Source organism: Urocitellus parryii, chromosome X (assembly GCF_045843805.1).
Source record: "Urocitellus parryii isolate mUroPar1 chromosome X, mUroPar1.hap1, whole genome shotgun sequence".
NCBI lineage: Eukaryota > Metazoa > Chordata > Mammalia > Rodentia > Sciuridae > Urocitellus > Urocitellus parryii.
In genome coordinates, this window is record NC_135547.1 from 16,722,772 (window position 1) to 16,866,950 (window position 144,179).

General features: G+C 38.8%; 2 protein-coding genes and 1 non-coding gene across 4 annotated transcripts; 1 reads left to right on the forward strand and 2 right to left on the reverse strand.

Annotated features, from left to right (window-relative positions):
* Positions 1-10,773: 10,773 nt before the first annotated feature.
* Slc9a6 (solute carrier family 9 member A6) lies at positions 10,774-66,740 on the reverse strand. Of its 2 annotated transcripts, XM_026392207.2 has the most exons (17): positions 66,694-66,740; positions 66,343-66,567; positions 56,942-57,141; positions 55,056-55,133; positions 54,701-54,777; positions 54,283-54,395; positions 51,570-51,675; positions 43,284-43,425; positions 41,533-41,638; positions 41,152-41,240; positions 37,197-37,310; positions 32,312-32,423; positions 30,804-30,957; positions 24,714-24,744; positions 22,242-22,321; positions 15,640-15,745; positions 10,774-13,488 (listed from the first exon to the last, which is right to left on the reverse strand). In XM_026392207.2, the coding sequence occupies exons 2-17, from the start codon at positions 66,509-66,511 to the stop codon at positions 13,216-13,218; spliced, it is 1,950 nt and encodes a 649-aa protein (XP_026247992.1). In that variant the 5' UTR covers positions 66,512-66,567; positions 66,694-66,740; the 3' UTR covers positions 10,774-13,215. The 2 variants fall into 2 exon arrangements, with proteins under 2 accessions (XP_026247992.1, XP_026247990.1); XM_026392205.2 differs by lacking the exon at positions 66,694-66,740 and having other exon boundaries at positions 66,343-66,674.
* Positions 66,741-77,227: 10,487 nt separating this feature from the next.
* Mmgt1 (membrane magnesium transporter 1) lies at positions 77,228-84,824 on the forward strand. Its single transcript, XM_026392231.2, has 4 exons — positions 77,228-77,402; positions 79,719-79,771; positions 82,099-82,202; positions 83,849-84,824. Exons 1-4 carry the CDS (start codon positions 77,324-77,326, stop codon positions 84,006-84,008), a joined length of 396 nt encoding a protein of 131 aa, XP_026248016.1. The 5' UTR covers positions 77,228-77,323; the 3' UTR covers positions 84,009-84,824.
* A 34,973-nt stretch (positions 84,825-119,797) lies between these two features.
* LOC113185214 (U6 spliceosomal RNA) lies at positions 119,798-119,904 on the reverse strand. The gene has a single exon (XR_003301102.1). It is a non-coding gene; the product is annotated as a U6 spliceosomal RNA (small nuclear RNA).
* Positions 119,905-144,179: the final 24,275 nt, after the last annotated feature.

Below are 144,179 nucleotides of genomic sequence, written 5' to 3' on the forward strand. Positions count from 1 at the left end.
ACAGCCATTATGGAAATTTTTTTTCTCAAAGAATTAAAAATAGTTGGGCATGGTAGTGCATGCCTGTAATCCCAGAGATTTGGGAAGCTGAGGCACAAGGATAGCAAGTTTGAGGCCAGTCTCAGCAATTTGGCAAGATCCTCAGCCACTTAGGAAGACCCTGTCTCAAAAAATAAGAGATGAGGATGTGGTTCAGTGGTTAAGTGCCTCTCAGTTCTGTTCTATCCCCAGTACCAAACAATTAAAAACAAAACTACCATATGATAACAACAATCCCATTTCTGGGTATATATCCAAAGGGAATGAAATCAATATATAAAAGAAACAACTCCACTCTTGTGTTTATTGCAAGGAAGGTTTTTAAAAATATATATATTTCCCTGTTTCTTAATTAAATATTTTGATTTTTCTACAATAAACATGTATTATCTTATTCCCTGAAAATAATATTATTGAATGTAAAAGTGAAAGAGTCTGCAAAAGACTGCAAGCTATATGATTCTATTTCTATGACATTCTGTAAGACAAAACTACAGGGACAGAAAACAGGTCAGTGGTTGACAGAAGCCCGGGGTCAGGGAGGGGGTTAACTTGCAAAGGGGCAGGGTAGAATCTTTTGGAGAGATAGAAATATTCCATATCTTGATTGTGGTAATAGTTACATGTCTGAATGCATTTTTCAAAACTCACAGAACTGTACTCTACAAAGGATAAATTTTAAAGCTTGTCAATCATACTTCAATAAAGCCAGAGTTGTGTTTTAAAAAGTTTGGCTCATTTCTCCAGTTCTGTTATCTCTGGAGAATCTGAAGGGCCTAGGAAGATAATAAAACTTTTGGAAGGTCTGATCTGGAAAGGAGGATTAAAGAAAGAGATATGAGAAATTTTCATATATCTGTCAGTCTCTTATTAAAGTTCAACCATGGACTGCTGGGGCTTGAGTTCTGTTTTTTATTCTTTGTTCCTTTTTTTTTGTAAAGTCACTTGAGACCAGGATTTATGTGAAAGGCATAGTTTTCTTTGGTATTTAATGAGGTGACTTTAGAATGAATTGCAGAATGATTTATAACTCGAGTGATATCTTTATGAAACATTTACATCTGTGACAACACCTAATAAAACTTTTTATTGGAAACACTGCTTGTATGGTTAGAACAGACTGTCAAAATAGTGCCCTTTGGACCAGACACATCACTAATTGATTATTTACCCTGTTGCTCTTGCCAGTGTCATATCTAAATTCAGTCTGATGGGGAATAGAGAAAAGGGCATACCAATGACATCATGTTCTTTATGAAGATTGGGGTTTTCATTTGCTACAAGGGACAATAACCTAAAGCTTATCTTAGGGTAAAAAAAATACTACATGAGCCTGAAGCTGACAATAGCTGTCCTGAACTGCCAGGGTAGATACCATTTTCCAAGTTATATAATATCAGTTGAGAAATCACAGGGAAATACCAAAAATATCTAACATCTAAGCCATTGATCCTGGCAAAAGGCATAATGAAGGGGCTAGGGTTGTGGCTCAGAGGTAGAGCACTCAGCTAGCACATGTGAGGCACTGGGTTCGATCCTCAGCACCACATAAAAATAAATAAATAAAGGTATTGTGTCCATTTACAGCTAAAAATATAAATGTTTTTTAAAAAGGCATAATGAAAAGATGGTATGGAGTCCTCTACAGGAAAAAAATGTGAGCATTTTAGTCTAGTTTTTTACAAACTTGGAATTTTGAGCTCTAAAACCATATATCCAATGACATCTAATTAAAGTCTGTCTCCACCATTAGACCAAATTCCCTGATGGCAAGAACCGTGACTTATTCACCTCTGAATTTCCAGTACCTATTGTGGAGGTAGGCACTAGACAAAGTCTGTTAATGAAAGGAAGAAGGACAGGGGGAAGGAAAAAAGAAAGGAAGAAAGGGAGGGGTGGAGGAAGGAACAGTAATCAAGTCATTGGTCTCCTTTGAAAAGTACAGATTTGAATCCCACTTCTGACATCCCTACCAGCAGGTCAGAAAGAACAGAGCTCATTTGGACAGAGTACACTGTAATGGGAGACCGTTGTTGGCTCCATCATTGCACAGACCATCCAGCTTTGTCCTGAGCCATGACTGTAAGCCAGCTGTGAACTCAGAGCAGCCATCTTGAAAATGCAGTGTTGGACAACTATAGCATTAAGTGAGAACACGGAATCAGTAACCCAGATGGTGGTAAGGGTATAGGTAAAGGAAGAAATCTTCATTTTCTCCTTGGTGTCTCTGCCTGAGCTCCCTTTGTAGAGTGGGATTATTTGGGGTTCCAGAAAATCCTGAGCAGAGAGGAAAATTTTCCTTCAAGGGTCCTCAGGGACTACACATATGACCCCACCCTCTACTGGGAAAGACTAAGGCAAAACCAATAGTTGTATTTATAGGTGAAAGGCGTATTTTGTGAGATTCTGGGTTTAATATACATTTTTATGTCAGCAGTCAAGACTCCAATTTCTAGGTGGATGAATAAAATCCCACTGAGAAAGGAATGTAGTCATGGTTTAACATAGAAGCAATTTTTAGGGACTACCTACCAGGAACAACATTACATTTAAAATATGGCATCTCTCTATGGATCATCTTTCCCTCAAGGTAGTTCTGAAGTGACTTTTCCCAACTACTCTGGAGGCAACGAAGACTTCATTTTGGAAACATTGGCCGTGTGAGCTGATGACTCACACCTCAGATGAATTAATAAAAGTTGAGAAAACAAAAACCAGATGTTTCCTTCATCTTAATATAGGCCTCTATGCTTTCTTTTATAAGTTATCCTGTCACTTGCTGAATTCCTTCTATTGAGGCAAAAATCAATTTTTACAGGGTTCCTAGCCAGGCATATTTGATGAACTCTGTCCCACCAGTTGCTATTTGGCTCAAATTTCTGCCAAGACTGCAGCTCAGGCACTGTCAATTTCAGCAAGTGAATGACCCACAGTGTTGGAGCAGAGCATAGCAAAGGGCTTCAGATTCTTAAATGGATGTGCTAGGAACTCTTGCAACAGCCTTTGGGGAAAGGCAAAAAATGAAGCTGTTTCTGCTAGCACGTAAACCTCCACAGAACCAGAGGGGTCTGGCCAACCAGCCGTGGCTTCCTTTCCACATCGAGTATTCATTCCTTGGCCCTTGACCCTCTTGGAAAATGCTAAGAACTGCACTTTAGAGAGCCCACAACATATATTTTCATTCTTCCTACCAGACTCGTGGTGGATACACTGAAATCCAGAGTGACGCACTTTTAAAAAGTTTCCTAATAACACCACCCATCATTCCCTGAGAACTTATGAAGCTGACTTTTTATAAGGAGGAAAAATAATTTATTTTTTCCTCCATCCATTGTACTTCGGTTAGGGTAATTATTTTCCCCAGACACCACCCAGAGCAAAAAGCTCCAGATGTTCCTCGGTTATAATGGGAGAAGACTTTACAAATCTTGGTGTTTTCCAACTTGGAAACTTTCCCAATCTTCTCATCTGGGGCCCTTAGTCCCCTTCTCCCACCCCACTTCTTCCATTAAGTTTTTATCTTCCCTTGTCTAAGTAAAGCAGATTTATTTTTAAAAATATATTTATTTTTCACTTTTTAAATTTTATTTTTATTAGTTCTATCCAGTCATTTTTAATTTTAATTAACACATAATAAGAGTGCATATTTGTAGGGAATGTGATATTTCAATACATGCATACTACATGTAATGATCAAATCAGTGTAATCAGCATTTTCATCACCTTATCTTTTTTCTTTTCTTTTCTTTTTTTCAAATTTTTTTGGTAGCAGGGATTGAACCCAGGAATGCTTAACCACTGAGCCACATCCCCAGCTCTTTTTGTATTTTATTTAGAGACAGGGTCTCCCTGAGTTGCTAAGGGCCTTGCTAAGTTGCTGAGGCTGGCCTTGAACTGGGATCCTCCTGCCTCAGCTTCCCAAGCCACTAGGATTACAGGTGTGTGCCACTGTGCCTGTCTCCTTATCATTTTTTAATGTTTGGAGCTTTATGTTTCAGAGCCTTTGAGCTCCCATATTGTAAACCTTTATAAAATATATAGTAGGTTATTATAAACTCTAGTCACCCTTTTATGCTCTAGAATACTTGAATTTATTCTTCCTGTCTACTATGATTTGGGACCCATTCTTCAACCTCTTTCTATGCCCTGTCCCCCAGCCTTCCTATACTCTACTAAATACTATTCTATTTTCTTTGAGATCAACTTTTTAAACTTTCACATATGAGAGAGAACATGTGGTATCTGTCTTTTTGTGTCTGGCTCAGAAGCAAATTTAGAGTTGTGCTTTTACTGCTTTATCTCTTAACCTCTTGGCCCTAATATTTTCTAAAATTATAGCTCTTGCCATTCCATCCACCCATTTGCTCATTGCAGATTGCTGGGAATAATTCTAAACTCCTCCCTCTCATTCACTACATTTAGTTTCCCAGGTCAGTTGAGTCTCCCCCCAAAAATGTCTTGCATCTGTTCCTTTCCCCACTGATATTTCTCTGGTCTAATCCAGTACTCTCTGTGTGTGTCTCTTTCTGGCCAAGTTTTCTAATTGTCATCTCTGGGCCCACTCTTGGCCCTATCCAAATAATCCATCCTTCCTACTGCAGCCACATTGAAAGTGATCTTTCTAAAACTCAAATATGATGTGTCCCTCATACTGCCACTCTGGGGGTAATGTAGTGGGCATAGTAGACCGAGGAAATTCCTTACACCATTGAGTAATATGGAAGTGATAGTTAAAGCTAGGTTAATGTCACAGAAATGGAAGCGCTTTCTCCAGCCTCCTGATCCTTCCCCAGGCTAAGAGTATGATCACCTGGGCTTTTCTCCATCATGGGACCTAATGCTCTATATCACAGTTGTCTGTGCACTTGCCATTCTTCCTTATCAGACTGTGAACTCTGGGACTTGCTCAGTTCTGTATCTGAGGCACCATGCACAGAGAATACATTCCAGATGTGATAGTTACAGTGACAACCCTCTCTCCCTCAAAGGTGGCAAGTTAGTTTCCAATTGCTGACATAACAAATTGCTACAAACTTTGTGGTTTACAACATCCACTTGTCATAAGACACTCTGTAGGTCAGAAGTCTGACAAGGATCTTACTGAGCTAAACTCATTGTGTTTGCACGGTTACATTCCCTCCGAGGCTCTAAATCCATTCCTTGTCTTTTTCAGCTTCTAGAGGCCCCCTCCTTACATCTTCAAAGCCAGGAATGTGGCACCTCTCTGATTTTGCTTTTTTTTTAAATGGTTCTTTTTAGTTATACCTGACAGTAGAGTGTATTTTGACATATTAGCAAACGTGGAGTACATCTTATTCTAATTAGGATCCCAGTCTTATGGTTGTACATCGTGTGGAGATTCACCATGGTGTATTCATATATGAACATTGGAAAGTGATGTCAGATTCATTCTACTGTCTTTCCTATTCCCAGCCCCTATTCCTTCCCTTCATTCCCCTTTGTCTGATCCAACCAACTTCTGTTCTTCCCTTCCCTGCCTTGTTGTGGATTAGCATCCTCATATCAGTGTGGACATTTGGCCTTTGGTTTTGGGGGGATTGGCTTTGTTCACTTAGCATAATAGTCTCCAGATCCATCCATTTATTGGCCAATGTCTCTGACATCATTTCTGTTGTCACTTGTCTTTTTCTGATTACAGCTAGGAAAGAGGTTTTCCAATTTTAAGGGACTGTGTGATTAGATGGGGCCCACCTGGGTAATATATGATAATCTCACCACTTAAAGATTATCTAATTAGCAGCCCTAATTAGGGTGTGTACAATTTTGGAGGGCCATATTCTGCCCACCATAGGCAGCAATGTGAGGGCCCTGAATTCCACATAGTAACTCTTTTCTAATGTTTTTCGCACAATTGCCATGCTCTTACCTAGTCTGCTGCATTCTTCTTTAGATCAAAAGCATGATTTAGTCACCTCTCTGTCCCCAGTCCCTGGCCCAGGTCTCAGCCCAGGTGAGGAGCTCAGTATTTATCGACTAGAAGCTACTAAGTAAAATGTTGGTTGGCTGGAGTGTTTAAACATCAGTCTCCTGACTCCTCTTAGAAAATAGAGGTTTACTGAGTTTTGAGAAAGTGTTAAAAAACAATTTTGTAGCACAATCAGGGGGTCCAATTGTCATTATCTTGCTTTCTCACACTAAGCCAGCTCAAAGATGAACAAAACAGGCAACTTCTATTATCTGACAGAAGTGTTCCAGATTTTTCAGATGAAAAAACAGCTCATAGCTTTTTTGTCTAGCCCACATGGGAACACAGCTGTATAGGAAATTCAAATGAACAACAAAATTCATGCCATAAAGTCTTATGACCCCCCAACACAACTGAGAATCAAATTCTTCTCAAACAATTTTTGTAGGATTAGCATTTAAACACATTGTGAAGCCCTTCAGTTCCAATACATCTGGAGAAATGAAACCTTGTTTCCAAGAAGTGCTCACAGAGCTTTCAATACATTTTTCTATCACTGCAAAATAAGTTCCACAACTAAACTATGTCTCTGTGGTGAGACCCAGTACTCTCCATATAGCACCAACTAGAAAATGAGCAGACCTGGTGTGCAATCAGGACACAGGGCAGGACTTGACAAGATGCAATTGTGATATAGATTCATAGTAAAGGAGATGGATTCTTTCACTTGGCAGAATTGTCCAAAACTTGCCAGGTCTTGTGGAGTTCAAACTCCAGCCATGACAGCCCTAACTAAGCCAGTTCTCAGAGTTCTATCTTCACTATGGCAACCACTTGGGAGGCCTCCAACTTGCTGAACTGGAGATTCTGAAGGAAAATAGCCCAGAGTAGCTGCATGGTCTGCAGAGTTTTCCATACTTTATTCAAATAGCACCTCATCAGTGAGACCATACAGAATATTCAATGTTGGTTTCGAGATCCTTGTGAATCCCAGTTAAAATGTTTCTATGTATATAACTTCATTTGATCCCCCAACAGGCTTGGCAGTTACTTGGGGCTGGAATCAGAATCTAGTACCTACCACAGTGTCTGGCACATGTTAATAGCTCACTAAATGTTTACGGAATCCATGAACTGTCATCATTTTATAAAGGAAGAAGCAGGTTCAGAGAGGTTTAAATGGTTTCCTAAAAGTGCCCAGTGGCATACAGGGCTAGAATTCTGGCCTTCTGTTAGCCTGTTGCTTCTCCTATTCTGCCATGCTGGCCTTCAAACTCCAACTGAACCAAGGTCAGGAGGACATTTCTCTCATGCTAAATAAACATTCGTTGAGCATATGGCTCATTCATCTTGTTTTCAATGGAACCTCTTAAGCAAGGCTTCCTGATTTGCCTCTTCCACCCTGCCCAACTCCTCATACCCACTACAATCTACCCCATTTCCTATTTGACTTATCCCGACCTTTCATTATTTTATGTTTATGTGTATGTTTATTGACTTCCCTGACTAGAATGTAAGCTTTCTGAGGACAGCGTGCTGATCCAGACTTTCTTCTAATTATAAGATAAGGGTGTGATACAGCTACTGAAACCTAGCCAGTATGGTCTCACGCAAGGCATGTTCAGAGAAGTGTAGAACAATGGACTTCAGGCCTAATGTTCAGAAGATAAGGGAATGGTATTAACCTTAGAACAGAAAGACTCAGGGAAGACATCTTTTCAAACGCCTGAAGACTGCAACACAAAAAAGGAGGGTAGACTTGGCCTAAGTGACCCAGCAGAACAGGGAAATGGGTGGTACTTGCAGGGATTTTGGTTCAAGGTGCACTCATTATTCTGACCACTATTTAATTGTTGGATGCTTACTGTCTTCCTACTAATGTTTAAGTGCTGAGGTTAGTCCCACATCTCTTATTTTTCACTATATGTACACAGCAGACTACATGGTGTCTTTGCCACTCAATGTGTGATTGAAGGAATGTTATGTGAAATAGCAACTATAGGTCACTGTCACTTTGCCAAAAATGCTCCTCATCCTCACTTCCCTTCACCTGACTGGCCCTTAACTTACACTTAAGGTCTGATCTTTTTTTTTTTTTTTTTTTTTTTTAGTCGTAGTTGGATACGATACTTTTATTTTATTTATTTATTTTTATGTGGTGCTGAGGATCGAACCCAGGGCCTCGCACATGCTAGGCAAGCACTCTACCACTGAGCCACAACCCCAGTCCCAAGGTCTGATCTTAAATATCACTTTATTTGGAAAATCATTCTCAGTTCCTGACAATCCCCTCTCATAGTGTCCCATATTTTTCCATCACAGCATTTATGATTATTGTATTTGAGGTCATTTGTCAAGTACTGAGGGCTGAATTAAAACAAATTATACTCCATGCTTTTATAATTATGTCAAAATGAATCCTAATGTTATGTATAACAAAGAAAATAAATAAAAAATGATCCACATTGCCCTACTGGAAGGTGATCAATACTTCTTGCATGAATGATTCCTAAGAATCCCATGAGCCTGGTGTGGTGACACATGCCTATAATCCCAGCAACTCAGGAGGCTGAGGTAGGAGAATCGCAAGTTCAGATCCAGCTTCAGCAACTTAGTGAGGGCCTAAGCAACTCAGTGAGACACTGTCTCTAAGTAAAATATAAAAAAGGGCTGGGGATGGGGCTGGGGTTGTGGTTCAGCAATAGAGCACTTGCCTAGCACATGTGAGGCATTGGGTTTGATCCTCAGCACCACATAAAAATAAATAAAGGTATTGTGTCCAACTACAACTAAAAAATATATTTAAAAAAGGGGGCTAGGGATATGGCTCAGTGGATAAGCACCCCTGGGTTCAATCCCCAGTACCAAAAAAAGAAAAAAAACATCCCATGATATGGCTGTAACTCCTATAGAATACTCTCCAGCAGAGCTGGGATTGTTATTCAGTTGTCTGTTATTTCTACTGTGAACCATATAAAGAAAGTGTTCAGATGTGTGTAACTCCAATACCTGGGCTTTTTTTTTCTTTTTTCTAAACCAAACTATGTGGACACAAAGCCACTTTTAGAATTGAAAGCTCTGCCATGAAAGATGGCCATTTGTTGAAAAGGTTGGGAGGCAGAATGAAGGAATGCTGCTAGTCAGACTGCCTTGCCCATGGGCTACACAAGACACAGGAGGGCCCCTGGCTAGGAGTGTAAGAACCCTCCTAACCAGGGGAACCTGCGTGAGGCAGACAACATGGCCCCAAGTGGAGGGACAGAGCTGACTTCATGCCTTACCCTGGCCTCGTAACACGAAGGTGGTGGGCAGCAGGCTCGAAATCTGAAACTCCCTTCATTATCCTTCTTGTTATACTAAAAGATGGATTAGCAGAGTCTGTCTTTGGAGCCAGTAGAGGTGAAGATTCTGGACTTTGGAATCAGACTGGATTTAACTAGCTCTGTGACTTAATTAGCCATGTGACAACTATTCTGCACCTCAGTTTCCTCAACTGTGAAATGAGAATAGTGGAATGTACCCTCATGGGAACCACTGGTGGGCATAGTAGTGCACACCTGTAATCTCAGCTCAGGAGGCTGGGGCAGGAGGATGGCAAGTTCAAGGTCACCCTCAGCAACTTAGTAAGGCCTAAGAAACTCCACAAGACCCTGTCTCTAAAATACAAAAGGGGCTGGGGATGTGGCTCAGTGGTTAAGCGCAACCGGGTTCAATCCCCTGTACCAAAATAATAATAATAGGGGGCAGGGGTGGGGGCGGGGGCTCAGCGGTAGCACACTTGCCTGGCATGTGAGGCACTGGGTTAGATTCTCATCACCACATATGAATAAATAAAATAAAGGTCTATCATCAACTAAAAAAAAATTTTTTAAACCTAATTAAAAAAATAATAATAGGGGCTAGGGTTGTGGCTCAGTGATAGAATGCTAACCTAGCATGACGAGGCACTGGGTTCAATCCTCAGCACCACATAAATGTAACATAAATATATTGTGTCCACCTAAAAACGAAAAAATAAATATTTTTTAAAAATAATATTAACTACTGTTATTCTCAAATTTATTTTCAAGCCTCCTCCTGCATCATCTTAGTGTTGAACTTCCTGTCAAGAAATTTCTGATCAACTCAAAACATCTATCTTTTCACTTCCTTATGCTCCAGCACTGGGTCAGGTTAACTAATGTGCGGTGAATTATAAAATGTGAGTTGTTTCAAGGAATAAGTCTGTTGTGTGTGAGCCCCCAACCTGTGCCTTTCATTGGGCTATGAGCAAGGAAGCCATAGTGGATGGCAACAAGACACAATGGATGGTGGCTGGGGCCAGTAGCCAGATAGGTAATGATACTGTCAGCAAAGTCTAACTACAAAACATGTCATGTACCAAAAAAAAAAAAAAAAGAGAGAGAGAGAGAGATGCATCTTTAACTTGGGGGAAGGAACCTGAAACTGCCTTTCTACCCTAACTGGTTAAAGAATCAACACTCTCCATCTAATAGAAACAACTAACATTTTCATGACATTCTCCATTACTGAGTTAACAGGCCACAAATCAATGTAATGGAATTTGACCACTTTGACTCATATTTCTTAAATGGCCCAACTGTGACCATAAGCAAATACACCCACCCTTATACATAAGCACCAAGAATTTGCCACCCTGTAAGTTAAGTTGTTAGGTTTGTTTTTAAAACATAAGTCTTCCCCCTTTTTCAGTCTGTGTGTGTGTGTGTGTGTGTGTGTGTGTGTGTGTAGAAAAATAAATGAAGTCAGCACTCTTTACATCTCACTAGAATAAGCTGTGACTCAAATATGGTGAGTGGTTATTTGCAAGGCTATAATTTCTTTAATGACAGATTTTCCTAAAAGAAACCACTATAACATTTGTCCAAGTACTCCAAGGGAAAACAAAAAAAAAATACATGAAGATTAAAAGTCTATTATTTTAACAGCACATTGCCAAACACAGACAACTAGGATAAATGCCAAGAGACCTTTAAAAATAACTTTAAAAGATGCAACGTTCAAGTCAATCAAACATGTAGGTTCCACAAACAACAGAAAAACAGGTCCAAGAACAGTTCTACTTGTGCATGATGGTAACTCAGACTGTACTTCATCAAAGTTCATCCAGGTGTTTCAATTCAATGGGTGTCTGAGCAGAAATGTTTGCTCTTCTTTGTGTGGAGATGTGTACATAGATTTGAGAAGAAAAATCTTCCAGAGGCTGATGATGTAAGCACAGCAGGCTTGGTTCCCCTTTGATAAAGTACTGAAGGCAGATTTAGTGGACTCAAGCTTTATCAGTTCCCCTAATGAGAAGTCTTATGCATGCTGAAACAGACAAGTTACGGAATTTATCATGCTAAGTATTTACAGCCATGTTCATAAAGTGAGCTCAGTAACCTGACAATAAAAAAGGTAGTTGTTAAATTATTGTATAACCTTTTATAACTTGAATAACTCTGTGGGAAGATGATGCTGACATACAAAGCCCCTCAAACATACATCAACAAGAAATTATTTACTAGACGAAGAGGCACACATCATATAAAACATACACTTCACAGGAGGGGTTCCTGCATAGCAGGAAAGTTGCTACCACTACATAACAAATGGCTATGCCAACAGTCAAGGCTGCCACTAGAGGGTACAATATTAGAATTCCCTTAAAATCTCAAGGAGTGTTTGCAATAGCACAGAACTCTTTTGGAGAATAAGTACATGTTTTGTTTGGATGAATAGTTTTCAGTGGAAAATTTGAACATCATGTACATACATCAATTTTCTAATTGGGTAAGATTTAAGGCAATGCTACTCAGACCTGAGGAAAAAATCCACAAAAGTTTATATTTTTCTTCAGAATTATTAATAGGTCATAATCAACATCAAAAAGTATTCCCCTTTCAAGTATTCATTGTACCTATAAGTAATTTTCAGCATTACAAAATAGAATTCACTTTCATACTATGAATATGAAATGGGAAATTGTTCTGTGCTCTTCCTTGAAAACTGTGGAAAAAAAATACATGGCAGCTTAGGTGTTTAATATTAAAAAGTAATATGACAATGAAGACAACTATACCCACTGCACACAAAGGAGCCTCCTTACAATAAATGCTCCAGAGCATTGCAATTCTCTTATGACTGCCTTTGGTGTAGTATGGGATGTTCATGAATTCATAAATTAACTTTTAACATCAACTACAGACTAACAAATGACAATTAGATACAGTAAGTTTAAAAATTTTACATTTTGCTCCTGTTCGGCTGCTAAAGAGCAGCGATTTAAATTGATATAAAAACTTGTGACAACAAAGCTTGCTATACAGATAAAGTACATAATCAAAAATTAAGCAGCAATTAAATTTCTTATTTAAACTTATCTGGTATAGAATATTTACATATTTGGGAAGAGAGACCTCTAACACCATTTACTCCCTTCTTGCCCTCTGTCCCCTCTCCACCTGCCCCAGCCCCTCCAAATCTAAATCAAGTGCCCTGAACTATATACACCTGTACTTTGGCTAAGCCAGCTGGATGCAACTCCATGGTCTTGGCCTAGAGGAAAAGAAAAAGGTCTTGGAGGTCATTTGCAGCCTTCTTTTGAAACACCAGTGTATTGTAGTTAATGAATCTGTTCTTTCACAGCAAAGGGGGGGGGGGGGACAGCCCCATACTTCACTCCAACTTCACTCTACAACCTGAGTGGGGCAAGATCAAAATGTCATCAGCTCCTTACACCACAATAGGCCACAAGAGAAAAGGGAAAGAAAAAGGTCATGACAAAGGCAGCAGCAATCAACAAAAGTGTCCCAACAAAGGAACCTCTCCTCCCTGGGTTCACTAGGAAATAACACTTCCCTCCTTCTTGTCCCCCCACCCAACCACACACACACAAATTAATTCACATCACAAGAACTCGGTACTCCTGCTAAGTGTCAGGTAAATAGAGTAAATCCATCACTTTTTATACTTTAACTGAGACATAAAGCTAACAGAACACACAACATCACTGTGAAAGTAACTTTCTAAAACAGATCCAGCCTACATAGTGCAGCCAGCAAAACTTAAAAGAATAGTTTGTTCACAATCTGCCTTGTACTGGATAGTTATATTCTTTCTATGCCATATAAATAGCATTTATATAGCTTACACATTCAGAGACATGCACTAGGACTTTTTAGGTAGTACAAATTTCTTCACAATCACATGTGCAAATTTTACAAATCACTAAGTGAATATTAATAAGCTTAGGCTGGGCTGTGTCTCGTATCCTCTAATGAATTTAATGCGGGTTCAGAATCATCCATAGGCAGAACCAGGCGTGTCCCGCGAATGACCAGCTCGTGGTCCCCAAATGCAAGCTCACGATCCAGGGCATCTTCAGAACTGTTGCCCAAGAATCTCCTAGGGGCACTAGATGTTGTCGATTCAGTGGTCACAGTGGAATCCCCGTATGTCAAGCTGATATCACCATCATTGAGAATAAGATCAGAGTCATCATCCTTCAATTGTTCTTGGTTCTAAATGCAAATAAAATAAGATTTAGAATTGTTAAGAAATTAAAGAATCATTTCCAGTAGGAGAATTTTTAAACATTCCCTATTTAAAACTCTTCAGTGGCCCAATGCCCTCAAGATAAGGTTTAAATGTCCCTACAATGCCTTAAAAGACAGTGTGACTTGGGAGCTGGGGCTGTGGTTCAGCAGAAGCACACTTGCCTAGCATGTGTGAGGCACTGGGTTCAATCCTCAGCACAACATATAAATATATAAAATAAAGGTCCATCAACAACTTAAAAAAAAAAAAAAGGACAGTGTGACTTGTCCGCTTCAGCCTTATCTTCTGACACAACCTGCATTTCATACCCCAACAGCCCCAATGTATATAGTGCTGCCAGTTGCCCAGATGTCTCCCAAATCTCTCTTACCTCCACATCATTCTACATGTTGTCCTCTCTGCCCACTTCATGTGACTACCATTTATTTATAATTTTCTCCTGGAAGTCATCCTTGATCTTCCAGGTCTAGGTTAGGTGTCCCTCCTGTGTGCTTTTACAGCATCCCATTCCTGGACCCCTTCCCTGAAATAGCACTTGCTCTTTCACATATTGGTCTGCCATCAAGGGTCTTAGGGTCTAGGGTGAGAGGGGGAGGAGCACACTGATAAACACATGGTTATGATAAAAGACTTGATGCTATCTAGTCCAACCACCTCACACAGAAATACGAAATCCTCACTGCATACTTGTCTCCCAGCTCCATAAGCTCTGGTTATAATGGAAAGTTTGTGGCAAAATAGCATACTTAATAAAGTTCTACAAGAGGGAAAAGAAATCAAGAATGTATAGTCCCAGTTTGGTAAATAAAAAACATGTGTACACACAGAAAGGTCTGGAATGGTATTCAACATTAACTCTGTAAAAACAGAGTTACTAGTGAGTTTTATTTTATTTATATGTTCCTATACTGTTGGACACTGGCTGCTGTGCCCTGGTAGCCCATTTGATTCTGTACAGAACTGTCAGCCTGCTCTGCTGGTTCAGGCAGTGAGGTTTGGCTAGCATCCCTCTTGCCATCACCAAGAATCCAAAGGTCCACAACAACTGTGTGTCCTGTGGACTATATGAAAATGTGACACACAGCAGAAATGGACAATGCTTGAGAGGGGAGTCCAGGCAATGTAGGAGAGAGATAAAGCAACATGGGGTGTTCTTCCCACTCTGCCAGCAGTCTGTCAAAAATACGCACTCACTCTAAACAAAGCCATAGGGTACTCCCACTCCCACCACCCAACCTGGCCCAGGTGCCACCCCCATGCTGCCTACTTCATCCCACCCATTTCCTATAGGATCTGCTGTGCCATGCCACAAAGGAAGCTGCGAGCAACTGGAGGGTACATGTCTACACTGCTTCCCTACAGCTTCCCCTCTCTCCACTCAAGGTCCTGGGTGTTGTGTCTGAGTAGTCAAAAACGGTAGGCTTTGTTGATAGGAGAGCCCACTGGATGCCACAGATTATTTCTGAATGGTTGGTTTAGAAACAAAGATTTAAAGTTAAAATGTTCACATTGCAAAAATAGTGGCTATTTAGCATATCTCTCACTTTTTTCTTAGTTGGGAAATTTACCAAATCACCAATCATATGCTGGTCTGCATAAATGCAGAATCTAGATTCTGTCTAGATCTGTCCCTGCCTTCCAACAATGTGAACACTGGGCAGAAAAACCTTCTCAGATATCCAAAAGTTGGTAGGTATGAAACAAAACATCTGTTGCACTTCAGGAGCAGCATCAAAATTGTTTTAAAATTCTCTCAACATAACTGTGGCAACCCTAACACACAGACGAAAACATACATTTAGTGCTAAACTTGGGCCACATTGCTACCAAAAAATGAAAGCTGGCATGGGAATAGAATGAGGTAGCAACATCACCTAAGTAAGATGAGATAAATTCTATATCTGTTATCAAATGACATTTGAAAGGCCATGAATTATATTTGTAGATTTCAGTGTATTTTTTGGTTGAGCAAAGTATGCTTAAATTTCTTCTGAGGGATTTTATACTTCAAAGGCCCAAAACTAAACCAAAATAAAACAAAACCAGAAACCCACCCATAAAGCAGCTAAATTAAACTTGCTAAACAGTTCAGTTGGTGGATAAAAATCACTTACTTCATAAGCCTGGGGACTGGTTAGGCACCTGGCGATGGGCCCGCAGCAGTTGGGGAGTGTGGTGGTGAGAGGAGGCCCACTATGAGTCAGCAGAGGCTTCAGGTAGCTGTGAGTGGTTAAGGAAGGGCTGCGCTTTTTCCACACATTCAAAAAACAACTCAGTTAATGACAGTTATTATCACAGTATACCAACCATCGACCACTTTGGAGGTTAACAAAGGGCTTTCACATATGCAATCTCATGTTGTCATCACATGATGACAGTGAGAAAGCAAAGGGAGACCTTTTATCATCTCTATTTCACAGATAGGAAAACTGAGGCTCAGAGAGGTCAAGGACTTGCCTAAGTCACACAATTAAGAAAATAGAAACTGATCTACTAATCAAAATTGGCCTGATTTCCAATTATGTGCCCATTCCACTACATCATATTGCTTTTCTGATTTTACCAAAAGTAAAAGGAACATAAGGTCACTCTAAATTTGGCACTGAAGGAAGCAAGGGAGAAAACAAAGAATGATAATTTTCAGAGAGGAGATTAAATATTTTAATAGTACACAAGTAATAAAAATGTTTTTAATAATTTACTGTGGATTCAAGTGGCCTCCTGAACACTCTAAGTTGAACTTCAGTATCAGGTTGAATCTTTTCCTATAAAACTGTAAGGAGGTAGGGAAAGTCAATTCCTAAGACATTTAAATAAACTATGTATAATGAACGCCTCTACTATAGACCCTCATTTCAACAGATAAAAACGGATTGATAATATATGATACTCAGAAGAAAAAGAGGGAATCACAAGAAAAAGGAGGGATAAAGGATACAGACATATATATCATATTCCCCACATGCTTTTTTTTGTGCTACTGGGGATTCAAACCCAGGGCCTCACAATTGCTACGCAAGTGTTCTACCACTGAGCTGGATCCGCAGTCCCCCATTTTCCCCATATTCTAAAATGAGAACATGGACTGGGGATATAGCTCAGTGGTAGACTTCTTACCCAGCATGCACAAAGCCCTGAGCTTGATCCCTAGCACTCCAGGGGTTGGGGCGGGGGAAGAATATGAAGCTAAGATAGTTCTTAATTAAAAATGGGAAAGTCAGGGGCTGGGGTTGTGGATCAGCAGTGCAGCACTCGCCTAGCACATACAGGGCACTGGGTTTGACCCTTAGCACCACATAAATAAATTAAATAAAGTATTGTGTCCAACTACAACTAAAAAAAAAATTTAAAAAATGGGAAAGTCACACAAAATTTTGATTTGCCATATTACTAAATTGTAAGCAAAGATTAAATTTTCAACATAAATATACTTTATAAAATATCTGGCCACACAAAGCCAATGGAAAAAAACTAGAATGATAAATTCTACTAGTACAGAAATGTCTAAGTCTGTGTCCAATGGCACTGAGTAGGATACTATTAAGGCTAGCAAGTTGTGGTGTTACACTCTCTGAATAAATTCCTTAGGAGAATTTGCCAAAAGAATAAAAAGAAGAACTTGCCAAATAATTTTGACAAAAGAATCAAGAAAATCTGAATAGTCTTCTATTAAAAGATTAAAAAAACCCATCCCATATGAAAAGAAAGAGGCCCAAATAACTTCAATGTTAAAATCTTCCCAGCATTTAAGGAAGATACATCACCAATCTCATATTGACTCCTTCAGAGAACAGAAAAAGAACAAATACTCCCCAACTTATTTTATAAGGTCAGCATAATATTGCTATAGAAACCTAATAAAGAACATTACAATTTTAAAAATCACAAGCCAATATCTCCCACAAAAGCAGACACAAAATACTAACAAACTAAATCAAATGACATATACAAAAGGTAACATATCACGATCAAGTGGGATTTTTTCCAGCAAAGCAAGAATGATTTTATATTCAAACAACTGACCAATGCAAATCAGCACAATGACAGGTTAAAGGAGAAAAAAAATCATGTCATCAACTAAACTGATGCAGGAAAAACATAAATAATACTCAATGTCTATTCATGATAAAACTCTCAGAAAACTAGAAATAAAAGGAAATAGTCTTAATTTCCTAAAGGTTACATTATACTTCATGGTATAATACTGAAAAATTTCTCCCTGAGATAAGGAGTAAGACAAGAATGTCATTATCACCACTCACCTTCAGCTTTGAGCTGTAGAGGTCCAGCCAATGTATTAAGACTCAAAGAAGAAATGCAAGGGCATCAAGAATACAAATAACAATAAATACTGGAGAGGATGTGGAGAAAAAGAAACTTTAAAACTGTTGGTGGGGCCATAAATTAATACAAACACTATGAAAATCAGTATGGAAGTTTCTAAAAAGACTAGGCACTAGACTCACCTATACCAATCCTTGGTATTTATCTTAAAGAATTAAAAATCACCATACTATAGTGATTAGTGCATACCCATGTTTATAACAGCCCAACTAACAATAGCCAAAAAACGGAATCAGCCTAGGTTGGATACAGAAAATATGGCCTATATACACAATGGAGTTTTACTTAGTCATAAAGAAAAATGAAATTATGTCATTTGCAAGAAAATGGATGAAATTTGAGAACATTATATTAAGCAAAAAAAAAAAAAAGCTAAACTCAGAAGGGCAAGGGTTATATATGCTTTCTCTCATATGTGGAAGATAGAGAGGGAAAGGGAAAAGAAATGTGAAGGGATTACATGAAAACTAAAGAGGGATAAGTAGAATAGAGGAAAGATACAGAAGGTAGGGAGTAAAAAAAGAAATACAGGCCAAATATATTGTTATGTTTTGTGCATGTACAAATGTATAACAGCAAATTGCAGCATTATGTACAACTATAATGCACAATAAATGTAGAAAAATAACAAAAAAAGAAATACAAGAGCTTGTAAAATAAAAAATAACACATCATTATTCATAGATCAAATCGTGTATGCAGAAAACCAAAAAGAATCTATAACCCACTAGAAATTGTAAGTGAACTTTAGTAAGACAGCTGGACATAGGATCAATACATAAAATCCAATTATATGTATAACAATAACAAACAGAAAATGAAACAAATACCATTTGCAATAGCATCAAAAGCATCAAATACTAGAAAATGGGGAGATATGCTGTGTTCATGAATTGGAAGTCTCACATTGCTAAGATATCATTTCTTTCCAGTAGTTTTTTTTTTTTTTGCTTATTTTTAGCAAGACACAAAATGTATAAATTGACCAGATATTTCTAAAATTTAAAGGAAAATGCAAGGGACCTAAAATAGCTAAGGTAGTACTAGAGAAGAATAAACCTACATTTACTCTACAGTAATTAAAAAGTGTGATTGATATAAAAATAGAGAATAGAAAGTCCAGAAATTGGCCCCTACTTATATGGCCAAGTGATTTACAACAAGGATTCCACAGCAATTTAATGGGAGTAATGATGGTATTTTTAAAAATATTTTTTAGTTGTAGATGGACACAATCTCTTTATTTTTATGTGGTGCTGAGGATCAAACCCAGGGCTCATGCGTGTGAGGCAAGTGCTCTACCACTGAGCTACAACCCCAGTTCAGTAATCATTGGTATTTTTAATAAATGGTGCTAGATCATTTGGATATCCATATTGGAAAAAAACATAGATATTAACCATAAGTACCTCGCACTACAGGTAAATATTAATTTGTGCTAGGCACGGTGACACATGCCTATAAATCCCAGTTACTTGGGAGGCTGAGGCAGGAGAATGGCAATTTCAAGGCCAGTCTGGGCAACTTAGAGAGACCCTGTCACAAAATAAAATAAAAAGGCTGCCAATATAGCTGGGGATTGAACCCAGGGCTTTGTATATACTAGGCACTGCAAAAAAAAAAAATTAATTTGTGATGAATCAAAGACCTAAAGATGATGCTAAAACAGTCACACTTTTTAGAAGAAAATTGGAAATATATATTCATAACCTTAGGACAAAAAACACTAGCCACAAAAGAAAATACTACAATGGACTTCATTAAAATGCAGAACTTCTGTTCTTCAAAAGACAGGATCCAAAAAATGAAAAGGCATGCTATAGATTAAAAAGACATAATCCATAAAATCATCAATAAACTTAATTCAGGAATATAAAAGAACTATAAGTAAATAGGAAAGAGAAAAGACAAAGATATCTAAAAGATGTACAAAAACCATCTGAAAAGATGCTTTTTCCTGGGTATCAGAGAGAAATGCAAAGTAAACTACTGGATATATCACTATATACTCAGCAAAATGGCTAAAATTCAAAAGGCTGATAAATACGAAGTTCAAGCAAAGAAGTGAAACAACCAGAACTCCCTTAACTTGTTACTGGGTGTAACGATGAATTTATCAAATTGGTTACAACCACACTGGTTAAAAACACTCCAGAAAACTGGTTGGCAGTATGGATTAAAGCTAAACATATATTTGCCCCAAATTCTACTTTTTGGTATACACCCAAAAGAAGTGAGTGCTTATATCCACCAAAAATATACATATATTCTAAAATATTAATTTTATTTGTTATGGCCAAAAGCATTTTCAAATGTTTATTAACAGTAGGATGGTTAAAAACAAAAACAAAAATCATATAATATATTCATACCTTGGAACACTACAGAGCCATAAAAAGAATGAATCACTGTTACATGCTACAACATAAATAAATTACATGGAAGATACTGAGCGAAGGAAGTAAAACACAAAAGAATACATAATACATGATCCATTTTTGTTGAGATCAAGAACAGATAAAATGTTATTCATGCTGACTGAAGTCAGAATCATGGTTACCCCTTTCTGGGGGTGGCAGGGATGATGTTACTATTGCAAAGAAACACAGGGAACCTTCTATGGTGCTGGAAATGCTTCTATATAGCTTTATATGGATGGTGGGCACACAGGTGTAGATATAGGTCAAAATTCATTAAGCTAAACATTTAAGATTCATGTACTTTATTGTATTCCAAGTTATACCACAATTTTAATAAATAATCCAGTTGTACCCAAGAGAACCAAAATCTACAATGATGAATAATTAATTCTCCCAGGGCACCAGGTATTAACATGACCAGATCTTGTGTAGTACTTAATAGGGTAGTACTGAATCAAACAAGTCTTCATGTTTACTTCTATAAGAATATTTTTTAAAAAGCTGGTATTCTTTCTGTACATTAAGATCATTTGTTTGTGTATAAGAAAATGTACAAAACAGTTTATGCAAAAGATGCTAAAATAATTGTTAAATCAGAGGGATGAAAAGCCCCAAGAGGTATGCAAATGGCTTATATCCAAAATGCTGATAATAGAGCCAAAAGTAATGACATAATCTTTAAACTATTTTAAAGAGCCAGGCTGTCTCCCTCCCTAATGGGAGTCTTAATACCACAGATATGCTTGCATTCTTGTTTCCATACAGTAATTTAATTTTGAAATACTTGTAAAGAGTGAATGCAAATATCTGGTAAATAGAATATAGTAAGTAGTAGCTTCTAATCATAAATGTCAAGTGCATTCATGTTAAGTATATGAGGCTTTGATCAGCAAATAGAACAATTTTTACATGCTTATCCCAAATTTGCTTCAATGGAACCTAAACCAAGTTTTCATTCACTTGCTAATAAATCTTAGCCTGAAATAACTCCATGGTTTCTTTTTTTCTGATTCAAATTTCAAATAAGAAAAACATCTGAACAGTAGCAAAAATGTTTTTAAAGGCATGATTTAAACAAGTAATAGAACACCAACACTATTCAAAGCATAGCTATGAAGAAAATTTACAACAGGACAAGAAAATATGATCATCAATGAAAATATTTAGCTATTTGTGGCACTTTTGTGGTGCTGGGGATTGAACTCAGGGTCTGGAACATTCTAGGTAAATGTTGTACCACTGAGCTACATCCCTAAGCTTATTTTTATTTTGAGAGAGGACCTAAGTTGCCCATGCTGGCCCTGAACTTCGGATCCTCCTGCCTCAGTCTCCTGAGTAGCTAGGATTACTGGTGTGTGCCACACTTATAGCATTCTGAATGTACAGTTGAGTCTCCTGGTCTTTGAAAAGGTCAGGGAAGAAAAGGCATGTCCCTGCATACTGTAGTAATCTATCAGTACTGAAGTTTTATTCCATCTCCATGTTTTCCCCTAAGGCAGCCTTTCCTAGTCCACCCTAGCAAGTACCCCAACAAGAACAAACAAATACCTTTTATATGATTCACTAAGTTAGCTTAAGGACAACAAATATTAAAATTTGCTCAATAAATAAACCTATACATTGAAGAAAGTATGACATCTGGGCTCTTGATTCCCTCCATATAACCGGCCTTTACAATAACTAGTCCCTACTGGTTTCCTGGGTGTGCAGAGGCATTCAATTGTGTGAATTTCCTCCTTCACACACTGATGAAGAAAGGGAAGACTATAGGTTAGGTTTTACATTCCACTTCCAGAAAGCAACTGTCAAAACAATTGTTCTGACGCTAGGGTTGTTCAGTAGTAGAGTGCATGCTTAGCATGTGTAAGGAAGGCCCTGGCACCATAAAACAAACAAACAAAACAATTGTTCTGTGTCCATACTATCTTTTTTTTTTTCTCAATGAAGGATACTTATGATCGAAGTTGTACCATATCCGGAAGAGCCAAGCACTCTCTGCTTTGGTAGTTCTCCGTTCATTTTCTGGAACACCCTGCAGAAAGATAATACAAAAATCATTATATACACAAACACATTTGTATAGAGTCCTTCCTTAGTAGAATCAGAACTACAGCCTACAGAAAAGAAACTTTCCAACATGGGTAACATTAGAAATTTAATGGCTTGTATACAGCAGTTTTGAAGAAATTTAAATATTTGTCTGAACATCTCTATTATTCAGAAGACTTGCTAATTTATGAATCTATTGTCATTTTTAAAAGTCAGTGTAGGAGAATTCACTTTTGAAATCTGAAAGACTTATACCCCCCAATGCAATAGCAACTTAAGTAGAAAACATCATACCAACGTTCATTCCTATCTTTGGGAGTTGTCATGGGTCTCAAAAGTAACTGGCATTCAAAGTTATTATTATGTTCTTAACTCACTAGCAAAATGAAAACAAGCAGGGAAATTCCATGGTAAGCCTGATTGCTTAGGGGAGAAAATTAATACAGCAAGCAGGCTCCTTCTAAAATAGCTTCCAAAAAGATAAACTGTGTCCTTACTTGTAATATGGTATGGTCGGTAGTTGGGCAGTTAGACTATCTGGTTCCAGTCCTGGCTCACCAATGTTAACTAACTTCTTACCTCTCCAGACTTGAATTTCTTCATGTGTAAGATGTGAATGTTAGAGACTCCCCAAGGCCCTTTATAGTGCTAGTGTTCTAAGGTTCTATAATTTTCTAAGAGTGCAGAGTTTAGATTCTGGGTTTTGGTTCCTTCCTGTCTTCCCTAATTCTCAGAAGTAGTTATTATTTTCCTTGACATGAATCAGTACATACACAAAAATGTCTGAGGACAATGTGTGGGCTTATAAGTACTGAAGAGCATTTTCTATATTTCCTTTCACATTGCTAGGTATGGTTTTGCATACCTTCACCTTATTTATTTATTTACTTACTTACTTACTGGTTTGGGGATGGAACCAGGGCTTGTGCCTGCTAAGTACGTGCTCTAACACTGAGCTGTATCTCCAGCCCACGGTATTTTGTTTTATTTTTATTTATTTATTTTGTGTTTACTTCTTGAAAATCAATTTGTTTATAGATCTCACCACCTCCTTACCACATTAATACTTGCACATCCAACCCTCCCCACACTCCATACTTACTATAGTGCTCCTCTGTGTTTCCTTGCAGACATTTATTGAGTAAACAATATAACCAAAACATCCATGGAATTTTGAAGCCAGGGAAAAATCTTTTTTTTTTCTTTTCTGTATATCACCACTTACAGTCACCAACCTGGCTCTGTCCCTGCAATTCTGTTTCCATTTCCCCTCTGGTGACAGAGGTGACACAGCTGATGGAGCCTTATTCAGACAACAATCAAGAATTTGTCCTGTGAGCTGCATGATAACTGTATTCTGGTTTTGCCACAGGGGTGGAGGCATTGAGGAGCTATTACCACTTGGACACTAACCCAGCAGCTTGGCATGATGGGAATTTATCCAGCCTGGTTTGTTCAAGTATTTCAAGCCCATGGAATTCTACTTTAAGGCTCTGACCACAAAAGAGGCAAGTACTTACTATATCACATACACACACAGGCATTCATCACTCAACAGCTAACAAAATTAGCATTTAGGAAATGAATCTGATAATTTTTTTTTAACTATACCCTAAAGAAAAATATACCAGTGCTTATTTCAGACAAGAACAAGAATCCTGTCTTGAAGTAGATGCTTTCTGTTTTCAAAAACATAATTTCATTGATTTTTCATCTTATGTCTAATACAGAGTCACATATTCAGTGGTGCTCAGAAACCATTAAACAGCAGACAGAAAATACTGAAAAAGGGTGGTTAGTCTAGAAAGTGCAGCCAGTTACACTGTGCTCAATCCAATAGGCTGGAGTTCATAGGAACTACTGAGAAACTGACACACGGAAGGAAAGAAGCAAGGAGATAAGAAAGTGCATTCTCCTGAGCAGGCAGGGAAGGCTAGTTCAACATTCAAAAGCTTCTAGGCAGTTCTCAGGGGCAGCTGCTGGTCATCCAATTTGAAAGTTACACAGGAAGAGCAGCTGGAGTGAGGCTGACATCAGAGACAAGCCTTCATGCGCAAACCAAAGTGGAAAAAGGCTCCCTGTGCCAGAGCAGTCACTTGAAAACCCAGGAGTGCTTAAGAGACTACTCCCCTCTGTGGCAAAAGCCCAGGATGGACTACAGATAGGAAACCTGCCACTCTTGATAACCACAAGCTAACTAAAATGTGGTTTTGTCTCTATGGAGTAGTGAGAAAAGCCAGGAATGAAGTCAGTTAAAAGCTGAGGCAGACAACACAGGATCTAAATAGTGACATGAAGTCTACAGGAGGCTGTTTTCTTTCCAAATGGCTGTACACTTGACAGAAATGCCAGGGACAACACAAATGCATATTTACCAAATGTTCTTGGTCTGAATCAACACCAACCCTAAAGGAAAAACACAAAGAGCAAGTGAGATTTTGAAGCCAAAAAAAGGCCTAGTCACATATGTACATTGTCAGGAAACTACTCTTCTCAACACAGAAGCTATGGAATGGTTAATGTTTTCTTACCCTCTACAGTTGTTGATATACATTTTTGGCTCCTGACACTTTCCTTAGCAACAGCTTGGATTCTAAGGCAAGCAGGGTGAAGAATTCTATTCCTGTAATCCCACTCACCAGTGTCAGTAAAATACCATTTCTTCTCTGAATGTAAGTCCACTCTAAGCAGAGTCAGGGAGAGCAACACTGCCCAGTTGTTGAATAAGAACTAGTGGAAAGTTCCCAAAACAAGGCTGGCACAATGCAATTCCAGGAGGGAGTTGCATGTTTGGGGACCTTGCAGCTTTCATGGCAATATTTTGTTATGATGATGGAAGAGAAGGTCCAATTTCAGTTTTTTCATAGGCTAAAGAACAGACATTAGTCTTGGTTTTTCAAAATTTGTTTTTACCTGTGCTTCCTGGGGAACAGCTTCATTAAGAAGTTCTTGTGACTCTTCTACTCACCAACTCTGTTCTTTCTTCCTCTACCCTGCCCCTCAGGTTTCCTATCCTTGCCACCCCAGCTGCTGCAGCATAGGCCCTCGTTCTGACTCACAGGGCCTGGAGTATAAGTCTTTCCATCACCAGGCTCTCCCCTAAAGTAAGTGTCTAATGTACAGAATTTGTTGGTCACTCCCTTCACAGAACACTCAGAGTAGTTTACAATCCAAACGGGCAAGTAAAAAAAAAGCTCTTTGAATGGCATTCAAGACTCTTGACAAACTAGTAGCCACCCCACCCTCCAGCCTACCTTCCCACCCTCATTCCCCACCATTCTCTTCTAAAAAATGCCCACCAAGTCCTCCCCAAATCCTTGTCCTTTCGGGACCTCCATACCTTCACTCATGCAATTCCCTCTAGCTGAGATGTGCTTTCCCTCATTTTCCTACTTGTCTACTAAGTTACAAAGTAACTGTTCTATGACCCCTCCAAGCAGAATTTTCTCCTCTTTGCTTCAGCAGCACTTCTTAGAGTCCTTGGTTATAATACTTAGCACAGTAGAGTATAGTTATTTACCTGTCAGTCTCCCCAAAAAGACTGTGAGCTCCTTGAGGGTAAAGGCCATGTCTCAATTCATCTCTGTATCCCCAGAGTCTAGCACAGTACCTGACACACAATAGGTGCTCAAATGTTTATCAATTAAGTTAACTACTACAGACAACACACACAAAACAGCAGTATGAAAAGCTGTAGCAGCAGCACCCCCAAAGACAAGTAATACTCAAGGGAGGAAAACAACGCCAAGACACCTCTGGTAGGTAAGGTTGTCATGATCAAGTAATTGAAAACAGATGGCCATGACAAGATTCAAAATTCAAAGAAAGGCTCATTTTTACTTTGTTAAAAATGGGCAGATGCTGTTTAAGGTCTTCGCAGTCACATTAAAGTCTAACCACATTTATGCATCTCAAGTGACATCTAGTGGTCTTGAAGATAGTACATTTATAATGTTCAAATGGTTCCTTTCCTGAAGCCAATACAATGTAATAAACATTTATAGAGCACTTATTATTTGCCAGGCACTGTGCTAGGCACAGGGCATAGACATGAATTAAACATGGTCCCTGCCCTCAAGGAGCTCACGGACTAGTGGGGGAAACAGACACAGAGCAGAATTGCTAAGGGCTTGCTGTCAGGGAACACTAAGTTCAAATGTGCACCTGGCTACCATCTAGCTGTATGAATTCAGTCAAGTTATGTGGTCCTATGGACCATAATTCTATCATTTGGAAAATAGGGCTAGTATCTACCACAGAGAGTTGTTGCAAGGATTAAATGAGAAATAAGTATCAAAAGCTTTTAAGAAGGGAATAAAATCTACAGAGTTATGCTATATCCATGTACAAATGTACCACAATGCATACTGCTTATATAATGATAAAACACTAATTAAAAAATAATGACAGAAGGGAGATTGGTAGAGTAAATGGATTGAGTTAGGGAGAAGGGAAGGGAAAGGGAAGGCACTAGGGAAGAAAACTGAACAAATTATGTGCAGGTATGATTAGGCATAATGAAACCCACTATTATATATAATTATAATGCATAAACAAAAATTTAAGAAAAGAGTGTCTGATGCATCTTTAATGCTAAGTGGTAGCTCTTATAACAAGACTGTATTATTACATAAAACAAGACTGCATTATTACATAACTAAATGAAATAAGTGCTATAATAGAGAAACCCAATGTTAAGGAGTGGTTCTGAGAGAAAGGAACAGGGTGCAAAGGAAGAGACGCTTGGCTGTGTCACTGGGAGTGACACAGAATTCCAGCCAGAGGGAACAGTATGAGCAAAGGCTCAGAGACAGAGAAATGCAAAGCAAGTGCAGTAGATAGGGAGCCAAATGTGACTGTCATAAATTATGTGAAAGGACACAGGAATGGCTGGCTGACTCTAATTCACTGAGGATTCACTGGTTATGAGACAGTTGAAGTGCTCCTTTACTACTGTAAATTAGATCATGTCATTCCCCTCATTTTAATATCCTCAGAGATTTCTAATTTTATTTTAAAATCCACTCTCTTCACCACATCTTACAAGACCTTACAGCAGGGGTTTACAAACTACAGCCTACATACCCCTCTGTTTTTATCAATAAGGTTTTGTTGGAACACAGCCACACCAATTACATAGTTATCTATGGCTGTTTTCGCACCAGCAATGAGCGGCTAAGACAGAGACCATATGATCTGCAAAACCAAAAACCTTTCCTCTCTGTCCCTTTACGGAAGTCTGGAGATCCCTACTCCCATGGAATCTTGCCCTCCTCATTTCTACCTACTGTTCAAATCACTATGCCCCCACTATATAAGCTTTTGTGTTTATCTAACAGGCCAAGTTTGTTTCTGCCTTGGCATCTGCACTTGCTTCTCTCTGCCTGGACTGCTCGTCTTCCTGATCATTGTTTGACAGTATCTTGTCACTAAGGTAGACTGAGCTCTAACATAACCTTTCAGAGAAAACTTCCTTGACCTTTTCATATACCCCCATTCCCAGTGAGTATCAAAGTACCTTCTTTGACTGACATCACATTTAATACATCTAAATTTGTCATGTTCATTTGTTTACTAATCTATTGCCTATCTTTTCCCACTAAAGTACACACTTTACAAGATCAGGCGTATTATCATTACCACTGCCCTTCTCTAGGGCTTTTAAAAAATATATATCTTTTTAGTTGTAGATGGACACAATATCTTTATTTTGTTTATTTATTTTTATGTGGTGCTGAAGATCGAACCCAGTGCCTCACATGTGCGAGCGGTCTACCACTAAGCCACAACCCCATCCCTAGAGCAGGGCTTTTTAACCTTAGCATTATTGATATTTTGGCCCAAATAATTCTTTGTTGGCAGGTTGGGGGATGACCTTTCCTGTGCATGATAGGATGTTTACCAGCATCCCTGGCCCCCACTCAGCAGAAACCTGTAGAAGTCCCCTCTCCCAGTTGTGACAATCAAAAATGTATCAAAACACTGCCAAATGTCTCCTGGTGGGCAAAATGGTCCCTGGCTGCAAATCACCGAATTGGAGCCTAAAACAGTGCTTGACACATGGCTGGTGCTCAGTAAGTGATTCATCAAGTGAATGGACAAAGACACATTTGAAAGGCTATGCAAAGAGCTTTGTAGACATAAGCTCACTGAATCCTAACAACCACCCTAAGAGGTAGCTACTAAGATGGACATGATACAAATGAGGAAACAGGCTTTGAAAGGTTAAAGAACTTGCCAAAGATTGCAGAATTAGTAAGAAGGGGCAAGAACTCAAAACCAAGTTTAAGTGTGCATGCATCTTCAACTTTCAGGATACCTCAGTATTTTCAAAATTATACTAGGCAAATTGGGAGGGTGGGAAGAGAAGCTTAAAACACTGCCTCTGTCACAAAGAGGCTGAAAAACTCAAAACAAAAAACAAGAAGTTATCTAAGACTATAAGGCAATGTATTTAATTGCATTCCATTCATGTTACAAAATGCGCAAGATGGGGCCAGCCAGAGAGGTTTCAAAGCTAGTGACACAGATTAAGCTCTATGTGAGTAGCTAGATTTTTGATTTTGCTTTTTTCTTGGCAGGGATAGTAAAGTATGGGTATTTTGTTTAGTTTTTGTGGAGGGAAAAGAACTGATTCTCCTTAAACCTGAGACTCTACCGAAGAGTATTACTTTTCCTAAATTATCTTACATTTAATTTTGTTCTCCTTAGTAGAGTCTTCACTTATAAGCCATTGAGAAAAGAAAGGAACTTAGTCCTTTTGAAATGTACTACTGTCAATTTTTTATGCATTGTGGTACAGAAGAAACTAAATAAAACCAGAGGCTCCTCTGTCCACCATTTAATTTCATATATATCACCTTGGACAACTAAGAATCTTTCTAAGTCTCTATTTCTTCATTTGTAAAACAGAGTTTCTATAATTAGATAAACACATTAAATACAGTTAGCACAATGCCTGGCACATAGTAGGTGCTCGATAAATTCCAGGTCTTCCTTGAAGCAATAATGTCTGTAAGAACATTAGGATTATAAAAACATATGCTACAGTATATTGTCTACTACACATAATAACAACACAGAGATTATTAAAAAGGGGATTTGGATAGCAAAGAGAATAAGATGGCAATAACAACATTTAAAGTGTTATTCAAGGCTGGCTGGTCTTTACAAAATTAAAAGAAAGGCATGACAGAATGGAAAAAAAGAACAGATTCTATAAAATGTGAAATGTTTTCTCTAATGAACCTTCATATTCTGGAAGCCTGGTAACCCTTAACATCTATGAAGTTTTAGCCAAACAGAACTAAAATCTACAAAGGCTTCAGGAACAACACAGGCTGCTGTATCCATGGAAACAAATGTAGAACTCTTGAGATACAAGATAGCTTTCAAATTGAATACATTAAGTAGTACACATTGAAGACTAAGGCCTCATGATCTTAGCCTTGGTTTGTTAGGTTAGAAACAGTGGTGATCATAAACATGAGAAAGAATGATAACATCTATTATGGATTAGGGCTGGGGTAAATTGGATTGTCTCACACACTACAAATGAATCCAACCTGGTAATATGACTGAACACCTTAAATATATGCATATCCTTCTTTTTGATATTGGGAATTACACCCAGAGCTGTATTTACCATTGAGATGTATTCCCAGCCCTTTTTATTTTGAGGCAGTGTCTAGCTAAATTGCTGAAGCTGGCCTCAATCTTGTGATGCTACTGCCTTGGTCTCACAAGTCACTGGGATTTTAGGCACGTGCCACCATGCCCAGCCATGCACATCCTTTAGGTTAAGCAATTCCATTTCTAGGATGCATCCTACAAATAACTGCAAAGAGGTGTACATACTTAAGAAGGTTCACATTATTGACAGTAACAGCAAAATCCTCAAATGGTAATGGCAACAGCAAAATTTTAAACTCAATACAAAAATCCAACAATAGGAATTAAAAAAAATTTTTTTGTAGTTATAGATGGACAGCATGCCTTTATTTTGTTTGTTTATTTTTATGTGGTACTAAGGATTGAACCCAGTGCCTCACATGTGCAAGGCAAGAGCTCTATCACTGAGCTATAGCCCCAGGCCTAACAACAGGAATTTGATTTAAGTACTTCTGGATATATGCCGCCATTCAAATAATGATATGAATTCATGCTATATTACGTTTAACAAAATCAGTCTACAAGAGTACCCTTAGTATTGCACATTTTTGTTCAAAATACATACATTGCCTAGCAAAAGATCTGAAAAGATATCCTTCAAAGGGTTAATGATGGTTTTTATTTACTTTTGTTTTACATAGTTTCATTTTTCTGTACTATATCTTCTATGCTTTTTAAAAGGAAAAAAATGACACATTACAGAGTCACCAAAGTTTAAAATCTTCTCATGACTAAAAGAAAAATAAGCTGAATTAAAATATCACATTAAAATGAGGCCTCCAGTTCCTACTTACCTTATATGCAAGCACGACAGCATGGCAGTGGTACCACCACCAAATACCCACACGGTAAAAAACACAATAAGAAGTGTGGTGCTGAACATCATTTGCCGAGCATAAGTGGCAGTGTCTCGAATGGCCAAAGCAAATGCCATTGCACCACGAAGGCCTACAAAGGAATGGAAGAGGTATTCTTCAATAACGCATCACCAACATGAGCTTCATAAAATCAGAGATATAAAGCATGTCCTAAAGCTTAGAAGCAGGTGAACAAATATGAAATAAATATTAATATAGCTAAATATACACAAATAGTAAGAGAATTAGCATGATACTGACATGTATTGATATTTTAATTCCTTAAAATTTATATTTTAATTTATGTGAAGAATTCATCTTTTGATATACAGTTCCATGAGTTTTGACAATGAGTAGAGCACTGCCACAATGAAGACACAGAACAGTTTCATCTTATCCCAACACCTCTGTGCTATCCCTTTTAGTCTAACCTCTTTGTCACCCTGCCAAACCCCTGATTGTTCTCCATCACCATGATTCTGTCTTTTTGAGAATGTCATGTGAACAGAATCATAGAGCATCTAACCTTTGAGACCAGCTTCTTTCCCTCAGCATAGTGCCACTGAAATTCATCCACTTCTTTGTGTGGATCAATAGTTATGGTTTGGATTTGAAGTGGACTCCAAAGCTCCTGTGTTAATGCAGGAGGTGAAATGATTAGGTTATTGGAGCTGTGACCTAATTGGTTAATTAAGCCATCTAATGAATTAATAAGTTGAAAGGACTACTATATTGAGTGGTAACTATAGGAGGTGGGGTATAGCTGGAGGAGACATTTCACTAGGGATGTGCCCTTGGGGATTATATCTTGACCCTCTCTATACCCCCACCCTCACTTCCTGGTGGTCCTAACTGAGCAGCTATCTTTAATCAGCCCCTTTTGTGTTCTACCTAGCCTCGGGTGCAGAGCAATAGTCAGCTGACCATGAACTAAGACCTCTGAAACCATAAGCCAAAATAAACTTTTCCTCTTCTAAGTTATTTTTGTCAGATATTTTGGTCACAGTGATGAAAAGCTAAGTAACACAAATAGTTTTCTCTTTTTGCTGCTAAGTAGTATTCCATGACATAAATATATCATGGTTTGTTCTTCCATCTACTCATAAAAAAGACATGTGGGTTGTTGCCAAGTTTTTGGTAATTATAAACAGATTTGTTATAAACATTCACTTACAGGTTTTTGAGTGAAAACTGCATTCATCTTTACCTTTCTTAACTTGCATTAATATATTTTTGAACCAAACATTTGGAAACAGAATATAAAAAAAATTCTATAGAAGGGAATAAGATACTATAAGAATTTTCACCTTGATTATGCAATGTCCATGTTTCAAAGAGTCCTTTATTAGGGACATGATTTTTCAGCTTCAAATCACATAAACTGGCATATAATCTGTGTTGTCAATGATTTCTTGAGGAAGACTAGAGAAGAAATTTTAACTTACCAGCAAACATCATCATATGTTGAAAATTTGATCCAATCTTACTTCTTCTACCCAAATTAAGTAAGAAAGACAAGGGGTAAATATTGGCAGCTCTTCCCAAGAAAATAGCAATCTAAAATTATTAATAGGTTAAGGATTATTTCTTCTTACTATTGACATTATTTAGACTATACATTTAAGACAGTCAAAAGCCATTTCAGGGAGCTCAGTTTTTAACAGTCAATCTTGATTCCATTGTCTAACACAGTGCTGTCCAACACATATTTTTGCAATGAGGGAAATTTTCTATCTGTATTGTCCAATACAATGAGCACCTAAAATGTGACAAGTGTGACTGAGGAACTGAAATTTTAATCCTTATATCATTTATTAATTTAAATTTAAATAATCACACATGGCTAATTGCTACCAAATTGGACAGTACAGGCTTAACATACAGGAAATTCATTAGATGAAGAAAAAGATGTTTCAAAGCAGAGCTTCACTACTATATATTTAACATTATTAATATAATAGTTATAATTCATTTTCATTGTCAGTGTTGATAAAAAGAGTAATGTTGGCTAAATCTCCCCATCCTTTCTTTTTTTTAATACTTTTATTTTGTTTATTTATTTTTATGTGGTGCTGAGGATCAAACCCAGGGCCTCATACATGCAAGGCAAGCACTCTGCCACTGAGCCACAACCCCAGCCCTACCCCATCCTTTCTAAGAACAAATGGCAATTCAGCCACCTCACACCACTGAAAGTCCTGCAAGCCCTAATTCATCCCACTGAATCTATACTTCCAACCTGGTGCAAAGGACAGGCTTAAGGTGAGTTAAGATTGGTTTTAACTAGAAACCAATATTAGTGTCTTTTTCTCTACTTGCTGTCTTATACAAACTCCTGCTTTATAATTACAGTTTTTATCTCAGGGGGCACAATACAGTTCCAATACCATTTCCTGAAAGGAATATAAAGGGAAATCTAATATTGAAAACAAAGTAACATGGTAGAAACAATGCTGACCTTAGTAAACTTGGAAAAGAATGCAGCCTGTAAGATTAAAGGCAAAAGAAGCGCACATACAAATGATGTGTCTATTGGTAAAGTACTCCCATGGGAGTACTGGTTAACAATTCTGATACTGCTAAATGGTCATGCACCATATAATGTTTCAATCGATGACAAACTGCATACACCATAGGTCCCATAAGATTACAATGAAGCTGAAAAATTCCCATTGCCTAGTGATGCTGTAGCTGTCATAACATCAAGATATAGCACATTACTCAGAGGAAACAAACATACTGTTCTGCTAGTCATTAAAAAGCATGGCAGGGGCTAAGGTGGTGGCTCAGTGGTAGAGTGCTCCCCTAGCATGCATGAGGCACTGGGTTCTATCCTCGGCACCACATAAAAACAAACTAATGTATCCACCTAAAAACTAAAGATACATAAATAAATAAATATTTTTAAAAAAAGCATGGCACACTGGGCACGCTGATGTAGCCAGGCAAGTAATGGAATATAGTTGGAGCTTAAGTATGAACTCATGTTTAGTTTAATGCAGATATAAATAGCTACAAAATGAAATATTTATAGATATATGTAACTACATCACTTAGTACATACATAGATTATTTCCTTGGTTTATCAGCTGACAGGGACTAGAATCTAAGACACTCAGTAGTGATGAGCACACCGAGTATCCAGATCTTGGTTTCTAATATCATTCTCCAATAAAAGGAATCAGGACTCCTTGAAGAAATGGTCAATTCTTAGGCTGAGGCAGAAAAGGCTCAGGGAGGCTAAGGTAACAGTACTTTACTTCTGAGGTATTCATCCCAAAGAAAACATAACCCTAATCTAATCATGGGGAAAACACCAGACAAATTCCAGTTGAGGAACACTCAACCAAATACCTGGTCAATATGTCTCAAAACTGCCAAGGGTCCTTAACAACAAGGAATAGCCGAATAACTGTCACAGTTTAGCAGAACTTAAAGAGACATGACAACCAAATATAATATGGTTTTCTGGATGGGACGCTGAAACAGAAAAGGGACATCAGGAAAAATTTGTGTGAATCTGATTTCAGTATGAACTTTTGTTAATAATAATGTATTCATATTGGCTCATTTGTTGTGACAAAATGTAGCAGGCTAAGATGTTAACAATAGGGGAAACTGGAGGGTATATGAGATGATTTTATTCTAAAATAAAAATTATCTAAAATAGTGATTTCCTAAAACAAAAGAAAATAATAGCATGTGGGATCCTATAGCAGCAACTGCTAATTCTCCCTACTATCTCTCTCTTTCTAGCCTTTATAGTAGTGGACACTCTTCCCTCCCACTCCCTATTTTTATTTGGGTACATAGCTACCCAGATAAAGACTATGATTCTCAGCCTCCCTTGCATGTAGGTGTATCAAGTGATGTGAAGTGGTACTGATGTACACATATTTCTGCCCTCAAAGGCAATTGGCAGACATAGGGATGAGACATCTTGGACCACATGGAAAAGAGCAACTCCCTAAGGAGAGCAGGAATAAGGTTGCTTGGGTCCCTGATGACTCTGTAGAGCAGAGCTGACACACCAGCTCAGACTTCTACATGAAAAAGAAAAGAAAAACTTCTGTCTTGTTTAAATGTAGGTTAAATTTGAGTCGTTGTTACATGAAACCAAACCTACATCTTACCTAATGTAGGCAGAAAGAGAACAGCTCTCTCCTGTTAAGAGTCGATTTTTACAAAATTTTTAAATTGAGGAATTTTAGTTCCCAACAGATTTAGGGACCTCTAGAGAACATTTTAACCTTATTTCCAGATTGAGTACAGTAGATCAAGCCATTTGACTGCTCAAAAATTTCTTAAATATTCACAGGACATAAAGTTACTAATCTCATGGTTGTCTTTCAGCTAAGGTTCTTAATTTATTAATAGAGTTTTATCTTTTTATCCAGAAGATTCTGCAGAATGGTATTTCAGTAATACCTTACTTTTCAAGAGAGATTTTATATTGAGTGTTGATTTTAAAAAAATATACCAATCTCTTTGGCAGAATCTTCATTCTGAGCTTTGTTAAATAACTTCTTTTGAAAATCACTTATGCAAACATTCATCTCTTTGGCCACAACCTTTCTTTCTATATTGTGCATTCCACTAGCCCACTATGATTATTCTTTTACCACACTGGAATCTCCAGTCCAAAGATGGCCTTACTTTCTCCTTTATCAGTCCTCTCTCTTATTCACTCCCCTTCTTATCCACGTGTTTGTAATAATCTTTTTCCAATATCCTAATATTAGCTTTGTCCCTCTCTTATTATACTGCACCCACTGAACAAAAGCCCAAAGTTGGATGGACTATCTCTTTTCTTCATGCTTATGGCTAAGTCCTTCTGGACAAAGGCATAGAATAGGGCACACTGGTTCTCTTGATGTAGAATCTGTTCCTCAAACTGAAATGGATTCCTACTTATTGCTCAATAATCCTATTGCGTTTCATTGGTCAACTCACTCTCCCACTCTGCAACAATTTCATAAACTTTCTTCATCTTCCGCAAAACTCCTATCACCTGTGAAGTCAGTCTCCAAGATAGTCCCCTTGTATATTCACTACTCACACTGTACCAGGTTTGGTCTGTGTGACCAACAGAATATTGCAGAAGTGATGACAGTATGCCACTTCCAAGATTGGGTTATAATAGGTATTTCAGCCAACATCTTGATGCTCTCTCAATCTTGATGCTCAATCTGGGAGAAGCCATGGTTTAGGCTGCCCTATGGAGAGGTCCCTGTGGAACAGGATGGGAGACTTCTGCCAACAACCATGTGAGTAAGTTTGGAGTAGGAACCTCCAGTCCTAGGCAAGTCTTAAGTACAGTCTCTGCCAATAGCACGACTGCACTCTCCTGAGAGATCCTGGAGCCAGATTCACCCAGCTAAGCTGTTCCAGGATTCCTGACCCTCAAAAACTGTGGGAAGTAAAGAATGTTTATTGTTTTAAGCTAAGTTCTGGGTAATTTGTTATAAAATGGATAACTGATACTTCTCTATTTCACTCTCAGCAGATGATCTCACCTTCTACTTCACAGTTAAAAATAGAAGCCATCGGCTAAGAGCTCCATCTTACAGGTGTACCTACCTCTTCACATGCCCTATCCTCTCCTGTAATAAGGGTACATCTTTCCTTCCTCCCAGTGAAGGCCAATTCCTCCCCACATACTTGGGATTCCAACTCTGTCTTCTCATGAGCTTACACTTTTGTTGGCTCTCTTTTATATTCTCAGCTTCTTCCTTTTAATTGGTTTTTAAAGACTCAATGTGCTCATATGGAAGAGAGAGAGAGAAAAAAAAGGGAAAGAAAGGGGCCTCATTTGAGCTTTCTTCTTCTTCTTTTTTTTTTAAATATTTATTTCTTTTTAGTTATTGGCGGACACAACATCTTTGTTTGTACGTGGTGCTGAGGATCGAACCTGGGCCGCAAGCATGCCAGGCGAGTCGCACTACCGCTTGAGCCACATCCCTAGCCCCGAGCTTTCTTCTTTTATCTACTGTTCTGTGACACAGGCTACTAACTATTCTTCAGTATTCATGTTCTCCTCCTTCTATTTAGTAACAGAAGCCAAACAGGGTTACCTTTGGGGGTTGGCGGAATGGTACAAACTATTCTGTCATTTCAATCCGTCAATGTTATTTGTGCGATAAACAGAAATAAAAATAACAGAATAAAATCAATAGAATGGAATAGATAAAGAGAGTTGAAATCCTTATTTGTTTTACTCAGAGGAAAATTTTACATATTTAAATGTATTATTATCAGTCATATATCCAAAAACCAAATGAAAATTTCAATTAAGATAGTTTTCAAAACAGAATATATGATAAAGGATACAAAAGCTCCTACTACGAATGTTGGGTTAAAGACATGGTTCTGGAAGGTAAAAAGTGTCAGTCCCATGTAGGAGAAGATGAAATTCTCTGCCAAGAAATTGAGAAGCTCAAACAACTGAAACGAAATTTTAAAAGATTAGTCGAGTAAATGAATTAAGTCATGCGATTTTAAAACATGAGTATTACTAAGATAATGAAATAGATACTTCACATATGTAAACTTCATGCATAAACCCAAAATACATGACTCAGAGGGGAGTGAATGCAGAGATATTTCCAGTCCCATAAAAAGAATGAGAATTGTTGCCTCCTCACCTCTTTCAATCAGCTTCCCTACTCTGAATCCCCATCTTCGGTCTTCTCCTCTACCTCCTAACCATGTCAATTTTTCTTTTGGAATGTTCCTTGTGTCCTCCACTGCCCTAGTTTAGTTTTCATCACTTCCCACCCATAATGCTGCAAGAGGACCCTAACTGATATCCCTGACATCCTCATTTCCTACCCCCACAATGAATCTCTAAAAAACAGCAGTTTCAAGATACTTTCCTCTCTATAAGCTATAAAGATCCAACTCAATTTCTTGTTTTTTAGTACTGGAGATTGAACCCAGGGATGCTTAACCATTGAGTCACATCCCCATCCCCATCCCCCCCCCCTTTTATTTAGAGACAGGGACTCACTGAGTTGCTTAGGGCCTTGCTAAGTTGCTGAGGCTGGCTTTGAATTTGTGATCCTACTGCCTAAGCCTCTGGGATTACAGGCATGTGCCACTGCTCCTGGCTAATTCAACTTCTTTTCATCCTGACATTGAGTGCTGCAGTATCATGATGGTTTCACTGACTTGCTGCTGACTTTACTTTTTTTGTGGGTCTTATCTCTCAGGGAGGAAGCCTCCTAGAGACAGGGCTTATGCACTAGAATCCTGCACTTGGTGCCCTCCCTTGCTTCCTGCCCACCCCACCCCATTCATGTCACTGCCTCCCCAAGTATCACTAACAGCAAGTATACAAGATTTGCTGAAAGGGATACCATAGGCTGGTATCCCTCTGGCCATTATAGTTATCTATCTCTGCTCTTCCTCGTGAGCCCTCTGGACAATAATACCAAGTAGGAAGTTCAGAACATGGGCTCAGGAGTCATAATGCCTAGATTTGAACCTTGCCATCCCCACTTGCTAACTATGTTGCCTTGGACAAGTTAGTTAATTTTCTTCTTCTTTTTCCTTCCTTTCTTTAACTTTTTTCTTTTTTTTCCTTTTTTTTTTTTTTGGTAGTAGTAGGTAGTGAATCCAGGGGTGCTCTACCAGTGAACAACATCCATGGTCCTTTTTACTTTTCATTTTGAGAGAGGCCTTGGTAAGTTACTGAGGCTGGCCACAAACGTGCAATCCTGCATTAGACTTTCAGGTTGCTGGTATTACAAGTGTGTGCCACTGCTCCTCGAAGTTCATCTTCTTAAGACAGAGTTGGCTTATTATAAAAAATGACAATAAACATTAAAATAAGTAAGTTAGGTTTAATTATACTTAACTGATTTAATATGCTATTATTCCTACTTATTTAATAATAATAGCTACATTTATTTATTTTTCAGTATATGCCTGGTACTAAAATAAGGATCTCACATACATTGTCTTGCTTTTATCTCAAAAAAACTCTGTGACAAAATAAAATTAAAAAAGAAAAAAAAAACACAACTCTGTGAGGTAAGTACTATTATCATCTGTTTCATTTTATTTAGTTTAGTTTTGTTTGATTGTGGTGCTGGATCAAACCTGGGGCCTCAGGCATGCTAGGAAAGTGCTCTACCACTGGAGCTATACACCCAGTCCTGGTGGTGTTTTGTTTTTTTAGATGGGTCTCACTATGTGAGTCTTAGAGTTCAAGACCAGCCTGGACCAAACAATGCTCTCACCTCAGCCTCCAACATAGCTGGGACAATTGGCACGCACCACTATGCCTGGCATTATTTTATTTTAAAGAACTGATGCACAGAGAAGTTACATAACTTGCTCCTGATCACACAGCCAGTAAGCAGTAGAACACAATACAGTGACTGCATAGTCTCAGCTTTAAACTACAACATAGGGGTTGGCAAACTTTTCCAGAGAGTAAATATTTGAGGGTTTACAGGTTACAAGGTCTCTGTCACAACTGCTCAACTCAGCCAGTGTAGCACAAAAGAAACCCTAAGCTATACACTTAAAAAAAAGAGTATGTGTGGCTGTGTGCCAATAAAACCTTTAATGGATGTTAAAATGTGATTTCCATATGACTTTCATGGGTCATAGAATCTTCTTGTGATCTTTTCTTAATCATTTAGAAATTATATAATCATTTAGAAATATAAAGCCCATTCTTAGCCAACAGACTGGCAAGGGCCAGATTTTATCTGAAGGCTCTAGTTGGTGAGCCCCTGCTCTACACTTTACTGCATCCTTTTTAATTGTTACCTTTGTTTCCCTTAGGCCTTTCCAAATCCTTCCCATCCTTGTAGGTATACCATTTCCTTTATGATAGCCTTTCAGATACTGAAGCCTCAAACCATGGCCCCTCTTCTCTAATGGCCTATTATGTCACAGAATCTGAAGCACATAATCTAGTATTCCTATCAGGATTCTCATCAGTAACAAGAATGGAAACGCTTAATCTGTGGCTTATTAATGCCCTACCCTGTTACCCAGAAAAATGCTGAACATCCCCCAAGTTGGTTTTCTTCTCTATTCTTAATGCACTGAGATAATTTGTTAAAAGGATGTGTAACCCCAGTGTATATGCTTGGGAGAGGATATACACTGGGATCACACTTCTGAAGGAGTGGGGAAGGCATAAGTCATAAATTAAATCTGCGACTCCAGGGCAAAGAAAAGAAAGAAATTGTTGCTCCTGCTCTAGTGTTGATCCTTTCCTGGCTCATCTCAAAACTATCTGGCAAAACTGAAAGCTCCTAAATCTTACTATAATAATCATAAGTATGTACCTGTTTCTATTCCTAACAGTACATTTTGGTTATTTATTTGTCCATATATTTCCTAAGACTGGAAAATTATATGTCTATTTTCTTCACAATTCCTTTCAGGTGATCATTGCAATTCTTGTGCAAGTGATCATTCAGTACCCAATTACTGATACAGTCCCCTGGGGTTCCTGGAAACAGAGGTTTTGCAGGGTCTGAGTGAAGACTGAAGGAAGTTAGTGTTCTCAGGCCCCACAGATCTAGTCAGATCAGAAATTAAACTTATCTGTATCACATAGTGGCAGTTCTAATCAAGCCAGAGTGAGTTTCTAAAACATTACTCTTAAAAAAGGCTACATTAGGTTAAGAGAAGAAGCTAAATAACTGGTTACTGGAAATACAATTATAAGCCCTGACTATTCTGCTGATCTATCTCCACCCTAAGTAAGCTATCACTCTCTAGCTTGCCTGTCTCATCTATTTCTAAAGTCAAAAGAAGAGTAAGACAGGGCTGGGGATGTGGCTCAGGCGGTAATGCACTTGCCTGGCATGCACGGGGCGCTGGGTTAGATCCTCAGCACCACATAAAAATAAAATAACGATGTTGTGTCCATCGAAAACTGAAAAATAAATATTAAAAAATTCTCTCGGGGCTGGGGATGTGGCTCAAGTGGTAGCACACTCGTCTGGCATGTGTGCGGCCCGGGTTCGATTCTCTGCACCACATACAAACAAAGATGTTGTGTCCACCGAAAACTAAAAAATAAATATTAAAAATTCTCTCTCTCTCCCTCTCTCTCTTTAAAAAAAGATGTTGTGTCCACCGAAAACTAAAAAATAAATATTAAAAAAAAATTTTTAAAAATCTCTCTCTCTCTCTCTTAAAAAAAAAGAAGAGTAATATAACACCTTGAACAAACTAAAGACTATTTTTAAGGAAATTTGTATTTTGCTGAAAGGAGGAACATTTATTCACAAATTTATTATAAAGTCAGTCTTACCTGTTTTGTTCTATGTTGAGACTCCGTGGACAAATTATTGTATGTGTAATGTGCTTGTGTGATGCCACAAAACAATACTGCAACGACACCTATAAAGACAACAAATTCCAAGTTCACATAAAAGGATGGCTCCCAACTTTTAAACTGAGGCTTTTGTTTTACAAAGGCCAATTACATGCATGGTACCTATATTTTCATTTACTTTGAATTACTTTGCTGAGAGGAACAACTTCCATTGAATATTTTGTTGACATCCTAAAATGACAGCTTAAATCCCAATAAATATGTTCAAATATGAAGACGTTGATTCACTTGCAGAAGTGGCTTACTAAATCACTCTTTTATATAAGAGTTTACAATGAAAAGGAGAAAGTAACTCACCTGTGAAGCCCCATGCTTCAGCCAATAGAAAGGTACTCCAGGACATCAAGAAGAACAAGCCTGTCTCCAGCAACTGAAACTCCCGCAATTTGGTGAACTTTGTCACGTGAGACAGTTAAGCCTGGTAACGAGATCTTGGAATACAAATGTGTGACTAGAAAAATAAGCATCAAAGCAAGGCAACCATGAAAGCAAGAGAAGGGTTCTCTAGCCCTTCTAACACAAAAGCCACAGAATAAGGACACACTAAGGTGAAGAAACTTAGAATCAGCATCTTACTGAAGAGTCAGCTGTCCCTTCAGAGAAAGTGTCATGGCTTAGCCACTCTTATGAGTATGACATACCTTGCCAGAAACCACACAGTGGAGGACAGGCAGACAAGAGCAACAGATTGCACATACAACATGGCAACTTTGAAGCTGTGGTCCAAAGCAAGACAGATTCAAAAATTCTATCAATTTACACTTATAAAAACATGATTCCATGAGATTTCACATACATTTAACACATCTGTAATGTAGAGGATTCATTCCATAATGAAAAGACTGAGGCACTTAACTCACTTTATACAAGTTTAAAAAGTATTTTGCTGGTTGACAGTAGTAGAAGGATCTATGCCAAATTGTGACAAACTGTTGGGCTAGAATCTAGAGTTACTTCAGCAACTCTGTATCATGACAAAAAGATGAACAAGATATACTTCTTCTCTCAAAGGAACCCATAACAAGGAAGAGATACTATCTGTGCTGTCTCCTTCTTTGGAATTATTTTACTGTCCTTCATGTCTTAATTCACCTATAAAAAACACTAGAGAAGTCTCTTCCACCATGTATACCAAACAAAGAGATTCTCATAAAAAATATATTTGTTTTATATGAAAGTATCTTAGAAGATTTATAGCTGGAAACTCCTTAGAGAGCATCAAGATCCACTTAACTTTCCTCCTGTCCCCACCTTCCATTTTCCTACACTGAGATCCAAAGAGGCAAAGTGTCAATATGTCTATCATGTTTGCATCTACCACAACACCAGATCCTCCAGGCAGGTAGAGGCCACATTTGCCTTGTTTATCTTTAATACTCAGAGCATAGCAGTTGGTATGTAGCAGACAATCAGGAAATATCTTCTGAATGAAAATAAGAACGAACTGCCAGTATTTCTCATAGCTAACTAGTGGCAGTATTGGCTCTAGAGCACAAAGTTTAAAATTGGGAGATCTGGGATGAAATCCTCTATATCCTCACCAGGGAACCATATTTTGTTCATGTAACATCAGGTTGTATATCTCCTGTCTGTCCTATTAAACAAAGAGCAGAAGATTGCCAGGTTGACCAGCAGCATAGAATGCCCAGAAGCTCTTTGAAGTATATGTACCTTTTGTGTGTGTATGTGTGTGTGTATCTTCATATATGTACTTGGGGTAATGGTGTCCATCTCATTCCACCCTCTTTCCTACCATCCCTTTATATCAATTTAATCCACAACTTTAAAATTTTCTATCACAGGAATCTTGTGTCTAATTAGATTATTGTACAAAAGTTTTAAGGCACTGGGCCCTATGCAAAGCAATACAATTATTTAATTTTACTTATTGTCAAAGATAACTGCTTCAGATTTTCAAACCAAGCACTTGGTTACAAGGTTAATGATTATAATACAATTCCAATCATGGAGCTAGGAGAAATCAAGGATTACATGTTTAACTACCTTGTGAGGTTAACAAGAAAAGATAAACAATGATAAAAGGATATTAAAGCTGTCACCACTCCAGTAGCAGCACCCATTGCAAAAGATCCACTGAAGATCCCCAGGAAGATTCCAATAGACTTGAACATTGCTGTGACATCAAAGGTGTGACTATTGTCTCCAGCTGGCTGGTATGCCACTATTGAACTACAAAAAAGAGAATGCTCTTACTTCTAGAAGCAACTTTGCCTTTAAAACATTACTTAGTACAGAACTTGAAAGATGAAATGAGAAAAAAAAACCCTTTGGGCTTGAATTGTCAAAATAAGGGCAAAAGGTTACAAAGGAAAAAAAAAAAAAACCTGCGTGTATCCAGCTAGCAAGAAAACTCAGCTTTTCTTAACTGGGCATGGTGGCGCACACACCTATAATCTTAGCAGCTTGGGAGCCTGAGGCAGGAGGATGGCGAGTTCAAACCAGCCTCAGCAAAAGCGAGGCACTAAGCAACTCAGTGAGACCCTGTCTCTAAATAAAACACAAAATAGGACTGGGAATGTGGCTCAGTGGTTGAGTGTCCCTGAGTTCAATCTCCAGTAACCCACCCTCCCAAAAAAAAAAACTCAGCTTTTTTTTAAACGACAATTTTAAGAGGTAGAACATTGTAAAGACCTCTACATAAAAGTTGTTCCAAACTTGTTCCTCCATCCTCAATTCTATGCAGTAGTAAAATTTTGAGATTCTGTTGAAGAACTACACTTACTGAGTGCCCCCAAACTCCAACACACTAATGGGAACAAACTAGTGACAAATCCCACTTGTTTCCAGCAGAGGCATACGAATATTATTCAATACTTAACCCAGTCACACTTTGTTTTTCCTATGGGAAGAAAAAAGGTGACTGAAGAGCTCTTCCAACTTTTAGAAAACCAGAATGGGCCAGATGCCTAATATCTATTCACTCACTAAAATGGACTTTTATAGGAAAAGGGCTTGAAAGGCCTTCCAAGAAATTAGAATCCATTCAACAGTACTTTGAGCATACCCAGCTGGATCCTCCACCCCAAACTTCTGAAAGAAAGTCACTCCATACCAAGCCAAGACAGGCAATTACAGGGGACACTCTCCATCTTGAATTCACAGTCCAAACCTGGTCTGAAAAAGCTTCTTTTATAATAGTCACCACAGGAAACAGAAATAGCTGAGAAAATTGCTCTTGTCAGCAGGTCTCTGCCAACAGTGCTTACTGGTTCTCAGCTCAGTTAATTGAGGTACCAGCATTATAAAAAGTCTAGACTCAAAAGCATCATGCAAGTCATGTCAAAGAAACAGAGGAAAAAAGCACATTCCTAAGAATATAATGAATCCACCCTGTGGTTACTGCCATTTTTTTCTTATGGTTCAAGGCTAAATAATGTGTTTTACTATACCATGTACAACAAGTTCTTTTCATACATGCCAAGTCAAATTTAAAAATAACTAAGACCAAACTAAAACTTTCTAAATTGTTGTCTATTTTATTGAAGTACATGACCGACATTAATTTCTGCTAGTGGCATCTACAAATTTCGGAGGCAATCTTAATTGAAAAATTTAAATATTTGTGTTTAAATATTTATTTGGGGTCCAGTAGATTTGATATTGTTTTGATAAGTATTAAATACCTTTAATATAATGCTACCTTACCTACACATAAAGGGTCCTACCATCATAAATGAAATCTAAACACATTATAGCATTAAAATATATAAACTGGTTGGAAAAACAAAGGATGTTGCGACAGTAACATTCTTTCTTCCTGGCAATATTTTCCAAGATGATAGCTGGGAAAAAATATCTATGCCATGCCTCATGAGGTTGCTTTGCCTGGATTAGTTCAAGTAAATTCAAGAGACACACTAATTATTATTTTGTTCTTTTTTTAAACTTTAAGAATTCTTCTTTTCAATATTTTTTTTAGTTGTAGACTTTTATATGTGGTGCTGAGGATTGAATCCAGTGCCTTTCAGATGCAAGGCAAGTACTCTACCCCTGAGCTACAAGCCCAGCCCCTATTTTATTCTTTAATCACTAAAATGTACAAGGATGCGTGGAAAACATGATAAGTTGAGGGGTTTATTTTCTTCTGTTTAAGGCAAATCCTGGCTTCTGATTTGAAATCTTAACTCACCTTCTACATCAGCCAACATTTTATCTTGAGGCGTTAACATTTTTATGCATACTTTTTTTTAATTCTGAAAGTCATACAATATTCAGCTGGGGAGGAAATCACCCTATCATTCTACTTTCCTGACAGATAAATATTATTTTCTTTATTTGTGTCCCCTCTTTTTGTCACATGCATAATATTTCACATTTAATTATAATCAGTGAATATGCAATTTTGAATTCTGCTTCTTTAACCAACAGTGATCATGATTTTTAAAATTTATTTAACCATATGTCCATTGTTAGACATTTAGAAGACATTTTCAATATTTTTGTTTCTATAACAACAGCATGAAGGAATATCTTGGTGATTTTTTTTTTACATACTTTGGGCTATTGCCTTGTGCTACATTCCTAGAAATAGAGCATTACCATACCTATGGCTCTTTTTACATTTTGTTCAACTGCCTTCAAAAGGTCTTCACTGCAATTTTGGAGGGAAATAAAATAATATCTCCCAACTTTTTTAAATGATCATATCCATTATCTTAGAAATTCTACCTTTAAAAGTATCCTACTGGTAGACAGCTTATCCAGTATTATGGTTTGGATATGAGGTGTCCCCCAAAGTTCCTGTTAATGCAAGAATATTCAGAGGTAAAATGATTAGATTATGAGAGCTGTAACATGCAACATGGCTGGAGGAGGTGGGTCACTAAGGGTGTGCCCTGGAAGGATGTAACTTCCATGTGGCACCTTTCCTGCTTCCCTCTCTGTTTCCTTGCTGTCATGAAAGGTGCACCTTCCCAATGCAGTACCCTTCCCATATTGTTCTGTTTTACCTAGGGACCAGCGCAATGGAGTCAGCCATCTATGGACTGAAATCTGTGATACCTTGGGGCTAAATAAGCTTTTCTTCCTCTAAGTTGTTCTTGGAGGGTATTTTTTGTCACAGTGATGCAAAACCTAAATCACCCAGTGTGTATGAGGCCCTGTGTTAGATCCGCAGTACACAACTCACCCCCCCAAAAGTATCCTACAAAACAACAAAAGTTACCCCACACAAATACTCTCAAGGATTCAGAGATTTACACATAAATATGATCATCGCAATGGAAGTCATAGTAATGTGACATTTCAAAACACCAAACACTAGGCTGGGGTATAGCTCAGTGATAGAGTACTTGCCTAGCATGCATAAGGTCTTAGATTCTATCCTTAGCACTACAAAAACAACAAACCAACCTACTAAATGTTAGCCAACAGGGGATTGGTAAGGTAAATTTGTGGTGCATCCACACAGTGGGAAATTAGACAGTAAACATAGTACCATGTCCAAGTGAAATAAGCAAGATATAGAAAAGTATGTGTAGTACTATGCTTTTTGTTTAAAAAATTATGTTTGTAAGTATGTTAATATACTAATGAAGAGATGAAAATCCTGATTTTTTAAGCTGAAATTTCAGGAATTTTCTACTTCATAAGTCAACACTTAGAATTCTTATCACAAATATATGTTAAATTTTATTATCATAAATGGCAATTTAATGTTAACAGCAATGTATGAGTGGTCTAGTTTCACTACACCAGCATTTGTTTCTTTCTTTTCTTTTCTTTTTTTTTTTTATTTGGGTACTGGGGACTGAACTCAGGGGCACTTGACCACTGGGCCACATCTCTAGCCTTTTGTATTTTATTTATTTATTTATTTTTTAAAGAGAGTGAGAGAGGGAGAGAAAGAGAGAGAAATTTTTAATATTTATTTTTTAGTTATCGGCAGACACAACACCTTTGTTTGTATGTGGTGCTGAGGATCGAACCCAGGCCGCACATATGCCAGGCGAGCGCGCTACCACTTGAGCCACATCCCCAGCCCTGTATTTTATTTAGATACAGGGTCTCAATGAGTTGCTTAGTGCCTCAATGTTCCTGAGACTGGCTTTGAACTCATGATCGTCCTGCCTCAGCCTCTCGAGCCACTGGGATTACAGGTGTGCAGCTACAACAGCATTTCTTGACCCCAGCATTTTAGGTATTTGTCCTGTACACTGAAGGTCTCTGAGATCCACTAGATGCTAGTAGTAACTCTCTCATCATGGCACCCGAAATGTCCCTAGACATTATCAAATATCCCTGGAGCAGGGGATAGGACTGCCCCCAGTTTAGAATGACTAACTGCACCATTACAAATGGTAATTTTAATCATTAACAATTTTTTCTTACTAATTAAACAGGTAAAAATGGCCACAGATTAACATGTATACCTCTAGGAACTAGTGATGTTAAACAGTTGGTCATGTTTATTTACTCACTGTAGTTCCTTTTTATAAAATGCAAACCACTGCCAAAAATGTTTTAAAGTAGTATGAAATTACGTCTTCAGGATAACTGGGTTCATTCAATGAAATACTATGCATCCTATACTGTATCTTTAACTAATTAACCAACTAGATACACACACGTATACACACACACACCATACTATGTCAGTATGTACAGATTTACCTCATACAGCAATGTATGAGGGAACCAGATTAAAAGTACTAACTTAAAAAAAAACTGCTGGGCTGGGGTTGTAGCTCAGTGGTAGAGCACTTGACTAGCGTGTGTGAGGCACTGGGTTTGATCCTCAGCACCACAAAAAATAAATAAGTAAAATAAAGGTATTGTGTCCATCTACAACTAAAAAAATATTTAAAAGAGAAAACTGCTAATCTAATAAGATGCATAAAAGCAGAAACAAAAACAACTTGCAACATAAATTTCAAGTGTTGTCTTAAACCTGTTAATTGCCAAACCTAACTCCTTTGGAAAGAGGTCCTCTCCCCTTTGATGCAAAACTGCTTATACAGAATATGAACAGTAGACAATCAGCAAATGAAGAAAATGCAACATATAGTATTCATATCTATCATACTTAAAAACACTTCATACTTTAAAACTTACTTCAAAGGGAAATTAAAGATAGTGACCAAAATATCACTGAGTACTCCAGATAGTAACCTCCCATAGGCAGCAACACAACTGTATTCCCTTCAGCTTTTGGGAAGGAACCATTTGCTCAACTCCATTAATACACTTATACAGCTAATGATTCCCATTAATGAAACACTCTAGATACAGTCCTTTTCCACAGGGTTCTACCAGACAATTTAATGAGTTAACTTATCTCCTATCAATCCAGAATGATACCAACTATACACTATCCTTAGCAGAATTAGGGAAAGAATTACACAAGGCACAGCTGCACACACCTGTAATCCCAGCTACTCAGGAGGCTGGGGCAGGAGGATCCCAAGTTCAAGGTGAGCCTCAGCAACTTAGACTCTCTCTCAAAATTTTTAAATTAAAAGGGCCAGGGATGTAGCTCAGTGGCAGAGTGCTTGCCTGGGATGCTTGAGGCCCTGGGTTCAATACCCAGTATCAAAAACAAAAACAAAAGATTTGAGGGAACTGTGCAAATCTTTTTCTGTAGTACTTCATTTTCTCATAGAACCCTGTTTGAGAAAGGGGGCAATAAGATAAGTGTGACCCTTTTTATGGAAAGGAGTTTTTCTTCTTAACATATTTATTCTTCACTAATACTGACATTTATACAGCCAACCTCAAAACATTTCAATGAGGATTTTTTTCTTCCTTTTACATTAGTCAACTACTCCCAAATTGCAGAAAATAGGTCACTTTATTATTGAAAACACTAAAGCATAGTGCACAGTTTTAAGATAAGACCAGAACAAAACAGATTTTTTTGACCAACTCTTAATCCATTAGGACAATGAAAAGGAACACTAGTAAGATGATTCAATAGAATAAATGTTTACGACAGAGAACTGATGCTAAAAGCAACTGCCTATACCTTAGTCTCTCACTTGATCTCAAATGTACGTATGTACTAGAAGCTCAATAATCTCTGTAGCTTCATTTTTTAGGACACAAATTACAACAACACTCTCATTTCTTCCTCCATTCATACATGACTTTTATTTTATAGCTACCATCATCAAAGGTATGGGGTCAATATTAGTTACAACCTTTGCATTAAAAATTAAATTTATAATAGCTGTAGATAGCTGCCAAAAATTCTGGCAATAAACGTGGAACGGAGGAAGTAACACATATACTGTATTCACACACAAAAAAAGGATTTGACCTTTTGTATTTCATCATACACAGCATTTAAGAGATGAGTGTTATAGTTCAGAAAGGTAATTTCCCACTTTGCAGTAAGGTCACCAGTGGCAATCATGCTATGCAAACCACAGTGAATGACTTATCACTCTTAAATATTTATAAAATAGAAATTAAGGAAAGATATAAATAGAAAATGTGAAGGGATTGTACTTCTCTCTTATAGAAAGTTCTGGTATGAAGTAATAACAACTGTCTACATGGTTAAATATTTGCTTAGTAAGAATAGTTAGGCAGGACTGAGTTCCTTAGCAGTTCAGACCTGGTCTTCCCCCAGCAAACACCTTGTAATAACATGTATAATAATATTTTCACCTAAATGTAGAAATTACTCATTCAATAACTGTCTTGAACAAAAGGTATATTAATACTTTTAGAGATAAAAGGATTCTGGCCAGGTACAGTGGTACATGTCTATAAATCCCAGCAACTGGGGAGGCTGAGGCAGGAGATAAACTTCAGAGGTAGAGCACCCTGGGTTCCAAACTCGGTATTAAAAAAAGATAAAAGCTTTGGAAATGATCATGTTAATGAGAGAAATACAAATTAAACTACAATGAGATATTACTCAACTTTCAAGCTGCCAGAAATACAAAATGTTTGACAAATATTCTATTGAAGAAGCTGTGAGGAAACAGTCTCAGAATTTAGTGGCAACAATGTAAAGTGGTATGATCCCTTTAACCATTTAGCAACTTTTAACAAAATTACAAATGTATTTATGCATTTACTCTTTAAACTAACCACCATCTCACTTTTGAGAATTTATCATACCATGTACCTATGCATGTACAAAACAAAGAAAGTTCAAGGTTAATCACTGAAGCATCATATGGGACAGCAAAAGAATGAAAATACTTCCAGCATCCAGCAATGAGACTGAAAAATAAATATAGTACAGTTCACACACAGAATACTACATAGCTGCTCCACCACTCCTCAGTTTATACACAAAGGACTTAAAATCAGTATACTACCAAGACACAGCCACATCAATGTTTATAGCAGCTCAATTCACAATAGCTAAACTATGGAACTGACCTACATGCCCTTCAACGGATGAATGGATAAATAAAATGTGGTATACATACACAATTGAATATTACTGAGCCTTAAAGAAGAATGAAATTATGGCATTTGCCAGGAAATGGATGAAACTGGAAAATATCATGCTGAGCCAAAGAAGCCAATCCCAAAAAACCAAAAGCCGACTGTTTTCTCTGATATGCAGATGTTAATACACAATAAGGTGGGGGGCTAGGGAAGAATAGAGGTACTTTGGATTAGATGGAAGGGAGAGAGTATGGTGGTAGGAATGATAGTAGAATGAATTGGACATTATAACTCTATGTGCATATATGAATACACAACTGTTGTAACTCTACATCATGTACAACCAGAAGAATGAGAAGTCATAGTCCATTTATGTATGATGTGTAAAATGCATTCTATTGTCATGTATAACTAATTAGAACAAAAAAGAATATTCACATTTGTGTTTACATTTGAATAAAGAAATACTACAATGTGCAAGAAACTAATAAAAATGGTTCACTCTAAGGGACTAAGAAGAGAGGGAGGTGAGGACAAAAGTTAAGGACATGATTTTTCTGTATAAATTGTTTTATATAGTTTTTATTTTTTAACCATGTGGATATATCATCTGTTAAAAAATATAATTAAAAAAAAAGTGTTCATGTTATAATGTTAAAAGAGATTACAAAATTACATAAATCCCACAATCACAATTATGTAAAAATATCATACATAGAAAAAAAAAAAAGGAAATGTCCTAGAATATTTACAGTAATTGTTTTTAGGTGATGCGAGTACATGATTTTTTTCTTCCCTGCCTTTACAAGTTATCTATAAACTATGCATTTCTTCATAAGAGGGAAAAAAAAACTTTGTTCTTCCAAATATTTCTATTTATAATGAATTTTATTCACTAAGTGATTTTCATTTCCTATTACTCTCAACTGTAACATTTAGAATATAATAAGAAAACAAACACTTACGAGGAAAGCACTATGGCAACAGCATCATTGAGGACACTTTCACCAAAAAGAAGTGCGTAGAGTTCAACGTCGACTTGAAGCTCATGGAATATGGCAAGAACAGTCACTAACAAGTAGAAAGAATCAGAAAAATATTTAAACGTCCCAAATATAACATATTCCCCTCAAGAGTTGATTCTGAGCTATTTAGAAATTCATTTCTTCCTTTTTAGTATCTCTCATCATATCAATGATTCAGTGATTTGGTCATTATTTCTCCCTAATTGTGTACATGCAACTTCTCCTTTTTGATTATCTTAAAAACAGCTGAAAATAAACTTCGAGAACTGAGCTGGCCTACATTCTTTATGCAAATGTTAATAATTTGGCTTCGTACATTTCCTTTTCACAAAGAATATATTAAGAATTTCTTATAGACCAGGTAATCATTAATCTTTAATGAAGACTAGCATGAAAAGCATCTCTTGCTGCAAATACTCTTTTTTTCTCCTTGGAGCCTTAAAACTCACTTTTATTTGACTTGCAAATTGCAAGCACGCTGGTTTAGCAAAGACAGTAGGAAATAAAAACACCAAGTTCAGTTTTTAGTTGGGGTAAAATTCATGACCAGGATTACAGTTGCCACATTTAATGGAAAAAGAAGCCAACTCACAGGATATTACATCCTGAGAAGGAAAAGAACCAACAACAAACCCTTCTTTTGGGGAAGCAATATATATAATTCTCAGAAAATCAGATAAGGTTGAAAAGTTCCATTATAACTTTAAATGCTGAGTCACATAGAGCTTACCCACTAAATAAACTCAAGCAGACATGAAAGATTAATATAACCAGAGATGGGAGAGCCATTTTCAAATGCCAACCATAAAAACAGGAAACTTGCATTTTAAAAGATATAACTTCTACTGCAAGGCATTGTAGCTGGAATATACTGATACCAAAGCTTATGAAGATAGTGAGAAGGGTGGGACAATTCAGAATTCTGAAAAGAGAACCTATAGCTCATCCTTATAGAAAATTAACTACTGCAAAATAATAGAATTGTGGCCAGTGCCTACTACATAATTCAGAAAAAATATGTAACTGTCCAACTTTGTATAAGCAAAAGATTCTTGCTTGAGCTATTCAGGCAGCACTCCCACCAAACTAAACCAAAAGGTGGAAGTAATGTAGTGAGTCCAATCAACTTAAGATTTCTTACAGGTTTTGAAAAGTCGAGGAACTTACTTCTACAGAACACAGAACCTAGAGATCCTTGCAAAAACCAACCTGCCTTCATATTGATAATGGAAGCAGCTACAAGCAATAAGGGGTCACCCATGGTTGTCTTTTAAAAAGCAACCTGATTTCCAGTTTTAAAAATGCTTACTAGGGGCTGGGGACACAGCTCAGTTGGTAGAGTGCTTGCGTCACATGCATAAGGCCCTGGGTTCAATCCCCAGCACCATACATTAAAAAAATGCTCAACTATGTAAGTGTCTAAAATGGCCCTCTAAGTAATCTTTTAAAATCATCTCTTAGTAGTACAGAACAAATTTTCCTCTTTCCCATAGTGTCCGGTGTAATCAGTTATTAACGTAGGAATTCAGAGACAAAACCTTGGACCCTACCTTTAATTGTACTAGATGACAATTTAAGATGATTAACTTAAAGGTCAAAAGGTAGAAGAGAACAAACCTCTACTAAACTCTTAACTCACAGTGAAAGAAAACTTGATCCTTACTTCAAAAATCTCCCTCTAGGAGCTGGGAGGTATAGCTCTATGATATAATATTTGCCTAGCATGTGCAAGGCCCTCAACTGGATCCCACAAACAAACAAACAAAAAACTTCAGACTATGTTCCTATACTGACCTTTTCATTCTACATTTTCTCCAAATTCCTAATATGAATGTAGCTGTTAAGCTTAGCAATATATATTAGGAAAATGAAAACCTCACTTAATATAATTAAATTATTTATGGAACACAAATTTTTAGTGTCCTGACAGTAAAAGTATAGGGAAGCAAGCTGTGTTAATACCAAAACAATTATATAATCACAAGGCCAATTTTATAAAAGTAATTATTTAATGTATACATAAGACCACCAGTGGGGTCTGGGGTTGTGGCTCAGTGGTAGAGCACTTGTCTAGCATGTGTGAGGCACTAAGTTCGATTCTCAGCACCACATATAAATAAATGAATAAAATAAATGTCCATCAACAACTATAAAAAAATAGACCACCAGTGACCAAAAAAACATACTATTATCAGCACATCTGCCTTCTAACAATAATTTTAAAACTTCTTTCTTACTGTTAAATGCAAATGGCTGAATTAGACAGATTTTTAGTGAACTAGTTTTCTAGAAGTTTAAAAAGAAGTGTATAATTATTACCCATTTTAACAATCTAAAAAGTATTTCATCTTCTCCTATACCCAATCACTAATGATAGAGATCAACCTAAATTTCTGAAGAAAATATCTTACAGCTCTCATCTAGACAGCATCAATTTGTGGCCAGTAATAGGCAAATGTAATAAATGAGACAAAAATAAATGTGCACTTAAGCCAAAAGAAATTACGGACAGTAATTTTTCTTCCACAATTGGAAAGCTTAGTGCTAGGGAAATACCTAATCAAAAATTCTATGCTTCAAAGAAACACCCACAGTGCTTTGACTAGAAAACACTGTACCTAAAGTACTTAAAGTCCCCGCTTGTAAAACATACCTGGGTCTGTTGCTGATACAATGGCACCAAATAGAAGGCAATCTGTAAAGTAAAAATCTCCAGCAAGTTGTCCAGTTACCTTCATCAGCGTTACACAGCCATACATTATTGATCTGTTCAATAAACATATTCTTACTTTAGAAAAAAATCACTGTTAAAAAAGTTAGAATAAAATAAGAGTAAGAAGATGGATCTATTATAGTATTCTGTGGTTAACCCCAAATTTAAATCATGACTTTTAAGTATGGTTAATACCTTGGTCTTGAAAATGTAAACTTATTACCTGTTTGAATACATCTTACTGCAAAAGTCCTTAGACATATTCAGAAATACAGTCCCAATACCCATAAATCAAAAATGAATTATTTTACAATTATAATTTGAAGGCTTAAAAGTATTTCAAGTTTCAAATGCTTACCCAATAACAAAACAAGAAATTGCTGTTCCAAGAAAAGCATATGCCAGAATAGACCCGAGGTTCCGAAAGAAATGTCTCTGAAAAAAAAAGTTACACTGTATTAGCATAGAATACTCCCCAAATGTTTGAAAAAGAAAAGGTTTTCTATTGTAGTGTGCTATGTTAATATTAAAAACATTATTCAGTAGAAGAAATCGGTAAAAGAATGCATTCTTGAATAAGGATAAATTTCATCATCTAAAAAAGATAGAAGGGAGGGGTACCTGGAAAAAATGGCCTATTTCTAAAGTGTCAAATATTATAAAGCCCATGGAAAGTTTAAGGTTATTCAAAGTATATAAAATGTAGTACTTACCCTTTTCAGACTATAACCTGCATAAAAGATGATAGGAGGAAGTAATATGTTGAAAAATACTTCTGGATCAAAAGTAACCTGTTAAAATAAAGAATTATGTTAGATGCATTCTCTTAGAAGACCTTGTACTACATTATCAAACTATCAAAAAGAAAAAAAATTAACTGCACAATGGTCAACAACATTACTATGGTAACTTAAAAATATTTCATATAGGGAATCTAATACTTGCCTGTCTTAGGCACATATAGGATGGTTTGTTGTTTTACTTTTCAACCAAATGACAAGGCTATGGTGTTGGAATAATCATTTAAGTCACATGTGAGGAAAGTTTGTTAAAATACTGTATTAAAAATCTTAGAAATAGGAAAACGCATGAACATAGTTTTGCTTTAAATAAAAAAGAGATCCAAAACTGGTAATATAGAATTTAAGGTATGTCACTATTGTTGGCGAGAGGAAACCAACTTGTTACATAGGTGACATCTCTTAAGCTATACAACATATTAAGGTAAAAACTTTCTGGACAGTTCCGATATTTAGTCCTGATAGCCCACTCATTTTAAAACCTATTTGCTTTAATAATGCAGACACCCACTTCTGTCCATAAGGCTGCAGGAGAATTTGATATGAACACAAAGCAGCTACACACATACCCGTGCTGAAACTTAGTTTACCGGAACTTTATTTTTCGGCAGTGCTAGCAATTGAATCCAGAATTGCTCTATCACTGAGCTTTTTCAGGTTTTTTTGCTATCTTAAGACTGGGTTTTGTTAATTTGCTAAAGATGGCCTTGAAGTTGTGATCTTCTTGCCTTAGCCTCCTGAGTCACTAGGATTACAGATGTGTACCACTCTGCCTGGCAGTTTACTAGAACTTTTAAAGAACTAGAATGGGTGGTGATAATTCTTTTTGCAAAGTGAACTTTAAGTTTATAGAAAATTTTATTTTATTTATTTGTGGTACCAGGGATCAAACTCAGGAGTGGTCTACCAATGAGCTATAACCCAGCCTCTTAATTTTTTTTTTTTTATTTTGAGAAAGGGCCTCACTAAGTTGCTGAAGCTGGCCTCAAACTTGTGATCCTCCTGCCTCAGCCTCCCTAGTTTTTGGGATTACAGGTATGCACCACAGCTCCCAGCTAAATTTCATAGGAAATTTTAAATGGGCAGGAAAACAATCAAGTAGCTATAAAAATCAAGGACAACCAATGGAGAACATAGGAGATGTTGAGGCAAGTGGCCAAGCATGGACAAAACCAGACACGCACAAACTGGCACTGAGAAGCTTCATAAGAGAAACTATAAGTGGGGCAGAAGCAAGCAGCTCCTCAAATGTCTGGAAGCCAGTATGAATGCAACTCCACCTCTTACATAAAGCATTATGTACAGCACTGCCCAACAACCAAGGCTCATACAAAGGCCACCAAAATTGTGCCACATTATAAATCCAAGAGAGGTTAAATTGTGCTCAGTGTATAAATCAACTAACGCAAGAAAGAATTAAAGAAATACTAATGGAATATTTTAGGCAGTATCAAATAACCTCAAAGCTCTAAAGTACTCTAAAACTGTAAAGACCATCAGTAAATTGAGAGAAATGCTTATAAATTCTGCTTAAATCAATCCTAGTCACTATTTATTACAATTGTAAACAACACAGAATAAAACAAAAAAGTTTTTAGTACTTAGCATCAATCAGGATATACAGAAATATTCACTTCCTTACATTATTATATTAACTGAGGTTTTACTGCATTTTAAAAAGCGAATCATTTTAAATATTAAAAATTCACTATTTTTCTTCAGAATCACTTTGCTGCTGGTTAAAAATCCAAATATTTGGATTAAAAAAATCCAAATATTCCCTTTAACTAAAAACTTACCTTTCTAAGCATTTCATTATCTTGAACATTATTGAGTTCATGTGAGCTAATCTCTCCTTTCAGCGTATACTCATAAAATTTTCCACTAACATTTACCAACAAGGTAGTTGGACTTGACTGCACTTCACAGCTCAGGGTCACATTATTTACATCACTTGGAACATGAATGCCATACCGAAGCACAAGGCCCACCAAAAGACCTGAAATAAAAGAACAATGTAAGCTCTTCTTGCAGGCAGAGACCACCTGTTTGTATTTCACACATACCTCTGGATTGATAACACAAAATCTCTGATGATATTCCCTTGTGATCCAGAACCAATTTTTAGACCAAATACAGTTATAACTTAAAGTATTACTAAATTCACATATCCAAATGCCTAATCTTCATGTAATCTAGTAGGACAGGAGAGAAAACGATTTCCCAGGGTAACAGCATTTCTAGATTAATTTCCCAGGGTAACTGCATTTCTAGATTAATGTATAAATAAGTGTTGAGGAAAGGAAAAAATTAGAAAATATCTTCAGATCATCTGTACAATGGAATATGTTCCAAGCTGTCCAAACTTGATAATGTAGTCATATTAGAAATGCGTTTTTTTTTTTTTTGCCTCCATCAATTTACCAGACTTAAGTGCATGCTTCCCAAAGTTCAATCCCAAAGCATATGGCTGGCCTAATATACATTTAACAAATTAGAAAGTCAATATATTATTTGTAGATTAATTGAATTCTTCTATTCAAAGGTCAGATTTAAATATTAAAATGTCTGCTTCAAATCAAAAGATGGAGTACAAGTTCTGTAATCAACATACTGCTAGGATTTCACCTGGATTATTCCATTGACATTCAAATAAGCACAGTGTACTAGGTTAGGTTCTATAAAACTATATTGATCAACTAGAAATCTGTTTAATAATAGCTTTGCTGATATAATTCACATGATATAAAGTTTATCCTTTTAAGTTATACAATTCAGCGGTCTTCAGTATATTTACAAAGTTGTGTATCAATCACCAGTATCTGATTCCAGAATGTTTTCATCTTGCCAAAAAGAATTAGAATACTCCCTATTCCCCTCACCTCTAAACCCCCCAGGCTCTTGGCAACTACTAATCTACTTTCTTTCTCTAAGGATTTACCCATTCTGAACATTTTATATAAATGGCATTCTACAACATGCCTTTTGTGTCTAGCTTCTTTTACTTAGTATAAGGTTTTCAAGGTTAATCTATGTTGTACCATGTATCAGAACTCCATTTTTAATGATCAAGTAATATTCCATCAACTACAAGCTGAACCCATCCAAACTTCTGAAACTTTCTTAATGCCAAGATGCATCATACATCACTATTAGTTACATTTTACCTTCCTGTGGCCTTTCATTCTGACCAGCCAAACATTCTTTTAAGATGTGAATGGAGTCCTATGTTAGGGAGGTCCTGGGGTTCAGAGATGTAAAGAAATCCCTCCTTCAAGGAGCTCTCAGTCCAGTTAGTGAAAACAGACTGAATAATCATAATAAAAATATATACTTGTATGCATAAAAATGATATCTTTTTACCAAGAGTGAGGTAAAGGACATTAAAGAAAGTCTTTCCAGAACTGTCATCTGAGCAGGTAACAAAATAGAAGAAAGGATGTATTTCAGGTGGAGAAATAGTTGTATATATCTAGACAAGGAAGAGAACACAGCCCATTCAAGGGAATTACAAGTAGTTCAGTATGGCTAACTTATGTGGTAATAAGAGATAAGGTTTAAAAGACCAGCAGGAGGGGCTCAGTGGTATAGCTTGCCTGGCATGTGTGAGGCCCTGGGGTTTAATCTTCAGCACTGCATGCATATAAATAAATAAAAATAAAATAAAAGATCCATTGACAACAAAAAAAAATTTAAAAGATAAGCAGGAGCTGAATCATGAAGGATGACATATATTGGGGAGAAAGTTTGGAGTTTATCCCAGAAGCAAAAGGAAATCATAGAAGGGTTCTAAGCTGGGGCTTGATATCAGATTACTATTTTTGAAAAAAAAAATTCTAGACTAGAGAGGGTCTAAAAGGCCAGCTAGATGGCCACTGCAATCATTCAGGCAATAAGAGCTTTTAGGTAGGGAATAGTATACACTGGATCGTATACATTTCTATATATTTATATATTTTTATCACAATCAGAGTAGTGATAGAAGAGAGATGGAGTTTCAGAAGGTATTATATAGTTTAGAAAGATTCAGTGACTAAAAAGAAAAGGTTAGGGGGAAGGGAGATGAAAGACTTAAGATTTACAGGAGTCATAATGGACTGGGCAACCAAGTAGATAAGCTATCTTGAGCACCTAGTTAAATTGTAGGGTCAGTCAATGGAGTACGAACACAGGCAGAATGTATTTACACAGGAAAGGCTAAACTCAGGTTTGACATGCTGAGTTTAATGTACCTATGACATATGCACAGAGGTCTGGAGCTCAAGTGGGAAGTCGTAACTGCAGACATATACTGGGCAATCATAAATTAGTAGAAGTCAGGCTCAGATGAGATCACCTAGAAGCAAAGAAAATATCAAGAAGACTACAGATATAAGCTCAGGATTTTTATCCATTAATAGACAACAATGAGAGGCTGGTAGAGGAGGAACTGAGGGATGAAATCTATGGAGGAAAAGCCACAGGAGAAGAAAGAGGAATGAGTGGTAGCTAAGAATTCAAGAAGAAAGGGAATAATTTATTTTTGTGCAGGAATAAGTGATAAAAACTATCAAATGCTACAGCAAAGTCAAGTAAGGCTGGCTTGAGAAGTAACCACTGTGTTTGACAAAAAAGAGAACACAGTGACCTTGATAAGGTTTCAGTGGAATAGTGAGGGTAGAATCCAGACCAGCGTGGGAAGGAGTAAAGCAGAAACAGGGTTATAAAAGCAGTAGTTGTCCAGGAAAGAAGGAGGGAGCAAAGATACTGGATCCTCTAGTCAACTTACAGTCACACATGCTTTTTTAAAGTAAGCAACAATGATGAATTATTTAACAGTACAATGACATCAACTTTAAAAACATTTTATCCAAAGTTAAGATGTAACATAAATGAAAGATTCACTTTTTTAAAAGTTGCACCACAAAAAATAAAATTAAAAAGTGACTGCTAGGTATTAACTATCCTTGACAAATATAATCTGGGAGAGAAAAGACTAAAGATTCAAATAGTCTATTCTGCCTATATGATATAGAAACATCTCTGTGTCTTTTATCCCAAGAATTCCTAACTAAGCGGCTTAGTAAAAGTTATTCCCTTATATTTGCATGCAAAAAAAATTCACAGATTAGCTACTACAAATATAATAAATTAGTGGCACAGCATAAATTCTTTCCACATCCTCAAACCCATTTAGGTAGGGAATAGTATACACTGGATCCTATGCATTTCTAGCCCTATGCTGAAACATCACTGGGTGCCCCATGATGGTTTAAATATGAGATGTCCCCCAAAAGTTCATGTGTGAAACAATGGGAGATGATTGGTTATGAGAGCCTAAACTAATCCGTGCATTAATCCTCTGATAGGGATTAACTGGGTGGTAACTGTAGACAGATAGGGTGTGGTGTAAAAAGGTGAGGTTCTGGACATGCCTTTGTTATATTTTGTCTGTGATGGCAGAAGTCTTACCTCTCTGCTTCCTGGTACCATGTCTCCAGCTGCTTTCCTGTGTGATACTTTTCCATGACTACAGTTTTTCTTATCTCAGGCCCCGAATGGAGTTGGCCACCTATGGACTGAGACCTCTGAAACCACACACCTCAAATAAACTTTTCCTCCTCTAAATTTGTTCTTCTCAGGTCTTTTGGTCACAGTGGTGAAAAGGTAACTAAAACATGCCTGAAAAGGGCGCAATACTTGCACAGATTTGAAACACATACCTTGGCATATAAAACAACAGCATGGAGAATAATTATTTAGGTTGGAAAAATAGAGATCCTTCTATTATGATATCAGGCATCTGAAAAATTGTAATCCTCAGAAAAGAGTTGACAGAGAAATTTAATATGGGTTCTTTGAAAGGTCAAATCCTAATCATGAAGTGAAAGCAATTTTCAATAAAGAAAAAGGACACAAAAAAGGGTGCTTTGTTAGGATAGAGCAAAAACTTCTAGCCTCCCACGTACACAGAGGCACAGAAAATATTGATATTATAGAATTTAAAATTACCACTAACAGGCACCAAGGATTATAACCACAAAGAGATATCTTTCACAAAACGGAGACATCTACCCCTCCTACACATTCATGACCCACTTGTGCTGGAAATTCTCCCAGTGATAAGGAACTCAGCTTCACCCAAGGTACCACCATCGTATGTATCAAACTTCCACTTAGCAGAAACTGGTTTTCTAGTGAATTTCAGCCCATCCTTCTAGCCCATTGCACTTGAATCCCCCAACAGTCAAAAATAAAGAAGGAACATCACTGGAACATTAGGTGTGGCCAAAACTGATAAAATTTCTATAGATTAAGATGTATTTGTGCATGTGTATAAAAACATTCATTACTTACTTGAAGAATTCCATTAGAGCCTATATAAAAAGTTAATTCAAGAGCTGGGGGTGTAGCTCAGTGGTAAAGCACTTGCCTTGCATGTATAATGCCCTGGGTTTGAATCCCAGCAAAGAAAAAAGAAAACTAATTCAAGATGGCCAAGAAAGTCAAGGCTTTTGCTGATCTTAGTTTTACGTACATTTATTCATTTCTGTCTCCTAGCACATTCACAATAGGGCTCTTCCAAGTTTTAATCCTCCTTCTCAAGTTTTCAACCCCAATGACTACTTTTCTGAGAAGCTGGGGAGGGGTGAGTTTTGACACCACCTTCCTCAATTCCAAGCCTCTCCATCTTAATATAAGCACATTAATCTTCATCTCTCCTCTTAGGAAAGATAAACATCTTTTTCAAGAAAACCTTTTCACCTAGGACCTTGAACCAATTCCTGTTTTATTTCTACAAAGAAATAATATATTTATACTATATATACACACACACATATATAATTTGAGACTTATAATCTTGGGACAGATACTATAATTCTGTCACTGTTTCTTCATCTATGAAATGAGGATAAATGAATTACCCAACATTATTTGTCATCTAATGACAAAGTCAGAATTAAAATTTAGACTTTCCTCACTCCAAAGCCACTATAATTTTCTCATTTTCTCCTTACTCTCACATCAACATGAACTGCTTCTCTAGTGTTTCTTTGAAAACGCAGATGATTTGGGTCTCCATTCACTCACAGTCTTCCCTTACAATCTACCTTCAAAGCCCTTTCAACTTTAAGTATTATTTTCTTATATATTTTATTTTATGAAATTGAGTATAGTACAGTACAGGACAAAAAGCCTACATTTAGAAGTCAGACAGATGTATAAATTGTGGCTCCATCAAGTTCTAATCGGTAACCTTAAGGTAGATAACCCCTCATTGAAGCTATCTCCTCATATGCAGTGGTGATAATTCTAACTCATCTGTCTTTACAGTTAAGTTTTATCTCTTTGCCGTGAAGCAATGTGATTTAAGAGCTAAGAAAATGGGTCTTTTGAACTAGATTGAGTGGGTTTGAATCCTGGCTAAATATGTCTAAGTTATGTGACATAACTTAACTTCTCTAAGCCCCAATTTCCTCATCTGTTAAATGGGAAAGATAATAGTGCCCATCTCTTAACAGCGATGTTAGGAAGTGTAAATGAAATGATAATTGCAGTTATACATGGTATACCTGTAATCCCAACTACTTGGGAGGCTTAGGCAGGAAGGTGGCAAATTTTAAAGCCAGCCTAGGCAACTTGGTGAGACCCTATCTCAAAATAAAATTTTAATTAAGGGATAGGGATGTAGCTCAGTGGTAGAGCACTTACGTAGCATGCCAGTTAGATCCCAAGCACTGCAAAGAAAAAGAAATACTTGCAAAGCACTTAGCACAATGTCTAACATGTTGTAATGCCCATAAATATTATCTATTAAGTCACTGGATTGTAAGTACTTTGTGGGCAGGACTCAGACCTATATTTCCCATCATATTTCATACATTATAGACATTTAATAAATGCTTATTAATGAATCACACTAGTTAAGCCTAGACCCCATATTCCCTAAACTTAAGGCAAAACAAATAGTTCTTCCATCTTTTGCTTTGTATACTATCTGGAAAATACAATGGTGAATGATCATTTTTTGGACTTAATTAACTACCTCAATAATTTTTACTAACAGTGACTCACTCTTAAGCCTTTTAAGAAAGCTAGCCCAATGAACAAAAACACGTGGGTGCTTTGACATTGTGTTTGTAATGGGAGCAATTAGTCTATATTACAAACTAGAAACTGACCACATTAGTGATCTAATTTTTTTTACCCTTGATTCTCAAAAAAATAAAGAAAAGGTTCATTTTAAATAGAATTTTCCCAGGAGTTAAGCAGCTAAACCAACATTACAGGAATAAATCACCAGTAGGCTAAACCTTGGAGGTACACCATTCTCTTTTCACCAAGTCAAGCTGAAAAATAAAGGTCTTGAAATGATATAGTAACACAACAGCTATGACAGTGCAAGAGTCATAAGAAGAGACAAATGACAGTAACTAGCGTTAGAAAATTTCAGTTTCCAATGTCGAAGATACTTTGGCCCAATCCCATCTATACTTGAACTGGACTTGAGAGTGAGTTAGTGGGCAGGTACTGTGGCTCAGTGGTAGAGCGTTTGCCTAGCACCTATGAGGCGCTGGGTTCGATTCTCAGCACCACATATACATAAATAAAAAAAATAAAAGCATTTTTTAAAAGAGAGTTAGTTAGAAGGCTGTTTAGTTCACAGCCCTTGCTATCCACAGTGAGAAAAGGAACAGCCTAAAGAATGCCAAATCAATCCCAGATTTGACTCTCAGATTTACACTCTTGCACTTCATATTCCACAAGCGATATCTTTGTTTTTTCTTCATAAGTACTCTATCACTTTTATTAACTTAGAAACTTCAGGAAATACCATCAGTAATCTTACTTTTTTTTTTTTTTTACTTCAGCCCACAAATTAGATGAAGTTAGTGATATCAGCTACAAAGAGCAAATATTTTCAGGGTAATTCAAAGTCCCTATTTGATTAAAAATTACTATGTTTGCCCCTTATAAGACTGAGCAATTAAATAACTATCCTCAGCCTAATCTTATAAAATTCAATTTTATAAGTCATTGGATTGCACAACTATCATTTATTAAGCATTTACTTAGGGGCCAAGTAGAAGGCTAAAAACATTTCTTCCTCACAATAAGCCTACAATCATTATCCCCAATATAGATGAGAGTTAAATAGGGGAAAGAAACTTTACTAAGATCACACATAGTTACTGGTACAAAGTGACAGGGATCCAGGTCCATCTCTAAAGTCAGGGGTTTGCAACTATAGCATTCCATCTGTTTTTGTATGGCCCAAGAGCTAAATGCAGTTTTACGTTTTAAAGGATTATAAAAAGAAAAACAACTACAACAAAGAGTAAAATGCAACACACATGGAAATCTGTGTGGCTAAAGTCAACAATCTTCAGGATCTAGCCCTTTACCGAAAAGAATTTTCCAACCTCTAGTCTAAAGCCTTGTACCTTTAACTATCAAAATCACATTATTTCTGTTTATAAGAAAGAGATATCTGTGATCAATTCCTTATTTTAACATAGTACTCTTTTCATACTTACCAAATCTAAGATGTCATTATTTTCATTATTTCTTCTTATGACTTGTCTATAAATTCCTTGAAGGGAAGGGGCCTATATTTCTTTGTATTTTCTGTGCATAATACATAGTAGACTGAACAGCAAATTTTTTTGAGGATAGTAAAAAAAAAAATCACACACGGTTATACAAAGAAACACCATAAAATATAGAAATTATCTCTCCAACTCGCCTTAAGGGACACTGCAAATGAAATGTAAAAAAAAAAAATGAAAAAAAAAACACCTAATATCTCTAAAACCCAAGAATCCTAGTGAGCAGAGATACTGTACACAAAGGCTTAGAATTTTATTACCTTGCAAATGAAAAATAAGCTTGAACTCATGAATTTTCCTGAGGCACACAACTATCTTTGCTTGCTACCATTGAGATGCATGCACATTCTAGAAGTCTGGATTTACTGGAAAGGGGTGGGGGTGGGAGGTTGCATGGAGAAATGTCTTTTCATGCCAGAGCTTCATCTATCTATCCACAAGTCTCAGAGACAAACGTCAATAAGGTTAACAGTTAAAGACTATTCTAAATGAAGATAATCTTCACACATATACTGCACAGACATGATGGATGTCTGCCCTCATCTCTTTGGCCCATACTCTCATAGTCAGATTAAGACAATCAGCAATACGTAGCATCTTTTCCCCTCATGAGGCCTGAGCATAGCTCAATATGCCTCTGAGTCCATGGTTTGATTTACCCTTCTCGAACTTGACACCAAAAACTAAAAATAAATAAATAATCTCAAAAAGAAAGCACATTGAAACACAAGAACTGAAGCCACTTAACAGTCAGTCAATAACTCCATGCCAAAAGCAAAGTCACCCATACTGCATATGCGTGGTGTTTATTAAACTGCTGCTCAGCTGAACCGTCCTGATGATACTATAGTACACCACACTTCTGGTGGTACCATAACTCTTCCCTGTCCTCAGTTCTGTAGCCTGAATTTTAAGGGTCAAACATAGATATCCTTATCAGATATTACAGGCATAGTACAATAAATCAGGACGTCATCTAAAATGCCCCAAACCTTCTGTAGCCTATTTTACGTTCAAGTTATTTTGCATGGGCTCCACAAGAGTAAGGTTTTCATTTTTAACCTCAAAAGAACAAGATACAGCAAGAGCTGGGAAATGAGTAAAGGTCGACTCTACTTCCAAAAGAATGCCAGATGCTGGGCAGTAGACATACTACTGCAGCTTCTGTGAGCCTTAAACAGTCTGACACCCTAGAGAAACAGATCGCAATGGTGTCTTCCCCTCCCCCAGCCCCCAGCCCAATTCGAGACACCGCACCCACTCTCTTCTCATGCTCAATCCCAGTCCCGGTCCCGAGCTTCGTAGGCTGAGGAGGGAGAGCCGGGTGCAGAAAAAAGGGGGTGGGGTCGGAGGCGAAAAAGGTACGGAGAGGCAGAGAAAATGGGGGAGGGAGGGCGAGGCCCAGGAGGTAGGGTGTGAGGTAGAGAATCGGGGGGCACAGCAGAAATAAATGGGGCGATGCAAAGAAATGAGGGGGGTGAGGAGCGACAGAAAATGGAATTAGAAGGGGAGCCGAATTTAGGCCGAGCAGGGCCAGGACAGGAGGCGAAGCAGCCAGCGGGCAGAGAAAGGGGCAGTGCCAGGGGGCGGACAGGGGTCGAGGAACTTGCCGTAAATCATAGCCAGGCCGGTTTCGTGCAGGAAGCGGGCCCGGCGGTGCTTGAACAGCCATATCGTGAGAATAGTGAGGGTGAGCAGCAGGATGAAGATGAGCAGGTTGGCGCTGTCCTGCCGGTGGCTCTCTTCGGCTTGCTTCTCGGACACTATCTCCTCGTCCATGGCTCCTGTCGCTCGGCTGGCGCCGTCCGAAGCCCCGGCCCAGCCGAAGACGCCCACTGCGAGGAGCAACCAGAGGGGCCTCATGAGCGGGCGGGCCCGGGGCCCGACGCCGACGCGGAGGGGCGCTTGCCGCCAGCCGCGTCGAGCCATGTCTCCCCCCCGCCCCCCGCCCCTCTCCTCACCGGCAGCCGCCCGCGGTCGGACCACTCCCCGAGGGCTCACGGGAAAGGGGCGGGGCCAGAGGGAAGCCGTCGGAGCGCGCCTCGCCGCCTCCTCTCTTAAAGGGGCCGCGGCAATGCCAGCTCGCTCTACTAATTCCTCTACCCCGTGCCAGCTGTGTGACACAGTTGAGCGTAGTCAGGGAATGAAAGGCCGTCGAATCTAGCCCACTGCCTTCTGCTAAGGACACATCTGCTCAGTGTATTCAAGCACAGGCAGATTGTGCTTCTGTCTACTTTGATCCTATTCTTAGAGCCCTCAAGGGAATCGATCTTTCATAACCCATCTCAATATCGTCCCCCAGTGTCTCTTAACAGGATAAGAAGTTGTCCCCTTGGGAGTGACCTCAATCTCCATCACTGTAATTTAAAGCGGATTTCCCTCGTTTTCCTCATTGGGGAAAAAAGACAACACCTTAGTACTTCACAAAAGAAATGACTCAAAGGTGTGGATCCTGCTTGTATATCTGTATATTCAGTTTGCTTTACATGTAAATGATTTATGTAGTCTGTCACATCAGGAACCTATGCAGCGAAATCCATCATTCTTCCAAGATCCAAATCGGCTTGTGCTCAGATTTACCAGGTGCTCAAAAAACACCCTCTCCCTTCCCTTACCAAGGAACAAATATTTGGCGGTGTGGTGAGTGTTTTTTCCTCTCTTCTTGTTACTTGTTTCCTTCTGTCTTAAAGCACTGTCTCCAAGTCAGCAGTCACCTTTGACCCCCATCTGTCGTCTCTCTTGTATTTTCTGTGTGCCTGTCACCCTTGGACATCACAAGTTTCAGTGTTTTCACCTCCATACCTGAGCTTTGTGTTTCACAGCAGTAGATTCCTATTTTTGCCATACTTCTCAGATCACTACTTAGTTTGTATGGGCTCTTTGTTTTCTCAGGACTTTCATTTCCAGGTGAATGAGCTACAAATCTCAAGCCTTGGCCTGCCACCCTCCCTTCAGGCCTCTTCTACCTGTTAGATGCTGAGTGTATCCTGTTGAGGCTCCTACTATCCTTCGAAACTGAAAATATTTTGAAACGGGCTCATTTCTTCCCCTTCTAAACATGTGTCCTTTCTCAAATTTTTCATATCTGCATTGGTGCTACTATTATCTAATTCCAATCATTCTGTGTGGAACTTATGATTCTCAAATGTTTTCATCTTAAGGCCTCCCTGCCAGACAACACTCAGCCTAACTCTAGGCGTCCCAAGTGTGGATTCATCCCCCTAGTCCCACTAACCAGCTCTTTTGGCTCTGTGAGGATGGTGAACTTTAAAAAAAAAAAAAAAAAAGCTCCAGGGCTGGGGATGTGGCTCAAGCAGTAGCAGGCTCGCCTGGCATGCATTTGGCCTGGGTTCCATCCTCAGCACCACATTCAAACAGAGCCCTTCCTCCACCCTTATCAAGAACCAGCCACTGCTCCAACCTGTTGCCAAGGTAACCTGTCCCAGGAATTACCCCGTCCTACAGGGAGCTATTAAGTTGTTAATTCATGTGTCCTGGGCTGCTCCATCCTGCCCTTGCCCCTTCAGCCCACCTGTTTCCCACCTTTTGGCCAGCCCACCGAGCTTTCCTGAACCTAGTCAATTGCCTAGTCACCTACTCTGGAATAAGAAAGATAAGGGGAAGAGGGCAGGAGAACAAAGGAAGCCTAGGACATATAAAAAGAGCAGAACTCTTTGCTTCTTGGGATACCAGGATACCAGCTATGGCCCCCTTCTCCCTCTAGGGATTGTTTCAGAATGTTAACAGAAAACAGGGTTAACAGATGGGAAAGAGGAATTCGAAGGTTCTAGGTATGGAAACCATATTTAATAGAAGGGAAAATGTGTTTCTGGATAAGAAAGTCTTTTTAAAAATATTTTTAATCGCCAATGAATCTTTATTTTATTTATTTATATGTGGTGCTGACAATTGAACCCAGTACCTCATGCATGCTAAGCAAACACTCTACCACTCAGCCACAACCCCAGCACCTGGATAAGAAAGTCTTTGTGTGATGAAGTAAGTAAGAGGGTTTAAGTAAGTGATAAAGAATTTCTGTGTAAGTTGGAGTTTTTTTTAGAGCAAGTTTTTTAGAGCAAGTTTTTTTTAGAGCAAGTAATCTCCAAATTAAACAACTGTTATTTTATTCTTTAAATATTTTTTAGTTGTCAATGGATCTTTATTTTATTTATTTATACATGGTGCTGAGAATCAAACCTAGTGCCTCACACATTCTAGGCAAGCACTATACCACTGAGCCACAACCCCAGCCCAACAACTTTTATTTTAGAGCATTGTACTATATTATTTCTTTAAAAGCTAAACTTGGTTAATATAAAAACATCAATGTAATTGTGGTGCTATTACTCTTCTTTGTATATTAAATGTGTTCATATCTTTCAGGTATACAAGTCTTTAAGGTAGAAGCTTTAAAAGAGCATTATATCAAGTTGGTTTCTCCAAATTAAAGTTCTATGATAATTTTAGGATTATAAGGATAACAAATTTGTTGGAGATTTATTTATATAATTTAATGTTCTACAACTGGACTTGTTACCAATAAGATATAAAGTTTGTTATTTTTTTACACTGGGGTGCAACTTAAATGTATTTTTAAGTTAATGAGAGCCTAATGTATGTAAAGGTTAATTTTGTAAAACACAAAAGCATTTTGCTACTTTTCCACAAAAGGTTAAAAGCGCTCAGCCTTTATTTAATTCATGTTTTAAATAGTTAGCTAATGTTCATTTGAACTCATGCAACAATATATGTAAACTTTGTAAAATTATATTTAAGAAGCAAAGATCAGCTTCAGATCTAAAACACTTCACCTAAGATTTATAAAGAGCCCCACCTTACCTGAGATAAGGGTCTACCTCCCATCTTACTACATTATCAGAATGACTCCAAAGTAGGCCATAATTCAGTTCATTTAACATTATGTTCAAAAGATTGATTTTTAGTTGTTAATATTACTAGGATCTCAAACAGGGGGTATAATATATAACTCAGTCAAAATTCAAGATAGTTATCTCACAAACTAAATATGTTTTTAGTCTTATTAATTTTATTTTAAATTTTCCTTATAAACTGTCTAAAGGTTGCCTGTTAATGTATTGCCTTTGCAGAGGTATTGCCTTAAGAACACACAACCTGGGTTAATTTAATATAAGCCGTCACCTACAGGACAGATAGGATAGTGCAGACCCCAATGAATAAAAAGGGTAAATGACTATAAGGTTATACACATTAAAGCCCAGTACACTTAATTTAAGACTGGAAAGACTTATTTGCTAGATGTTTAAGATAAAGTCTTAAAAATTAAAGTTAAATTAAAAGGGCCAAGAAAACCAATATTTGGCTCTTGCCCTCTGAGTCAGTCTGAATCCAGGGAACAGGGAACTTCTCTAAAGAGTTTTACAACTCTGGGACACATAACCTCCTGATCAGGGAGATTAATGAGACTCCTAGAGAACAGAATCAGTGCACTTGCTATGAAAAGGAGGGTTATTGGAGAACTAAGACATCCCTGATGCTTTCAAGGGAAGTCACATGGTCAAGCAAGACCTGGACCAAACCTAGTGCAAATGGCACTAGCAGAACTGAGAAGCTGCTCTCAAGTTCTCCCAAGAGTGACTCCCATGGAAACAATAGATAGAAACAAAAATCAGTTTGACCTGCTTCATCTTAAACACCTAGCAAAAACAGTTAAAACAAAAACACAGCCATTCCTGGGCATTTAAAAAAACCAATAGTTAATTATAACTTAAGATAAACATTTGTGTTGCTCCCCCCAAAATAAGTAAGACTGGAGGCTACAAAAGAGAGATTCTTAGGAAGGAATTCTTAATAACTACCAAGTGAAACTGACAAGTCAGAAGTTTTTAGTCAGTTTAAGGTCTACAGATCTTCCTAACCCCCTACACAGGTAGAATTAATGTTTACTAACATGATTACCTAGCCCTAAGTAGCAGAAATAAAGGAATCTTTACTTGACACAGAGGTCATTCCAGTAGAAAGGTTTTAAAAGATCAGTTGACATTAAGTAGTTTAACTATATCTTATGGGGATGGACATTGGTAACATGTTAATGTTGTGTTTATATTCCTGATAACTCTGGAGATGTTAAAGATTTACATTCCAAAATAAAGGCCTTGTCCACTCTGATCTTATTATGGGGACAACTTCTCAGCCCTCACACCTCCTGGTGAGAGATTATTGACTGCTATCATCTTCATGGTATAAATTGGCATGTCCCAGATGCTGCAACATTTATTCAGTACTCATGTTTGTTGTTTCTCTCTCATAGAAGCACCCATTCCAAGATAACTTTACAACCTGTTCTCCCCCAACCAGACTTCAATTGAAGTTAACTTCTAAAAGGGAACTCCAAATTTGCTTGTCTCACCTCACATTGCCCCCTCCCAGCTCCAAAGCAGCCAGAGTGATCATTTCCTTACAGCAGTAAGGAGTTCCTAAAATTAGAGGGGAGAATGAAGCCAGAATTAGACAGGCAATCAGTATAGATAGATAAATCAAGTCAGGTCCACATCAAAGAGGCCAATTTTTAGTGAGTCTGGCAAGTTGGAGACTGTTCCCTGAGGGATTGAAATGTTAATTCCTTCAGAGCCCTTCTTCCAGAGCCCTTCCTCCACCTTTATCAAGAACATCCTCCTGCTCCAACCTGTTGCTAAGGTAACCTGTCCCAGGAATTACCCCTTCCTATAGGGAGCTATAAGGTTGTTGATTAATGTGTCCTGGGCTGCTCCATCCTGCCCTTCCCCCTTCAGCTCACCTGTTTTCCACCTTTTGGCCAACCAACTGAGCATTTCCTAAGCCTAGTCAAATGCCTAGTTACCTACTCAGGAAGAAGAAAGATAAGTGGAAGAGGGCAGGAGAAGAAAGGAAACCTAGGACATATAAAAAAGAGCAGAACTCTTTGCTTCTTGGGATACCAGGATACCAGCTATGGCCCCCTTCTCCCTCTAGGGAGAAGTCTATGTTACCCCTTTTCAAATAAACCCTGCTTTATATACTTGCCTTGGCATGTTTCGCTAATGTTCAATCTTCAACGTGTGAGGAAGCAGAACTCATCACTGATAACTGGCGGTATCGCTATTATCTGGAGCTGTCTGTGTCTTCTCAAGAAAACTTCTGGCCACCTGTTCCCTATACCTTAACTCCAGCCTAATCTCACTACTCTACTAACTCAGGGTTGGGGTTTATGGAGGCATGAAACCCAGGTATGGAGCTTTCCTAAGCTTCTCACTACCCTCTCCCCAGACCTATCCTGAAGGCCCAGAAGACCCACTGAAATAGCTTGTCTGCTTATTCAGACCTAACCACTTATTCCAAGGCTGTTTTGCCTCAGCACAAACTACTTTCCACTCTCCAAGTATTTGGAATTTGACAAAAACGTCACACATTTCCTTCCCTGACCACAGTTAGCAAATATTTTTTTTTTTAAAACTGGGAATTTAACTCAGAGATGTTTAACCACTGAGCCACATCCCCAGCCCTTTTACTTTTTTATTTAGAGGCAGGGTCTTGCTAAGTTGCTTAGGGCCTGGCTAATTTTCTGAGGCTGGTTTTGAACTTCTGATGCCCCTGCCTCAGCCTCCTAAGGCACTGGGATCATAAGCATGTGCCATGGTGGCCAGCTAACAAATGTCTTCAAGTCCCAGATTTTACCTCTGTTTATGTGACCCCAGCTACCTAGAATGCTTCCTCAGCAACCTCATCATATCAGAGTTCCAGGAGTATATTTTTTCCAGTATTGGGGAATCAAACCCAGGGCCTCCATATACTAGGCAAAGCACTCTACCACTGAGCTACATCCCAGCCCTTTTTATTTTATTTTGAAACAGGGGCTCACTCTGTGACCAGGCCAGCCTCCAACTTGTGATCCCAGGAAGAACACTGAGAGGACAATAACTCTACCAGGCAGCTAAACCCCATGAGCCTTTGGCTTCCTTCTGAAAGTGATTCTCTCTCAAACCAACACTGTTCCACACTTCTCACTCTCACCACCACTTTCTCCTCTAGGAGTAAACTGCTTGGCAGTTGATTTGGTGCATGGCTTGGAAGTGCTGGGGAAAAAGAATCAAAAGATGACTCCAAGGTTTTGAACCTAGATAGCCAGAAAACACATAGGGTCATTAGTAGCATTAATATGAGGTCAGAATGTAGAGCTCTGCTAACAGGTTGGATGTATATCTAAGCGCAAATATCAAAATAGGCAGAAACCGTCCTGGAGTGAAGTCAGGCTCAGCAGTACATTGGGGAGCATGCACAATATTGAAGCTGTGGGAGCTTCTGCATTCTCCCAAGAAGAGAGGATGGAAAGAGACTTAGTCATTGGGTAGTTACTATACTGAATACCTATATTTAAACAGAACCAAAATTAGGTACATTGGTGCAGGCCTACAATCTCAGTGACTAGGGAGGCTGAGGCAGGAGGATCCCAAGTTTGAGTGCAGTATCAGCAACTTACCAAGACCCCATCTCAAAAAACTTTTAGAAGGCTGGGGGTGTAGCTCAATGGTAGGACACTCCTGAGTTCAATCCCCGGTGCTGGCAGAAAAAAAAAAAAAAACAGAACCAAGATTAGGTCACAGCTACCATTTAGAACTCAGCATAACAATGCTGGAGTTTTCAACAGTTTATTTCCTGAACAGAACAAACCAATGTGCTGAAAAAGCGAATACATTCATCAGTGTCATTAGGAAGTCTCTTTGAAATGAATAATCATATTAACCTCATACACATAACCTAGGATACTTTCTGCATATATGGTAATGAAACGCTAAGAGAGATACTGGTACATCTGGGAAGTGTCCAGAGAAGAACAATTAAAATAATAAAAGAGAAGAAGCAATTGATGTTTTAGAAAAGACTAAAGGGATAAGAAACCTGTTCAGTTTGAAAAAATATCTAGCAGAGTCCATAACAATAGGTAACATTTACTGAATGCTTTGTATGTGTGAGAGGGTTCTAAAACACTTTATATCCTGATAAGAACTGTATCAAATAAACACTATTATTGACTTCATTTTCCAGATCAATATACTGAGGTACAGCAAAGTTAAGTAACTTCTCCAATCTCCCAGAGGTAGAAAAGGAAGAGCCAGGATTCAAACCCAATCCAATGTCAGAACAAATGCTTTTAACTACTATAATATAAACCATCCATCAAACAAACCTTAAAGATATGGATCATGTAACCACAGTCTTGTTTACTAAGATTCAAAACTCAAAATACCATGGCACCACTTTAATGCTTTAAGAGGAATACATTTTTGTTGTTGTTGTTTGAATTTCTTAAAATGAACACACATTACTTTGGTAAAGAAAAAAAATAAGCAGGGGCTGGGACTATAGCTCAGCGGTAGAGTGCTTGCTTCACACATGAGAGGCCCCAGGTTCAATCCTCAGCACCACATAAAAATAAATAAAGATATTGTGTCCATCTACAACTAAAAAATAAATTAAAAAAGAAAAAAAGCAGAGGACGCAATTTCAAACTTGAAAATACTAGTTTGCCCAGAAGGTGGCAGGCTTCTAGAATTTGTTACCCAGAGATATTTGTACTAAGTATACTGTTTTATTTGTACTAAATACAAATAGCTTGAAGAAAGGTTTAATCCCTACAATAGATGCTTACCTTTTATAGATACCTATAATCGGAACATATTCCTAGGGAAAGTGGATTTGCGAACTAAGTAGGAAAGGACAGTGGGGTAGAGAGGGAGAATTTGCATAGGAAATGTAGACATGAATTTGTGGTGTGTGAACATATTCATCTAGTTCAGTGTCATGGAACAGAGTAAATGAACTTTAAAGATAATTATTGGTTAGCTGTGCTTTCTCTATTCAACAGGTTGCCCTGAGAAATGTGATGAGTCTTCATATCTCAGTAGGAAGGGCTTTAGAGATCATTATCTCCACCTTCAATAATATCCACATCACTTCTGGGGTGCATATGAATAGTTGCTTAGGAAAACTAAAGGCATTTCTGGGGTCTCTTAGGAATTTAAGTACTTTTTCTCCTGAGGTTTGACTTTTGTTCTAAGAGGTCATGAAAACAGTGCTGTCATTAGCTGTACTTTGCATCTTTAGAATTAATTCCAACCTTCAGAATCGTGTATGAGAGAACCCAAGGTACTTATTTGAATGATCTTTGATAACTGTCATTATGAATACTTTGGCTTCTCTTCAGGTTGGAATCTACAGATAAAGACAATTTAAATCTCATGTCATGATCATGATTTAAATACTATTAGAAAATGTGAAATTAGGCTAGTTTCTCTTGTATTCAGTACATAGGTAAGAGGCTGACCATAAGAGTGGGGAAGGCATCTTAAGAGAGCAGTAGAGAAAATACAACTCAATGTCTGGACATGAGTCATCTCACTGAAGACTAAAATAATGCTTAATGGCATGTACAAGTACCATATACCTTACTGGATCTATTTTTCCATAATCTTATATTTTTAAAAGAATGGAACCACATCTCAGCTACTTTAAGAAAATGTGTAATCATTTTCTGCTTTTGATAAATGGATATACAAAAGGCAATTTACCAGAACACCTGAAAATTTCAACTTGACTGTCATCCAAGCTAAAAATGAGGTTTTAAGATTTTTTTGTTAACTATCATTTCTATCTTGCTAACTCCCAAGAGTGGAGAAGGAAGCACTTTCCTGCCAACTCTACATATTACCTGCTGGTTCTTCCTGATTACGAGGCTTATAAATAGGACTACATTTGAAAGGAATACATTATACTACATTTGACACTGATCAAGTTCTGTGTAAAATTTTGGCTTTCAGGTGAAGAAATTGGAAACAGTTCAGGGAAAAATAATGATCATGAGTAAAGATTTGGACAGTGATATATATATATATATATATATATATATATATATATATATAGCAATAATTATATAGGTAAAGTTGAGTAAGTATTTTGAACTTTGGGTGTCTTTCTTATTTTCTAGTTCTTTTCAGCTTTGAGGAAACTCAAGTATATTAGAAGTCCACAGGGATTTTGGAAGCCTAATTCAAAATAATGGAGACAATGTAGATATCCTTTCAAACAGTAATATTTCTTTTCCACAATTCACTCATTCTTCATCCAACAAACATTTAGTGAATGCCCACCAAGTAATAGTGAAGGTTCTAGGCGATGAAAAATCTGTCCTCTTGGAACTTACATTACAGTGGAGGAAGAGAAATATTGAACAATATCACAGCAAACACCATAAATATATCAATTATTTAGTAGGTTAGAAGGTGATATAAAACAGCAGGCTAAGGGGATCATAAATGAGAATGTTGCAAACTTAAAAGGAGCAGTAAGGTTAGGCATCTTTGAGGAAGTGAGAGTAGGTAAAGTGATGAAGCTAAACATAAAATTCTGATAGAGTTCAAGGGAAAGAATGGTAGTCTATTGTTTGCATTTACCTTGTGATATGTAGTTAACAAAGTTGTGCCACTCAGCCAGGGAGTAGTGTATGAATGGGTGCAGTTTGGGGAAATAAAAGATGAATTCCCTTTTGGGTATATAAGTTTGAAGTGCCACAGGACCACCCATATGAAAATAAATGTTCAGAAAGTAGTTGGAAATAAAGATCTGGAGCTAAGAAAGGAGATATTTGAGAGAAGAGCTACCGATTTGGAATCACTGTAATATCTATGCTGGTTGAAATAAGAAATGAATGGATGAGCTCACCAGGGTAGAGAAGAGCAGAAAGTGGTAAAGGGGAGAACGTTACTATTGAATGTCTGGATTTTAGGGGGTCAAGACAAATAAAAATGGAGAAAAACAAGTGTGTGTGTGTGTGTGTGTGTATATACACACACACACATATACATACATACATTTTTTCCCCCAAGACCCTTTGAACATTAAGAGAAAAAAACTAACTTTGCTGAGCGCCGCCAGTATGCCAAGTGTTTGGGGTTCCAAATCCAGGTTAGTGCCCTGGAAGCTCCATCTGCCTCCTCAATTTTACACTCTTGCCTCCTTACACTTGCCAGTTCCAAGAGGGCAAAAGCGGGAAAGAAAAGCACACAGCTTGAAGGTAAACCAAAATCAAAACCCAAAACCAACGAAGCAATAAAAAACAACAAAAACATAAAAAACACTGTTGGGGGACGCAGTCAGAATCCAGCACCAACCACTGCTTCTAGCAACCTACTGCTTACTGCCGCCTCCCCCCCATCCCGGGCTCCGCCCTGGCCTCTCCGCAGGCCCCGCCCCTTCTCCCGCGGCCTGTGTTCATTGGCTGGAGCCCTTCTTCGCTTCCCCATTGGTCTCACTTTCTCCACTTCTTTTACACCCTCCGCCCCTCGCAGAAAGGCCACACTGCGCAGGCTCGGAGACTCTGACCGACCTTTTTCCGTGTCGCTCTCTCCTTCTTCCCGGCATTCCTGTTTCCTCTTTCTCACGGTTCTCTAGTTATTGCACCACTAAGGCACTTCGCGCCCAGGGCTTCAGTGACGTCATCTTCCCGCGCCGAGCGGACACCCGCCGGTGAAAGAAGGAACAACTCAGCCACACTTCGCGTTTTTTTTTTTTTGGGGGGGGGGCTATTGCTTTTTCAGAATCATGGCGCCATCGCTATGGAAGGGGCTAGTAGGCATCGGCCTCTTTGCCCTAGCCCACGCCGCCTTTTCTGCTGCGCAGCGTAAGTACCTGGAGGAGGAGACCTCTGTGGTGAGGACCCTGGGGGCGTTATGTGGGTGCACCCCTAAGGGACTGTCGGACTGAAAGTCCGAGGAACGGTTATTTACATTACAGACTCAGAAATACAATTCAGGATCTGCGGTGTAAGGTTTGGGGTTTGAAGGGTGTGGACACCCGAGATTGAAGAAAGATTGGTGTCAGGGTTAGGGTTCAGAGCTGGCGTCTGTCGGGAATCCAGGCCAGGGATGTCAGATCCGGCATAGGGCAGATCAGGCAGAGTGTGGGATTGAGGACTTTGAATGCTTGTGGCCTCGTGACAACTAGGTGGACAATATCCTGGGGACTTCTAGGCTGTCCAGGCATAGACTAAGAAGTTAAGTGACCCATTGCCTCAGGGAGGCACTGTGATACCGGTGAAGAATACCGAATTGGGAGTCTGAAGGGACGGTTGTTAAAAACTTGTTTGACCGCGAATCAGTGTGACCTTGGGCAAAAGAGATGTGTGCTGCACTGTATTATAAAATTCAGTCTCTGGTCATTGGTTGAAATTACTCCGTGCTTAGCTGCTACAAGTACAGCGACTGCGATGCCATAAGGGAGTTCATAGGCTACTGGGGGTAAAAAAGTGGATCAAGATATAATCACAATGAAGAGATATAAATATTATGCTAAAAGTTTATAAGGATGCATGGGAGTTGGGGCATTAATTATTCCAGGAACTGGTGGTTCAGGAATTTGTCCCAGATCCTTGCTACTCTGAGTGTGGTCAACAGACCAACCTCCTGGTCGTCACCTGGGAGCTTGTTAGAAGACACTCAGGCCTCTCTTCAGATATATTGAGTCAGAATCTTCGTTTTAATAAGATCCCCAGGTGATTTGTGTGCACATTAGTTTGAGAAGCATGGTCCTGGAGGAGATTAGGGTACATTGGAGTACAATGTTAATTTCTATAATAAGTTCCAGCTTTAAAATTATACAATCATAGAGCAAGGAGAGCCCTTGGAGATCACTGAAGTCCAACTCCTTCATTTTACAGATGAAGAAATGCCTGGCTAAAGATAGTGTTAGGGTCAGGTTAAGCTGCATGGAAACAAGAAAGTTAGCTAGAAATGGTACAGACAGTAGAAGATTAGTCCAAATCTATTGTTGGTTTTGGTTTGATTTTTTTTTTCTTTATACACCTGTCCTTAACAATTCTGTAAGTGAAAACTTAAGAATATGTCTCTAAACACATTCTCTTTTAAGAAAGAATTCATACACATTTACTCAAAACAGTTTCTATATTTGAAGGCCAATGTACATGATTAAATAGAAATTGCCCTAGGTCTATCTAGAATGAGGATTCTGTATTTTTATGTTTCAAGTGATGAGAATGCCTTGTGGATTTGTCACTGCAGTGAGTCCTCTTTGTAATACTCATGTTGGCAAGACACTAATACCTTTGAAACTAATTATGTCATGTGGGATTGCTGCAGCAGATAGCATGATCATCTTTGCTGTAATGACCTTTGTTATAGTGGAGCAGCTATGGTATAGTGAATCTCCCTAATCCTCACATTCCCATTTTGCTGCTTCAGAAACTCAGGAAATGAAAAGATACTGTATTTCTTTGATTCTAAGACATACTCCCCTCTCACTCCCACATTTTAACACTCTAAAAATTGAACTACATGTTACAGTCACAGAGGATGTCTTGAGTGAGATGTTGTAAATTACCAGTACCATTATCCAAGTTTACCAGCTTTCAAATCCTGATCCTTTTCCTTTATCCTTTACTGCCTCCTGAAATTAAGGTAGCAACAGAATTATAATTAAAAAGTACTAGATGCAGAAATTGGTGTCCTGGAATTTCTTGTCCACCAGTGCCCCATTATGTTTTTTCCAGAAAAATGTTTCCAGACCAGTATTACATTGGCTTTACTATGTGATGTGGTGCTATTCAGAGATGAGATTTTCTGTAGACTTATTAATTTTTAAATTATTATTTCTTTTACTACTTAGTGAAATAAATAGTTTTCAGAAGTTTCTCATATTCCTTTAGTAAAAAAAATCATGCTTGGGTATTTCTGCCTCATACTTGCCCATCTATCTCTCTTACCCCATCTTACAAGGTGACAAAGCTGGTCAAAATGACAATGAAATAGTTAATTAAGATAAGGCTGACTGCCTTAGAGGATAGAGGTTTTTGAGGAATCTGGGATTAGCATTACTTTATGTAGCATATAAGTCAGCCACTTCTTTGATCTATTGATTTGCTTGCATTTCAAGAAAGAAAAATGGGCTACAATTTCCTTAATGGTATGCTTCTGGTTTATAGATCGTTCTTACATGCGATTAACAGAAAAAGAAGATGAATCACTGCCAATAGATGTAAGTTGGTCATTTATGTTCTATTAAAATATATTTTTAAAATTAGCCACTTTGCTTATGATAATTTTTTTACTGGTTTTTATCGTCTTAACATTTTTTTAGACATGAAATAACATCTGTTCTCTGCTTCACATCACTCTTTGTGAAACCCAAAATTTAGAAACTGTGGAAGATTTCTGTTTTCTAGAACTGTAGTCTTTCTAGGGCTGTCAGTGGTAGAGCGTTTGCCTTGCCTGTGGAAGGCACTGGGTTCGATCCTCAGCACCAAATGAAAATAAAATAAAGGTATTGTGTTCATCTACTACTAAAACATATTTTTAAAAATAATCTAAAAGTTACCCTGACCACAGTATGAAAGGGACTTAAAAGATTAATTATTTGGTTCTCAGGAATTTTAAATAAAAAGTCAGTGCTAAATTAAAAAATAAAATAAAAAGTTTATTACTTGACTTTATTTCTTAGAAAAGTTCCTTCTTATGTAAAGTTTTACAACAAAGCTAATAATGCATTGTTTAGGGGTACACATAGATGGGAAATCTAAAGAAAATGTATTTTTTAAGCTAAAATATTGCATATTCCAACTTCACTCACAATTTTTATCTTTATTAGATTTGAACTTTAAAAAGTAATAAGTTCTTTGTAAAGGAATCAAACAATAAGTATAAAAATTAAAACTGGCTGCACAAAATTAAAACAGTAACAAAACTGATCCTATTCCTTGGCAATTTCATTTCTACCTCTGATAGTTTGAAGTATATAAGTTCAGACTTCTTCCTATGGATAAACAACATGTATATATAGTTTTATCTAATCAAAACATAGAGTTTTTCTTTTTAAAAAAGTTATTATACATGTGTGCATATATAAAATTTTATAGTTTTTTATTATACAATTTATCTTGAACATATTTTCATGACAACTCAGATTTAACACATTCTTGTTAACAGTGAAAAAAGTCTCCTTGGTTCATTGGTGGTCAGAATGTAAATTGGTATTACATATGAGATTAGGTTTTAATCTGAACAGAATAAAAGGTTGTGACAGATTTTTACTTGAGTTGTTTATAATTAAGGGTATGGTAGATGTGGCTACCTATCTACCACATTTTCTTTGTGGTAGATGCACACAAACATTCACACACACTCATGTATATCTATTTTAAATAACATTACAAATTGGAAAATTTTTTAAATTCAGAAAATCACAATCAAGAAAATATGCTTGTAATCTCATGTTGGTTAGTTTCAAACATTCAACTTTGTTGCTTGCACAAATTTTGAGGAAAGCCATTTGGTATTACCTAATAAATCTGAACATGTGCATATTTTATACTCAGTGTTTCCACTCCTGTGCATCAGGAGACACACAAGAATATTCAAGTTAACATAAAAATAACAGGAAACAACCCATATATCCATCAACAGTGGAATGGATTAATTGTGCAACTTCCATATAATGAAATACAAAACATAATGAAAACAGACTATAACTGTATACTGCAGCAGGGGATAATTTTACAAACATAATGTTGAACAGGAACATCTAGATTCAAAAGAATACACAAGTCCATTTAAATAAGTTTCAAAATGAGCAAAAGTAAAAAGAAGGTAGGGATGAATATATAGCTAGAAAAATTATTAAGAAAAGCAAAGAACTGATTAACACAATTGGGGACAATATTCAACTTTGAGAAGGAGGGTAAAGGAAATAATCAGAGGGGACACATGGCACCTGAAAGGTGCTAGAAACTGTCTATTTAAGCTGGATAGTGGGTAAGTGGTGTAATTTTATTGCTTTTCTTTACTTTGTAGCATATGCTTTGTGTACTTATTTTGAAAAAAAAACACATTTTCAAAATTCTCAGTTACTCCTTCAAACAGGTAATATTTGACAAATGAATACTGATTTGTATTTATTTAGTACTGTTTTGTTTATTTTAGTTTATTTTTTTAAAGGAGAGAGAGAATATGAATCTTTTTTTTTTCTGTAGATGGACATAACACAATGCCTTTATTTTTATGTGTTGCTGAGAATCCAACCCGTGTCCTGCCCGTGCTAAGTGAGCGCTCTACCACTGAGCCACATCCCAGCCCCTATTTGAGTTTATTTATTGAAGCATCACACCTATTTTTGTAGCCAAGCCACAGGATGAATAGAAGATTTTATTGGGTCTGAGTGCAAATCATTTCAAGTGATAATTGATTTCCTACATAAGTAGCACTGAAAGGGACTACTTGTTAGAAGCCGTACAGAGTAGAAGAGAAGATTGTGAAAGTTTTGTATAATATTTTTGTGCTATTTAGTAATCTCAATCTTTATACTCACAGATAGTTCTTCAGACGCTTCTGGCCTTTGCAGTTACCTGTTATGGTATAGTTCATATTGCAGGGGAGTTTAAAGACATGGATGCCACTTCAGAACTAAAAAATAAGTAAGTCTTTCCCTTTTCAGAGGCATTTATTTTGTAGGGATTTGCTTTATTATGTAATTTCTGTCACATGAAACTTGGTTTTCTTCTTACATTTGATTATGTAGTTTGTATGAAGAAGAGGTAAAAATATCGAGGAAGTGTTTGATATGATAGGAAAAATGGAAGCTGAATGTCTGATCATTGATATTAGAATAAGGTATTATCTTATAGTACTAGCTAGACTTAAATTTATTGGTTGGTTGGAGGGAGAGAAATAGATACATAGATAATTCCTCCAAAACATTAACCACAATCCCTCCTTCTCTCTCTCTCTTCCTTCCTTCCTCTCCCCCTTCCCCCTCTCTCTTTTCTTTCTTTATTCATCTTTTATCCTCTTGTGACAGCTTAGTCTTTGGAAGAATAATGGTTTTTCTGTTTACTCTCTTGTTTGAACCTGGTCTGTGACATAAGCTCTGCCCACAGGCCCTTTTGTATTCCTGGATGAAAAAAAATGTTACTCTACTTTCTTTTTTTTATGGACTTTTTCTAAGCTGTTTTCACAAGCTTTGTTTGTTTTTCTTTCTCATATTTCTACTTCAGTTTTGTTTAATTCCATCTCTGAAATTTATCCACTTTCGTGATCCTGGAAATAACTGTATTTTCTTAGAAGGGTTTGCAGTAAAAATGTATGTGTTAAAGGAAACTCATCCCTCCTCACCCCCTTACTTTTACTTTTGATTTGCATCTTTTTGTTGTTTTCTGTTTTTATTGTGTATTATAGTTATACATAATGGTGGAATTCATTGTTACATATTTGTACATGCTGTTACATTTTAATGTATATTTATATACCTCCTGTTTTATATGGGGGTGTGCTTGAATGATTAGGTCAGCTGACTTTGAGATTTGAGTTTTAATTAAAGGAAGGGTTCTTCTGAAAAATAACACTTGAAAGCAAACACTAAAGGCCATACACCAAGGTGTTTGTGAACTTTTTTAAAAACTATATAGATCTCACTAGAAAAGAAAGGATATTCCACTATCACTGCTGCTCTTATAAAGAGTCTACCAAGAATCACAGGCAAGGGGCCTGGAAAGAAAGAAGTAAAACAGAATGGGATCAAGTAGGTGGTAGCAAAATATATGATTTTGGCCAATGGGAGGTTTTGTTGTTATGCTTGAAAGATTTGTGGGAAACAGATCTGTGAAATGATTATATGGCTGAATAGTGAGGGCCAAATGAGAATAATCAAAAGGTGTAATCTATGGGCATGTTTTTGGAAGACTATTTGGAAAAAGCCACTTTTAGATTTATAGAGGTAATTAAAGTTGACCTAGTGTTTAGTTTATTATATAATAATAAACAAATTTGAGAGCTTTGTGTGGGCTTTCCAGGTTTCTTATTTTCTCTGTACAGTTAGAGAGAGAGAGAGAGAGAGAGAGAGAAAGAGAGAGAGAGAGAGAGAGAGAGAGAGAGAGAGAGAGATCTAGTATGATTATCATTTACAGTCTGATTTTATGGGCTTATTAGGCTGAGTTAAAATATAGTCCATAGCAAATTTGTAATTCATTAGAAACCTGGTTATTTTCAAAGATTTATGTGCTTTACAGATTTACCTGCTTTTATAAAGATTTATCTAAAATTGATGCTTTTTTTTTCTTTTAAGGACATTTGATACCTTAAGGAATCATCCATCATTTTATGTATTTAATCATCGTGGTCGAGTACTGTTCCGGCCTTCGGAGACAACAAATTCTTCAAACCAGGAGGCATTGTCTTCTAACACATCATTGAAGTTACGAAAACTCGAATCACTGCGTCGCTAAGGTTTTTACAAATTATAATAGCAGGACAGGACACAGAGCTGAATCTTGGAGTTTGGGGTATAAAACACTCCCCCCCAATCAGTATTTATATTGATCTTTCAGACCTAATTAAACAAATCTATACCCCTTGTTTGTACACTGTTAAAAAATCGTAGATGGAGTGTAAGTTATCTGCAAAATGAGTCTTTAATCTTTCATATATATTTTCATTTAAAACAAATTTGCATCTTTTGTAAAAGTCACTGTTTTGAACACATTTCCTTGAAAAAGGTTGGTTTTTATGTTTATTTATTTTCTTAGATTTCTTTTGCACTAGTTTTTAGGAATCCTTTTGGAAATACTGCGTGACTACTGCATTTTGCAGCATGAATTATAGTAAAAAGGTCTTCAATTCTTATCAAATGGACTTCCCTAACGAGACCAAAATAGTGACTTCTCAGTTTTTCTTATGTGCCCTCAAAGGTGGCTCTTTTTTTCCCAAGATACTTGCCTGATATTAATTTATCCTTGATTCTCTCCCCACCCCATTCCTATATACCTTCTAACACCAGCTGTCTTGTTTCATCACTTCTCTGAGGTTCTGTGTGCAGTGAGCAATTTTTGAGTCAGAAATTCTGTCATAACAAATGCACTTAACAAGTTTAACTTGCTGTAATGCTGCTTGTGTTCTCCTCATTTAGCTGTAAAAATGTTTCCTAACTTTGTAGTATTAGTTGAAGTTAGACCAAAAAGACCATTTGTGATTTCATTATCATCCCTGTATGGAACAATCATAATCATTGAGGAAAACTGATTACCTGTCATTAGCCAGTTTAACTTATTCAAAGTCTGTGTTATTTCTTACTAAATAAGTGAAAATAAAAGAAGCTTCTTATTAATCTAAAGGCAGAGTCAAAAAAATTGGGCCAAATATATTCTAAATATTTGAAACTAATATATTAAATATTTTAGAAAATTAAAGTCATTTAAGAAATTATAGCCAGTTTAGTTTTCAGTCTTCACTGTATAGTGCTGAAGGTGAAGATGGATAAAGAGTTGGATTTTTTCAGAAATAGTAATTTTACCCTTAGGGAAATTTGGCTAGCTCTTTGAGCAGGAAGCTCAGCATTTTTTGGTAGAGAGCATTGCTTTTGTTGAATTGTACAGTTATAAAAACATTACTTTTTGTTGAATTGTATAGGTGTAAAGGGAATAAATGTATGCAGGTTTGAAAAGGAAATATGCTTTAGGCAAGAGTCATAAGATGCCCTTATACCTGATGGCATTTTTTCCATTGGAAATAAACCTCAGCTCTTACATTCTGCCTAGTTGTGCACAACCCCAAAGGATGAGATTATTTTGTCATGGGATTTTTATTGTCATTTTATTTTGTTTTACCAGCTCAGTCGGTGGAACCCTGACTTTGGTCTCTAATGAGACAAAGTTAGAAATCTGCTGATAACCTAAAATAATTTAGAAATGTGTTAAAAATATGAAGTAAGGGATTAAAGTGATGAAGTCAAAATAGCATGTGGGAAACAAGCTCTTTACATCATGCTTGTCTACCATTTCCTCAGGTATGGCCTGCTTTGGGAGAGCCTCTTGTTTTCTTCTCTTTGGGGACTGTCTTCCTTTCTTAAAATTTTTGTAACAATGTATTTGGCATTTGATTCACATACTTTGTAATTCACCCATTTAAATGGTGTAACTCCATGATTTTTATATTCACAATGTTGTGTGCCCATGATCAGACAAATTTAGGGCATTTAATCACACTGAAAGAAACCCTGTACCCTTTGGCAGTCATCTCCTATTTTTTCCCAGTGGTCCCCAGCCCTAGGCAACCACCAGTCCATTTTCTATATACCTATTTTAATCATTTAATATAAATTCATTCATACAATATCTAGTCTTTTGTGATTGGCTTCCCCAAAATGGTTTTCTCTGGCATGAAAAAGTTGTTCTCATCTTGAAAACTCTTATTGTAGGAAAAGAAAGTGACTGGTAAATCAATGAATTTAAGGAGGGAGGGCCAGATACCTCACAGGTTTCTCAGTTAATCTTATGCTCCGTTTAATCTTATGCTGAATAGCCAATCATTCATTGTATACTATTGCTTATAATATTTTGGCTAGTTTGTAGAATGGACATTGAAATCTATCTTTGCTGGCCCAGTCAGAAAAGTCCTGCTAAAAATGATGCCAAATAATTTGGCAAATAATTGACATAGCACTTTTCAGGTGTCTGTCTTTGTCAGCACCTCATATACCTCGGGCCAGGTGAGCTCCCCAAATCTCTTTTAAAATTTACTCCAGTGAATTTCTGCTGTCTTTTAAAGTATGTACCATAGGACTAAAGGTGATTTGAGTGCATTATAACAGTGCTAAATGTATTAAATGGAATTTTATTTACATTACTATGAGATAGTTAATTATTGCCTAAAGTAGTTCAAAACTATAGTGATGAGAGTTAGTTAGTCCTTCAGTTGACTATGATTTCAGTGACAATTCAGAAATGTGAGAAGTGCACACCAATCGAAGTTCTCTAGAATACAGGAAGACTCAATAACCAGGGAACCAGCCAATACTATGGGCTAATGGCCCAATGGCAGGAAATGGAGATTGGTGAATTAGAGACTATTATGCTCTGTAACTCCCTAATAATTGTTCCCAAGCATCGTGGCTTATTTTTGAGTGGCATGACAGCATCTTCCTGGTTATATGTGGCCTATTTCCATGATGTATTGAGTAGTGTTGTTTGTTGTGAGCATCGATGCCTGTAACACCAAGCTAAACACGTTTTGAATATGTTTTCTCTCTTTAAATGACCTTGCCCTGTCCAATAAATAAATGATTGTCTTGCCTTGTTTTTGGTGGTGTTTTTTTGTTTGTTTGTTTGTTTTTAACTTTTTTTTAAATCTCATTTCCTCTGCTTCACTATCCCCAGAAAAATTTAAGAGTGTATTTCATGACTGTATTTTTTCTAGCATGATCCTGTTTACTAAGTTCCATAGGTACTTTAATTGTACATGTAAAGTCTTATTGCAGTTTTGTTTTTATAGTCAAAATAGAATGCATAACTTCATTTATATTTGTATGTCATCAAATGCCCTTTGGGGTATAAGAATTGGTCCTTGAGTGGCAGTATCCAATCACAAATGTTTATTTTTCAAGATGAACTTTAGATACTTTAGATATCATTTTGTCCATATCTAAAATTTGCCTTAAACTTTATTTTGAAAATTGCAAACCTACAGAAATGTGAAAGAATAACATGATGAATGAACATTTCATTTAGATTCATCATTCATATAGATTCACTATTCCTAAACATTTTGTCACTGATGCTTTTGCTTTTTCCAAATGTTTTTCCTTCCCCTGCCTCAATCATTTGAGATAAATTGTAGGATTTTGTCATCCCATTTTACAACATCCTTACATGTGTCAGTGTGCCTCTCTTACAAGAGTGAGGATATTCTCCCATTTAACCATAATACCATACTAAATAATACCATGACCTAAAAAAACGCAATATTATTTCATATTTAAATTTCTGTATGTATCCCCAAAATAGATTTTTTAGCTACTTTGAAAAGGTTCACAAATTATATTGATCAGTGTGTCTATCTTCAATAATAGTTCCTTTTTTTTTCCCTTTTACAGTACTGGGAATTAAATCCATGGCCTTACACATGCTAGGCAGGCAAGTATTCTACCACTAAGCTACATCCCCAACCCTTTTAAATTTATTTGGAGATAGAGTCCCACTAAGTTGCCCAGGTAGGCCTCAAAACTTAGAGTCCTTCTGCTGCAAACTCCAAAGTAGCTGAAATTACAAGTGGGTACCACTCACTGTACCAGCTTCTTCTACCTCTTAAAAAATATTTTCTAAATAAGTTTTATTAGAACTGATTTAGACTTACAAAAAACTAGAGAGGGTTCCTATATATCCTACACTTAGTCTCCCCAGTCACTAGCATATTAACATAAGACATTTTGATAAAATCCTTGGGCCAATCTTAATATGTGTTAGTTAAAATCCATACTTTATTCAGATATTCTTGGGTTTTTCCCTAATGTCCTTTTTGTATCCAGGATACTTCCAGAGTACCACATTACATTAGTCATATTATTCTTAGATTTCTGTCGTTTTTGATTATCTTGACAGTTTTGAAGAATACTGGTCAAATATTTGTAGAATGTTCCTCTACGTGAATTTGTCTGATGTTTTTTTCCCATTATTAGACCAGAATTGTATTTTTTGGAAGAACACCAAGGTAAACGGCCATTCTCATCATATCAAGGGTACATATTATCACAGTTCGCATTAACCTTGGTCAGTTCAGCCAGGTTTCTTCACTGTAAAGTTCCTCTTCTTTCCCCTTTTCCATACTGTACTTTTTGAAAGGAAGATATCATACATAGTCCACACTTAGGGAGTGAAAAGTTATGCTCTTACTCCTTGAGGAGAGAGTACCTATATAACTTATTTGGACTTATTCTACAAAGATATGTTTCTTCTCCATTTAGTAATTTAACCAATTCTTTACTTATATCAGTTTGCATTTGTGGATATTTATACTTTGGGTTATCATGTAATACTACTTTGCATTATTGCTGAAATTGTTCCCGATGCAAACATTGAATGCTCTTTTAGTGGCCTCTTCTGTCCTTTGACATGCCCCCCCCCACCCCCTGCCACTGCCATCATTATGGATTTTGAAATGGGGGGTATTTCCTTACTTTCTGGCACTACTTTCAGGCTCATGTGGTACATTTCCTTCTCCAGTCATTTCTCCAGAGCCCTGAATTAAAGAACGGTATTATAAACTAAGACCTGGCCACTGGATTTCCTCATTGCTACTAGCATGTCATTGCTTCTAGGTCTTTTTCACAGAGAAGGAAATATATATGTACATAATAACCTATGAATTTACACATAAATGTAAAGTTTTCTGTATGTAACATCTGTAGTTCTATTTATGAAACATGAATTCATGACTGATATTCCATCCATTACCACATAGATTATTCTAACCTCTTTCTCTTGCTTATGTATCAACTCCCCCTCAATTAAGAAAACTGATTCCAAACATCTGCTCTGCTATCTACTTACTTGAATTGTTTGATTCCAGTATACATGAAAAGTGGTTTCAGAATTGTGAACCTATACCCCCTTGGAAAACAACTTTATCAAAGAGTACATGATTATGTAGGTTGTGTTTGCTGTTGGTTTATAGACTCATTTCCAAAGTTAACTTAGGTTACTCAGGTTAATGCCCCACTTTGATATGTTTGTTTCATAAATTTGTAATAAAGTTAGATTATTTCATCACATTCCACATTCTATTCTGGAATTTCCTTAACCTTATAAACGATTTTTTAAAAATTTCTATACATTAGGGTTCACTTTTTGTGTTCTAAAGTTAATCCATAGTTACATATTCCCAATGACATTATAATATAAAATTACAGCCCTAAAAATCCCTAAACTTAACCTATTCGTCCCTCCCTCCCCTTCCTCTAGGATGCTGTTAACCACTGATCTTTTTAATGTCTCTAATAGTTTTGCCTTTTCTAGAATGAAATAGAGTTGGAATCACACAGTATGTAGCATTTTAACACCAGCTTCTTTCACTTCAGAGTATGCATTCAGTATTCCTCTGTCTCTTCATCTTGATAAATCATTTATTTTTCACTCTGAATAACAGGATGTTGTATAGATGTCCCTACATTATTTATCCATTTATGAATTAAAGGACATTTTCGTTGCTTCCAGTTTGTACTGGTTATGCATAAAGCTGCAGTAAACAAGAGTTTTTGTATAGACATAATTTTTCAAATTAGTTGAGTAAATACCAGTGAGCATTTGCCAGTAAATGCATGGAAATGGAGAAAATCATGCTAAGTGAAATAAGCCAGACTCAAAATCAAGGGTTGAATGATTTCTATCATTTGGAAGCTAAAGTAAAATAAGGAAAAGAAGGGGCTGGGGTTGTGGCTCAGCCATAGAGCACTCTCCTAGTACGAGCAAGGGCTTAGATTCAATCCTCAGCACCACATAAAAATAAATAAATCAAAGGGATAAAAAAAGGAAAAGATAATTGGGGAGGGGATCAAATATCATAAAGATGTGGGAAAGTTCAGTGAAATACACAAAAGAAAAGAAAAAGGAAGGGAAAAGGGAAGAAATATGGAATGATTTTTTAAAATTTATATATATAACAATGTACCAAAGGGAATTTCACCTTTACGTATACATAGAAAGTACCAATAAAGAAAAAAAGGATGGAGAAAATAGGGAAGGAGGAAAGAGGAAAAAGTGGGACTGAAATCAAATTTCTTGTATGTATAATTTTGTCAAATGGAATCAAAATAATATGTAAAACCACAATATTCAATAAATAAATAAATAACCACTGCTCTTGGGCAGGCAGGTAAACCAAGGCCTGTGAGCCAAATCTGGCTTTCCTATTTTTGAAAATAAAGTTTTATTGGAACACAAAAAAAATGCTGTACATATTTTGTTTGATTTATACATATTTCATTATTTTGGTGCTATTGCAAATATTATTTTTGAATCTTAAATTCCAATTGCTGGTATTTAGGAAAACATTTGACTTCTGTATATTAACCTTAATCCTACTCCTTGTTGTCATTATTAAAACTCAGCAATGGATTTTTTTAAAAATTTATTTATTTAGTTAGTTCTCGGCGTACACAACATCTTTGTTTGTATGTGGTGCTGAGGATCGAACCGGGGCCGCACGCATGCCAGGCGAGCGCGCTACCACTTGAGCCACATCCTCAGCCCAGCAATGGATTTTATATTTTGTCAAATGCACTTTTGGTATCTATAAGGATAATCACATTTCTTTCGTCTTCCTATTAAAGTGGTGAATTATTTTTTTAATTGTTGGTAGTTCAAAACATTACACAGTTCTTAATATATCATATTTCACAGTTTGATTCAAGTGGGTTATGAACTCCCATTTTTACCCAGTATACAGATTGCTGTATCACATCAGTTACACTTCCATTGATTTACATATTGCCATTCTAGTGTCTGATGTATTCTGCTGTCTATCCTATTCTCTACTATCCCCCCCTCCCCTCCCCTCCCCTCCCCTCTTCTCTCTCTACCCCCTCTACTGTAAATAATTTCTTCCACTTGTATTATTCTTCTCTTACTCCTCCTTTCCTCTTATATGTAATTTTGTATAACCCTGAGGATCAACTTAAAGTGGTGAATTATAAGAACTGATTGTCAATGTGAACCATATTTGCATTCATCAGGTGAAGCAAGTATTCATTAAAATAACAGTTTGCTAGAAGTTTTAAAAATGTTCTTTAATGTTAGTCCTGTTTTATCAAATTTCTTTAAACCCCAGATTCACTAATAATACTAGGATTCTACTAAAAATGAAATTTTACTAAATTTTCTTTTTCATTTCTTTTTCATCTGGGCTTCTTTAGTCCATGATTATTAGGGATACTGACCTTTTTTCCTCTATTGTGATTTATATTCCTTTATTTTGTAGTCAAATGTGTTATAATTCAATATTTGGTCCACACAGAAATATATGGAATATATATATGATGGAACTTAATAAAAGAGTTATGTGTTTACTTACCATAAAACTTAAATATAAAAGTACCAAGGGCTGGGGATGTGGATCAAGCGGTAGCGCGCTCGCCTGGCATGCGTGCGGCCCGGGTTCGATCCTCAGCACCACATACCAACAAAGATGTTGTGTCCGCCGAGAACTAAAAAATAAATATTAAAAATTCAAAAAAAAGTACCAATACTATTGTAGTGACCTTTTCTGTTATGCTTAGCAATATTTGTGTCCCCTTTAAGAAATATTTTTGGGCTGGGGTTGTAGCTCAGTGGTAAAGTGCTTGCCTAGCATGGGTGAGGCACTGGGTTCCATCCTCAGCACCACATAAAAATAAATAAGTAAAATAAAGGTATAAAAATAACCTTCCTAGTTTGAAGTCTTAAAGCAATTCTTCTATAATTTCTCTAAGGACTTTATTAATTTTTCTTTTTCATTTAAGTACTTAATCAATGTGAATTTTTTTAATATATGGTGTGAGGAAGCAATTCAATTACATTATTTTTCACAAAGGTTGCTAATTGTCCTGGTGCCATATATTGCACAATCTATCCTTTTCTCAGTTATGTGCAATAACCCCACAGAATTATATAAAAATTTCCACATATGCATGGGATTTTTCTGGACTCTGCTTTTATTTCATTGTTCAATTTGGGTACCTCTTACTATATCACATTGCCTTTATTACTAAAGATTCATAATAAGTTTTGAGAATAATAATAAAGTTTCCCCTAATTTGTTCTTTATGTTTGTCTTGAGTATTCTTAGGAATTTACTCTTCTGTGTAAATTTTAGAATCAGCCTGTAAAGTTCTATGGGAAAAAAAGCTTTTGGAATTTTTATTGTAATTTTTCTGCATTTATACATTAAATTGGGGTGGGGGAAGGATATTCAGTATTCCTATCCACTGTAACCCTCCCTTTAACCCTTCTTATGTCTTTCAGTAGCATTTTAGAATGTTAATATTTTATATTGTCTGCATAGTAGTTTTATACACCTTTAGTTATATGCATTATATTCACATATGTATCTCCATATATATTATGTACATATTCTGTATATATATTTCATGTATATAATATGTGCATTTCTACATATCTTTATGTATTTATTCCTCATGTAATTTTGCTAATATTATCATAAAACTTAGATTTCCTAATTTTCTTGGTACTGTTATGTAAAAATAGTTAATTTTCATATACTGATTTTATATCTAGCAACCTTGTCAAACTCTTTTGCTTATAGAGTAATTTGAGCTTTTAGTTTAGCAAATAATTTATCTTAGGGTGCAAGCTAGAAATTTTTGTAATACATTGTTGAATAGAAGTACTGATAATGGGCAACTTTGTCTTGTTCTTTATCTTATGAAGAATAATTCTAACTTTTAACCACTAGAAATAATGTACACTGTAGATTTGTGGTATATTCATGTCTTAACAAATGTGTTTAATTTTGTCCTCATGAATACTTGTTTGCATTCATCACCTCTTCTGCACTGATCAGGATAACTGTATCACTTTTCTCTTTTTTGGTTGTTATTATTGGTTTTGTTACTGCTTTAAGTTTTTTATTATTTCCCCCTAACTTTGTTAAGGTAAAACTGACAAATAAAAATCATATATTTTTATGATTACAATAAATTCATGCAATAATAAATTATTAATTTAAGCCAATTAACATATCCACATATTTAGCACCTCACCTATTTATCACTTTGTTGTTGTTGTTGTTGACAGGGATTGAATCTAGGGGTGCCTTACCACTTAGCCACATCGCCAGCCCTTTTTATATTTTATTTTGAGAGAGGGTCTTGCTAAGTTGCTTAGGGCTTACTAAATTGCTTGAGGCTGGCTTTAAACTTGCAATCCTCCTGCCTCAGCCTCCTGAGCTGCTGGGATAAAAGGCATATGTCACTGTTCCTGGCCACATACTTACCACTTTTTCATGTTGAGAGCATTTAGGATCCCTTTTAGGAATTTTCATATATACAGTGCATTATTATTATTAACTAAAGGCACCATGCTGTAAATTAGATCTCCAAAATTATTTTCTTTGGTCACCTGTGCTTTCAGGATCATATCCAAGAAATAATTGCCAGGACAATATTAAGAAGTTTTTGCTGTTTTCTTCTAGGTGTTTCATGGTTTCAAGTCTTATGTTTTAATTGTTTAATCAATTTTGAATTGATTATTTATATGGTCAGAAATAAGGATCCAATTTCATTCTTCTGTATTTCAATTTAAATGCATAAATACTGTCTCCTCTGGCATGTCCAAGACAATTTTTAAACTCAACCTGATGCATGTGCTTAACCTGAACCCCTGACCCCCCTCTCCCAACAAACCTTTATGTACAGCATTTGCCAACCCAATTAATGACACCATTTGTTGATGTGCTGCCAAAAGCATAACAACCAGCTACCTATATGTGGTGTACAGGGATGAGAAGGTTGAGAAGCCCTGGTTTGTAGTGTTTGCAGATTATTATATAATATAAATAATCCAAACATGGCTGATTTCAAGTTTTCACACAAGGTTACTGAACACCGAATCAGAAAGAGTTGGGCACAATCAGCTTTCTTAAGTTGTTGTCAGCTCTTTTACCCCACTGTCACTACTATTTACCTAGTGGTTCAGGCAGGAATTCATTCAATCAATGTTATTTCTCTTTTATTCTAGACATACATGCAATCTCTTAGCAACTCCAGGCATATAGTTCCCAACCAACATCATTTCTCTCCATTCCTCTAGTCCATGCTGCCATGATCTCTCACCAGTAAATTCATATTTTCAAATATCTCCAGGACTTTTTCCCCCAGTACTAGAGATGAAACCCAAGCCCTTGTACATGCTACGCAAATGTTCTACCATAAGCTACACTTGAACTCTCTAGAACTTTTTCATCTTTCAAATCTGAAACTCTGTACTCATTAAACAACTCCTATGCCTCCCTCCCCAGCCATCATTCTACTTACTTTTTCTATGAATTTGACTGCTTTAGCTCCCACATATAGGTAGAATCACATAATATTTGACTTTTTATGACTGACTTATTTCACTTGGCATAGTAACCTCAAAATTCATCCATGTTGTATTCTGTGACAAGATTTTTTTCCTTTTTAAGGCTGACCAATTTTCTAGTATATGTACAGGTTTATATGATGTTTTAGTCAGCTTTCTCACTGCTGTGACTAAAAGACCTAAACAAACAATTTTAGAAGAGGAAAAGATTATTTGGGGGCTCATGGTTTCAGAGGTTTCACTACACAGACAGCTGATTCCATTCCTCGGGACTCAAGGTGACGCTAAACATGGCGGAAGAGTGTGGTGGAGGGAAGCAGCTCACATGATGATCAGAAAGCAGAAAAACAGATCTCCACTCACCAGATACAAAATATATACACCAAAGCTACCCCCAAGGACCCACCTCCTCCAGCCACACCCTACAGTGTTCAGTTAATCCCATCAGAGATTAATTCACTGATTAGTTTAAAGCTATAACCCAATCATTTGACTTCTGAATGTTCTTGCATTGTCTTACATCTGAGCTTTCGGGGGACACCTCACATCCAAACCATAACTTGTAACATTTAATTTATCCACTTATCTGTCAGTGTACATCTGGGATATTTATACTTCTTGGATACTATAGATAATGCTGCTATGAATATTAGTGCACAAGTATTTCTTTAAGATTCAATTTCAATTCCTTTTGGACATATATACTAAAGAGAGATTGCTGAATCATGTAGTTCTATTTAATTTGGGTGGTGAACTTTTAGAATAAACTTCTACAGTGCTTTACATTTTCAATCCCACACATTGGTGTGCAAGGATTCTAATTTCTCTACACCCTTGCCAGCACTAGTTATTTTCCTTGTTATTTGTTTTTGTTTTGTCTTGTTTTGACAGCAATCATCCTGATGAGTATGAGGTGACATCTTATTGTGCATTTGATTTGCATTTCTTTGATGATTAGTGAGATTGAACATCCTTTTATATGCTTGTTGGCCATTTATTAATATTTATCTTATAGTAATTTTTTTTGTGTGTGGCACCAGGGAGTGAACCCAGAGGTGCTCTGTAACTGAGATATATCCTCAGCTCCTTTAAAATTTTTCTTTTGAGACAAAGTTTTACTAAGTCACTAAATGCTGGACTTGAATTTTCAATCCTCCTGCTTCCACCTCCTCAGTAGCTGGAATTACAGGCAGGTGTTACCATGCCCAACTTTATTGGTCATTTATATATCATCATTGGAGATATGTATATTCAAGTCCTTTACCCAATTTAAAATTATTTTATTTTAATGGTTGAGCTGTAGGGGTGAGACCAAATGCTGAAAGAATAAAAAGCCACGTGTTGTCACCTTGGCCTCTATGAGGCACAGCAGGCCCTGGAGGCCTCATTCTGGGTTCTTGGGATGCTGGCCCTGGTCCTGAGGGATATTAGCTGCTGTGCACCTGTAGGACACATCCTAGCCTGGTTACTGCAATTCTGGCAGCATCCATGCTGCTAGGAGCCTCTGTCCCTCATTCAGTATCAGGACTCAAGATGAAGCCCTACCAGAGCCCTCACCCCAGCCAGACTTTGATACCAGGGTCTTAGTGGCCCCACCTCCTTTGAGCTATCATCCTTCTGCAGGGGGCCCACGACAACAAAGTCCCAACCACAGTCATGCAGCCTCTACCCACGCCACTGGCCACATCTGGGATGGGCCCTTGCAGAAGGAAAACTCTCCTTAATTTAGATGTCCCTGACATAGTCAAGTGAGTCCTTACAAGCACACAGATTCTTCTATCCTAGAGCAAAGGAGGAAATCAGAGATATGTAAAGGAGAAGAAAGATTGGGTATGATTTTAATGCTCTAAGATGTAAGGAGTCCATCTGAGAAGGATTGGGAAGGACTTAGGTGTTGAGAGTGGCCTCTATTAACATCCAGCAAGGAAGTTGGAGACCTTATTTCTATAACCTTAAGCACATAACTAGATCCCGAACACCATCAGAAATTAGGGAAATGGAAATCAAAATCACAATGAGATATCACTTCACAATACTGGGATTAACAAGTGTTGTGGAGGGTGTGAAAAATTGGGATCCTCAAATATTATTGGTAGGAATGGAAAATGGTGCAGGATCTCTAGAAAATAGTCTGACATTCCATCAAAAAATTAAACATAAAGTTACCATGTAACCCAGCAATCCCAATTCTAGCCATATATTCAAGAGAAAGGAAAGCATCTACCACACACAGATTTGTACACAAACTTTTGCAGCCAGATGGAACATTGTGTTGCTTCCATTTTCATACCCCTGCCTTAAGAACCATTCTTTGTTATTAATTAATTTATTTATTCTAATTAGGTATATATGAGAGCAGAATGCATTTTGATTCATTGTACACAACTGCAGCACAACTTTTCATTTCTCTGCACCACATGTGCAGTCATACATGTACCTAGGGTAATGATGTCCATCTCATGCTACCATCTTTTCTGCCCCCATGCCTCCCCTCCCTTTGCCCAATCACAGTCCCTCCATTTTCCTCATGCCCTTCAATTATACATCAGCATCCATTTACCAGAGAGAATATTCAGCCTTTGGTTTTGGGGGGTTGGCTGACTTCACTTAGCATGATATTCTCTAACTCCATCCATTTATCTGCAAATGCCATGATTTTATTCTTTTTAATGCTGAGTAATATTCCATTATGTATCTATACCACAGTTTCTTTATCCATTTAAGAACCATTTTTTTGTGTGTGTAACTAAGTAAAACAAACAAACAAAAAAGAACCATTTTTAGTCAATTACCCCAGGCTACTGTATTTAAAAATTAGAAAAATGATGCAGATCTTTGGATGAATATCATACTAACGAATGGCTCTCATTTTGTAACTCACTTTTTGGCCTGTTGGAACTTGAGTCTAGGTACAGTTTAGAAGCAATGGCCCAGGTGTGAAGGTGCACACCTGTAATCCCAGTGACTAGGGAGGCTGAGGCAGAAGGATCACAAGTTTGAGGCCAGCCTCAGCAGTTTAGTGAGGCCCTAAGCAACTTAGTGAGACCTCACCTCAAAATAAAAAATAAAAAGGGATGGGGATGTAGATCAGTGATTGAGCACCCCTGGGTACAATCCCCAGTATGGGGGAGGGGTAGAGTAGGGAAAGCAATAAGATATGGTAATAGTAGCTCTAGAGAGGATCAGCTGTGTCCTACAAGACAACCATCTAAGGTGAGACCCTCACAAGTTATGTAGGTAAAGGAAAAAATTCCTTTACAAGCAGGAGTAGAAGGACTTCTACTAGCTGAGATATTTTGCAAAATTCAGAAGTCTGCAATGGATTAAATATGCCCCTCTACCATTTATTTGTTGAAATCTTATTCCCTATTGTGATGCTATTAGGAACTGGGCCTTTGAGAGTTGGTTAGGTCATGAGGGTGGTGGTATCAGTTCCCTTATAAAAGGGACCCCAGGAAGTTCTCTCACTCACTTTCTGTCATAGGGGAAAACATGAGACGTCAACTGTCTGCAACCTAGGAGGGAGTCCTCACCAGAACCCAACCATGCTGGCACCCTGATCTTGCCTTCCAGCTTTCATCATTGTGAGAAATAAAATTTTGGAAAAGGGAAGATGGTGGAGTAGAGGAGGTTACTTTACAAGCTGCTGCATGGTGTGAGACCAAGAAAGTAGATAAACAGCTTCTCAGTGAAGTGGGTGAAAAGAGGGGTTTTATTTGGATTTAATACTGGACTCTCAGAACAGCTTGGGGACTCAGAAGTTTGGATATAATGAAATAAAAGAAGAAAACCCATTGCTGGTGCCAGCAGCTGCCAGAGCAGATCCACTGGGCAAAGCAGAAAGGGGGACTAAGAGAATCCATTTTTTTAGGTGGCACCATGGAGTGTCTTGGTATGCAGAAATCAAAGATCAAGGACACTGCCAGACTGCTCCAAAAGAAGTGCTATACTATATCCTCATGCAGGAACACCATTCCATGGAGAAAAAAGACAGGTACCATTTTTCCCGCCATGCTGCAGTGGCCAGTGACTGTGAGAGTAAGTCCAGGAGCCCAGACCTGTATAATCCAAGCTGGGTCCAAAAACTAGATCAGGCAGAGGTCTGCCACATGACTCAGAGGGTGCTTAGGAAACCAGGAGAAATTCAGGCATGGAGTGTATTTTACGCAGAGGAATATGGGTCATTGAGACCCAAGTGATCCTGGGTCCTATTCACTCTTCAAGTCTTGCAGCTTACAGGATCAGCTGGGGTGGGCAGGAATTCGACTGGGCAGCTGGAAATGAGAATGTGCTTGGGGACTGAGCCCAAGATACTAGAAAAAGTGGGGTCCATGGGTGACAGAGGGGACAAAGGATTAGCTCCTCTGCTACATGAATGGAACCTAGGGGAAACTCCTGGAGTACAGACTCCTAGCATGAATCAGCAGCTGCAGGGCTTTGGGACAGTACTGATTTAAAATCTGCAGACCATTTGCCATTCAACGAAGCACCTAGGGCCTGCCTAGACCTAACCCCCATTTTCAGAAGCTCTGCCTACAGGAACTCCTCTCACAGAAATTTCAGGCCCCACCCTGGGAGTTGAGCAGACAACACTCTACAACCCACTCTACCTCATACTGCCAAGAAAGGAAGCTGAGAAATTTTGAACTCCAAATGGCAACATGACACACAACCCCAAAAGAGGAAGGTCTTCAAAGCCTATGACTACTGCTTTTGTGTGCAGTACATACCTCAAGAAAAGGTGGAAAGAAAAAGACATTTGGGAACAGGCAACACACATATATTCTCATTGACAATTTTTGACCACCACAATGGAAACAATTTCTTAATTTTTCATCAAGAACCTTTTTTAAAATTTAATATTTATTTTATTTTATTTTTCTCTCTTCTTTCTCTTTTTTCTTTTGATTGTATGCTGAATGGTTCATGGACATTTATACATATATATATATTTGTCTCACTTTTCTCATTTTTAGCACTTTTTGAAGGTAGTTATTTTTCATCATTGTCTATTCATGGCTAGAGGTTTTTGATTAGTGTATTTTGGTTTCATTTGTATTGTTTTTCACGTATATATATGTCTTGATTTTCTCTCTCTCTCTCTCTCTCTCTCTCTCCCCCCTCTCTCTTTTTGCTAATAACCAAATTCAATTGTTCTCTCTTTCACTCTTCCTTTAATTTTTTACTTCTAATTTCTCTCCTCCTCCTTCATAATCATCACATCCTACATCTCTTCTGCATTCTCCCAGTTCACCTTTTGAAATAGCAAACCCTTTTGCAAGCTTACCATTTTTACTGATGGTAATTTCTTATACCATTTCTGTTTATTGTGCCAATTAACATTGTACATGTCATAATAGGAATTAAGTATTTAGTTTGATGCTGTATATGGTTTGCATTGGTGGTTGTTAATATTTGTCTCCTCCTAAATCAAGAGATACTAGAAACCTTCAGGGACACTATAAGTTCATAGGGTAGAAACTCTGCCACCTCAGATTCATACTGATAAATGGGTAGACACCCAAACAATATGAAAAAGCAAGGCAGCAAACCATCTCAAACAAGTGAAAATACCTTAATAACAGAATCCATGCACACCACAGTGGAAGAAATATCAGAGAAGGAATTTAGAAAGTTCATACTTAAACTGATCTGTGAGGTGAAAAAGCAATGTAAGGAGTGAAATCAAAGAGAAACTATGGAAGTGAAAGATCACTTCAATAAGGAGAGATTCTGAAAAAAATTAATTGGAAATCTTTGAAATGAAGGAATCAATTAAAACTTCAATGGAAAACATCAACAACAGACTAGACCACTTGGAAGGAAGTTTCAGGCAATGAAGACAAAATATATAATATTGTAAATAAAATCAACCATGGAGAAAAGATGTTAGGAGACCATGAACAGCACTTTCAACAAATATGGGATAACATGAAAAGGCCAAATTCAAGGTGCAACAGGATAGATAAAAGACTCTGAAATAAAAACTAAAGGAATGCACAATTTTTTAATAAAATAATATTACAAAATTTCCCACATGTTAAGAATGAAATGGAAAATTGAATACAGGAGACACAGGACTCCAAATATGCAGACCCACACCAAGGCAAATTATTATGAAAATACCTATCATACAGAGTAAGGATAAAATCTGAAAGGTTTCTAGGGAAAAACAATAGTTCACATTTAGAAGTAAACCAATTCAGGTATCAGCTAACTTCTCAGCCCAGACTCTAAAAGCCAGGAGGTCTTGGAATAATATATACCAAGCTTTGAAAGAAAATGGATGCCAACCAAGAATACTATCTATACCCAGAAAAATTAAGCTACAGAATTGAAGATGAAATAAAAATTTCAGGCCCAGAATAGCAATCTATAGCAATAAAAGTGAAGCAGGAGGCATCACATTATCTACCAGACCTTAAATTATACTACAGAGGTATAGTAACAAAAACAGAATGGTATTGTCACCAAAACAGGCAAGAAGACCAATGGAACAGAATAGAAGACACAGAGACAAACCCACATAAATACAGTTATCTCATACTAGACAAACGTGCTAAAAACATACATTGGAGAAAAGATAGCTTCCTCAACAAATGATGCTGGGAAAACTGGAAATCCATATGTAACAAAATGAAATTGAACCTCTGTCAACCTGCACAAAATTCAACTCAAAGTGGATCAAAGACTTAGACACTAGAACAAAGACCCTGCACCTAATAGAAGAAAAAATAGGCCCAAAACTTCATCATGTCAGCTTAGGACCTGACTTCCTTAACAAGATTCCTAACGTGCAAGAAATAAAATAAAATATCAGTAAATGGGATAGCATCAAACTATAAACTTCTTCACAGCAAAGGAAACAATCAAGAGCATGAAGAGAGAGCCTACAGAATGGAAGAAAATCTTTGCCACTCATACCTCAGATAAGTTATTAATTTCCAGGATATACAAATAACTCAAAAAGCTTAACACAGACAAAAATAATAATAACCCAATGGGCAAAGGAATGAAACATACATTTCTTAAAAGAAGAATACAAATGGTCAACAAATGTGTGAAAAAAAATGTTAAACATCTCTAGCAAATAGAGAAATGCAAATTAAAACTACACTGAGATTTCACCTTACTCCAGTCAGAATGGCAATTATCAAGAATACAAGCAACAGGGCTGGGGTTGTAGCTCAGTGGTAGAGTGCTTGCCTACCATGTGCAAGGCACTGGGTTTGATCCTCAGTACCATATAAAAATAAATAAAACACAGGCGTTGTGTCAATCTACAACTAAGAAAAAAATTTTAAAACAATACAAGTAACAGTAAATGTTGGCAAGGATGTGGAAAAAAGGGTACACTCATACATTATGGGTGGGAGTGAAAATTGGTGCAACCGCTCTGGAAAGCAGTATGAATATTCCTCAAAAAACTAGAAATAGAAACACCATTTGACCCTGTTATCCCACTCCTCAGTCTATACCCAAAGGACTTAAAATCAGCATACTTTAGTGACACAGCCACATCAATGTTTATAGAAGCTCAATTCACAATACTAAGCTATGGAACCAACCTAGATGCCCATCAACAGATTATGGATAAAGAAAATGTGGTTTATATACACGATGGGATATTACTCAGCCTTAAAGAAGAATGACTTTGACTTTCACTGGTAAATGGATGGATCTGGAGACTGTCATGCTAAGTGAATTGAGCCAATACCGAAAATCCAAAGGTGGAATGTTCTCTCTGATATGTGGATGCTAACACACAAAGAATTGGGGGAGAGAAAGGACAGAAGTGGATGAGACAAAGAGGAATGAAGGGAAAGGAGGGGCAATAGGAATAGGAAAGACAGTGGAAAGAATCTGACATAACTTTCCTATGTACATATATAAATATACCACAGTGAATCTCAACATTGTGTACATCCACAGACTGTGATCTTAACTAGATTAAGATATATTCCATGTTTGTATAAATGTATCAAAATAGATCCTACTGTCATGTATAACTAAAAAACAAATAAAACATTTTTAAAAAATTGATTGTTTCTAAGCCACCCAATCTATGGTACTTTATTATAGTAGCCTTAACTGTGTAAGAGGGTTCAAGGTGCCCAGATTCATTGGCATGAAACCATATATACTTATTCCCAGTTTTCACTAACCAATTTCTCCCAACAAGTGCTCTAACATTAACAGAAGTGATCCTATAAAGTTGTAAATTCAATCTATATTATAACTGAGCCACTCACAGAATTAGACTGTGATGTTTGTTTTCCAGAATCTTGGCCCTAGTGGCTATAGGACAGAGCACTTTCTACAAGGTGCTTCATTGGAGTTTGCAGGTCCTTTATTTGACCTTCAAGTGGGGACTTTAAGATCCTGAACTCATCATTTTCTTTCCTCAAATTCTTCAACATATTTAGAAACAACAAACCAAAGAACTCCATAATACTCCTTATTTTGACTAAACTATTCTAAGAAATGTTTAGATCCAGAGACTTGTCTTTTATAGTCATTTGATTACAGGTATCTAAAGATGAGAATTTGAATAATTATTTTGCTACTTCCTGCTGTAGACTACCTGAGTCATGGAGGCCTATAAACCTAACAAGATTAAAGATCTTTTCCAAAAAACCCAGAATGAATTCAAGGAGAGCATCATAAGATTCTGTTCCTTTGGAACCATTCTTAATACCAAAATCTGATTCATTAAGTCTTGAACCAGAGAAGCAAAACTAATAGGAGATTTTAATATGTGTGTGTGTGTGTGTGTGTGTGTGTGTGTGTGTGCATGTGTGTACATGTGACACTGGCATAGTTGTTTGGAGCTGATGAAGGAGTTCCTGTATGGCAATTGTCTTCAGGTATGACTTGTCACATTCTATGCTTTTCAAACAGTAAAACTAAAGAAAAATATTGTGTAGCTTGTTTTTAATATTAATACAAATGTTTGTATTTAATAGTATTGTTATGTTTTATTATTTTGCAGATATATTGTGTAAAAAGATTCAGACTTTGCATATATAAAAATAGAACATTTATTGATTTTCACAAGTTCATTAATGTTAGAGGAAATTCTAGTCATTCTCATGATTTTTACTCCTTTATAGGAAAATATATTGTGCCATTTTCTTTAAAAAATTAAATAAGAATATAAGGATTTAGACTTTGAATCATCACTGTCAATGGTATTTCTTCATGTTTAATTTGAAATCTTGAGCTTAATAGCAAGAAAGTTTTAAATGATGGATTTATAGACAGGCCATGTGTACAGCTATCAACATGGAGGAAAACACACAACTACAAGTGGCAATACAATGAGGCTTAATAATAGTACAGGATACATAGACTCATTGATTAGATAAAAGAAACTGGTATTATGCAATTATGAAAGGTGATTAAACAGTCTCTATAAGTTTGTTGTCATCTCAATTGAGAACGAGGCAGTAACAAATAAGCTGAAACCCACAAACATGATCTGGAATACTTTAAGGACAGATTGAGGTACACATTCTTTCTTGTTGCCTCCGAGTTTGGTGGCAAGGGCTCCTGAAGAAGTCATGGAAGACCCTTTCTCCTGCACTAAACATACAGGTCTGACCCAGAAGATGGAGAAGCTGAAGGAGGATACCCAGGAAAGTAGAGAAATTGCAGGTCCAGTTGTTGCTTCATGCCAATGAGGTAAATCTGCAGATCAGCAGCAATGTGTGGGAGCTACAAATGGCTGCTGCTTCCCTTCAACCACCACCCACAACTTTCAAAGCATCCCCCTGTGAGATACCAGATACATCCCAGAAAGTGGATTGTGGGTAATATAAGTCAGTCTAGAAAAGTGACACACTATAAGTGATAATCTTGTCACTTTGGTATCCGGACATATCTTTATACCATCCTTAGTCTCTAAATTGAGAGAAGAACAAAGTCATAATTTTGCTTAACATGATATATCTCTCCAACCTGAAGTTTTATTTTTCTTGTTTGGGTCATTATTTTACTATCCTATATCTTAAATACTGAAACATAAAGTTAACTTAATAACACACCTTGTCTTAAAATTAAAAGAATGAGTACTTCCTTTATTTAAAGCAAATATATATTTTATATATGTAAATGAATTCATATCAAAATAAGAAACTAGTACTCATAATTATTGCCTTTATGTCTTCTGGAGGTGTAGAGAAGACAGATTTGGAGGACCCTCTAACTGATTGCTTTCTCCTGGGAAAAAGGAAAAGGCAGATGATGAGAAAAGAGAGCCAGGAAGCCTGGGCTTATGTGGATGTCTAAATTCTGCTGGTCTTGTGGTTACTTTTTCCAGTACCCACTCTATAACACCTTTGTGTTCAGCAAACTGACTGTCTAGTGATGGTCCTATTTCTGGTGGGATGACCCAAACCTTCATTCCTGAGGTTCAGGGCCACTAGCAGTCTTGAATGAATTATAGTTTCCAATGACCTTGATCACTGGATGTGGGCATACTAGGCAATGTTGTACAGGAAATTCTGGATTCTGAACATATACCTCCTTAACCCCATGAATACTGAGGTTCAATAAAATCCTAGACTTGACTATTTTATAGATGGAAAATCTCATGAATAAAGGGGTTGTCTCTTGAGGAGAGACTTCTCTACATTAAAAAAACGTACACTGTCATTCTTATTCAAGGAAAATTTACTAAGGTGGGAGTACAAGGGAGAGAAATATAATCAGATTTCTTTTACTTTTCATGTTCTTATTGCTACATTATAATTATACATAATAATGAGATTCATTGTGGCATATTCATATATGTACATAATATAATTCATTCCACTGAAATCCCCACTATTTCCCCTTTCCCTCCTCTCCTCCTTATCTCCTTCCTTTACTTGATTGGTCTCCCCTCTAACTTTTAAATTGTGCATTATAATTATGCAAAAGTGGTACTCATTGTTATATATTCATACTTGCACATAGCATAACTTGGTCAATTTCATTCCCAAGTACTTTCCCTTTCTCTTTTATCCTCCCTTCCCATTGAACTCTATTCTATTGTTTTCCCTTCAATTTTAATGAGATTCCCCTCTTTTTATTTCTTTTTTTTATTCCATTTTCCCTCTAACTTCTGCATATGAGAGGAAATATCTGACACTGAAAAACTGACTTTCTGAGTCTGGCTTATTTCACTTAACATGTTTTCCAGTTTCACCCATTTACCAGCAAATGCCATAAGTTTATTCTTCTTTGTGACTGAGTAAAACTGCATTGTGTATATATATACCACATTTTCTTTATCCATTTATCTGTTGATAGACACATAGTTTGGTTCCATAACTTCACTTTTGTGAATTGCACTGCTATAAACATTGGAATGCATGTATCACTTTAGTATGCTGATTTTAGTTACTTTGGATAAATACCAAGAAGTAGAATAGCAGGGACATATGGTGGTTCTACTTTTAGTCTTTTGAGAAATTTCAATAGTGGTTGCACTACTTTGCAGTCCCACCAACAACGTATACGTGTACCTTTCTCCCTACATCTTTGTGAGCATTCATTATTTATTAATTATATTCATGATAATTGCCACTCTAAGTGGGGTGAGATGAAATCTCAATGTAGTTTTGACTAGCATTTCCCTGATAAAAAGATTCCTTAATAATTACGAGACATGAGCTTCAAAATGATACTAATTCCATAGAGACACAAATGTCATTCTGGTCCTTTGGGGAAACATTTGGTCACTAACTTTTGCTAACACTCAGTGCTTGAGTATGGACACCAAGTTGTGGTGCCACCTGAGCTATTTGTCTTAACCTTGGTGCCACATTATCCACCAAAGTCATAGCAATAGATAGGCACAGAAACACCCTGTTATCAATGGAGGTAATATGTACAATATTAGATTCAGGCAAGTAATGAAGCCAAAAAGTAAGTTCCATGAGGAAGTAGCCATTTGTCCTAAAAATGCTAGATGAACTTCTCTGTCTATGCTTGGCAAATATCTAAAATGGTGCCCATGAACTTCACTCCCAGATTATGTACATAACATGACAAACGCAATTTGCAGCCAAAACTAAGGATACTAGTTATTTCATCTACATCTAGGGTATTACCCTTAGTGGCCCAGACATGTACCCATCAGACCTGAAAAAGCAGAACATCTTCTGTTGCTGTTAGCATGCACAGAATTGGATTAGCCCTTGCTAGATTGAAGATGTAGAGAAGAATGCAGAAACATGAAATTGCTCCTATGTGTGGGGGGGTGAAACTCAGGTCACACCCATCAAGAAATCAAGTACTTTGGTTCCATTCTACATGGAATTGGATTCTACCAACAATCTGAATGAATTTTTTCAACTATTCCACCTCAGACATTCTGGAAGAGAACACGGTTTGCCCCAGATTGGGATTTCAATGTTTTGACCTCCATAGCAGAGAACCAAGTCAAGACCACAAACACCTGTCATTTATATATCTGAGATAATAAATAATAACTAGGTGTTACTTTAAGTCACTAAATTGGGGGTAATGGTTTTAAAACATTAAATCAGGATAACTGTGCATGCACACAAACACACACACACACAAACACACAGGGAATATACTGAGTGTACCATTTCATCATGTAAAGATTTTGCAATAACAAGCTCACTAAAGAAGTAATTTCTTAGGCCTTGTTTACAGAGAACTCTTCACAGTATGCACACACTGATTTATAAAATTATCTACCAAAACAAAATGAGAAACAAAGTAAATACTCTTTGGTCTGATTGCATGGAAGTAAATATCCTTAAAATGTTCCACATAGGAATCAGCAACCACCATCTTGGAAAGCTGAAGTATCCACCGCCAATCTCCAACAGATTGCAACAACAAAACAGGTGTGTGTCACTCAGCTCACCCCCTATACATCGGGGAACTCGCATTAAATCTCTCCTAGGCTTTCCGGGGGAGGGAGTATCAGAGTGAGCCTGCATAAAGACTAGGGGACAACTAGAGACACTTGACCTTCAACCCCCCCTCCCATCAGCAGCCAAAACGAAACCTGTCTAGCCAGCGCTGGGGGAGGGTCAAGCAGGAAAAATCAAAACGATAGAGTGCCGGGGTTCCCAATAGCCAACTGCGGGACCCCGAGATCCAGGCCGACTGATTCGCGTGGCCTGCCCTACGGCTACAGAAGGCGTGGCGCCCCAGAGAAGCGATTAATTAGCAAGCAGGGAGATAAGGGGCTACAACTGCTGGAATCCTGCCAGCCAAGCCCGCACTGACCCCCGGACTGATTACGGGACTTCAGACGGGTAAGGAAGCTTTACAGTTCTATCTATTGAGTGCCGGGGTTCTCAATAGTCACCCTCCACACCCAACAAACGGCAGGCCCAGAGTACAGTTTGAACTGCCGAGAACCATCACTCAGGGGAAACCTGGTCTAGCAGGAGAAACCAAGACTAGCAGGAGAAACCAGGGGACTAGAGGCAAGGCCCTCGCGACTGGGCGGCTGGAAACCGCAGGCCCGCCGGCGACACTTTACCCACTGCCCGCGTAACTGGGCAGTAGGAGAACGCCCACTCACTGGCGACCAAACACCCGCCCGCGGCCTGTGATACTGGGCAGCTGGAGACCGCCCACCTGCTGCAACCGGGAGCTGAAACCAAACAGGGACAGTCCAGTCACACCCCCCCATTAGGACACCCCGGCAAGGAGCCTGGGGCCCGTCATAGCAGAGTAGTGTCGTCACTGCAGCTCGGATGTCGGAATTCCTTCCCAGCAGAATCCACGTTAGCAGGCATAGTTTAACAACACAAAGTAGAGACATCAGAGTAATACAGAACCAAAACAAATCTATAGAAGAGAGCAGAAACACGACAATCAAATAGAACTGGAAAGTAACGTGGACAACATGAGAAAACAAGGGAAAAAAAGGAGTACAAACAATGCAAGACAACTTAATTCTACAGGAGGACATAGAAACATCAGAAGCAGGGATAGGGAAAGAACTCAAGGCATACCTAACTCGAATGGAAAGGAATATTAGAGAAGACATGAGACAGCAAGTCCAAGCAATAAAAGTATATTTTGAAAATGAATTAAACAAACAAATTCAAATGGCAAAGAACGAGCTCTACCAGGAGATAGAGATCTTAAAAAAAAATCAAACAATGATCCTAGAATTTCAGGCAACTATAAACCAAATTAAAAACTCAAACGAGAATATTACAAATAGACATGATCAAGTAGAAGTCAGAACATCAGATAATGAAGACAAGGTTTATCAACTTGAAAAGAGTATAGTCAACACAGAAAAGATGCTTAAATCCCACAAGCAATCTATTCAAGAGATATGGGATGTCATAAAAAAAACAAATTTGAGAGTCATCGGGATAGAAGAAGGCACAGAGATTCAAACCAAAGGTATGGACAGCATATTAAATGAAATAATTGTAGAAAACTTCCCAGAGATGAAAGATGGAATGGATTGCCAAATCCTGGAAGCCTACAGGACCCCAAACATTCAAAACCATAATAGACCAACTCCAAGACACATAATTATGAAGATTGCCAACGTACAGAACAAGGAGAGAATATTAAAAGCTACAAGAGAAAAGAGGCAGATTACATTCAGGGGTAAACCAATTAGGTTAACAACTGACTTCTCATCACAGACTTTGAAAGCGAGAAGATCCTGGAACAATGTATTTCAAACGCTGAAAAATAATGGATTCCAACCAAGAATACTGTACCCAGCAAAATTAAGCTTCAGATTTGACAACGAAATTAAAATCTTTCACGATAAACAAAAGCTAAAAGAATTTGCAGCAAGAAAACCAGCACTGCAAAGCATATTGAGCAAAATACTACAAGAAGAGGAATTGAAAAATAGTGCCCAAAACTAACAGCAGGAGATATCTCAGTAAAGGGGGAGGAAAATAACCAAAATGTAAAACTAGCCAAACTAAAATAAATAAATAAAGAAGCATGACTGGAAGTACAAATCATATCTCAATTGTAACCTTAAATGTTAATGGCCTAAACTCACCAATCAAGAGACATAGGCTAGTAACCTGGATCAAAAAAACAAATCCAACAATATGCTGCCTTCAGGAGACTCATATGATAGGAAAAGACATACACAGGCTGAAGGTAAAAGGTTGGGAAAAATCATACCACTCACATGGCCCTCAGAAGCAAGTAGGATACTCATATCGAATAAAATCAACTTCAAACCTAAGTTAATCAAGAAGGATAAAGAAGGACACTATATACTGTTAAAAGGAACCATCCACCAACAAGACATAACAATTTTCAATTTGTATGCACCAAACAATGGAGCTGCAACGTTCATAAAACAAACTCTCCTCAAGTTCAAGAGTCAAATGGACCACAACACAATAATTATGGGTGACTTCAACACACCGTTCTCGCCATTAGACAGATCCTCTAGACAAAAGCTGAATAAAGAAACTAGAGAACTCAACAGCACAATCAATAACCTAGACTTAACCGACATATATAGAATATATCAACCATCATCAAGTGGATACACGTTCTTCTCAGCAGCACATGGATCCTACTCAAAGATAGACCATATATTATGCCATAAGGCAACTCTTAGCAAATATAAAGGCGTGGAGATAATACCATGCACCATATCTGATCATAATGGAAAGAAATTGGAAATCAATGATAAAAGAAGGAAGGAAAAATCCTACATCACATGGAAAATGTGTTATTGAATGATCAATGGGTTACAGAAGACATAAAGGAGGAGATGAAAAAAATTCTTAGAGTCAACTGATAACACAGACACAACATACCGGAATCTATGGGACACAATGAAAGCAGTTTTAAGAGGGAAATTCATTTCTTGGAGCTCTTTCCTCAACAAAAGAAAAAACCAACAAATAAATGAACTCACACTACACCTCAAAAACCTAGAAAAGGAAGAGCAAAACAACAGCAAATGTAGTAGAAGACAAGAAATAATTAAAATTAGAGCAGAAATCAACGAAATTGAAACAAAAGAAACCATTGAAAAAATTGATAAAACTAAAAGTTGGTTCTTTGAAAAAATAAATAAGATAGACAAGCCCTTAGCCATGCTAACGAAAAGAAGAAGAGAGAGAACTCAAATTACTAACATACGGGATGAAAAAGGCAATATCACAACAGACACTAAAGAAATACAGAAGATAATTAGAAAGTATTTTGAAACCCTATATTCCAATAAAAAAGAAGATAGTGAAGATATCGATAAATTTCTTAAGGCATATGATTTGCCCAGATTGAGACAGGAAGACACACACAATTTAAACAGACCAATAACAAAGGAAGAAATAGAAGAAGCCATCAAAAGACTACCAACCAAGAAAAGCCCTGGACCGGATGGGTATACAGCGGAGTTTTACAAAACCTTCAAAGAAGAATTAATACCAATACTTCTCAAGCTATTTCAAGAAATAGGAAAAGAAGGAGCTCTTCCAAATTCATTCTATGAGGCCAACATCACTCTGATCCCAAAACCAGACAAAGACACTTCAAAGAAAGAAAACTACAGACCAATATCTCTAATGAACTTGGATGCAAAAATTCTCAACAAAATTCTGGCAAATCGAATACAAAAACATATCAGAAAACTTGTGCACCATGATCAAGTAGGATTCATCCCTGGGATGCAAGGCTGGTTCAATATACGGAAATCAATAAATGCTATTCACCACATCAATAGACTTAAAGACAAGAACCATATGATCATCTCGATAGATGCAGAAAAAGCATTTGACAAGGTACAGCATCCCTTTATGTTCAAAACACTAGAAAAACTAGGGATAACAGGATCATACCTCAACATTGTAAAAGCAATCTATGATAAGCCACAGGCCAGCATCATTCTGAATGGAGAAAAATTGAAGGCATTCCCTCTAAGATCTGGTACAAGACAGGGATGCCCTCTCTCACCACTTCTGTTCAACATAGTCCTCGAAACACTGGCCAGAGCAATTAGACAGACGAAAGAAATTAAAGGCATAAAAATAGGAAAAGAAGAACTTAAATTATCACTATTTGCAGATGATATGATTCTATACCTAGCAGACCCAAAAGGGTCCACAAAGAAGCTATTAGAGCTAATAAATGAATTCAGCAAAGTGGCAGGTTATAAAATCAACATGCATAAATCAAAGGCATTCCTGTATGTCAGCAACAAAACCTCTGAAATGGAAATAAGGAAAACCACTCCATTCACAATATCCTCAAAGAAAATAAGATACTTGGGAATCAACCTAACAAAAGAGGTGAAAGATTTATACAATGAAAACTACAGAACCCTAAAGAGAGAGATAGAAGAAGATCTCAGAAGATGGAAAAATGTACCCTGCTCATGGATAGGCAGAACTAACATCATCAAAATGGCGATATTACCCAAAGTTCTCTACAGGTTTAATGCGATGCCAATCAAAATCCCAATGGCATTTCTTGTAGAAATAGAGAAAGCAATCATGAAATTCATATGGAAAAACAAAAGACCCAAAATAGCCAAAGCAATTCTAAGCAGGAAGTGTGAATCTGGAGGTATAGCGATACCTGAGTTCAAACTGTACTACAAAGCAATAGTAACAAAAACAGCATGGTCCTGGTACCAAAACAGGCGGGTGGACCAATGGTACAGAATAGAGGACACAGAGACTAATCCACAAAGTTACAACTATCTTATATTTGAAAAGGGGGCTAAAAGCATGCAATGGAGGAAGGATAGCATCTTCAACAAATGGTGCTGGGAAAATTGGAAATCCATATGCAACAAAATGAAGCTGAACCCCTTTCTCTCGCCATGCACAAAAGTTAACTCAAAATGGATCAAGGAGCTAGATATCAAATCAGAGACACTGCGTCTGATAGAAGAAAAAGTTGGCTCCGATCTACATACTGTGGGGTCGGGCTCCAAATTCCTTAATAGGATGCCCATAGCCCAAGAGTTAATAACAAGAATCAACAAATGGGACTTACTTAAACTAAAAAGTTTTTTCTCAGCAAGAGAAACAATAAAAGAGGTAAATAGAGAGCCTACATCCTGGGAACAAATTTTTACCCCTCACACTTCATATAGAGCCCTAATATCCAGAATGTACAAAGAACTAAAAAAATTAAACAATAAGAAAACAAATAACCCAATCAACAAATGGGCCAAGGACCTGAACAGACACTTCTCAGAGGAGGACATACAATCAATCAACAAGTACATGAAAAAATGCTCACCATCTCTAGCAGTCAGAGAAATGCAAATCAAAACCACCCTAAGATACCATCTCACTCCAGTAAGATTGGCAGCCATTATGAAGTCAAACAACAACAAGTGTTGGCGAGGATGTGGGGAAAAGGGTACACTTGTACACTGCTGGTGGGACTGCAAATTGGTGCGGCCAATTTGGAAAGCAGTATAGAGATTGCTGGGAAAGCTGGGAATGGATCCACCATTTGACCCAGCTATCGCCGTTCTCAGACTATTCCCTGAGGATCTTAAAAGAGCGTACTACAGGGATACTGCCACATCAATGATTATAGCGGCACAATTCACAATAGCTAGACGGTGGAACCCACCTAGATGCCCTTCAACAGATGAATGGATAAAAAAAATGTGGCATCTATACACAATGGAGTATTATGCAGCACTAAGAAATGACAAAATCATAGAATTTGCAGGGAAATGGATGGCATTAGAGCAGATTATGCTAAGTGAAGCTAGCCAAGCCCTAAAAAACAAATGCCAAATGTCCTTTTTGATATAAAGATAGCCACTAAGAACAGAACAGGAAGGAAGAGCATGAGGAAAAGACTAACAGTAAACAAAGACGAATGGGGGGAGAGAAAGGGAGAGAGAAGGGAAAGCATATGGAAATGGTAGGAGACCTTCAATGACACACAAAATTATAAGAGGTTATGAAGGGCAAGGGGGAGGGGAAAAAAGGGAGAGAACTGAACAACAGCAGAGGAGGTAGAGAGGGAAGATGGGAGGGGAGGGGAGGGGAGGGGGGATAGTAGGGGATAGGAAAGGTAGCAGAATACAACAGTCACTAATATGCCATTATGTAAAAATGTGAGTGTGTAACCGATGTGATTCTGCAATCTGTATTTGGGGTAGAAATGGGAGTTCAAAACCCAATAGAGTCAAATGTATGAAAGATGATATATCATGAGCTCTGTAATGTTTTGAACAATCAATAAAAAAAAAAATGTTCCACATAGTAAAAACCACTTTGCAGAACAGTGAAGTAGGGATTTCCAAAACCCACTAATGCTGGGCAGGTAATCCAAGGAATCCAGAGGCAGGAAGATCACAAGTTTCAGAGTAGCCTGGGCAATTTAGCAAGACACTGTTTAAAAAAAAAATTAAAGGGCTGGGAATGTAGGTGAGTAGGAGAGACCACTGGGTTCAATCCTCAGGACTGAAGTGGGCAGGGGAGACACTGTACCATAAAAAAAAAAAAAAAAAAAAAAAAAAAAAAAAAACAGAAATACTGGTCAGCTGAGTAAATGTCTTCCCCAGGGAAGGGCGCCCTCCTGTGGTCGCAGCTTCTCCCTGGGCCGAGACGGAAGGAGCCCCACACAACAGCCTGGGCAACACAGTGAGACCCGGTGTCACAGCAGAGTCAAAACAAAACACAGGTTTTCAGAACTCTAAAAAGAACCAGACGCTGGCAACCACAGCAAGAGCCTTTCTTGGGCCACAAAGGTGGACTCTCAACATGGCCAGCAAGCTCTGTGGTGTTTCTTCAACTTGCCCCATCGCCATCCCCCACCCGCGCCTCCCCAGAAGCCTTGAAACCCGCAATCTTACTCTGTGGGAGCTCAGGACTGGAGCATCTGTCTGCCCCCTGGAGGGGCGGCTGCCCTCAGAGCTCTATTCCGACCCAATTGTCACTGCTCCGCAGGCAGGACGACCCCCTGAAAAGCGCCATTCTCAAGGCTGTTCCAGAGAACTCGCTGGGTGGGAACAGCTTCACCTGCCACCTGCAGGTGCCAGCTGGGAACCCCTGGAGCACAGTGGTCCACACAAGAAAGACAGTGGCCGCCATCGTCTCACTTGGACTCTATTAGGATCGCTTCTAAACTTCTGCCTGGGAATAATGCGTACCTTCGGTTCTGGGGAGCGCGCTTCCCAACAAGTCCTTTATTTTCTTTTAAGCTTCAATTTTTTTTTTTTATATCGTATTATTTATTTATTTATATGTGCGCCGGGGCTCGAACCCAGTGCCTCGCAAGGCTCCACTCGTGCTGTAGCACTGAGCTACAATCCTACAATCCCAGCCCCTCCCCCCCCTTTTTTCCCCGTTCCAGGAATTGAATCCCAGGCTGCTTTCCCACTGGGCCACATCACCAGCCCCCTCCCCTCTAAGATTTTATCTGGAGACAGTTCTCCCAAACTACCTCTTGGCCTTGTTAAATTGGTGCAGCCGGCTTTGAATTTGCAATCCTCCTGCCTCAGCTTCCTGAGCCCCTGACATCACAGGTGTGCGCGATGCACCGGGCTCGCACAAATGCTTTAGTTTTTTCCTCACGGGGAGTCGTGGGGTTTGATCCTACGAATTTTTTACCCGGTAGGAAGATCCACCAGCGTCCTCCGTCCAGTCGGGTGGCGCTCGCACTACCGGTGGGCTCCAAATTTACGCTTTTATCCCGCTCAGCTGAAGAGGTACTGGTTCCTTTGGAGATGTTTCTTGTGGCAGTTGTCAGAGAAGGTGGTGCCTGGAGGGCGCCAGAGACAGGGGAAGGGAAAGTGGCGCACCCCGTTTTCTGTGGCTGACCCGGAGGGTCTGCCGGTCACCGGGTGTGTCCCCCACGGAGCTCTGGGCACTGCAGGCGGCTCCCCCAGGACCCGGCCGGGCAGGGCGCAGAGGCCAGCCACACTCTGGTTCCAGCGACATCCCTGGGTCTCCCTTGGCAGGCATGTACCAGAAGCTTCCGGAAAAACACCCCTGTTGACCCGCAGATGCCCCAGGGGGCGCATTCTAGAAAGCCCACTGCGGGGAGGGGGTGTGTGTGTGCGCCCCAACCTCCCTGCCCTTTGGGGAGGTGCTTCATCCCAGGCTCCCTTACGAGGTGGGCGTTTCAGCTGTGGAGCGGCCACTTTTCCTGGGGTGCTGTCCTTCAGCCCAGGAGGTGTGCTTATTACGGGGGTCTCAGTGCAGCCTGGGGAGGTTCTGCTCAGCCCTATATGGACGCCTGGTGAGGCGATGCGCTCAGTCCAGGAGGGCTTTCCCTTGGCACCCCTTCTCAGCTCTGCAGAGGTCCTCAGGAAGCCCCCACAGTTCTGGGAGGGACACTGTGCGGATGACTCTCTCTCTCTCTCTCTCTCTCTCTCTCTCTCTCTCCTCTCTCTCTCTCTACACACACACACACACACACACACACACACACGCGCGCGCGCACACACGCACGCACACACGCACACACACGCACACACACACACGTGTGGCAGTTCTCTGCAGGCGAGCAGCCATCCTTAAGGGGGCAGTGTTCCTGGCGTCCTGGGTGAGCCCCACGAGGGGACTCTTCCCTTCCTTCCGTGCTGTCTGGCCACCAGGGCTTCGCTCCTTACCTTGGGACTGCTCCCCGAAGTGTGGATCTCCACACAGAAGGGGCTTCTTTCCTGACGGCTCTTAGCCCCAGGTGAGGTGCATGCCTTGGCCAGTCCAGCTCCGCGGCGTGGGGGTGGCGGCGTCATCTCGCCTGCCTTGGGTCTCAGCCACTGTCTGTCCGGTGGGGATTCCCGCCGCCCTTGCCTGGGGCACATTGTCAGCGAGCAAGCCTGCACCTCTGGGCTGTGGCGAGGGGTGGCTGGGCCTCAGCCCCCACGGAGCTCTTCAGACACCGTGGTCTTGGGCGCCTGGGTGTGAATCCGGGTGTCGGAAGGTTCCAGTAGCCCCTCATACTGGAAGCTGCGCTGCCCAGTCAGTCACGCCGGGGAACATCCGCCACCCTGGCGGGTGTGCAGCCATCCCCTCTGTCTGCACTTGCATTTCTCTGATGAGTTGGAGGAGGGTTTCAGTGTTCAGGACTTTTGCACAAACTCCATTGGCGTGTTTGTACTTGCAGGAGTGGCGAAATATGGAGCTCTGCTATGTCAGGGTTCCACTCGGATTTTTTGATTTACATACTTTTATGTACGTAAGCACATCGACAAAAGCACAAGTTTGAGTTTTGATTCAAATCTTTGTTTTCGTTTTAGAGGGTTTTTTCCCCTGGTACTGGAGATTCAATTCAGGAGTGCCCTACCACCACTGAAGGACACCCTAAGTCCTCTCTTAAAGAGTTTGAGCCAGGCTGGTTGGTGCATGCCTGTAATCCCTGAGGCTCAGGAGGCTGAGACAGGAGGATGGCAAGTTCAAAGCTGGCCTCAGCAATGGCGAGGCGCTAAACAACTCAGTGAGACCCCGTCTCTCTCTAAAATACAAAACAGGGCTGGGGTTGTGGCTCAAGTGCCCCTGAGTTCAATCCCTGGTACCCCAAACAAACAACAACAAAACACCCCGAGTTTGACACAGGCATTTGCTTAATTGCCCAGGCAGCCTGACTGGGATCCACCTGCCTCAGCCCCCTGGTGTGTGTGATTATAGAAGGGCGCCACCACGGCAACCATAAATGCTGTCTTTTACCGGCACAGAAACTACCCATGTCATTATTCAGACTAGTTTTTATGGTTGGTGTTTGTATTCTTTGAAAATCTATCTTTGCCCCCCACCCCAATCAATGAGGGTAACCCCCTGCTTTGGCTTCCAGGGGGGCTGTGGGTGTGGTTTTGCTGGTCTCTAGGAAGTGAGCTGGTTAAAAGGAGGGTGGTGGGCTGCAGGCGCAGCTCAGTGGTAGAGGCCCCCCCTCCCCGCAGCATGCGTGGGAGCCTGGCTTCGGCCCTGCACCTCAGATGAGTAGCCCGGGAAAAACACGCCTATTTTTCTCACAAGGGTTTTCTGGCCCCAGGGCAATAAATACAGCTATTTTTTATTTCCAAATTTGTTGTGAGACTCTGTGCTGCTCTATTGGTGTATATGCCTATCTTGCTCCAGGACCATGCGATTGGACTTAGATTCGCTTTTATAGTAAATCTAGTATCTAGAAGTATGTGTCTTCCAGCCGTTGTTTAATTTCTTAAAGACCGTTTGGATTGTTTAAGACTTTGGTTTCCCTTTTTGTATTACCAGCTTGTCTGTGCAAAATGAGCATGGTGAGATTTTAGAGAAGATTGCCAGAAGATTTCATTCTGGGAAGAACCAAGAAAGCTTGTTGGTTGGTTGGTTGGTTGGTTGGTTTTTGTTTTGGTAGAGGGGATTGAACTCGAATTGGATGGTGCTGTGGCCCAGAGCCACATACCCAGCCTCCCCTATTTATATTTTATCTAGTGACAGGAATTGCACAGTTTCTCCAGGCCTAGCTAAGTTGCTGTAGCTGGCTTTGAATTTCCGATCCTCCTGCCTCAGGATCCTGAGCTGCTGGGATTCGGGCATGCATGACCACACTTGGTGACCATAAAGTTTGAATAAGAATTGAACTCGGGCATGCTTTCCGACTGACCCATCTCCTCAGACCCCCCCCCCCCTTTTTCACATTTTATCTAGAAACCGGTCTTGGTAATTTTACCAGGGCCTCGTTAATTTGCTGAGGCTGGTTTGCAATTGAGATCCTCTTTGCCCCAACCTCCCAGGCTGCTGGGATTTGGGCATGCGCAGCGCCCCCTCCCCACCATTAGGCTTGAACAAGGACTCATCCCAAGCACAGAAAGACCATTTGTCTCCACTTAAGCAGCTCCTCAGTTTCTCTCGATGCTGCTCTTTTCTCTTCGGGGAATGCCCCAGCACATCATCATTACACGTGTGCCTACATTTTCAGTGATTTGGGCACTGTTTTCAGTGGGGCTTACATTTTCTTTCTGGTGACTTGTTGCTCTTATACGGATGTGCTGGTGGTGTTTGAAGAGTGTTGCTGGATCCAGCAACTTCCTACAGTCACTTCCTACCTGCAGTGGCGTTGTATCCTTCCGAGTATTCTCCCTACATAGAAATGTCCTCAGAGAAAGATTGAAAGTTCCACTTGAAACATTATACTGTCCTGTTTATCTGCCTGCAGTGCACTTGGGGGACCTTCAACTGACCTTATTGACTATATGGTAGACATCCTCCTCATCTTGTTGACGAATTTAGGGACAAAATGAGCAATACTTCACCTGTAATTTGGGTGCTTCCATGTTGGTTTTTTTTTTTTTAATTTTCATTGAATTGTTTTGGGGTGTTGGTTTGTTTTTGGAGGTGGGGGAGAAAGGTTTTATTAGGTTAAGGAGGTTTCCTTCTCTTATAAGTTACTGATAGTTTTCAATCATGAATAGGAGTTGCAAATTAACCAAAATATAAATATTGATCATGTGAATTCCCTTATTTCCTTCTGCTTCCTGTTGTTAATGTGGTTAACTCTGACTGATCTGAGGATGTGGACAGGTCTTGCCTTCCTGCATTCCATGGTGCCATGCCTTGATGTATGTGTTTTTATCTCTCGTTGCACTGGGTTGGCTTTTATTTTACTTAGGATTTTCATCAGTGTTGTCAGGACAGATGTCGGCCCGTGGTTTTCTTTCCTTCTAATGTCCTTGCTAGCTGTTGGCATCAGGTTGACACTGGCCTCACAAAGTGAGCCGAAAACTTGTTCCTTTTATCTACTTTACAGAGGAGTTTGTGTAAAACACATTTCTCACCTGAGTATTTGGAGGACTCATTAGGGAGATGTCTGAACTGGAAGGTGTGCATTTTTTCTTTGTTAATACTTCTACCATCCCAGTGGCTCACGGAGGCTGGAGCAGGAGGATCTCGAGTTCAAAGACGGCCTCGGCCACTTTGCAAGGCCCTAAGCAACTCATTGAGACCCTGTCTCAAAATTAAGAAATATAAAGGGTTGGGGGTGTTGCTCAGTGGTTAAGCGCCCGTTGGTTGAATCCCTGGTACCATGACAAAAATTTTTCCAGACGTGAGAGCATTCAGATTTTTCTCTTTCACATGGGATTGAATTTTATTTTTTTCTACGAGTGTTTTCTGCTTCGTCTCATTTTTCAAATCTGAAGTCATAATTTTCACATTAATCCCAACCTCTTCTTTTCCTTCTCTTAGCATGCTTTATTTTCAGATAAAATTTCCCCTTTTCTCTCTTCTCCTTAAAAATTTATGGAATGTTCCACGAATTTGCATGTCATCCTTGCTCAAGGGCCATGCTAATATTCTCTGAGTCGTTGCAATTTTAGCGTACGCACTGCCCCAGGAAGCACTAAGGTTTTTGTTGCTTGGTGAAGTCAGACATGTCTACCTTTGGTGTGTGTTTTAACAGATCCACTTTGCCAATGTTGGTCTTTGCTGTTGTCGCTTTCTCATTCCGTTTCATCAGCTCTGCTTCCCCTTAAATAGTAAAGTGGGGCTGGGTGTGTAAGTTAGTGGTGTTAGTGGTAGAGCCCCTGCCTGCCTGTGCTACAACCCCGGCTTCCCCCTCATACCCACCCCCCCCCCGGCCAATAAAAGTAAAGCTCCTTCTCCTATTTTCTTTGCATTTGGATTTCTTGTACTCCTCTTTTACCTTACTGAAACTCACAGCTTAGGAATTTTCAGAATTTTTTTTCTTTTCTAGTACTGCATTCCACATGTTATGTTATGAGATATATTCTTCAGAGCTCGTTTACTTCTGTTGATTTCAGTTTAATTTATATTTTTGAGATGGGGTTTCAACATGTTGGCCACACGGGCCCCACACTCGCTGCTTAGGATGAATGGGGCTGGGGGGCGGGGGTATGAGACAGCAAGAGGGAGAGGGAAGAAATGTGTGTCACTGTAAAGGCACACGCCCAGTGACCCATGGCTTCCAACTCGGCTCCACCTCCTAAAGTTTCTAGCACCAACCAATAATGAAGCCCACTGAGGACCAAGCCTTTAGCCCATGGCTTGGGATCCAACCATAACAGGCAGGAAGAACCCACGGGGTTGCCATGTTCCCTGGCTGCAGATGGAGTCACTTGGTGGTGGGTGATGTCTCTAGGGGCTGCTCAGCTCTCACATCATCACCAGAGACTCGGGCTGATGTGCAGCCTTTTGGGTTCAAACTTCAGTCTAGCAGCTTCCTGGGGCTTGAGAATTCCAACAAGTGTTGATTCACACAGAAATGTCACACGAGCTTTCCAGAGAGCCAAACTGCCCAGGGTGGAGTGAGAAGCCTGGTACTGCTGGGCAGACTGCATTGCTCTTTTGCTCTATCCTGCTTCCTAGGTGCCTGGCAACTGTCACTGAATGAAGCCCATGGAGCCTCCTCCTATGCAGTTCAGTAGTCCTCCATTTCCTTTCTTGCTGGCCTCAGGGATGACCACCCCTGTCACTTATCTTCCTGTCTTCCCCAGATGTTCCTCCTTCACGTCCAGAGGGGTTCGCTTAGCAGGTGATTCTTGGGGCAGAGTGCTTGTGACTGGAACAGTTTACCTGTAGGACAAGCCATCCCTGCCAAGGGGGCTGAACCTTCCTAACCACTAAATCTTCTCTTCCCAGAATTGTGCTTTGCCAAATAGCCAGCTAAGACATGGAAGGCACTGGAACAAGTTATGCTGTGTGCATGGATGAGGACATGAAAATGCATCTCATTCTCCTGTATAATTCTAATCCACAAGGAAAAGTAATGGCAAATAAAACAAGGAATTCCTGGCCGTTATTCCATGACCTCTGGAAAATTCTTTCCTCCTCTTTGCACTCCTCTTCATGGGTAATACAGGAGGCTCACAAAACGTGTTGTACTGATTTTGTTCCAGCAGTGCTGGGGAGAGTCTTGGGTTTCGCCTGGACAATAGGGCCTTACTAAGTTCAGTCTTCTCTGTCACTGCCTCTCACCTTTACCTGCCACCAACACTGCATGGTGCACATGCAAGCTTTTCAGTGCCAGCGTGGTGGTATGTAATGAACTCTCTCTCATGAGAACAGGACAAGGAATTCCATCTCCAAACATGGGTAGCCACAGAATAGTGGGGAGTTACTCACTGAGGTCACTGTGTGTTCCGACGTGGTTGCTGATATCCGCTCATTCCACAAGTACTAATTAATCATGAGCCATGTCTGGGTGTGAGCAGCACCTTGCATGCCACCTTCCTCCAGGATCCACCTAGACTGGCCTCACATAAGGTCAGTTTTCTGAGAACAGTGTTTGTGAGGTATGGCCAAACTTGGCCCACGGGTGAGCTCACACGGGGACACAAGCACACGATTCTTTGTGCTTGCAGAGTCTGCCGGCACTTACGTGATGGTCACATTTAGTAATGAGCAGAATGTATCCACTGGTGTGTTTCAGAAAACCATGGCTAACAAAGCAGATGAATTCTCGGGCGGACCTAGACTGAGTCCTAGACCACACAAGCGGAGGAGCACTATGTCCCTGATGACAGTGCCGGAGGAAGGAGAGGGCCACTCCCGTTGGAAGGACTCCACCAAGACCCAGGGAGATGGTAATTGTGTCCTGGGTGGGTGGACAAGCCTGCAGTTGGCGTGTCAGATGCAGCACCTCCGAGAACAGGAACCTATTGGGAGAGGCTGCAGGAGGCCAGCATGAAGCAGCTTCCTGCAGGGCAGGATGGGGGCGGCAGCAAAGGAGGATGCATGGGAAGGCCCTCTCTGCCTGGCTCTTCTGTGGGTCAGGACACAGCGTGCCCTCAATCTGGCCTCCCCTCATACTGTCCAACAGAGGCTTCGCCTCCTGCCTCCTCACGCCACAGAAACCAGGGCGGAGAAGGCCAGCATGGCAGCTGGCATTGCCAGTCATTTCTCAGCTGCATTTGACCGTTGTTCACTGGCTCCGTGATGGGGACGTTCAGGGATTTCCATCTCTCCAGGCTTCTTCCTTCCTTGAGGTGGATCCTGATCTTTCGTTTATCTGCCTCTCCAATCTCACTGTTGTGATGACTTCAAAATCACACCATGTTTCTCAAGTCTTTGCTCCTACTCTGACATGATGGATTGCCACTATGTTCCAGTAACATTTTCCCGTCCTTGTGCTTCTCATTCCTCCCCTTTCACCCCTCCCCTCTCCCCCTGCAGCCAGACTGATGGTGTCAGCAGGTAAGGAATGGGCCCGTTGTGTGTCCTTCCTGGAAGAGCATCGTCCTCTATGTTCCCAAGCACACAGAACACAACCTCAGGTCCTGGTCCTGACGGTGGACCACAGTCTCTGCGTGGCCCCACATGGGTTCTGGGGGCCTCCTCCTCTGTCTCTCTGCTTCTCTCCTCCACTCCTTGGTCCTCAGCAGGTCCCCCTCTGACCCTCACCCTTACTGCAGCCTGAACTATCCCTCTAAGTCTGCACAAGCCTGCTCTGTCTCCTCCTCAGGCTCTGCTCAGAGGACACCACCCAGAAGGCCCTGCCACCACCCTCAGCCCCGGAGGCCCCTCTGCTGCTCCCTCCCACTCCTCTGCCCCCTCCCACTCCCCTGCCCCCTCCCACTCCCCTGCCCACATCTCCCCCAACAGGAGTCCAGCTGGGATGGCCTGTTGCTCTCCATGCACTTCCTCTCTGACTTCCCATCTCGGGGTAGGTTCCATCAGGGCAGGTGCAGTTTCTGTCTGCTTCATTGCTGGTGGCCAGCTCCTGGCACCAAGGGGGTGGCGTAATTAGAGGTGTCGCACTTGAGTGACATAAATGCCTTTTTCGGATACTCCAAACATGAGTGAGGAGGGTCTGTCCTCTTGACAGGGATCTCTGGTGACTCAGCGTGAATCCCATCAGGCATCTTGACACCACGTGAACCTTCCAGCTTTTTGACACCTAAAGTACATCACAGGACACAGACTCATGGGTGCCATGGCCCTGTGAATGTTTTACTGATAGATGTCCCGTCCCCTGTGTTTCTGCATGCAGTCACAGGGCCACAACTTAGGAGGTGCTTTCCCTGTCCTCTGTGTCGCGATGTCCAATTTTGAGGTCCAAGAATTCTCTGGTGCTCCCAGCTGCTCTGAGAAAAGTAATCACAGGACACGAGCTTGCAAATGTCCCGTGTAGGGCGTAGGGTGGTGAAGCCCACCTGCCTCATGGCTGAGCCTCCCCATTGGTTTCCAGATGCCACTGCCAGCCGCGTTGCCCCTGAAGAGACAGTGCAAAGTGATCCCACCACAGTGAGAGGCTCCTTGGCCACAAGCATGGCAGCCGGCAGCGTCCCCTTCTATCCACTGGCTTCTCCTCCTGAGGCCTCCACTGGTCCCAGCCAAGGGGGGCTGCTTCTCCAGGCCGGTGGAAACCCCTTTGGGGCAGGATTCGTGAGCAGTGGCCCCTCTGCACGTGGCCCTGAAGTTCCTGCCATGCCCATGGTGGCGGTGGTGCCCGATCCATTTCCACAGAGTATTGAGGAAATCAACGTTGGTATCAAACATCAGCTCATGAAGGAAGTTCGACAGTTTGGACGAAGTAAGTGGCGGGAGGATGGTGGCGATGAAAATGCAGGAAGGCTCTCTCAACCTGTGGTTTAGAAGAGCTTGGAACTGGCTGAGTGGACTCGGCCTCGGCCAGAGTTGAGTCCTCGCTAATATCCGACGGTTCCCCTCTACTTTGCTTAGTGTGTCCCCCGTACGTCTTTTCCTGTCTTGTCTTTGATGGTGGCTGTTTCCTAGAACTCTTTAGTGGCTGTGTGCAGAGGTCTCCATTTCAGCATTTCAGCCCCACACACTCTGTACCTTTGCAGCCCAGAGGGCAGGATTAGCGAGGGCCACAAACGGCAAGACTGAGTTTTGTTTCTTCCTCGATATTGAGGTGTTCTTAATACCTTCAGAATACGAAAAGATCTTCAAGTTGCTTGAAGAAGTGCGAGGCCCTGTGGAAGTCAAGAAGCAGTTTGTTGAGTTCACCATCAAGGAAGCAGCAAGGTGGGTGGCCGAGGAACTGGTGGAGTTCTTTCAGCAGTTGGGCTGGGGCGGTGTGGGGGCTGAGTGGTGGGGACAGGGCCTGCCCCTGCTTGAGCATCCTGGGTCCTGCCCCCACTCACAGTTGAGGCTTGCTCTGTGTTGTTCAGCCTGTGTCCTCTGAGTCTGACTCACCCTCCCACACCCACTGGGCCTGGCCATGTCGCCATGGTCTGGGCTGGTTGACGGCCCCCGTGGACACTCCTTGTGCACCTGAGCGTCTCTCCCCAGGTGTGTGTTCCTTTCCTTCCCGTGTAGACCGTGGGCTCCCTGCCTGTCTGCCACAGTGCCCCCCACTTCCTGGTGTCTTTGGGATTCCGCTGGGTAATGGCATGTCCCTTCATTTTCAGATTTAAACGCCGTGACTTAATTAAGCACCTTGAGAAGATCCTGGAGAAAACAGGTTCTGGCAACTAAGGTATCAGACCTGAGCACAATCCTGTTCTCACAATGATCAGATAGAAACCAGAACCCATTCGCTGTGCTTGAGAACGTAGCAAGATGTCACTGAAGCCTCGGGGCCTGTGTTGCTTAGGAGACTTGCCTTCCAGAGGCTGAGTCGAAGGGGCGGAGCATTTTGATGTTATGAATTTCTATCAGTAAAAGTTGGCTTTTGCCCTCATCGTTTGGAAAGAGTCATTTTTTTGTTACTCATCTGAGCTGGGGATGTTTTTATCTCAGCAAGCCAGATGCACCTTAGTCCTCAAGTGACAGTCAACTTGTCATCATTGTGACCAAAGTACCTGGCAAGAACAACCTAGAGCAGAAATTTCGTTTGGGTTCACAGTTTCAGAGTCTCAGTCCATGGACAGCTAGCACCGTCACTCTGGGGCTGAAGTGAGGCAGAACATCATGGTGGACCGCCACGGTGGAGGAAAGTTGCTGTGTCCAGACAGCCGGGAAGCAGAGAGTGGAGACGGACAGAGACAGAGAGAGCAAGGGGCCAGCAACAAATAGGGCCCAGAGCTCGTGCTTTTGAGGTCTATCTCCTCTAGCCACGCCCCCACCTGCCTATAGGTACTACCCAGTTAGTTGATTCGGTTCATCCACCAGATGGATCAGTCCATGGCTTAGGTCACAGCTCTCATAATCATCTCACCTCTTGCATCAGCACAGGGCTTTTGGAGGGACTCCTCCTTCAAACCAGAACACCTCATTTCTGTAGAAGGTCACAAGGTGATAGCTGCTATTTATAACCATCTTCTGCACTGCCTATATTTCTGATTCCTTTTGCCCTGGGACAGCCCCACAGCAGGCCCTGGTGCTTGGTGTGGCAGGGTGACCTACAGAGTTCTTACTGAAGGCTCTATGCCACTACATTTCCTGCTGAATTGGCTTCTTGCCCTATTCCATGGTCTCGAGTCACAGGACCCGTCAGTACTAAAAAGGGCTCTGGATGTTCTGCACACATTTCCTCTACACACATTTGAGGAGGAAATTCTATGCACTGCATAAATGTCTATTGAAGTACGTACAAAGATTCTTTGGTCAGCTTCCAAAATAGTCAGCCTGCCTCCTGGAAACCCATTAATCACTCTGGAAGGTAATTCATTATTGGTTCCTCAGTGTTGATTACTCATGGTAGTAGCTGTGTCTGTGGTAGGATTGATCTTGGGCATAGAAGTTAATTAACCTCCATCCTTGCCACCATTGCCAAAATGCACTAAATACAATATGAGAAAGATTCAGATGTGCACTTAGGGAAGTATTGGTGTGGCCCTGTAACTTTTAATACCTGTTTTTTTAATACCTGTAACCTTAAAAATTAGACTTGCCAGTACCCTGAATTATCTTGCATATTGTTTATCTCTGAATCTCCCTTAATCATCAGCCTGGTTGATACCTTCACTTTGATTTTGTGATAATGGAAGCTGAGGCACGCATAAATGTTTGTTTATGTAATTTTGTTGTAGTAATTTTTTGTTGTTCCAGGTAATTTGTTTTGTAGCAGTAGGAAAATGATGCAGATGATGCCTGCAAACATGAAGTAACAACTGAAAACCAGACATGATCTTTTGTTGTTGTTGTTTGTTTGTTTGTTTGTTTGTTTTTGGTTTTTCTAGTAAATTGATGACAGGAAATTATACATGAGAGCACAGATAATGCCAGAAAAGCTCTTTTTTTTCTGGACCCCATTCTAGCAGGATTTCAGGACACTTATCAATTTGCCATAGTAGTGCACAACTATAGGGTATATGTTACTACCAGAACTATTAGGCAACTCATTGCTGTATTCCCTTTTAGTGGTAATAAGAAAGGCAAAATGTAGGAACTTGTTTTTTACCTTGCAAGAATTATCTTTTGTTAAAATTTTTCTATTCTAATTTGTTATATATGACAGCAGAATGCATTTCAATTCATAGTTCACATATAGAGCTTAATTTTTCCTTCTCTGGTTGTACACAAAGTAGAGTGACACCATTTGTGTATTCATACTTGTATTTGGGGTAATGATGTCTGTCTCATTCCACTGTCTGTCTTGCCCTCTTTCCCCCTCCATTCCACTCCCTCCCCTTTTCCCTATCTTAAAATTGTCTCCCACACACTCTCCCCCATTCCCATTATGGATCAGCATATCATATCAGAGAAAACATTCTGCATTTGGTTTTGTGGGATTATCTTACTTCACTTAGTGTAATATTCTCAAACTCCATCCGTTTACCTGCAAATGCCATGATTTTATTCTCTTTTAATGCTGAATAATATCCCATTGTATATATACACCACAGTTTCTTTATCCATTCATCTGCATCTGGGTTGGTTCCACAATTTAGCTATTGTGAATTGTGCTGCTATAAATATTGATGTGGCTCCGTCACTATAGTATGCAGTTTTTAAGTCCTTTGGGTATAAACTGAGGAGTGGGATAGCTGGGTCAAATGGTGGTTCCATTCCAAGTTTTCCAAGGAATCTCCATACTTCTTTCCATATTGGCTGCACCAATTTGTAGTCCCACTAGCAATATATGAGTGTGCCTTTGTACCCACATCGTTGCCAACTCATATTGTTTGTATTCTTAATAACTGCCATTCTGACTGGAGTGAGATGATATCTTAGAGTAGTTTTTGATTTTCATTTCTCTGATTGCTAGAGATGTTGAACATTTTTTCATATATTAGTTGATTGATTATATATCATCTTCTGAGAATTGTCTGTTCAGCTCCTTAGCCCATTTATTGATTGGGTTGTTTTTTGTTGTTGTTTTGGTTTTGGTTTGGTTTGGTTTGGGTTTTTTTTTCTTGGTGCTAAGATTTTTTATTTCTTTATATATCCTAGAGATTAGTGCTCTATCTGAAGAGTGTGTGGTATAAATTTGCTCCCATTCTGTAAGCTCTCTGTTCACCTCATTGATTTTTTTCTTTTGCTGAGGAGAAGCTTTTTTGTTTGAACCCATTTATTGATTCTTGATTTTATTTCTTGTGCCTTAGGAGTCATATAAAGAAATTTGGGGCCTAATCTTACATGATGAAGATTTGGGCCTACTCTTTCTTCCATTAGGTGCAGGGTCTCTGGTTTAATTCCTAAATTATTTATCCACTTTGAGTTGAGTTTTGTGCATGGTGAGAGATAGGGGCTTAATTTCATTTTGTTGCATATGGATTTCCAGTTTTCCCAGCACCATTTGTTGAAGATGCTATCTTTAGAGAAATGCAAATCAAAACTACTCTAACATATCACCTCACTCCAGTCAGAATGGCAGCTATTATGAAGACAAACAACAATAAGTGTTGGTGAGGATGTGGGGGAAAAGGCACACTCATACACTACTGGTGGGACTGCAAATTGGTGTAGTCAATACGGAAAGCAGTAATGAGATTCCTTGGTAATCTGGGAATGGAACCACCATTTGACCCAGCTATCCCTCTCCTCGGTTTATACCGAAAAGACTTAAAAACTGCATACTACAGGGACATAGCCACATCAATGTTTACAGCAGCACAATTCACAATAGCTAAACTGTGGAGCCAACCTAGATATCTTTCAGTGGATGAATGGATAAAAAAAATGTGGCATATACACACAATGGAATTTTACTCAGCAATAAAAGAGAACAAAATCATGGCATTTGCAGGTAAATAGGTGGCATTGGAGAAGATAATGCTAAGTGAATTTAGCCAATCCCAAAAAACCAAATGGTGAATGTTTTCTCTGATATAAGGGGGGTGACTCAGAGTGGGGTAGGGAGGGGGAACATGGGAGGAATAGATGAATTCTAGATAGGGCAGAGGGGTAGGAAGGAATGGGAGGGGGCAGGGGATTAGCAAGGATGGTAGAATGTGATGTACATCATTATCCAAAGTATGAAGACATGAATGAAGACATGAATTGGTATCAACATACTATATATACAACCAAAGATATGAAAAAAATTTTGCTGTATAGATGTAATAAGAATTGTAATGCATTCTGGTATCATTATTTTAAAAAATCAATAAAAAAGAAATGATGTTATGTGTGGTATAAGGGAAAAGTGATCACGGACCCTAATGAACTTTTGTATGTAAATCTAGAAAGTTGATATAACCCTGAGGTAAAAAGTGATGGTACTTAGTTCAAAACATTTTTAATTTGTTTTTCTTATGCTTTCTTCCTTAACTACTGAGATATTTATAAGTGTGCCATTTAATTTTGAAATAGTTGACACATGGGGATGGGGTTCTATATATCTTAAGGTGATTGATTTCTAATGTAATAAATCATGCAGGAAATAGTCTGCATGATTTCAAATTTTAAAAAGTAATGGAAATTTTAAATTTATTTCATTGGTTACATACATCTCAAAACTGATCAAATTGCGTACTTCAAATGTGTGTGTTTTATTGTACTTCAATTTTACCTCAATAAAGCATGGAAAAAGTAGTGATAGAGCATTGCTGCCCTTTCCAACTGAAGCCAAACTCTTCCTTTATTATAATTAGGTACCCAGGAGTGTACTGATAACTAAAATAAGGAAACCACATATAGAAGGGCATCTGTGATTGCAGTAATCATCTGGCCAAGATTATTATAAACATTATCATTCACTATGATTCATGTTTTTCTGTACATGGCATAAGGATCACCAACCTTTGTCTTTGAAATCCTTGATGATGTCACCAATCACTACATTCCTTCTGAGAATGACGTGTTGCTTTTAGTTTACTGTAATTATGGGTAGGCTGTTATAGTGGTTCACATTTGACCTTTTCTTTTTTTTATTTTTCTTTTTATTTTTTTAAAATTTTTTTAAAAAGAGAGAGAGAGAGAGAGAGAGAGAGAGAGAGAGAGAGAATTTTAATATTTATTTTTCAGTTTTTGATGGACACAACATCGTTGTTTGTATGTGGTGCTGAGGATCGAACCTGGGCCGCACGCATGCCAGGCAAGCGTGCTACCGCTTGAGCCACATCCCCAGCCCACATTTGACCTTTTCTACCATAATAGCTTTCACTCCACAGGTGAGTGAACCAAAGTATGAAATCTGCCATTTTCTGAACACATCTCCTCTAATGATACCTTCTGAATCTGGGGACATATGAGAGTGAATTCAGGGACCAACCAGTGAGCTGATCTGAGGTAAAACTATGTTGATCATATGACTTCCATAAGCTACTAGAGTGATCCATTAACCATAGTGAAATTTTGGTTCTTCAGAAATTAGTACTAGTTCAGAGCCAGTATCAAATAATCCCTGAGAATTCAGATTATTTCTGTAATAATAGTGCATCAACCTGACTGTACTATGGGTAAAACATTATTTCTGAATGAATTTATGATGATTCTAGTTTAGAATAGCATTTGAATTGGTACACTCAGTAAAGTAGACTGCCCTTCCATCTTAGACCATTTTGTGCTGCTATAACAGAATATCTGGGACTAGGTAGTTTATTAAAAATAGAGATTTATTTCTTGCAGTTTTGGAAGCTGGGAAGTCTAAGGTCAAATGGCTCACATCTGATGAAGACCTCCTTGCTGTGTCATGACATGGTAGATAGCATCAAATGGCTAGAGAAATCAAGGAAGAGCCAAACTTGCTTTTGTAACAAAACAATTGTGGTGATAACTCACTTCCACATTAATCTGTTTCTGTGGAAAGAGACCTCATGGTGTAATCACCTGTTCAAGGTCCCCTTTCAGTATTCTTACACTGGTATAGCTCCCATGGTTCTCAGGCTTTCAGACTCAGACTGAATTACCTCACAAACTGTGCTGGGTCTCCAGCTTGTGGGACTATTCAGCTTGCATAACTGCATAAGCCAATTCTTCATAAAAAATAAAATCTTCCTCTCAGTACATATCTGTAATCCCAGAGGCTCAGGAGGCTGAGGAAAGAGGATCATGAGTTCAGAGCCAGCCTCAGCAACTTAGTGAGTCCTTAAGCAACTTGGTGAGACCCTGTCTCTAAAATATATTAGAAAAGGGATGGGAATTTAGCTCAGTGGTTAAGCACCCCTGGGTTCAATCTTTGGTACAAAGAAATATAAAACTCCCTCTCTCCAATAAGATATATCCATATATGTATATATCTTATAGTCATATATCTTATTGGTTCTATTTCTCTGGATAACCTTTAGAAGGAGTCCACTTACCTTTTAATAAATATATCATTACACTAGTAATTGGTCACAGTTCCATTTGGTGAAGGTTGGGACAACAATAAATAGCATAAATATTTCTCATTTCTCAAAATGTTCCATCCCATATTCTCCCTTAGACAATATTGGGTTTCCAACCATAATCCATAATCTTATACCACAAGCATCTGTGGGTTTCCAAAATGCCTTATAGCTTTTGCAACCAGTACTGCTACTTTCCCCACATGTTCTGAGTTATGCAAAAGACAGATGAACACTTTGACTCAGGATTTTTTGATTTTTTGATCCACACAAATTAAAACAAATTAACACAATAATATATAAATAAAATTTTCTATGTTTTAAACAGCATAATTATTTAGCTATGTTGGTAGCAATTCTTCCTCAAGATTGAGTACACAGTATTTTCTTACCAACAGAGCAGAACCACCACAGAGTTCTTCACAGATGACTGGGCTCTGTGAAGTCATTCACCACTGCCTTGCTGAAAGTCATGTCTTCCAGGCCTACCAAGGTGGATGAACAGTTCTTGCATGATCAATTCCCTCTAGCATTGCGATCTCCTAAAGCACTCATATCTCTTCTTGTGCACACCAAGTTTTTACATTTGAGTTTAATTTGGACACCTTTGGGCCATTTTCCAGTTGACCAAACAAGTGAACTATGAGAAGTTTCCCTAACATCTGAAATTAAACCATTGAATCCAGATATTATGTATAATATTTAGCATTGATATGAGCCCATATCAATAAATTTGGTGTCATTTGATATGAATTTCTTCCTACCTTCATATTCAACCCTCAAGAACCATTCCCACACAATTTTTCCCAACTTTGTTGTCTATACGCATTGGTTTTAAAAATAATTGATTTCTTCAGTGCATTCTATACCTCCATAAGGGTCAAAACTTTACCTCCAACTTTTTTGGCCTCTGGGAATCTGAGGCTCATTAAATATTTTCAAAACAATAAGAGGTGGTGAGTGTTGGTCCTAAAGAAGATCAGTAGTGCCCTGCAAGAACACTACTTTAGGTGAGTTAATTACAGGTTCTTCAGATAATGGAGAAATAACTACATCAAACACAAGGAGAAGGTGTTTTTCTACTGGCAAAAACACTTCACATACTTTTTTTTGTTTGGTATGGTGACAATATTTAATATCTCTAAGCAATTTTTAAGTATACTATACATTATTATTGCAATAAATTATTATTAACTATAGTCACCAGGTTGTACAATAGATATTTTGCACTTATTGCTCCTAACTAAAATTTTGATTTTTGACCAACATCTCTGAATCCCCCAAACCCTCAGGCCCTGGCAACCACCATTCTGTCTGCTTTTATGAATTTTACTTTTTGGACTCTCCATGTGAGTGAAATCATGCAGTATTTGTCTTTCAACTAGCATAATGACTTCCAGTTACAACCATATTATGACAAATGACAAAATTTTCTTTTTAAAGGATAAATAATACTCTATTATGTATATACCACATTTTAAATTTTTGTTTAGTTGTCAATGGACCTTTATTATATTTATTTATATGCAGTGCTGAGAACTGAACCTAGTGCCTCATACATACTAGGCAAGTGCTCTACCACTGAGAGACAACCCCAGCCCTATTATCCATTCATATGTTGATGGGCATGTAGGATGGTTCCACAAATTGGGTATTGTAAACAACTGCCATAGTGAACATGAAAGTGTGGACATCTCTTCAAGATCCAGATTTTATCTCCTTTGGATATATACTCAGAAGTGGGATTGCTGGATCATAAGTAGTGATATTTTCAGTTTTTTATGTAGCTGTATTAATTCACATAATTATCAACAGTGTGCCCTTCTTTCCACAGGGTTCTCTTCTTTGAACATCCTTGGCAATATTTATTATTTCTTATTTTGTTTTTTTGTTTGTTTTTTTTTAATAAAGCAGTTCTGACAGGAATGAGGTGATATTTCATTGTGGTTCTACCCATCAATTTTCATGATCCCGTTTATTTCCAATAAGTGCCCTAAGAATAACAGAATGGACCCCCTGAGGTTAAAAATTCAATATGTGTTATAATTCACCTAATCACATCACATGATTAGCCTTTGGGTTTGGTTTTCCCATATCTCAATACCACAGCTATAGGAGGTAATAGCTTCATAACCCTCCTGGAAATTTTCAGGCTCTTCATGTAAATTTTGATATGGAACATGAAATACCTGAACACATGTTTTTCTTTGGCTGGTTCTCCAGTGTGGGAAGCCACCCACCCATAAGCTAAGCAGCCTCCCTCAGCCTTGAGTAAGGGGGTGTTGGTCTGGCATTGCACGCCTTGTGCTGTGTGATGCAAGTGGCCTCCACCTTCGCTCAGCAAAGAAGTTTGCTGTAGCTCTGGACTTGGGCGTTACCCAGTGGGATTGGACAGCCCCCTTTGAAACCTTATCCCTGCCTTATTTGGTGAACAACATTCTATGGAAGCTCCTTTGTGTGTCCCCCTATAAAAATAAAGAGATTCCAGGTGCACGCTTTTCTTTCTAGTGCTCTTTCCAGCACGGAAGCTGACCTTTAAGGTCGAAGAGCAGTCCCGCCCTCGATATGAAATTACTTCTGTGTCCTGTGTTTTCTTGCTGTTTTCTTAGCTTAATATTGCAGCCAGCTCTTTTGAGCCCAGTTCATCTGGTCAGCACAGGTTGCTGCTGAGACTCCAGCACATTAAGAGACAAAAAGTCATCTATATTATCTTTCTCATTGTGACTACAGTGTTCCCAGGGAGCACCTACTTTATCACCTAGACCCTTGCATTTTGTGATAGACTATAGGTATCTAAAATGTGATTATTTGAGAATCTCTCTTGGTACTTCCTGCCATAGACTAAGATCCCCCATTTACCATTGGGAACTAGGTCACTAATGCCTTTAAATATAATTTAAATCAGATTATTATAGAAGGTTTTCCAGAAACCCAAAGTAATTTCAGGAAACTCATCCTTAATATTGTTCTCTAAAATGTCTTTCAGTATCAAAGTCTCTATTAGTTAGGCTTTAATCAGAAAAGGGAAATCAGTAGATAACAATATCAGAAGACAATATGTGTGTCCATATGTATATAACTACATATATGTTTATGCATACATGTACACATGTGTTTGTGTTATGGAATTGTCACAGGGAAATGGCCTTGTGCAATGGCAGAAGCAATCCTTGTGTGGTCGATATCCCCTCACTTGATGCTGTGGCAGGGCAGAACTCTAGGAAGAAAAGTCAGGGAGCAGGCCACAATCCATGCACATGAACCGGAGCCCCTGCCAAAGGACACGGGCTCTTTTCCTTTTGCACTGATCTCGGGGAAGAGCATTCTGTACCCAGGAGGCATTTCCCAATAGCTCCAGGAGCCCAGGGCCCTCCTCTCCTTCCTCAGTAACTGTCTTCTCAGGGAGGTCTCCTTTGCTGCCAGTCCCCTGTTGACATCACACCATCTGCTCATTTCCCAGCTCCTCACCCAATTTCATCCTTCTTGCAGTGCACCCACCTGATCTCACTTTGGCTCTGGCGGCTCAGTGTCTTATCTCCCAGTTGGAACCCAAGGTCCATGGAAATGGTGGTCTGTTCACTGTTTCTTCCTGCCTAGATAACTGCATGGCCCTTGGGTCTTCAATAGATGTAGAATGAATAAATGATTTTTAATTCTTACAATAGGACTAAGCAGTAGAAGCTTCCATCACCATCAGTTTACACAAGAGGGTATGGAAGCACAAAGAGGTAAGGTAACTATCCCCAGGTCACAGGTAAATAAAGGCATACCTGGAAAAACACTTCCAACAAGGTCTGTTTTGAACCCAAAGTACTTTGCATTCATCCAATGTGGTCTCACCAGACTACACAGGCATAGACTCCTGCTCACCAACCCATTGTCACCTAATGGTCCCTACTCATCAAGTGATCCTGAGTCTAGTGTCAGGAGTCATTTGTGAAATGTGCATGGAACAGATCGGCATGGAAGCCAGTGAATGGAAAAGTCAGGTGTTTGGAAACTCACAACAGCACTCCTATTGTTGAGATGGCCCAAATACAAGTGAACTCCCCTCAGCTCTGCCAAAGGTCTCACCCAGCTCTGCCAAAGGTCCCACACAATGCCGGAGATGGGGTGACCTTCTACAGCCACATAGATACACAGCCTCTCAGAGGTGGGTGGCTTGACAAGAAGCCAATCAACCTGTTGACTGCAAGACACCATAAAGTGAGACTCCACCTGCTGAAACCTTATCCCTGCTTTTGATGTCTCCCTTAAAGAACCGGAGCCATTTTTTAGCTGTTCTGTTTCAGCTCCTATGTAAACTGGAAGAAACTGTCAGGTGCCCCATTTTTCCCTTAAAAACAAATTTTCTGACTCTGAACCCAGCCTAATTCCAGTTTAAGATTGGGAGTCATCTTGTCACAAAGTCATGAAAAGTTAATTTCTATTTTACTATAAATTACTGTGATTTTTAAACTTGTTTGGAATTCCTGCCCATGTCTTGAACTCACCCATGCCTGGCTTTCCCTGACCAGATAACAAACCTCTCTAAAATCTTAGCTGCGCCTCATAAATCCTGGCTCCCCCTGACCAGATAATAACCCTCTTTAAAACCTCAGTGGTGCCTCATAAGTTCTGATGTTGGGATCTGAATTTACTCCCTACCTTGAAATATCATGCCATGCAGATCATTAACCTGCTATCTGCCTTTGTATTATGCTTGTCAATTTCCCGTTAGCTGTAAGTTCTCAAGACACCCCCCTTTGCAACTTTTTGTGCTATAAAACTTTGTTCCTGGAAAGCTGGGGTGCTAATCTCTACCCTGCATTAGGAGAGACAGCTGCTACTCAGCTCTCTTTGTGTACACAAATACAAGCTTGCTTTAATTTGATCTAAAATTGGAGTCGGTGCTCTTTTCTTTCCATCAGGGTTCAACGATCCCCTTCTGAGCAGGAAAAATTACCCTGGTGAGATGCTGGCCACATCACAATAGTCCAGAACATTCTCTATTCTTGCCCTGTCAGGATCACTCAGGGGATGAAGGAACTAACTTTCATGTGCATTTGCCTCATGTTCATCATATTTTTATTTTGGTGAAAAACACATGACATTTAAGTTTCCACCTTAACCACTTTATTCATTGTTGTTATTGTTACTGGGGATTGAACCCAGGGATGCTTAACCACTGAGCCACATCCCCAGCCTTTTTGCTTTTTTTAAAAGACAGGGTCTTACTAAGTTGCTTAAGGTCTGCTTAGCTGCTTTGGCTGGCCGAGGACTTGTGATCTGCCTGCCTCAGCCTCCTGAACTGCTGGGATTACAGGTGTGTACCACGGCACCTGGCTCTCAATCATCTTTAAGTGAATAGTTTAGTAATGTTAAGATTATTCAAATCTTTGTACAACAGATCTCTAGAACACTCATTCATTCCTCTGTTCCTCCCCCTAGCTCCTTTTAACTTTCTTTTTCAGTGACAAAAACTACCCCATTTACAACAGCTTCAAAAAAATAATAAAATACTTGGGAATACATCTACAGTACACTAAAGAAATTAAAGAGGACCTTAGAAGATGGAACTATCTCCCTTGTTCTTGGATAGGCGGAATTAATATTTTGATGGGAATTGCATTAAATCTATATAGTGCTTTTGGTAGTATGGTTATTTGGACAATATTAGGATCTCTTCATTTTTCTTCATATATATATATATATATATATATATATATATATATATATATATATATATTTTGATCCTCTACTTTGGTAATTTCAAAAGTCTTAACTTTAAGTTCATTAATTCTTTTGCCTATTATGGGTCCCTCTAGTGATTCTTTCAATTCACTTATTGTATATTTCCATTCCAGAATTTCTTTTTTTTGTAGTTTCTCTGTTTTAATCTCTGTAATCTAATTTCACACTTATACAATTTCCCTGATTTCATTTGGTTATCTTATCTGTATTCTCTTGACTTCATTAAACATCCTTTCTGATTGTTATTTGAATTTTTGTCAGACAACTAATATATTCCTGTTTTTTTTTAGAGTTTGTTTTTGGAGATTTAATCACCTATTCTAAGAGGGCCATGTTTGCTTGTTTATTTTTGTGTCTCTCATTGCCTTCTGTTAGAATTTCAGCTTTTGAAAAATCAACCATTTATCCCAGACCTTGTGGTCTGCGTTCAGAGAAAGAAGATTTTATCTACTCTTTCTGGGTATCAATGTGGGACCCTCCTAAGTCTTTCTGTGGATGAATCCTAATTGTTTTGCTGATTTCTACTCTGAAGTACCGCTGGTGCCTATCCGTGGTACTGCAGCCTCATCGATGCCAGCTACTCCGTGGTACACACCCTCCACCTAGTGTCTATCTACGATATTGTAGACTCCGGTGCATGCTGATCTCAGTAAACTCCAATCTGGAGCCCAGTTGTAATCAGTGCTTGAATTCAGGCGAGACTGAAACTGGTCCTTTGGGCAGCCCCCAAAGAGTTAGAACATCGAACATATATTTCACATCTTTCCCTTTCTAGGGAGAAGATGGCAGTTGAGGATTTCCTCCAAAATTTGCTGAACTGCCCCAGGGTCGGGGGAGAGTTTCTCTGATGAGAGGGATTGTCATAAACTTTCCTGCTAGTCTTAAATGTGATTGGTTTTATGCTCACCTGGGGTGCAGAAACTTAACTGGTTTCTGTATTTTTGAGAGTGGTAATTTTTTGTCTATTGTTAATTGTGGAGGACAGGGGAGAGAGGCTCTAAGAGCTTCCCATTCTGAAGTCTTGTTGACATCACCTGCATCAGTCCATTGTATTTAAAAAGTAAAATATGACACAAGAGAGCTTATGTGGAATGTGCAAGTCTTTTGATTCAAGATTGTGGTAGTTGAATGAAATAGTATCTGCCATTGATAACATACCTAGTATCATTTTGAACTATCACATTTAATTCTCAGAACCATTCTGCAAGGTGGGACTTACTCTGTTTTCTCCAATAAGAAGAAATTAAAGGCAGCCAGGGTTGTGACTCAGTGGTAGAGTGCTTCCCTAGCATGTGTGAGCACTGGGTTTGATCTCTAGCACCACATAAAAATAAACAGATAAGATAAATAAAGATATTGTGGAAAAATAAAGAAATTAAAGCACACAGTGGTCAACAGCTTGCCAGAGTGATAGCTTAGAAGAGATAAAGCTAGGAATTGAACCCATAGCATTCTGGCTCTGGAGTCTAGATACTTTACCACTCATCCATAATTAATCTGTTAATGTCAAGATCAATTAAACTGTGATCTTGATATTAACAGACTTAGTGTGAATGTACTGTGTTCTTGACATTAAAAGATTGAGTAAGAACTGTTGGGAAAGAATCTGGTTGTGGTGGTGCACACTAGTAATCCCAGCAATTCTGGAGGCTCAGACAGGAGGATGGCAAGTTCAAGGCCAGCTTGGGAAAGTTACCAAAACCTTTTCTTAAAAGTAAAAAATAAAAATAAATAAAAATTTCTGGAGATGCAGCTCAGTGGTAGAGCACACGCTCTGGCATTTGGCTTCTAGATTCTGCTCTGGCTCTAAATGCCTTTATCTTAGGTGCAACCTTTCCTTATTGGGACCTCATTTGTAGCTCTGTAAGATGGTGACTCCAATACAGACAATGTCTGAAAGTCCTTGCAGTCTTGACATTCCTGTCTGGGGACCTTGCTTCCCCTATTCACAAGAGTAGTGCTCCTCTGTAATTCCTTTATTTTAAAGATTGAAAGTCACTTTATTGGCAATCAATCCAAGTGAGCAACTTAAATAATCCTCAGACATGTGTTATGGTGTTTCCTTTACTAGGCAAATGTTTCTGGAGAGTCTTCTATGGTTGGGTTCTCTCCTACATGCTGGGGAGATAGTGACAAAGATATTGGGTGATTGGCTTTTCTCATCCCACAGTTCAGTAGTGGTGTGACTTAGGAGTGCAGCTGGGTGTAATAAGCAAACAGTCTGCCTGGGGTTTCTCAGGGGCTCACCATTGACAAGCCCCCGGAGAGGTAGGTAGGCTGACAGGCAGGAGGGTCCAGGTTGGGAAGAGTGAGCCACTCTCCTCAGGTGCAAAATTTAGCACTTGGTAATTAAGATGAATAATAGTTTATTGTAATTTTTTAAAAGTCAAAACACCCATGATGAGCAAAACATTAAAATTATAATTAAAGACAGGATCTCACTTGCACAATCTGAAAGTCATGTGTGCAAAGGAGGCAGGTAGAGGCCACAGGCTATAAACTAAAACAAACAGGTTCTCTTGCAATTTCCTCCATAGTCATGCCTTTCTTCTGCCGCAGGGTGCCTGGACTTCTCATTGCTGTGTAATGATCACAGGACAGCAGACTCTGGTGAGGTCTGAACACAGAAGGAGAAATGGGGAAGGGGTAGAGATGTCTGTCACAAAGGGCAGCCAGGAGACATTTTAGAGGCAGGAAAACAGACCAGATTTGAGATATTACATCATAGCTTTAAGCGGAATTTCTGCTGTGTGGTATGAATTGGTTTTATGGTACCTCCTGTTGAGAGGAGACTTGTAAGTGCAAGTTACACTTACCAAGGGCAAGTTTTTAGTAATGAGAACCTCCTTTCTTCCTTGAAAAGGTCCAAATTGCCGATGTTGCCCTTGTATTGTATTCTCTTAAACCCAGGAGAGGGTTGCATTGTGCTTTGAGAAGAAAAAGTTTCTTGCCATGGACTTCACCTGGTAAGGCAAACCTTTTGCACTTTTGAGTTTTTAATCTCTCAGTTTAGTAAAGAATGTAGTCTTCCTTTTATGTAGTACAGTCACATTGTTGTAAAGTTCTTTAGAGATGGGCAGCAGTGAAAGACTGGGTTTAAGTCTGGGTTCCACTGCCAGCCAGGCATCTGATCTTAAGGGATGACTGAATCGCTCAGTTTCCTCAGTTGTTAAGGGGAAATCATAGCCCCTCCCTCAAAAGGTTGTATAACGGTTTAAAGTGAACACGATGGCAGAATGGGATGACCAGTGCCTGGCATGCTTTGCATGTTACATGGGAATATGTCCTCCTGAAATAGACTCCTTCTGAAATTAAGAGAAACCTCCATGGTTTTAACTTCTATACTTCTGCATACTGAAAGTGAAAACTGAAGAGCACACCATACTCCAAATACCTAGGAAATTAAGACTGACAGGTTCTGGGTTAACTAATTCTGCATATATATTTCCTGCCTTTTCTCCCAATTTGCCATCTCTTCTATAAAAACGTCCCTTACCCATAAGTTCTCTGACGATGGTGATGTGAAACAAGTTTCCTCTATCTTCCTTCAAAGATAGCTTTGAATAAACATTTTTCCTGCTAATATGATAGTTGAGTATTTGTGGAGCACAAGGGGTGGTAGAACCTAGCCTCTTGCCTACTGTGTAGTAAGATTCTCAATATTCTTGATGCATATGAAAAAAAAGAGTCATGGCCAAGTACCTAGTGGAGGCTGCAAGTTCTGGGACAGAGAAGAATTCAAGGTGGATCACTGATTGATTTCAAGTATCTGTTTGAGGGAATAGAGAGAGGCCAGCTGGGAGGGCCAAGGATAAGCTGAGTGAGAATAGTGGGGCCCATCCTGGCAGGGGCAGATTCCTGGGAGATCAGAGCTGACAGGCTGCGGCAGAAACTGATACAGGGGAGTGCTTGCCCTTTCTTCTCCTGGAAGATGCTATCAAAGAGGGAAAATAAGTAGAGAATGTTCTGAATCCAGGGTCACTTGATATATAAGAACCCATAGGAGACAGTAGGTCAGGGGAAGCCTGAGGGTCTATAGTCTGGTAAGGCCACATAGTTGGAGTGGAAAGTACTTTGGGTTGAGGCAGATCTGGCTTTGAAGTGTTGCTCCAAGTATGCCCGTATTTACCTATGACCTGGGGCTAGTTACCTTGCCTCTTCCTGTTTTCAAAGTCTCTCTTAAAGCTGAAGGTCCTAACAGCACGTAATACCTGTGATATTGCTAAACTGAGGAGACTAATGGAGATGACTGGTTATCGCTGATGTGCTGGAGCTCTGGAGGAAGAAAATGATGTGCCAAGGGCTTTACACTCCCAGCAAAGTGTCCGCATAAGTGAAATGAAATAGTCTGTGATTGCTGTGAAATAGTAACCCAAAATACTCCCCAACCCCCCCACCCCCCCCACACACATTATCTCCTATAGCCTCAGGGTCAGAACTCGTCCATCTAGGGCTAAAGGACGTGACTTTCAGAACCATTATGGTAAATGATTTTCTAAGGCAATCTCAGGTATCTGTGGTGACCCCTGTGGTGGCTTTGTTCTGTTGGTCATACATTGCTGTGGTCCTGCCCTTCAGGAAGGACCATGTGTGATGGTTTGTATGAGTGTCCCCCAAAGATCCATGCATTAGGGCTGGAGCTGTGACTCTTTGGTAGAGTATTCGCCTGGCACATGTAAGACACTGGGTTCCATCCTCAGCACCATATAAAAATAAAATAAAGGTATTGTGTCCATCTACAACTAAAAAAATATTTTAAAAAATCCATGTGTTAAAAGCTTGGTTTTCAGAGTGAAATGTGGTTGCATCTTTAGAAGGTGAGGCCCTGAGTGCAGTGTTTGGGTCTTTGGGGATGTGCTCCTGAAGGGGAATGTAGGACCCCAATCCATCCTGTCTTTTGCTTCCTGGGTTGTGATGTCAGTAGAGTTGCCCCACTATGCCTGCCTGCCATGATGTGCTACCTTCACCAGACATCCAAAGCAAAGGTTTCACCTGATCAGGTAATCCTGATCTTGGACTAGAACCTCTGCAACCCTGAGACAAATATAACTTTTTCCTTTATAAGTTAAAAACCTTAGGTATCTCCTTATAATAATATGCAGCTAATATACCATGCTGCACTGCCAAATGTTTATGCTATTAATTGTCCCAACCTTCCTCAAAAGGACCTGTGACCAATTAATAGTGTGTCAGTACATGGTAGAAAGTTAAGTATCCCAATTTTCAGGGGTGACAGATGCTGGATCTGAATGGCACTAGTTTCAAGGGTGCCAATATGACACTGTAGGCCCCCAGTCAAAGTAGAGGCTTATGGAAGTCAGTTGATCAAGGACTTTTGCCTCAGTTATGCCTTATAGTAGGCCCAGGTTTTCCCCCAAATCTGCCCTGTGATGGTTTGTGATATTATCAAGGATTTGAAATATGCAGGGTAGTTATTACTACACCATCCATTTAAACTTGTCTATTTGTTCTATGCAGAAACAGTTGGATCATGGAGAATGACAAGCAATTATAAATCAAATCTGCTATTTGTTTCAGTAACCACTGCTGTTCTACCTGTGGTTTTGATGCTTGTGCAATTAACACATCCCTGAACACCTGATAAACATGTACTTATTGGACAAATGTGATTTTTGTTTTCCTTTCAGTAATTTTCATAAGGAAGAGTTTGGCTTCTCATGGAAAGGGGAGCAATACACCATCACTTACTACTTCAGATTGATATTAACTCTCCAAACATATGTCATGAACTACTCCTTAGGGACTTTCATCATCTCTCCCTTATACCACACATAACATCATTCTGCAACATCAATGACATGATTCTGATTAAGAAGAAAGTAGCAACTAATTCACACACACATCGACAGCATGCTTGCAAGAGAATTTGGGACATCAATTCCACACATCATCAGAGCCTTGTGAATAAGTGAAATTTTTGATGATCTAGTAGACTACGGGCATGTCAAGATAGTTATAAGCTAAAGAACAAACTTATATAGCTGAACCTTCTTATTGCAAAAAAAAAAGGGAAGCAACAATAAGTTGGCATATTAGATGCTGGTGGTAACATAAAATTTAATGTTCTGTGCTACATTGACAAATTGGAAAGTCACTTGAAAGGCTGCTAGCTTAGAGTAGAGTCCAGATTGAGAGAAAAATTCTCTGTGGCCTCACAGGGAGTTCCCTATTACCCGTCAATTGGGAAAGAGAAACACATTGCACCTGATTTTCAATTTCTTCTAAATACACACATACCTCTTGTATTAGGTTCCTATTACTGAATAACAAAATTGCCCCACTTTAGCAGCTTACAAAGCCACAAATATACAGTTCTGTAGGTCAGAATTCGTGGCAAAACTACTTAGGGTCTCACAAAATCGACATCAAGGCATTAACCAGGTTTGTGACTGAGTACTCAGTATGATGTTGATTTTTGGATGTTAATGACTGGATTAAATGACACCAAGATAGCTAGTAAAGCATTAATGATTCTCAATGCTTCAGTGGGCATTGAGCCTGTCCCTCTTCTATTGAGAGAAATCCAGGGGGTTTGACATTGAATTAGAATGAATGGACTACCACAGGTATGTGTGAGAGGGTATTTCCAGATGGTATTGGCTTGTGGGTCTGTGGATTGAGAGAAGATACACTCTCAATATGGGCAGGCACCATGCAATTGGCTGGATGGGAAATAAAACAGAAAAGGGTGAACTCTGTTTTTGAAATGAGGACATCTTTCACCTCCCCTTGGATTTTAGAACTTCATATTCTTTTGCCTTTGGATACTACAACCACACCAGCCCAGGCTCTGGGATCTGTAACACTGGCCTGACAAATATACACATTGGCATACCTGGTTCTAAGGCCTTCAGATTTAGACTGGTTTTCCTAGTGTTTCAGCTTGGCCTACTGTGGGACTTTTCAGTCTCCATAATCAAGTGAACAATTTCCCTTAATAAATTTCTTTTCACATTTCTATATTTCTTGTTTCTGTCTCTGGAGAACCATGACTAAAAGACACACAAACACACACACACACACACACACACACACACAAATGTTTTAAAGCTCATTTGCATTATTGGCAGGTCTAGGTACTTAATGTTGTAAGATCAAGGTACCCATTTCATTGTTATTTCTACTGAGGCCAATCTAAGCTCCTAGAACCAAGATTATATCTCCTTAGGTATACCCCTGAATATTCTAAGTAGTAGTGGTGCATCATGTTCATGGAGTCAGGAACAGAAGTTATACATAGGCCCATAAAAATGAATTTCTATTTACCAAGATTGATGTTGGCA

Bases quoted from the DNA above. Each gene is read 5' to 3' on its own strand.
- Mmgt1 (XM_026392231.2), top strand. From the start codon at position 77,324: ATGGCGCCATCGCTATGGAAGGGGCTAGTAGGCATCGGCCTCTTTGCC. The intron at 79,772-82,098 runs GTAAGTTGGTCA...TTATACTCACAG, and splicing joins ATGAATCACTGCCAATAGAT to ATAGTTCTTCAGACGCTTCT. The intron at 82,203-83,848 runs GTAAGTCTTTCC...TTTTCTTTTAAG, and splicing joins ACTTCAGAACTAAAAAATAA to GACATTTGATACCTTAAGGA.
- Slc9a6 (XM_026392205.2), bottom strand. From the start codon at position 66,661: ATGGCTCGACGCGGCTGGCGGCAAGCGCCCCTCCGCGTCGGCGTCGGG. The intron at 57,142-66,342 runs GCAAGTTCCTCG...CTTTTATTTCAG, and splicing joins CGGCCTGGCTATGATTTACG to GTCTTTTGGTGGGCCTTGTG. The intron at 43,426-51,569 runs GTAAGTGTTTGT...TCTTTTTTGTAG, and splicing joins GTTGCCATAGTGCTTTCCTC to TTCAATAGTGGCATACCAGC.